The sequence below is a fragment of the Chaetodon auriga genome, chromosome 18 (assembly GCF_051107435.1).
Source record: "Chaetodon auriga isolate fChaAug3 chromosome 18, fChaAug3.hap1, whole genome shotgun sequence".
NCBI lineage: Eukaryota > Metazoa > Chordata > Actinopteri > Chaetodontiformes > Chaetodontidae > Chaetodon > Chaetodon auriga.
Genome location: NC_135091.1, coordinates 2,275,743 through 2,412,506, shown reverse-complemented (window position 1 = coordinate 2,412,506; position 136,764 = coordinate 2,275,743). Strand labels below are relative to the sequence as shown.

At 44.5% G+C, this 136,764-nt stretch overlaps 15 protein-coding genes, 1 long non-coding RNA gene and 1 other non-coding gene across 29 annotated transcripts in view; 7 read left to right on the top strand and 10 right to left on the bottom strand.

Moving 5' to 3' along the window:
- The first annotated feature begins 11,871 nt into the window (after positions 1-11,871).
- atf3 (activating transcription factor 3) lies at positions 11,872-16,355 on the top strand. The gene is made up of 4 exons (XM_076757107.1): positions 11,872-11,982; positions 13,255-13,525; positions 13,621-13,728; positions 13,923-16,355. The coding sequence occupies exons 2-4, from the start codon at positions 13,256-13,258 to the stop codon at positions 14,244-14,246; spliced, it is 702 nt and encodes a 233-aa protein (XP_076613222.1). The 5' UTR covers positions 11,872-11,982; position 13,255; the 3' UTR covers positions 14,247-16,355.
- Positions 16,356-25,550: 9,195 nt separating this feature from the next.
- batf3 (basic leucine zipper transcription factor, ATF-like 3) lies at positions 25,551-27,009 on the bottom strand. The gene is made up of 4 exons (XM_076756899.1): positions 26,935-27,009; positions 26,096-26,200; positions 25,829-25,873; positions 25,551-25,673 (listed from the first exon to the last, which is right to left on the bottom strand). Exons 1-4 carry the CDS (start codon positions 27,007-27,009, stop codon positions 25,551-25,553), a joined length of 348 nt encoding a protein of 115 aa, XP_076613014.1.
- Positions 26,690-32,218, bottom strand: nsl1 (NSL1 component of MIS12 kinetochore complex). Its single transcript, XM_076756536.1, has 6 exons — positions 32,012-32,218; positions 31,434-31,506; positions 31,170-31,297; positions 30,758-30,812; positions 28,374-28,441; positions 26,690-28,288 (listed from the first exon to the last, which is right to left on the bottom strand). Exons 1-6 carry the CDS (start codon positions 32,198-32,200, stop codon positions 28,040-28,042), a joined length of 762 nt encoding a protein of 253 aa, XP_076612651.1. The 5' UTR covers positions 32,201-32,218; the 3' UTR covers positions 26,690-28,039.
- Positions 32,219-32,294: 76 nt separating this feature from the next.
- Positions 32,295-37,647, top strand: tatdn3 (TatD DNase domain containing 3). The gene is made up of 10 exons (XM_076755945.1): positions 32,295-32,474; positions 32,747-32,779; positions 33,065-33,138; positions 33,467-33,551; positions 34,770-34,832; positions 35,868-35,977; positions 36,294-36,349; positions 36,434-36,546; positions 36,948-37,028; positions 37,136-37,647. Exons 1-10 carry the CDS (start codon positions 32,418-32,420, stop codon positions 37,268-37,270), a joined length of 807 nt encoding a protein of 268 aa, XP_076612060.1. The 5' UTR covers positions 32,295-32,417; the 3' UTR covers positions 37,271-37,647.
- spata45 (spermatogenesis associated 45) lies at positions 37,452-40,057 on the bottom strand. 2 transcript variants are annotated; one of them, XM_076755947.1, is made up of 3 exons: positions 39,958-40,057; positions 38,490-38,819; positions 37,588-37,727 (listed from the first exon to the last, which is right to left on the bottom strand). In XM_076755947.1, the coding sequence occupies exons 2-3, from the start codon at positions 38,734-38,736 to the stop codon at positions 37,708-37,710; spliced, it is 267 nt and encodes an 88-aa protein (XP_076612062.1). In that variant the 5' UTR covers positions 38,737-38,819; positions 39,958-40,057; the 3' UTR covers positions 37,588-37,707. The 2 variants fall into 2 exon arrangements, with proteins under 2 accessions (XP_076612061.1, XP_076612062.1); XM_076755946.1 differs by lacking the exon at positions 39,958-40,057 and having other exon boundaries at positions 37,452-37,727; positions 38,490-38,931.
- Positions 40,058-40,212: 155 nt separating this feature from the next.
- On the top strand, positions 40,213-50,865 carry flvcr1 (FLVCR choline and heme transporter 1). The gene is made up of 10 exons (XM_076755944.1): positions 40,213-41,232; positions 41,903-42,047; positions 42,380-42,520; positions 43,596-43,663; positions 44,936-45,039; positions 45,725-45,835; positions 46,705-46,810; positions 46,975-47,086; positions 47,197-47,264; positions 48,246-50,865. The coding sequence occupies exons 1-10, from the start codon at positions 40,528-40,530 to the stop codon at positions 48,342-48,344; spliced, it is 1,659 nt and encodes a 552-aa protein (XP_076612059.1). The 5' UTR covers positions 40,213-40,527; the 3' UTR covers positions 48,345-50,865.
- Positions 50,866-58,384: 7,519 nt separating this feature from the next.
- On the top strand, positions 58,385-64,390 carry LOC143336633 (uncharacterized). Its single transcript, XM_076756898.1, has 7 exons — positions 58,385-58,508; positions 59,300-59,617; positions 60,015-60,350; positions 60,696-60,803; positions 61,205-61,239; positions 62,030-62,122; positions 62,608-64,390. The coding sequence occupies exons 1-7, from the start codon at positions 58,385-58,387 to the stop codon at positions 62,698-62,700; spliced, it is 1,107 nt and encodes a 368-aa protein (XP_076613013.1). The 3' UTR covers positions 62,701-64,390.
- An 880-nt stretch (positions 64,391-65,270) lies between these two features.
- Positions 65,271-69,865, bottom strand: LOC143336188 (cytochrome P450 2K1-like). The gene is made up of 9 exons (XM_076756156.1): positions 69,659-69,865; positions 69,386-69,548; positions 69,050-69,199; positions 68,807-68,967; positions 67,601-67,780; positions 67,298-67,439; positions 66,912-67,096; positions 65,542-65,683; positions 65,271-65,458 (listed from the first exon to the last, which is right to left on the bottom strand). Exons 1-9 carry the CDS (start codon positions 69,863-69,865, stop codon positions 65,271-65,273), a joined length of 1,518 nt encoding a protein of 505 aa, XP_076612271.1.
- Positions 69,866-71,700: 1,835 nt separating this feature from the next.
- On the bottom strand, positions 71,701-81,511 carry LOC143336187 (cytochrome P450 2K1-like). The gene is made up of 9 exons (XM_076756155.1): positions 81,293-81,511; positions 81,020-81,182; positions 75,086-75,235; positions 74,843-75,003; positions 73,725-73,904; positions 73,263-73,404; positions 72,531-72,715; positions 72,126-72,267; positions 71,701-72,042 (listed from the first exon to the last, which is right to left on the bottom strand). Exons 1-9 carry the CDS (start codon positions 81,497-81,499, stop codon positions 71,855-71,857), a joined length of 1,518 nt encoding a protein of 505 aa, XP_076612270.1. The 5' UTR covers positions 81,500-81,511; the 3' UTR covers positions 71,701-71,854.
- A 3,709-nt stretch (positions 81,512-85,220) lies between these two features.
- On the bottom strand, positions 85,221-89,733 carry LOC143336185 (cytochrome P450 2K1-like). Its single transcript, XM_076756153.1, has 9 exons — positions 88,747-89,733; positions 88,431-88,593; positions 88,203-88,352; positions 87,960-88,120; positions 87,614-87,793; positions 87,121-87,262; positions 86,338-86,522; positions 85,883-86,024; positions 85,221-85,802 (listed from the first exon to the last, which is right to left on the bottom strand). Exons 1-9 carry the CDS (start codon positions 88,951-88,953, stop codon positions 85,612-85,614), a joined length of 1,521 nt encoding a protein of 506 aa, XP_076612268.1. The 5' UTR covers positions 88,954-89,733; the 3' UTR covers positions 85,221-85,611.
- Positions 89,734-89,818: 85 nt separating this feature from the next.
- Positions 89,819-93,641, bottom strand: LOC143336186 (cytochrome P450 2K1-like). Its single transcript, XM_076756154.1, has 9 exons — positions 92,973-93,641; positions 92,725-92,887; positions 92,478-92,627; positions 92,224-92,384; positions 91,893-92,072; positions 91,477-91,615; positions 91,200-91,384; positions 90,424-90,565; positions 89,819-90,343 (listed from the first exon to the last, which is right to left on the bottom strand). The coding sequence occupies exons 1-9, from the start codon at positions 93,177-93,179 to the stop codon at positions 90,153-90,155; spliced, it is 1,518 nt and encodes a 505-aa protein (XP_076612269.1). The 5' UTR covers positions 93,180-93,641; the 3' UTR covers positions 89,819-90,152.
- Positions 93,642-93,919: 278 nt separating this feature from the next.
- On the top strand, positions 93,920-100,841 carry LOC143336191 (uncharacterized). Its single transcript, XM_076756160.1, has 9 exons — positions 93,920-93,968; positions 96,999-97,322; positions 97,442-97,702; positions 97,854-97,967; positions 98,148-98,234; positions 98,323-98,351; positions 98,755-98,811; positions 99,127-99,195; positions 99,293-100,841. The coding sequence occupies exons 1-9, from the start codon at positions 93,956-93,958 to the stop codon at positions 99,395-99,397; spliced, it is 1,059 nt and encodes a 352-aa protein (XP_076612275.1). The 5' UTR covers positions 93,920-93,955; the 3' UTR covers positions 99,398-100,841.
- LOC143336189 (uncharacterized) lies at positions 100,554-104,834 on the top strand. Of its 4 annotated transcripts, none has more exons than XM_076756158.1 (10): positions 100,554-100,640; positions 100,771-100,911; positions 102,128-102,451; positions 102,552-102,821; positions 102,955-102,996; positions 103,099-103,185; positions 103,278-103,303; positions 103,763-103,822; positions 104,423-104,485; positions 104,651-104,834. In XM_076756158.1, exons 1-10 carry the CDS (start codon positions 100,616-100,618, stop codon positions 104,753-104,755), a joined length of 1,143 nt encoding a protein of 380 aa, XP_076612273.1. In that variant the 5' UTR covers positions 100,554-100,615; the 3' UTR covers positions 104,756-104,834. The 4 variants fall into 4 exon arrangements, 3 of the variants coding, with proteins under 3 accessions (XP_076612273.1, XP_076612272.1, XP_076612274.1); XM_076756157.1 differs by having other exon boundaries at positions 100,771-100,923; XR_013078508.1 differs by lacking the exon at positions 103,278-103,303 and having other exon boundaries at positions 100,771-100,923; positions 104,651-104,685.
- Positions 104,835-105,703: 869 nt separating this feature from the next.
- On the top strand, positions 105,704-125,773 carry vash2 (vasohibin 2). 2 transcript variants are annotated; one of them, XM_076756120.1, is made up of 9 exons: positions 105,704-106,388; positions 107,093-107,538; positions 113,611-113,699; positions 113,838-113,894; positions 114,095-114,169; positions 117,508-117,745; positions 117,829-117,972; positions 122,137-122,255; positions 125,637-125,773. In XM_076756120.1, exons 2-9 carry the CDS (start codon positions 107,218-107,220, stop codon positions 125,704-125,706), a joined length of 1,113 nt encoding a protein of 370 aa, XP_076612235.1. In that variant the 5' UTR covers positions 105,704-106,388; positions 107,093-107,217; the 3' UTR covers positions 125,707-125,773. The 2 variants fall into 2 exon arrangements, with proteins under 2 accessions (XP_076612235.1, XP_076612236.1); XM_076756121.1 differs by having other exon boundaries at positions 105,704-106,485.
- Positions 115,324-115,396, bottom strand: trnat-ugu (transfer RNA threonine (anticodon UGU)). The gene has a single exon. It is a non-coding gene; the product is annotated as a tRNA-Thr (tRNA).
- LOC143336168 (uncharacterized) lies at positions 125,701-132,396 on the bottom strand. 3 transcript variants are annotated; one of them, XR_013078505.1, is made up of 4 exons: positions 132,223-132,396; positions 131,250-131,839; positions 129,690-129,799; positions 125,701-125,844 (listed from the first exon to the last, which is right to left on the bottom strand). It is a non-coding gene; the product is annotated as an uncharacterized LOC143336168 (long non-coding RNA). The 3 variants fall into 3 exon arrangements; XR_013078506.1 differs by having other exon boundaries at positions 132,267-132,396; XR_013078507.1 differs by lacking the exon at positions 132,223-132,396 and adding an exon at positions 132,025-132,109.
- Positions 132,397-133,102: 706 nt separating this feature from the next.
- Positions 133,103-136,764, bottom strand: part of angel2 (angel homolog 2 (Drosophila)) — a 6,713-nt gene continuing 3,051 nt past the window's right edge. For 2 of the 6 annotated variants that reach the window (XM_076756130.1, XM_076756128.1), the window contains exons 3-9: positions 136,619-136,764; positions 136,234-136,303; positions 135,571-136,001; positions 135,276-135,411; positions 135,008-135,071; positions 134,757-134,887; positions 133,103-134,423 (exon numbers count right to left, since the gene is read on the bottom strand). The exon at positions 136,619-136,764 is cut by the window's right edge and continues 72 nt beyond it. In XM_076756130.1, coding sequence (XP_076612245.1) covers positions 134,260-134,423; positions 134,757-134,887; positions 135,008-135,071; positions 135,276-135,411; positions 135,571-136,001; positions 136,234-136,303; positions 136,619-136,764 — 1,142 coding nt within the window. In that variant the 3' untranslated portion in view covers positions 133,103-134,259. Of the gene's footprint in view, positions 134,424-134,756; positions 135,072-135,275; positions 135,412-135,570; positions 136,002-136,233; positions 136,304-136,618 lie in introns of all 6 variants that reach the window. The other 4 variants (XM_076756127.1, XM_076756125.1, XM_076756129.1 and 1 more) reach the window with 3 other exon arrangements.

Below are 136,764 nucleotides of genomic sequence, written 5' to 3'. Positions count from 1 at the left end.
TGGTGGTTTTGAGTCTCATTGTGGTGGTTTTGAGTCTCTTTGTGGTCATTATGTGTCTCTTTGTGGTCGTTTTGAGTGTGTGTTGAGTGATGATATTATAGAAAGACTGCAGAACATTCTGTATGGTGTTACGGTGGAAGGTAGGCAGTAAGCTCCACCCCTTCAATGAGGTGCACCTATTGATGGCACCTGCACTCATTAGCACAGCTGGAACTAATCAGCCGGCTGCTCTATAAGAGGAGGCCTGTGGCTCTGCTTTAGTTGGCTGGGTGACACCGGAGGGTTAACGCCTTCAGTTGGCTCTCCTGGGTTTGTGTGTGTCGTTGTGAATGAGTGTGTGAATGTTCTCAAACTGTAGTTTTCTTTCTTTTCCAGAACTTCACTCCCTCCTTTTCAGTGACTCCCAGTTTTTTGTTGTCGGGCTCATTTCGTTCGTTCTTCTATCATTTTGATAGAATTAGTGGATAAGTTATTCCCCATCACCTTTTAGACCCCAAGGGACCCATTTTGTGTTGAGTGCAGTTTGTTTTTGTTAGTTTCCCGACCAACGGCCGCCATTAAGTTTTGTTTTGAGGGGAAACGTAACAATATGAAGATTATGAGAAGAACTGTAATGATGCACAGCAGAGGGATGACAAACCTATGATAAGACTCCACAGTGTGTGTCCCATGACCTCTGATCACTTCCATCTCACAGTCACACCAACGATAGTCAACTCTGCCACACACACAGACACACACACACACACACACACACACACACACAGCTGATCTATGACTGCAGAGCTGAATTTAACTCGAATGAGGAACAGCGAAGGAAGGGGGAAAGAGGTGGATGGAGTGAGTGGAAAGAGGGGAAAGACTGGAGGTCTCGTGAGGACGGATGAGGTCACGGAGGGACGAGGTGATGGACGGGTTGAGCTGGAATGAATTGAGGAATGTAGGAAAGCAATTTCATGAGGTGAACAGATTAATGAGGAAGACATCTCAAAGAAAACAACACCACCTGAAAACCATCACCTGTAACTAAGTGGTGACTTTTCTGCTGCGTGTGCGTCTCCTGCATGATGTCGTCATTCTTCCTCAGAAAACAGGTTAGCGTCAGAGTCACTGTGTCAGCTGGCTTTGAACCAGCTCAGGTGCTTTACAGCACACGGACCCGTTTGGGCAGCGAACTGGTGCACGGCCAAAGACACTGAACACATTGTTTACTGTCCTCTGTGACCTCCAGCTCACATTATTTGGCACAATGTGGTTCTTTTATAAACAATCACAGTCTGAACCTGTTTACAGTCCACATCTATCGCACCATCACACCTAGGCAGCCGCAACCACACACTGTTTTAGGTTCAGGAGCAGGATAATCGACTTTAACATGAAAAGCTTATCTTTACTCTTTTTTCCAGGCAGCTGGTGTTTATTTACTGCATAAAAAAAAAAGCAAGCCCAGAGGCGGCAGATATTGTTTTTCAAGAAGGAGAAACAAATAAATGCAACATAAAGATCAAACACATGCTGTAAGCAGAGAACTGGAAGATTCATGTCATACAAGAGTCCAGGAGCCCTGAACCAGAAAAAACACATTTACAGAGAACTGCTAAACGACTGCAAAAGGATGCACAACAACCACAACGAGAAGCAAAACAACCGGAGAGAGACAGAAAGTGACCACAAAGAGACTCAGAACGACCACAAAGAGACTCAGAACGACCACAAAGAGACACAAAACGACCACAAAGAGACTCAAAACGACCACAAAGAGACTCAAAACGACCACAAAGAGACACAAAACGACCACAAAGAGAAGCAAAATGACCACAAAGAGACACAAAACGACCACAAAGAGACTCAAAACGACCACAAAGAGACTCAAAACGACCACAAAGAGACACAAAACAACCACAAAGAGACTCAAAACGACCACAAAGAGACACAAAACAACCACAAAGAGAAGCAAAATGACCACAAAGAGACACAAAACAACCACAAAGAGACTCAAAACGACCACAAAGAGACACAAAACAACCACAAAGAGACTCAAAACGACCACAAAGAGACATGTTCTTTCTGTCTGGGGGTCTTTCTCTCTGTAGGCTGGCTGGGAGACGTTTTTGTCTCTGTCCATTGTTTCATAATCTGTCCATGTCTGTGGAGAATCTGGAGTTTGGAGAAACAGCAGCTATTTATTGATATTAGTTCATATTAAAATATTTAAGTTGTTCATTTTGCTTTCATTTGTTACAGATAAAAAAAACAATATAACTGTTAATAAAGTCTCATCATATCTTCACTAATTCTACAAACCTTCTTTAAAACTGTCCCAATTCAAAAGTTTCTCCCCTGCAAGAGTCAAACAGAGAAGACAGTCAAGCATCTGTGTGTTGACTCAAACCGAACGTTTCCACATCAAAGCTGTGAATTACACAAAAAGCCTTTATATTCAGTCAGAAACAAGTCCTCAAACTGATCCAGGTCAGAGTTCAGAGTCCTGCTTCTCGTATGTCACACAGCGTCACGTGAAGCTGCTGACTTCGTTAACTCACAACCTTCAGCCTGTCGTAAACACTGAATCATCACTCTGTATTCAACATTAAACCACTTAAATTATGATGAATCACAATCACAACTATCTAGTTTCACATCGATCTCTGTCTCTGCTCTCAGTGTCACTGATGTGGAGCCGTTACAAAGTCCCTGAAACCTGAGGTAAGAAACACGTTTGTGCTCTTTAACGCAGCCTGATCAGAATTACTCTTCAAGGAAACTTGAAGGACGTTTAAAGGGACTAAACTGTGAATTTATGTTCAGAACAAAGTGAAAGTAAAAGTCAAGCAACTGAAAGAAAAGAGGTGCAAGTAGTAGAAGTACAAGTTACTGTGTTTGAACTGAAAAGCTACGAATAAACAGCACAGCGTTACGTACATGTGATTGTGTTTGTACAAACAGGGATCACAGTTATTATTATACAAAATCATCCACAAACCAAATGAAGTGAAAGTTGGAAAATAGAAAGTCGATGAGTGACCAGGGTTTAAAACTCCATGATGACAGTAACAGATGAGAATAAGACAGTAAGAGAGGAAGAAACGAAAACAATGAGGCTGGAAAAACAACCAAAAACAGGCCGAAGCCTTTAAAATGTGTTTTGGTAAAACAGCGTCACGAAGGTTTCAGCCAAGTTCATTTCACAAGAAAGACTTTCAATTTCACAAGCAGGAGACACGCTTGAAGTGCTTCAGAGATCTCTAATCTCACGAGAACTGGACCTCCACCTGCAGAGGCGAGATCACGTGACGCCCTCGAAGGCTCCGAGCACGTGGTGAGTATTTTAATCAGAAAAGAGATTTAATTTAGAATTATATAAAACATGAATTCAACTAAATCGAATCTAATTAAACGCTGTAGATGATTAATTCAGCTGTAAGTATTAATTTAAAAAATAAAAATAATAGAAAGTGCTCTCGCTTGCTGTACTTTACCATTGAATGTTATATTTTCTGAGCTTCCAGGATTCTGTAGTTTACATTTCCTTTGACTGCAGTGTTTCATGTTCAGATCAAATTAACCTTTTTCTCCGATAAAACGATTTATTCTAGAACACACTGTTTCCTCACTGAGCCTCGAATCTCCGTCGTTTTATGTGAAGGTTTCTTCTAATTAAGGCACGAACATAAAGATTTTCAGTTCAATGTATTTCCTTGAAACGTGTTTCAGGGTTCCGGTCGGTCGGCAGCTCGTCTTGCAGATCCGTTTCAGCAGGGATTTACTGGAATGCGACGAATCACTCAGAACGAAAGTACAAATGATCCCTGCCGGCTGCCGTAACCTTTAAACCCCTTTTACCACATTAACATGAACAGTAAGACCTGCATCATCCGTCCATCGGTCCGCCCTGATTCACCGTCCGCCCGCTTCTCATCAGTGGCGTGATGCACGCGGGAGGGGAGGAGGAGGAGGACGAGAGGAGGAGAGGAGGAGAGGAGAGGAGAGGAGGAGAGGAGGGGGATTTCCCGGATACCCCGTGAAGAAGAAGAAGAAGAAAAGGAGGCGAGGAGGAGGAGGAGGAAGAGCTTCCCGGAAAGGATGACGCAACCTGAACCAGCACGGAATGAAGAAGGAGGAAACGAGGAGGAGGAGGAGGAGGAGGACAATAAAAACAAACATATAATCCTAAAATTAAAATTACAAGAAAAGAAAGGTGGTGTAAAATAATGATTCTCCTTCAGATTATAAATTATAATAAACCCAAATGACTAATATTTAGGACTTTATTATTCACAGTCGCGGTACAAGTACTCAATGTCTAATCACTCAATCACTATGAAAATAAATATTATATTAAGCTAGATAATAATAAGAAAAACACGTTTTATTTAATATTAATTTCAATTTATTAATTCCATATTTTTAATTTTATGTTCTATTTAATTAATTTATGAAACAATGAATTAATTGTATCATTTTTGGACATTTTGCAGCAGAATTGTATCGAATAAATAAACAAACACAAGCTGCTCTCCTCCTCCTCCTCCTCCTCCTCCTCCTCCTCCTCATCTTTTATTCTCAGCAGGAGCGGATTACGTCACCCTCTTTCTTTCCGGGAAATAATGCCTCTCATCCTCTCAGTGGCTTTACCGGGCAAACAGCAGGGAAGCGGGAAAAGACGCCAGGAGGATGGGAAGCCTCCTCCTCCTCCTCCTCCTCCTCCTCCTCCTCTTCACCACTTCACCATAAGCGCTTTTATTTCATTATCAGAACATTTCAAGGTCTCGTTTGGAAGTTCAGGAAAAGGAAGGGCCACTTTTCTCCGACAATAATAGAACAACAAATCCTTTGTTGTTAATCTGTAAATCTGGAGAGTGCAAACGCTTACATTACAAAACCTCTCCGGGTTTAAGCTCCTCCTGTTTCAAACATATTGAAGTACATCCAAACCTTCGCCTCTTGTATTTGTGCTCCTGAAGCGTGCAGGTGATGGCCATGACACCAGGACACAAAGTCCAGTGTGAACAAATTTGACATTGTTTTTGTTTTTCTTGCGTAAACATCCTAAAATTCATTCAAAAGCGGTTTTGATAGTAAAATGTGAATATTTATTCAGGGAGTTCCTGCAAACTGTAAGCTGTTTTCGCCGAGGTCACTGCTTTTTAAACAGAGAGCATGTCAAAGTACTTTATTGTCACCTCTAATAACACGTAGACCTCAAAACAAAACCAACAAAAACACTGAACACTGGGACAAAGTCCACTGGAGTCAGATCCTCACAGTCTTAGCTGTGTTAAATTAACTGGACTCTCATTAATCCACAGCGTTGCTCCGCTGAGTCGTTTAACTGCTCTTTGTTAACTGAAGGTGGACAAACACTTTAGAAGAAATGGCCGAAGGTGATTGGTCCCTGTGAAATGTCACCGGTGACCCAACGTTCATGGCTTCTTTCTGCTTTCACTTTCCCTTCGACTCAGAGTGGATTCTCAGTATGCGAAACTCGCTGGCATCCTCATTCTGTCCTCTCATAGTGAAACTTACAGCTCCTCCGTCACGTCTGCAGCCCGGAGCTCAGAGGCCAAACACGCTCTGCAGGCCAGGAAGCGAAGCGAAAGCTGCCAGCCGGTGAAAGTGAGAGTGTGCCGGCTATTTGACGTGAAATCCTGCATGTGCTGCCTGTGGCCGCCTCCGCTCTCCCACTCAATGGAATGTTTTTATGTGAGACTAAGGTTCACGAAGCCATATAACATGATTTACAGTCACGAAGGAAACACGACTTGAAAAGGTCAAAGAACGAGCGAGGGAACAGCAGCACACCAAACACACCAAACACACACTGAACACACACCAAACACACCGAACACACACCGAACACACACCGAACACACACTGAACACACACCGAACACACACTGAACACACACCGAACACACACCAAACACACCGAACACACACCGAACACACACCGAACACAGACCAAACACACACTGAACACACACTGAACACACACCAAACACACCGAACACACACTGAACACACACCGAACACACACCAAACACACTGAACACACACTGAACACACACCGAACACACACCGAACACACACTGAACACACACCGAACACAGACCAAACACACACCACACACACTGAACACACACTGAACACACACCGAACACACACCGAACACACACTGAACACACACCGAACACACACTGAACACACACACTGAACACACACCGAACACACACCGAACACACACTGAACACACACCGAACACAGACCAAACACACACCACACACACTGAACACACACTGAACACACACCGAACACACACCGAACACACACTGAACACACACCGAACACAGACCAAACACACACTGAACACACACCGAACACACACCGAACACACACCGAACACACACTGAACACAGACCAAACACACACTGAACACACACCGAACACACACCGAACACACACCGAACACTCACTGAACACACACTGAACACACACTGAACACACACTGAACACACACCGAACACACACTGAACACACACCGAACACACACTGACACAACCTGATCAATTCATTCTGAAATTTAGGCAACCAAGGTTTGACGTAACTCCTGAAAAAACATGTCTTCAACCATCAAAACCTCTCTTACATAATCTACAACCAGTTTTACATCCTCATCTACGCCTGCTTCTGACATTCAGGCAAACTCCACTTAGATTTCCGCTTCCTCTGGCTAAACGACATTCACAACGTCTCTGACTACATTACATGACAAATGAAAAGGACCATCTGGTTTTTTTCTGTTTTAAAGTTTGGCACACACACACAGGAGTCTGGTGGGTGTGACGTGGGTGTGGACGGAGCTCGGCATGAAACCCTTCAAGTGTAAAAATAGAGAATGTGATATTCAGCCGGCGGGTTCTGATCATATGGTATTAATAGTCAGCACGGTCAGCAGTGACTTCATGTCGCAGCATCAATCTGGATTACCACACTGACCTCTTAAACTTTTCAACACCCGTCTGCCTACTGAGACTGTGCGTGTGCGTGTGTGTGTGTGTGTGTGTGTGTGTGTGTGTGTGTGTGTGTGCGTGCTGTTCAACCTACAGTATTTTCTTGACCGTCTGGCTCTAAAAATAAAAATACAACCACGCACAAACGTGTCAGCTCTAATTAAGACGCAGCTCCACACAAACGTCACCTTCTAAAAGGTGCATCAGAGCTGGAATGTGATGGTGGTCATCACAGGTAGACATCACCTGAGGAGATGCCCACACCTGTGTTTACAGCAGTGGCATTTTTGGACCGCCTGGAGCTGTCCTGTTCAGTTAAACTTGATTTGGTGAAGTTGCAGAGTCCAGAATAGAAGAAGCAGCCACATGAACCCTCATTTTATCTGTTCGAGCCTCTTGGAACAGTCCGAAAAAGGAATCTAAAGAGATAAATCTGGTGTTCCTGGCAGGCTATTGTAAACTCCACGATAAACAGCTCCTAACTGCATCTGTTCTTCGTTTATTTTTAGTCTTATTCTCATATCGATATGCTTTTACACTGTTTTATCTGTTGCTGTTTTTCATTGTTTTGTCTCTAACATGTTGTGCCAAGAGAGGTTTCCAGCCGAGCGCTGGAAGGCCGCCTCTATGCTTCCTCAGATCTGTTCACTGGACGGCCGGATAGCTTCAGACTGCGATTGGTCAGCTGTGCAGAGGCGAGAAAGGAGCCACAGGTTTGAAGGCTATGACGTTTAAATGAGATTGCGTCTGTCGCCTCTCCGTGACGAGTGGAAATTAATAACCTTGGACACCGACGTTGACTGATTGACAGTGTTGTGCAAGCTCACGCTTCACAGGAGCTCAAAAGTTCAAAGTTCAGCTCACGCAGATTAAAATGAACTAATTCATGTTCAGGTTGCTACTTTGAATTTTTAACAAAGTTCACAGACCCAAAAAATTAACAATCATTTCTTCTGTTTCTTTATGAAGAGCTGCAAAGGCTGCAGATCTCCAGCAGCGTAGTCGAGTACAATCTGTGCAAATTCAAATTCAAGGTACTTTACTTTACTTTATACTTTCTACTGCACCACATCTCAGAGGGAAATGTTGTACTTTTTACTCCACTACATTTGCCTGACAGCTTTAGTTGCTTTTCAGATTACAGGTTTTCAAACCCTTTCTGTCCAGTGAAAACCACGTATCTCCAGCTTCCTTTATGGCTTGAGAAAATAATAATAAACTCTTTAAAAAGCCTCTTGGATGAGCTGGAAAATGTCACAAAGCTGAAAACAAACTGTCTGAGCTCATCAAACCTGCTAGAGATACGTGGTTCTTCAAGGACGGTGATGCTCATTATTATTATTATTATTATTATTATTATTATTATTATTATTATCAGATTGAGGATTTCAGCATTTCCCCACATGAGTTTTTGGAAATCCGAATTTGTCACCAGGCGATTGATGTCAACCACAAACAGTATCGCTGTAAATCTGTCTGCACATTGTTCCCCATCTTCGTCCGACAGTCTCTGCTGACACTTACTCTAAAAAGCACTGACACAGCACGGTTATACTATATTACAAAACGTTCGACAAGCCACACACGTCTGACAGCGCCGGTCACCGCAGTGTGTTTTCACATGACTCAAAACCAAAAGAAACCGGATCTAAAATGTGACCCAGTTCTCTGAACTCTGACACATTGTATAAGTGACATATGTAGTGAACGCAGTTTGCAAAGTGACTCAGTATTTGTGGAAAGCTCTGCAGGAACTGAAAGCTATACGTGTATTTTAATACATGTTAAATACCAACTGCTTTAAATGAGGCTCAGACACACGAAACCTGCAAAAACTACATTTACGGCGTCTAGTTTTAATGTTTGCACACATTAAATTTCCAAACGTCAAGTGTCAAGCTTGAATTATAAACCGTAGTCAAACACTCCGTGTGAGGTTTCGTGTGCTGATTTCAGGCGTTTCGTGTTTGTGGAGCTCGGCCTACGCCCTCTCTGTCCCAGATCGCCTCTTATCTCTGAACCCAGACCTTTGACCTCAGGATCAGCAGCAGGTGAACTTGGGTGTTTTCAAAGGCTTCCACTGTGCGACGTGCTGTAACTCTCAGCTGGGAAACACCGTTTGGTCGATCATTAATTGTTTTGTGGCTTTACTGCAGGCTGGTATGCACCGTGACAGCCCAGTTATACGACCAGCACATACACAGAATGTAAAGGCTTTCCTGAAGGGAAACTCAGCACTGAGCTGTTTTCAGCACCCTGTCAAGGCTTCCCTGGAAACAATGCATGAGCCAGCGTGAATGAAAACACACACGCTTGTCACACACTGACCGAAGTCATATTTCCTGTTGTACAATTCATTTCAGGTGAAGTCATAAGCAGTCCGACATACAGCGTTGATTAGCCAAGTTTGATATTTCACTGTGATGTTTCTAAACTCATTGAGCAACCGTTTGTTCTAAGAAAGACGGGAATTAGTGAAAGTGAAAGCGAAAAGTTTTGGTCGTGGTAAGAAGAAACTAGAAGTTTCTAGATTGCGACATTCAGAGGCTTTGAGCTGGAAATGACAGGAAACGAGTGACGAGGAAGGAAAAGAAAGAAAGAAGAGAAGGCAGAAGAGGAAAGAGCTCTGTCTGAAATGAATACAGCCAGAGGGTTTACTACGAGTTCATGGCAGGTTTGCTGTATTTGTACTGCTGAGTATGTAGATAAACTGGTAAACTACTACTACTCAAAGTCTTTAAAATATCATTATACTGATTATACTTCTAAAATGACTGCTGGCAAAGCAGCACCTGCAAGAAGAACTACTGGTAAATGTCACTACTAACAAAACTACTGCTAACACTTGTATAACTGCAGTAACATTAGTACTGAAAAATACCAGTGTGTGTGTGTGTGTGTGTGTGTGTGTGTGTGTGTGTGTGTGTGTGTGTGTGTGTGTGTGTGAGAACTGGGCGGTTCCTCCTCAATCATGGCTCACCTACACCTGAACCTGGTGCCAATCAGCCACGACAGCTGCAGCCAATCCACCAATCAGCAGCCACAGGATAAAATCCGGGTTCTGGTCACCTGTCAGACTGTCGTACCCTCCAGCCTGATGACACGTCTCGGTCTCTCAGCTCTCATGGCGTTTTGTTCTTTGCTCTAGTTTTTCCTTGCCAGCCCAGCTCCAGTCCACCACCTGAAATCCTGCTGAGTCACCTCACCTGCCTGCCCGCTCCTACCTGGATCTGCACTGATCGTCTCCCAGCGATCGATCAATCTATCTGTCTGTGGCAATAAGTCCTTTTATTACTCAGACCGTCTCAATCTGTGTCCTGCATTTGGAGTCGTCAGCCCCCCCACAAAAACAATAAGCTGATACTACCTCATTAGAAGAAGCACTACTGCCACTTACTGCAGTAAACATAGTACTATAAGTACTTGTACAGCTGCTACAACCACCTTTTCTAGCAAAAATTATAACAATCCTGTATTTTCAGGTAGAAAACTTCCCTGTGCGCCTGTAAAGAAATCCCCGTCTGTCTCAGCAGGTGAACAAACAAGATCAACCGATTAAGACCAATTAAGACACAGAGGAGTCGTGGATCGCAGTGAAGCCGCTTCAGCGCTGTGAAACTGTCCAGTCACTTTAGGAAAGTAAATTTTCTTTACCTGCCAATCAGCTGATCCTCCCTCTTCATCTCAGCTTCACCAACAAATCATAAATCAAGATAAAATGTGTGGCTATAGAGTCAAAATCAGCACATTATCAGGTAGAAAAGCAGCACATGACAGTTCATCCATCCGTCTGTCTGACTGTCTAACCTCACAGTTTTATACCCGGCTGATGAGATGTAACCACGGAATAAATAACCGTGTGTCATTCAGCCTGAACGGCGTTATTCACTCGTTAGTGCGGAATGCCTGGAATGGAAATCCATGTCAGTGTCAAAGCAGAGAGAGGGAGGAAGGAAAGACTGGAGAAAGGAGAGAAGAGATGGACTGAAAGGAAGGAAACAATGAGAAAGGGAGGAGGAGAGAAGAATGGGACAATGGGGAAGAGGAGAAAAGGAAAGAAGACAGAGGAGACAGAAGAGGGGGCGATAGGAAGGAAAAGAGAAAGTGACATGATGGTGGGATGGAAAGAAGGGTGGAAAACAAGGGAAGGGGAAAAGGCAGTGATTGAGGAGGAGGAAAAGAGGAGGGATGGGGAGACAAGAAAAAAGAAAGGAGACAGAGGGAGAAAAGGAAGAAGGACAGATGGAAAGGACGGAAAATTAAAGAACAGGACAGAAAAGTAGTAAGAGGGAAAGAGAGAAAAAAGTGGGGGAGAAAAAGGGGAGGGAAGGAAAAGAAAGAAGGAAAAAGGAGGGTGAAGTGGATCGAAGATGGATGGGGATGGAAGAGAGTGGGAAGAAGAGGAAAAAGAGGAGATAAAAAAGAAGAAAATAACAAGGGGGATAGAAAAAAGAGGGACATGGGGAGATGGAGAGAGGGAGAGAAATAAGATGAGAAAAAAGGGGCAAAATAATGATGGAGGGATCAAAATGGGGCTGAAAAGGAAGAGGAGGAAAAGAGAGTTGAAAAAGTGAGGAAGAGGAAAACTCTGGGAGTAGATGGAGGAAGGAGGGGGAAAGAAGAGGAGAGGAGGGGAGGAGGGGGGAAGCCTGTCCTGTTAAGGCAGAGCAGCTCGGGGTTGCTCGATTGCATCATCGCAGGATAAGCCTTCTATAAATAGGATGACGTCACCCCCCGGCTCTTCCTCCACCCTCACCTCCTCCCTCTCTAGTAACATTCCTGGTTGCGTCACTACGCCACGCCTCCGCCAAGTCGGTATAAAAGCGGGTGATGCAACGCAGCGGCCACAAGAGCAACTTTACGCACCAGCGTGAGGAGAAGCGAAAGAGGAGCGAAGCGGCTGAGCTTTCAGAGGAGGGTTTAGTGTTCTCCGCGTCCACTTCATCCGATCCGGCCACTCACAGCTTTAACAGGTAGGTCGGACTTCTGTTTCCGGGCATTGGGGTTTGTTCAGGCGGCGTTGTGGTTTGTGTTGTCCCGGTTAGTTCAGCGGAGGAGCGCCGGCGCTCCTCTGCGCTCCTCCGCGCTCCGCTGTCCCGGGACACTTTCCTGAAACTTCACAAGTTGCTTCTATCCGTGAATGAAAACAGCAAAGAAAATGCGAATAAAAGGGAGAAAATGGCTCAAATGAGTGAAATAAAGCTGTTTTTTGACACTTTAACTCACTAATTGCTAATCTGATGGCAGCAGATGTGTTCGGCTCACTTTCTGTTTTGCGCTTTCATAACTCATTTACTAAAAAATAGAAACTTGCAAGTTCCAATTAAGGATTTTCTCAATATATAGGTTTAATCACTTCATTTTGCTGTTTTGTTTTGTTTGTTTTTATTTTTATTTTTTTAATCTTTGGAGGTAATAAAGATTTGTAGGTTTGTCTGAATGCTGGAAAAAAGCCGAAAAACATCTGAGTGACACTTTGGAAATGAAATGATTAAGAAATGAAAAGAAATCACTGGAAATCAGTTTACAAAATCAAAATAATAACTGTATCATAAGAAATATAACTGTAGGCAGAAGAAACGTCACAGAGCATTTTTCTGATTGTGTGTCACTTGTGTAACTTTACGTGCGCGCGGTGAATGATCGTGTTTGTTTTGGTCTCGCAGAGATGATCCAAACATCTTACCGAGCTGTCACTCATATGAGTCACTCCTCTGTTTACATAACAAACATCCACACCTGTCCTAATTCTCTCGGACTGCCCAGGTTCAGGTGGTTTGGCACTGAAGCGTGTTTGTCTTTATCCCTCTGCTTCCTCGCGGTGCCACAGAAAACCTGCAATCATTTCAACACAAAACTCATCCTACAACTTTTGTACTTTACACTGAAGTTGTTGTGCAACGTTTGAGTTCTGTGTCATTATTACAAAGCAAAAAAAAGCTGAAACTAGTTTCTCCACAGTCTCTTAAATTACTCTTGTAGTGACCTTAAAGCGCCTTAAGGTATTTGATTTAATCTCCTATAATATTATTATAATTACTTTTTATGGGTTTATGCTGCTTAATATTGCGATTAACTGACTGTTTAAATCATTTGTGTTGCAATAATATGTATTTGTATAACATCCTTGTAAGCTGAATTATTTGTAGCTGCACCTTTTTAAATGTCTCCTCTGAGCAAACTGACCCTCCCACAGACCTCAGTGACTTTGGCTGACATGCTAATAATCAGTGGACTGTTTGCAGAATGATGCTGCAGCACTCGGGTCCCTCGCTGGCCGACATCAGCTGCTCCGCCCTGGTGCCCTGCCTCTCCCCGCCGGGCACGCTCACCCTGGACGACTTCACCAACTTCACACCCATCGTGAAAGAGGAGCTGCGGCTGGCCATCCAGACCAAGCGGCTGTCCAACGGGCTCAGCGCCGACATCAGCGCAGACATCAGCTCCGACGGCGCCAGCTCCACCTCGGACCGAGCCTCAGAGCACCTCGCCGGTGGGTCCGGAGGCAAGAGAGAGGTGAGGAAGAGGGAAACCGCAGCCTGTATTCTCTGACTCTGACTGAAGTTTTAGGGATGAAGAACTGATGGTTTCTGTTTCTCTCTGGTTTTCAGGTGACTCCTCAGGAGCATGACAGGAGGAAGAGGAGGAGGGAGAGGAACAAAATCGCTGCTGCCAAGTGCCGCAACAAGAAGAAGGAGAAGACAGAGTCTCTGCAGAAGGTAGTTTTAAACCTCTGTCAGTTTTTCTTTGAGTTCATTTTCACCTCCCAAAAATAAATTACAGGAAGTAAAGCTGCAGATGAAGCTTAGCTGCTCCTGCTCAGAGAAGCTTCTGTATTTTCTGTATTTTTCAGTTTGATTTTTGATGATAGAACAGCATTAACTCTTGACCTCTCCCTCTCCGTCCTCTGCAGGAGTCAGAGAAACTGGAGACCGTCAACGCCGACCTGAAGGCTCAGATCGAGGAGCTGAAGCAGCAGAAGCAGCAGCTGGTCTACATGCTCAACCTGCACCGGCCCACCTGCATCGTCCGAGCCCAGAACGGCCAAACGCCCGAGGACGAGAGGAACCTCTTCATCCAGCACATCAAGGAGAGCACCTTACAACTCCACAACCTCACCTCCTCCACCACCTCCACCTCCTCCTCCTCCTCCTTGTCCACATCCATCTCCACAGTAGCACCTCTAGACGCAGGATTTCTGACCCTCGACCACATTCAGCATCCCAGTCACCTATGAGCGACCAGGTGTTCTGGCCACTTCTCTAAGACTTGCAATGCTTCCGCCTGCTGCCATCGATGTAGCGCAGAGTGTTCGAGAGGCGGGTGGAGCCGCTCCATAGACTAACGACCTGAGAATGACAGTGACGTATAACAAACACCACCTCGGTGTCACTCACAAAGCTGCTAGAGAGAGAAAGAGTGACCTCAGCACCTCCGGCTCCCTGAAACTGTCGCTGCTGATTGGACAGGAAGTGACGCGTCATGGACATCACCTTGACAAGCTTTTTTTTTTTTAACATTAAAAACAGTCATAGCCAAGGACAGATGCCAAAGCACTAAAAGATAAAACAGAAACATCAATTGTTTTTTTTTAATTTACTGGTATTTTGAATAGATGAGAGTCTGATTTAGTGTCTGGTTTTTGTACCAAAGCGCAGTTTCAAGGTGATCAAGGCACATAATTTAAGTGTTCACTGACAGTGAACGTAGACGCAGATTGACCGTGTGAGTGTGTACAGGAGTCTGAGTGTTTGAGCTGCAAGTCACTGACTTTAAAAAAAGATGTTGTTGTTTGTGCTTAGTGTATGAAACATGCTATATTTATTAAGTAACTACTGTATGACGTGTCATTGCCGTATCGACCCTGTTTGCTTGTCATTTATCCAACGTGAACGACTAAATTTGCTGCTACTACTAACCACTCAGGACCTACGTTAGCTTTATTAGTCAATTTCATGTTTTTTTTTATCGCCCCATTTTAAGAGCTGATCTCTGTAAAAGTGTGAGAACACGCCAGGTTGTTTGCTATCAGTCAGGGTAGCAGTAGCAGTCACAAAAGGGAAATTTGAAATTCACTGGCAAGCAAAAAAAAAGAAGAAAAAAAAAAGAAGAATACTGTATATAATTTCACAAATCCACTTTATTTATCACTGCGTTCCCTCTTAAACAGAACTAGTGTTGCTTTTTACATCTTCTGTGACGATGAAGCTTCACATGTACGAGTGTTATTTTTCAGACGTGTTGTTTTCTACCTAAGATCTTGTATATTGTATTGACTGTGCATTCACTCTGTGCTACTGTACGTAAACACCGGATGCCTCCTTTGGTCTCGACAGAGCAAAAACAGAAAAGATTGTTATTTTTTAAAATGTATTTTATTAATAACAGTTGGTTTGGGCGTTGTGTTCACTAGATATCATTAGCTAGGTATCAGAAGTGTTGCATCAGCTTTCGGCTGGTCCTTTAACACGCCTGACTCTGAAGTGATGGAAGATGATGCAATATTATACTGTGTGTTATGAACTTTATTGGTGTCCAGGCTTCAAGTCACTGCTAAATATTTGTCCCTCCTTCCACTCCCATTTCCCCTCTGTGGCCTGTTTGCTGTAGGATGAAATCAACCCCCGAGAGAAATGTGACTTATTGCGCAAACAGAAACTGAGAAAAGAATTGAGAAACGTTTTTCTTGACAAAGACTGATCATAGAATCAATCCATGATCAGTCTTTGTCCACCAATAGCCATCCCTCTGTGAGCAAGCACTGAAATTCACCCCGAAGCTAACAGAAGGTAAACTCTGGTTATCAGGATTTGAGTTAACGCTGAGCATCATGTTAGCGTCATCTTTCCATTTTAGTGTCTAAGGTTAAAGGCTCGTCGCTGTTTGGGAACCAGTTCATCACAGAAAAGTAAGGATTTATGTTTGAACAGCACATTTTGAGTCACAGTGAGGACTGAAGTTTTATGTTTGCATGGTAGAAATTTCAGAGGAAAAGCTTTATATTGTTCATCGTAACGTGGAAGCAGAAACTTTGAGAGTCACACGGTTAAAGGGACGCAGGCGTCTGTGTGTTCATAGTGTGTCTGTTGTTTTTGGTGGGTGAAGTTGTTCATTGTCCTCTTACTAGATAGCGAACAGGCACTCTGTTCGATGTGTATGTATTCTACTGTGCCTACGTCTTCTGGAGGCTGTTTTCTTTCTGTAGCTGCTCACCTGTTGGAGCATCATAGCCTAAGTGGATGAACTGTAGGCTGTCAGGTACAACTGCACTGCTAATGCCAACGTGTACTTCCATCTTTGTGATCTGTCGACTTTTGTTTTTGATACTTTGTTAATTAAAAATATGTATTGCAAAAGATACTTCTGGTGTTGGAAATCATCTTATAACACTTGTAACACATTGAATAATCTTAATGTGAGACTTCAGGGTTTCTGCAAAGAGATCCTAACATAATAGGAAAAAATGTGATGACAGTGGCGCCGTGACGGTCTGAGCAGAAATACGAGCACATGCTTTGACTTTTAATGTTTGGACACGACAAATTTATTGCTCATTAATGCTGAATTGAAGTTTAACTTATTTTCATAGAAACAAACACTGAGCTCATACAGTAGGTACACTTGTACTTTCTAATCCAATCCAACACACTGAACCTGATCTTTGGGATTAATAAAGTTCACACATATTCGTCATCTGAAAATATTTTTATTCTATAACAACATAAGTTTGGTGTTGAGATAACAGGCATAAATAATTTATTAGCACCCTCAGCAGCTGTTGGCTTCTGTTTTACTTAAAGAAAATACACAACATTTTCACTCAGTTACATCAGCAACAACCCTGCTGCCTCTTATTAGAAGAAAAAAGGAACGTAAATAAACATGTATGAAGATTTATGAGGAAAACTCTGTTTCCTCTGAATGCACTGCATTTTAATTAGAAAAGGCATACATTCCCGATAAACTCATGGAGGCGGCTGTCAGAGGAAGTACATTTTTAATTCGGTGAGTCCTCCCTTCGGGCAATTCTTGCTTTTTCACACATAGAGAGCTTCAGAACATAAACATGAGTTCACCCACAAACTTCCTACATGTGAGCTCAGAGCAGCTGTGTTTGTGCTGAAGAGAGAGAGACAAGACTGGACATGTCAGCCGTTCAGAGGCAGAGAGGTGTCCTGCCCCAGCGCAGCAGGCTCGGCCTAATGTCTGTTATCTGTGAAGATGAGCTGTGAAGTCCTGTGCATTAGAGAGTCGTGTCAGGTGACAGCATGTGAAATCAGACGCACCGGCAGGCCTTTGAAATCGGTCGGTGAGTGGCTCTTTGAGGGCTCCGCACCCAAAAACGGTGAAAACTTGGCGACATTCATAAATCTGCTGGCAATTAAAAATGGCTGCAAATCTGATAACGTCTGAGCGAATTCCCTGGTCGTCTCACTTGGATTGTTCACCTGTTAAATCTCGAGCAGGCGGTCACTGCACGTCCATGTTTACCATTCACTGGAATCAGCCACTGCACAGCGTGAAAAGTCTTTGAAGCGGTTTTGCCACTGCTTGAAAATTGCTGCTATTTAAATACGTGAAACTAAGATAGAAAAATGTGTCACTTCCTGAATGGTGACTGAAACCCAACTGGATGACAAAAAACTGCAAATTTGAACTGAAAAAAGTTGCAGAAGTCACACTGGATGCGAGATGGGTGTGGGCCACCCTGCTAGCACAACGCACAACCTTTAACAACAGACTTCTCTCTGATTGGCAGCTAATTACCTGCCGACATAACCAGCGAATTGGCCCGCAGCACTGAGCCCCACCCTCCTGCTTCACCATCGAGACACATTAAACAAACACTGGGTATAACGTGATCCAGGTTTGCCGGTTTCTGCTGGAACGCTGACATCTGGCGGGTTGACCCCACCCATCTGGTACCCTAACGTTTCAAAGACTGAAAGGCATCGCGACTGTTACAGATAGTGTGTGTACTGATGTTGTGTAACCGCTGCCACGAATTTCTATGGTAATTCTGGCAGATCTGCTGCTGGGTTTGGTAAGATACCCGACCCCGCAGAGCACGTCACGTTATGTTCTCCATCTTCTGAAGTAACTTTGGTTGAAATCTCATACCGGTTAGTTAAAACGTAGATAAAAGAACAGGAAAGCTTGAATGACTAAGAGCAGATTTCATAAGACTGCGCTCGGGGTAAGATTGCACATGAACCAGGCTGCTCAGCGCTGTGAGAAAGGAGGCCGTACTCTGCTTGTTCGAGGGAGGTGTTTCAACCTGCTGCAGCATTGTTTGATACACAGCTGGTATGTTAATTACAACTTCTACCATATCCAGGAACCACATCGCTCCTCTGCTCTGGTGTCTTCTTCTACCGGCTCTGCCCTCAACAGCGTTGGCTTCATACGGGTGACATCTGTAGCAGGGCTGTCGTATTACATTAGATTATATTCATTTAAACATGGTTGTGGTTTTGGCTTAATGCAACCACAAAGAAAACACTTAAGGTTTTATCAAGAAGGGCCAGATGGGTCATACTGTTTAATTCACCTGATGAATACAGTCAAAGCTCTCCAAATCAGGGGGATGTCGAGCCAAAGGAGAAGAAATCATATTGTCAGGCCTACTGTTTGTTATGGCATCACTTTTTTTACCTTTTCACGGGGAATATTTTCACTTATCAAAGCAGAATAACAGGAAAAAATGAAGTAAAACATTAACAAGAGAACAAGTGTAACCGATAACATTAGTGAAAGCACGAGTAGACTTAATGATAAGTCACGTTCAACAAGCAGCATTGATAATAAAAACATAATGTTCTGTTCTACTTCGTGCCTCATTAAGCAGCGTGTTAGTGGGCCGGCATGCACAACACCTGGACTTTGGGAACAGTGCAGCGAAATGGAACGCAAACATCGGTGTTTTCTTCCATTACGATATCTTTATTGTTATTACTTGCATCTGTGTTTAACAAGTGAAAACGTCTCATTGAGAGGACGTGTCCTAAAACACAGAGGGATGTACTTTTCCTTCCGTGTAGTAGCTTTTATTCTGTTGCAAAGGGATGATTCAAATTGGCTCAGCTCACTTTTCTCTGCACCATAAAAGGAGAGTATGAAAAAGTAGATATATTTCATGTGGTTATGGCATGTTTTCAGAGGTGAGCCAAGGTTCAGCTGTCTCCTCTGCAGACTTTAATTAAATGGGAATGCAGGGAGCAGAAGCAGTGGTGGCAGGAACAGGACCCGACATGAAGGTGTTTGTAGCGTAAACGAGACCTGCTTTTTGTTTTTTGATTAGAAGAGTCTGCCGAAACACCGCTCACTCTGCCTTCTTCTGCTGTCGCGTATCAGCAATGAAGTTTTTCATCATTGCGTTACTTCACCGTCTGAAAAGCAGGCTGCACCAAACTCACAACCTCTGTAATATCGCACTGATCTGTGTTATCGTTTGTCTAATTTGCCACCTTTTTTTACTGTTGCTTTGCTTTAATAAATGTCACATGTATATGGTAATGTAGTTGTCCAGTTCATTCTTAAAAATAGAACTGTATTCTACTTTTTTCAAATGACCTGATCTCATTTCATCCGTTGCAACAGTCCATTATGAAGCTATATGACTTTAAGAACACCGTGTCTCTCCTCGCTGAGTACCGTTGGTTCCCGCTTGAAGCAGAAGCAGAAACAGGAAGTTGAAGTTTCTACACACCGCGCGCCTCCCTGAAAGCGGGGCACAGCACACATTATCCTCCGGTCAGCTCGGGGTCGTAAGTGAGGTCATTGTGAGTTGAGCTGCTCTCTGATCAGCCTTCATTCCAGGAAGTGATCACAGATTCTGCCACTAAGTCTGACACACCAGGAGGTTTCTAGATCATTTAGTCTTTGCTTCACCGTCTGTGGAGTGAAAACTGAGATCTTGGAGCATTGTGACCTGTAGTCCAGACCAACGGCTGTCTGTCCCACATTGGATATTGGTCAATATGGGGCTAAAGTACACACACACACACACACACACACACACACACACAGAGGGGAGGAGGGTGAAAAGGAAAGGGAAGATGCTTTGTCATTCTCTCGATTTAGGGAGAAACTGATGCAACTCAGTCACAAGCAGGCGCAAGGTGACTGATGCAACGGCTGTGTCATCATGTTTGAACAGTAACATCCTGCTCAAGTCAAAGGTCACAGCTAAACACACAAGCACAGAGATTTGGAAATGTGTCCAGTTCATCAGCCGGGCGCCTAATCGACAGGTAAAGAAAGGTCATTATATGCACGGCGATACGGCACAAAAGAGCTGCTTGATCACTTACAGACATATTAACAGAGGACTTATTAACTTATGAACTCCGGAGCCACGAGCATCCTGAGCACGATGTACATGTGTATTTTATTCAGCTATCCAGACCAAAACCTTCCTTTCAGGCAACAAAGTCACAGAGAAACACTGGGAGGAGAGAAACATGAGAAGGAAGGAAGAAGTATTTAATCAAGCAAACACTTGGCCAAAAGATAAGTGAGAGCCTGGGACGAAACAGGGACAACGAAAAAGGTCAAAGACGTAAACCTCTTCTGTGTCAACAGTTCATTTTAGCACTTTGTTCATCAGACAGTAAAGAGGGAAAAAAAACTATAAAAATCTTCAATTCTCACAGTTCGACAGAAAAGTTCAGCTGTATTTGTATTTCTGAGCACTTTGGACTCACATGTTTACCAGGATTTCTGACTGACCAAAAAATGCACCAGTCCCCATCCACAGTATGACGCAACATTGCAGGTCTTGTATTGCAGCTTCACTCCAGAAGCCTGTCTCCAGCAAAGCTCTGGTAGACCTTTATTGTGAAGGAACAACAGGAAATACAGCCTAAGGATGATGATTGGCGATCTGCCCAGTGAGAGTAGGACCTTAATTTGAATCAAGTGTCTGATAAGTGTGTTTGGAAGCACGCTGTTCTCGTTGTTTGTAGGCTACTTCTGGAGGTTCCTTCTGGGGTCTTAAAGAAGGAAGAAGTTGTGTGTTACATCTGTATGATGCCACTATTTAACTCCCAGTATTTAACTCTGCAAAGCCCTGAAACCTGCTGACAATTAAAACAATATTTCTGGACTTGACAAATGACTGAAAGACTGAAGAATCAAGTTTCAATATACAGCAGACGCTTTGAGATGAAGGGAACAGACGGACTGTGGCGTGTTTCGACAGCGAGGGGACGGAGTCGAAGACAGAGGGACATTTCTAATAAAAGTGTGGGCCAACCGCACCAATGACCTTTTAGAGGAACTCAGCTGTATGTCCACATATGTGTTCAGGCCGGAGGGAAGTAATAAGCTTGAATAAGCTGCTTAAAGAGGAAGAAAAGTAGATCAAAACCGGAGGGGGAAACGCGGCTTCCAAGGTTCTGGATTTCTCAATTTTTATGTGAAATGAGTCAAAAATGTTCAGGGAAGCTTTGGTAATGTTTGTTGGTAATAATGGAATTTATGACATGAATGAATTTAGGTCAGAAAACGTGTGAGTTTACTCCTCCTCAGCGCAGTTACACTCATTCATTCATCAAGAAGGCGTGACAGGTTGGAAACAGCATGTGTTGAATCACATTAAGCTGGTTTCATGAGAGTGTGCAGATGATTAGAGGGTAATATTACCAGAGGCATAACAAACCATACTGAACAGCACTGCTCTTTACATCCTCATTAACACTGCAGTCACCTCCCCGAGTGTCACCTTGACTGCAAAGTTAGAGGCTCTCAAGGAAGGTATTCCTCCATCAACCAGGGATGGGGATCACCGCATCCCCCTGCGCCGACCTGCACGCCCTCTCCTCATGTGTACAGACTGACACGTCGAGCTTTGCCCAGACATGAGTTTGTGTGGCTCTCTGACAGAATCTGCAGCGAACATACCGGAGAGGAGGAAAAGCCGAGCGTGACGGGTTCTCTCATGAAACTTTGACTGTGCTGGTTCCCTGCGCTGTGAACGAGCTCCTGTGTGCGGTGCCGTCGGTGCAGCCGCAGACTGTGATGTTTGCAGGGCAGGCCAGCGTCACTTCGTCTCACAGGCTACAGTAACCAGATCATAATCCCACACTGGCTTCCCACCGGTGAACACTGTCACGTGCTCGTTTGTTTGTCTGATTCTTTGAGCAAATTTTCGAATGCTCAAATCCATCAAAGGAGCAATGAAGATATCGACTTTCTTGGCGACATTTCGCATCAACTAACTGCAGATTTGACTTTTAGTCGTACGTGGAGATACTCTCTGGGATCTGGTCATGGTACGACCATGGTATCATTTTGTGAGAGGTGCATCTGTGACAGCATCACGAAGCCTTCTACGCCTCAAAGACACTCACAAAGCCAAAACCTGAGCTCCCAATGTCAAACTCTTAATAAGTCCAGTCATGAAATGCTTTGGCACGGCCGTGTTTTCCTCTTCCTGGGAAATTACACAAGAATTCACTCCACAATTCAGAAGAATTGTTTGTGTGTGCATGAAGGGTGGGAGGTGTGCAGATGCTGGTGTGTTATCTGTTCATTGATTCAACAGCGAATCCTCCAACACGTCGCACACACCACTGGAACAGCTTGTAATGCATCATCGTTTGTGCATAAGTCATCCTTGGAATTACATTTCTCACATTATTTCTAGCCCCATGACACTTGAATTCCAGTTCTACAAAGAATCCAAGACACTGTCCTTCATTTTGCTCTCCGTGATGAAAGGTGCCGTAAGGCGACTGCTGGCCTCAGTATTTCCAAATCTTGACCCCGTTCTCGCCTCCTGAAGCAGCGTGTCCACGGCACAGAGAAGTCTGAACGCAGCCCAGAATTATCTGGTTTGACTTGTGGCTGCTGATGTCATGTCCTGTCCTCACTGCATGAGGTTTTGATGTCATGCTTTAATTTCCTACATGAGAAATTACCAAGAACTGAATCAGGATTTCATCGGAAGTCTGTGGATGGGTGTGTGTGGGCTGCAGGTGTGTATTCATGAGTATTTGTGTGTTTCTGAACATGTGCACGTGTCTGCGGTGGGTGTTGCTTCCTGGCCCTGAGCAATAATTTCAGATTTTTATTGTCCTTTTTTTCATATTTGTATTTAAGCCTGTGCAGCTCTTTGGTCAAGTGTGGGTGTTTTGAATGTGCTATCTGAATGAAATAAGCAAACAAGTCATGACATGCAGCTGAAAATGCTTCGTCCAGGACGATGAGGTGCATGTTTTGTGAAGCAGCTTGAATCTGGCTCCTTCCTGGTTACTAAGACACTTTTCTTTTTGTATGACAGACATGTTTTATCTTTAAATTCAGCAGTTTATTCTGCTGTGACAGGTGATGCTTTCTGCTTCAGCCTGCAGCAGTCAGTTGATTTTATTAGTGTGATATATACAACATGGCCAAAAGTATTTGGACAGCTGAACATATCACCCATTTGTGATCTCATTATAAAAACCTGCTGATCTTTGAAAAGCCAAGAAGGTCGAACAACACTGATGTTCAAAGGTGTTTCCAGAATTCTCAAATCCTCTTTCGGTCATCTGGATGAAGAAATATTCCTTCAGCTGCACAAATAAATTAATAACATTTTTAACCATTTCCCAAATTGAGACTCTATTTCCAAATCGGGAATGACGTATTTTCTTGCATGTTTGGTACAACAATTAACAAATATAAAGGCTTTATTACACGATAAAATAAAAGAGCCTGGCTGCAGGGGTCATCATTCGGGGTCTAGCGCTGATGTTGGGTGACCAGCTCACTGCACAAACACTGAGCTGCTGTGTGTCAGGGTTGTTTTCCTCCTCATGCATCATCTCCAACAGCCGTTACTTAGTATTATTTTTCAATAATTGCTCTAATTTTTCATGATCTATTTGTAGTTGCAAAGAGCTTCCAGCCAGCCGCCTGCTGTCTCCATCCAAACACCAGCCGTTCAGTCTGCACTGCAGCACTGAAAACAGCGCTCTTCCAAGCATCCAAGCTTCCAAGAATTCATAAAAAGGCTTTGGGAGAATAATGAACCGTCCAGTTTCCCAGAAGTCTGCAGCAGAGAAACACTTCGGTTCGCCACAGTTGGTCTGCGTCAGCATCCTGCTCGTCAACATTAACTTTTCATTCACCTCAGCGTGGAAGAGGAAGGAGAAATGAAAAAGAAACCTCGAGCAGAGCAGATTAAGTGTGATGTGATGGTGGTTAAATCAGGGAACTGTTACTTTCAGCGAGCGTCCTCCAGCGTAACCAAACCGCAGGTTCCTGCTCGGATGCAGGTGAGACAGAGTTTAATGATCCACGCTGACATGTCAAATGACCTCAAAGCTTCAGTAACATCAGGTCATATCCAGGAAGACGTTTGCTTGTGACATGATCAGAGATGTTGCTGAACAGGTCCAGAATCACAGGAAACTCATGACACACTTGAGGGTTTTTGCAGGTTTCATGCATCAGTGGCCACAGTGCCGACCTCAGGACCTCAGCTGCGTTTCAGCTGAAACGTCTTGTGGCGTTTGCACTCGTCTGTCACTGAAAAATACTCACTTCAAGCATCAAAGGAATCAAAATGGATGTGCTCACTTCTCAAACATGTTCAGAACAAACTGCAAGATCCTGTTGATCACATCAGCCCTCACATTCCTCATCTCCTCGCCCTGTGCTCCACCTCTCCACCACTCCGATCCTCTAATCTCGGCCTTTCATCCATCCCCCGCTCCAACTGCGCAACAAAAGGCTGTTTGAGCCCCAACCGTCTGGAACCATCTTCCCCATCCATCAGATCTGCTCAATCTTTGTCAAGCGGCCTCTAAAAACACATTTTCATCGGAAGCCTTTTCATAGATCTCCACTTTGGCCTTTGTGTTGTTTGTGTCTCATTGTGCTGTGTTTTATATTGTATTTTTACTTTATTTGTTCATGAATTTGTGTGTGTGAAGCTTTTGTAACTGTATTTTAAAAATTGCTACATAAATAAAGTTTTAGTTACTTACATACTAATGTTTGTTTGTAAATATCTCAAAGCAAACAAGTGCATAATTAAAGATACTAAAAATCAGCACGAGGTGATTGAACGATTGTTTTATTTTAATTGGGTTTGGTTGAACACACTGAAAGAGTTTGCTGCTCAGATTAAAACGTCACACAGATTATATGACTTTCTTTAGATCTTTTGGAAATACTGCATGCATTTAGTCCTTTGTTACAGCTGTGACTTGAGTCAAAGTCAAGAACTTATAGCAGAGAAAAACTTTAAATTAATGGATTAATGGAAGGATTAATTCCACAAAGAAAGAATTACAGAACGGAAGAGGAGCTGAAACATCTGTATATTAAATCTATTTACATGTATTTACATTATGGACATCAGCTGCAGTACAAAGGCTTTAACCAGCAGAGGGCGCTCTGCACTTTCATTAGAAGTGATGCCACCAGAGTTCAGCAGCCTGTTGAATCACCACTTCATCTGTGATCACGGTCAACACCGCCCCCCCAGCGGTTACCTGGTGCAGCACAGCTGGACTGGACGCTGCGGTCAGAAACATGGCTTCCTGCCTCAGACTGAGCGGGCTGCTCTGCTGTCAGGCTGCAGAGTGGAGCAGAGCATGATGGGACAGCAGGGCTCATGGGCCCTGAGAGCCTCCGTCAGCTGGCGCTGCTCCTCAGACAGAGAGTCCACCTGAAGACAGACCAACAAGCAGAGGTTTACTCTGTGATTCCTGTGTGTATTTCATGTGGTTTTAAACGCTTCTGTGTCATGAGAAATAAAGGTTTGTTGTGTATTTTTACTACACAATAAACACTAGTGCAGTATTAATACTAATAATACTGTACCTCTCTTTTCAGCTTCCTGTTCCTCTGCTCCAACAGCTCACAGGTCTGGAGGCGAGGAGAGGAAGAACGAGGGAAAGGATGGAGGAGGAAGAGGAGAGCAGGAAGAGGCAGAACTGATGAATGAATGAGGGTGTACGGGGACATTTCCCAGCATCTGGTACTAACCTTAACGAGGAACGCCTGAACTTAGAGTAAACAGATTTAAGTCTCCACCACATGAGTCATACATGGACGCGAGGACACACACACACACACGCACACACACACCTCATGCAGAAGGTCAGCTCTCTGTGTTTGTCTCTTTCGGCTCTTCTGGGCTGCAACTCTGTTCTTCTCTCTCCTCATCAGGCTCCTGCCTCCATCACCTGAACCCTGAGACACACAGACAGACAGGCAGGCAGACAGACAGACAGACAGACAGACAGGCAGGCAGGCAGACAGGCAGGCAGGCAGACAGACAGACAGGCAGACAGACAGACAGACAGGCAGACAGACAGGCAGACAGACAGGCAGACAGACAGACAGACAGGCAGACAGACAGACAGACAGGCAGACAGACAGGCGGACAGACAGACAGACAGGCAGGCAGGCAGACAGACAGACAGACAGACAGACAGATGCACACACATAAAAAAAAACAAAACAAAACATTTTTTTCTACTTTTAATGAGCGCCACCAGACACATCAGCAGAGCCTGTCGAGCTCATTTTGTGGGGACGTCATCTTTGACAACAGGGACCTGCACCCTGGTCCCGGTGGCTGGGACCCCACAAATAGAAATAATAGAAAAAAACAGCGTGCGCACACACACGCACACACCGTGTAGTGTAAAATTAAATTCTCTTCTTCATTCATTCAATCGGAGCGCCACATTTTCGTTTGACTTTATTTATATTTTGAAGCTCCATCAAACAGATTTCCAGCTCACAACAGAAAATCGCAGGTCAGACAATAATGTGTCAGCACCGTCCTCCCTCAAACCCTCATCTTTCGCTGGTCTGCCCTTGACCTTTGACCTCCCCTTGGGATGGGGGGCAGGATGCAGCAGCCAACAGTTCCGTCATGATGATAAAGACATAAAAGCAGCGGCTTCGAGTGATCTTACCTCACTTCCTTCGCTGCGGTGCTTATTCAGACTCTTCTTCTGATCAGACTGGAAGGAAAAGTCACAGTCTGACATCACCGATTCTTTAAAGGGCTGAATTAAAGAGAAAAACAGGAGAATACCCGGCACACTGGCTGTCAGGGAATAAAAAGTGTCGTTGGTGGACTGGGCATCGGGTCCAGTGACGTTTAGCCGAGGCAGAAAACTGGCTCAGTTTCACTTCAGCTTTCTTTTCATTTTTCAATTTCACTGCCGTTTTAGAAGAAGCAGCGAGGGCAGTTCAAGTAAGTCATGAGTCAGAGGCCACAGCTGAACAATCACTTAAAGGCTGACACCTTCAGCAGCATCAATGGACTCTGACCTGAGAGCTGCAGACAGACAGACGGACTGAAACATCGCTGCTTCTGAGGATTTTACAGAATCTGTTGGTGATGAGGAAAACATACAACGGCAACCTTGTCCTTTAAAAGAGGAGAGGACAGACAGAACGGATGTCTTTAACAAATAAAAACAGAAAAACTGTAAAATTACCAGTAAATAAAGTCATAAACGTTACAGGTTTGTAAAAGTGATGATGGAATGATAAACATGAAGAAACAGCTTTTATTAAAACGTTTAAAATTGATCATTTCAAGCTGAGTGAAAGCACAAACAAACTCTCTGGAAAAGTCTTTTTAGAAAATATGAAAAGGTTTTTTTCGTGAATGCAGGCGATGGCTTGAGACAAAACTAAGACGGTTTGTGGATGTTAATATGTTAACGACTGTGTGTGCCTCGTCAGTTTCAGGTGAAACACCTTTTCTTTCTGTCCCACACGTCACGGAAACGTCTGTCTGGCTTCACTGGAAACCATCAACATATCTGAGTGAGTCTGAGTGAATAATCCAGTTTCTGGAGCAGCAGAAGGGAACAACAGTTCTCTCTGTTAATGGGACTGTATGAATGTCTCAACGTTAATCTGATTGGTCATTTTTGTGAGATGTCTGTGTGACATCATTTTAAGTACTGCTTTCTATTCTTTCAAAGAGCTGACAAGCGAAACTGTGCAGAAATAAAAGAACGTGTTGGTCCGTGTCATCACACCATTTCGATGTGGCAGGAAGTGTCACTCCGGCTCGCCGTCTCCCACGGGTTTCTTTCTGAGAGGCACGTAGCCGTCTCTGGCTGCCGCCTCCTCTGCGGCTCTCTTGATTGGCTGCCTGTTCGTCGGCGCTCCGCTCCCTGGAGGCAGGGGAGCGTCTGATTGGCCGTGAGAACCGAACACTTCTCTGTGGATCTCCAGGGTGGTGCGGCTTGCTTTCATGTTGAGGATCTCACAGAGGCCTTCCGCCTGTTTCTGCAGAGTGTTGATCGACTGCACACAAAAAGCAGCCACATATTTATCTATGAAGTGGAACCTGACGTAGGTGGGTGTGTTCAAGTGTGTGTGTGTGTGTTACCTTTATGACCTGGATGGCCTGTTTCACCATCCCAGGAGCTGCTGCTGACAGATCAGTCATGATGCTCTCTGGTGAAACACACACACACAAAAGCAGCATCGTCACATCGGCTAAAATCTGGATACGTTAAGAAATGTAACAGTAGCAAATTTAGATGATGATACTTTCAACATTGTTTTTACTACCTGAATATGGGAAATGTCACAGAATTACAGAACAAAAATAAACTAATATTCAATCAAACTGTGTATGAGACCAAACTCCATTAAGAAAGTGCAGATTTTTGGGGGTGTTGAAGGAATAACGTTATCGCTGCTGCTGCTGCTGCTTCGACGGTCACAGTCTGCTGAAACGCAGAAGGTGAACAAAAAGCGTGGGAGGCATTTAAGGGGTTTCAGTCGAGGGGGGGGTAAAACTTTCAAATGTCCATCCTAAAGGGAAGTAGTTCTTCCTGGGCGTCATAAAGAAGGAAATGTCCAGTGTAAACCAGCTGGACAGTTATTTCAATTACAATTTGGGCTTCCAACGATTCTGAAAACAAATAATCCAGAGAAAAGATTATCGTTGTGCATCGTGACGATGCTCTCCTTTTGTCTTGTGTTATAAATCAAGCGCACCCCTTTCTTTCGCAGAGGTGTGCTTTCACCAACACAAAGCCACTCTCAGGTGAGCTGTGGCACGTTTAGTTCAGCTCAGTGTGGTCAGGTGAGCCTCCAGCTGCTGATTTTGAGGATGTATCAGTCCTGTTATTTGAGTTTTTGGAGCGGCAACAAGAGCGAAGGAGTCGCGTTTCAGCAATCCTTCCTCGCATTTTACACACCAAGTAAAAATAAGATTAGAATACAGTGTTTCCCACCAATTAAGGAGACTGTGGCGGCCCTCCACAGTCTCGTTTGGGCCCTCCACAGTCTCGTCTCGTCCCCCCCCCGCTTTCCACCCTCCTCCCCACCTAAAAAATAATAATAATAACCAGATCCGTCAGTCAGCCGATTACACAGCTGTAGCCTACTCTGCTCTGTAGCCCGCGAGCGAGACCAACAGGTCGCGTTCATAGACGGTCCTACTGTCTGCTGCATTTGGCGCGATCCGCATCCATACAGTCTATGATCCATACATGACAGCAGGCCGGGACGGCATTTCAAGATTGTGTGAGGTAAGTGTAACTTCTCTTTTGGGCAGGTATCAAGTTCGATAACGGAGCAGTGTCGGCCATGTTGCTGATCTCATTGCACCAGTCAACTTCTAACATACCAAACAGAGTCTAACTTTCCGCTATCCCTCGTGCTGATTTCCCAGTAGCTAGCTACTTGTCCGCTATTTCTCCCTCTCCCGCTCGCGCTATTTCTCTCTCTCATCCCTCTGTCGTTTGTGCTCTCTCTCTACCCGTTTATAAAAATTAACATGAAATTAATTATTTAATATCTCTCGTCGGCGAGAAAGAAAAAGAAAAGAAAAAGAAAAGAGGGATCCGACAGCACTGAGTCAGTGACTCTGCCACAGCCTTATCGGTGAAGAGGGGTGAGGTTATGGCTTGAAAGCTGTAGCGGAGCCGGCGGGGGGGCAGAGGGTGCGGCTGCCCCGGGCCCACAGTTATGAGGGGGCCCATCGCAAGGCTGATGCCGAAAAAACAAAAAGGGAAAGTCGGTCTCTTACTGCTGTATTTGTAAAGATAGAAGTGTAAAAAAAAAAAAAAAACGGGGAGAAAACAGTCTGAAGCCCTGAAGAGTTCAACTTTGGAAGAGCTCTGGAACTGTTTTTCACAAAGCCAAGAAAAATTAAGTGTTCAATGGCAGGGTGCAGAGTGTGTCAGTAGTGTCACAATAGTGTGACACTCAGTGTCAAGCTGCCTGAGTCTTAGCTGACTATTGGTGCAGCATACATGTGCCAAGGTTATGGACAGCAAGTGTTCTTTGTTCATCGTTTTGTTTGACAGTGAAGATTGTTCACATGATTGATGTTAAGTTTTGTATGCTCTAAATGAATGAACGAGTGAGTGAATGAACAAATGAACAATTGATTGAATGAGCGAGTGAATGAATTAATGACTTTGTGTCATGGTTTTTTTTCAAGATTAAATTTGAAATATTCCTGATATGCCTTTGTATGTTCTTAAGGATGATACCAACCTGTTATGTTCATATACAGCAATTTATATTACATTCAGTGGTCTCAAAATGCCCTAAAGAGATACATCAGGCTTGAAAACGTACACACACACCCAACCCCGAGGGTCAGAGACCCTCCCACCACAGTCTCCTAAAATCCTGTGGGAAACACTGGAATACGCATCATATATGTCCTCCAGCGTCTCTTCAGAACACCAGCAAACACTAAAAACACTCAAATGAAAAATGTGTGTGTGGGAGTGATTAGAGGCGACAAACCTTGATCGGGGTCTTTGACCACCTCTTGAGATTTGACCGCGTGCTCAAACAGGCCCTGAAAAACAAACAGCAGGTGTCAGAAAAACGGACTCGGGTCACATCAGCTCTGCTCGCTGCCTGTTTCAATTCCTGTTTTCTCTTTGTGCATTTTTCACCTTTGACCAAACAGATTCCCTCTCATGGACAATTAAGATAAACCTTGATTAATCAAACACATTTAAAGGTTTGTATGTATCTGTGAGGTCGATCTCAACATACTGAATATAAATCTGTGAAGTTACTGTCTGTAAAGTGCTGCTCTCCTCCCCCTCAGCTGTGTTCATGCTCTGAAACTGAGCTGTCGGTGTGTCTCCACACACTTCGCTGCACCTTTATCGGGCCTAAATAAAGACAAAGCTACTGTGACACCCACCATGAGCTTCCGCTCAGCTTTGAGGGAGTGGACCACATGGGGCAGGATCTTTCGTGGGTAGGCACGGCGCCTCCTGGTGGTCTCAACGATGGTGTCATCCAGCAGGCTGTCCAGATCAACATCCTCTGCTGAGAGTGACGTGGAGGAGAAACAGAAGCTGCAGTTTATTAAATAGATAATATTTTTTTACTGATTAAGAATCTAATGTACCCCTCAAGCTGTTAATGCACATTTTACAGAGATTGAAGTGGCATCATGAGTCACCTTCCACATCAGGTGCCTCCCCCCAGGCCTGTCCGTTCACCAGGACGTTGTCCTGAACAGCTGCTTCAAAGTTCTGCAGAGACAAAATACTTTTCAGTGCTGAACAGTTTCAATGAGGCAGTTCACAGCAACGTGTTCACAATACAGCTGCAAAACATTAACCACGGTACTGTCATGATCAGACCACCGCAGGACCTCTAAACATGAGCTGTACTGACTTTAAGTCCTTTTATTTGAAACGATGAGTTGAATGAATGCACAGAAATTCACCATCAAACAGGAAAGGATAACGTTTTAACGCTTATTAGAGATGCTGTGTGTTAACGAGCTGAACAGCAAACTGAGGTTTTATTTACACAAAGCGCTGCCTTTAGCCGTGTTTCTGCTGGTGCTGTTCAAAACTAACAGCGTTAAATATGCGACTTTTTGAATGGGATTTGGTGGAGAATTCTCAAAGCCTTCGTGTAACAAGTCTTAACAACCATCAGCCGTCTGTAGATACTAGACAGGAACAGTTAACTGATTATTTATGAATGAATTATCTAAATTTACAGTTAGCAACCATCAGTCCGACCCACCGCCAGCAGCTCCTGCAGTAAAACCTGCTTCGTCTCGTCGGCAACGTCCGACTGTCCGTCGAGAGCCGTCTTCAGGATTTCTTTGTATTTATTTATCTGCTCGATAACTTGTTTCTTCGATGTTATTTGTACTCTGTATTCCTGATTTGTCTCATCCTTCGGTGAGGATTCACTCTCTACGGACTCCATTTTTACCGCCAACTCTGTTTATATTTTTTTTTACACAGCCCGGAAGTTAATCTGCAACTTCCTGGTCCGACTCGCATGAGTTCCCCCCGGAACAACACTTCTCGCATCGCAGCAGTGTTCCGCCCAGCTGTCTGCTATGTTTCGAAAGACAATATTAGCAAATATCGTAGTTTTTCATCGCTGTCGACGCTCTTAGCTCTGATTAATTTGATTTTCGATGGAGCATGGCTTCGTTGACTGTCACTGTCATATATCAGCCCGCGAGTTCGAAGAGGTAGGAGGCTTAACTGAAGAGCCACAAAACGTAGTGTTACATTTAAAAGTACTCGGCCTTCATGGCTTTAAGCGTTTTTGAACTACTTTAAAGTAAATATACTGTGTATTAATATCACAAATAGCACTATGTACTATAAGACCCGTATGTACAACACAGCATTTTAAATTACACTTCCTGTTATCATTTACAGTCTCATTTCAGCTGTTATCTGCAGTTTTCAGGAGATTTCAGATGATTCTTGTTGACTTCACCTCTGTGTCTTAACACAGGATCTGGAGGATGTGATCCAGAGGACCACAGAGGTCAGTTATTAGTTCATCTGTCCAAGACATTAAGACAATGGTCACTAAGTTTGTCACAGCAGTCTGAAATGGACAGACACTGTTACAGGGAACTGAGCTGCTGCTGCTGCTGTCTGTCTGTCTAAATCTTATATTATTCATTTACACAGACTGTAGACTTTGTTGTGGGACTGAGCAGTGTGTGTGTGTGTGTGTGTGTGTGTGTGTGTGTGTGTGTGTGTGTGTGTGTGTGTGTGTGTGTGTGCGTGCGTGCGTGCGTGCGTGCGTGCGTGCGTGCGTGCGCAGGCTGGGGTAAAGACTCTGGTTGCAGTTACAGAAGAAGTCAGAGAGTTTGCCAGAGTTCTGCAGCTGCAGGAGCGGTCTGTATGTCTTCAGTGTTACGCAATCAGAAATCATTTTCCGCTTTAGGAGCCTGTCTTGGACATTAATTGCAGGGTAACTGCACCTGTCAGATCCACGTAGTTAAAGCTGTTTAGTCTCACTAAAATAAAATACTGAAGTGAAATGCCACAGCCTCCAAACTGCACCGACAGTGAGTGCGGAGCTTGTGTAAATGTTCTTTCTCACTGAAGTCCCACGTGTATAAAGTAAAGAAGAAGAAGGTTTACATTGTCCCGTACAGCTGCTCTCAGCTGGCCAGCGCTGTGTTTATTATTCACAGTGTTATGTTAAATTCTTTTCCCACAGATATCCAGATCTGGTGGCTCCATGTTTCGGCATCCACCCGCTGCAGGGTGTCGGGGGCCCCGAGCAGCGCAGCGTGAAGCCTCAGGTAGACAAACAGGCTGCACCTCCTCCATCCTTTGATTATTTGACTTTAATGAGTCTGAGAAAATGAGGAGAGAAACTTAATCCGGTCTGCTCCGTGGAGTCCCAGGTGAGGATAACAGGAAGTGAGGAGTCAGAGTGTGACACAGAGGGAGGGAGGGTGAGGCCTCTGGAGGAGATGAAGGTCTATTTATTTTTTCCATTGAGATCTTATTCAAACTACAAAAACATACACTTTTCTTAAACACCACCTTAAGTATTACAACAGGGACCCTGAGGTTCAGTGTTGTGGAGATAAGGAGAAGAAATTAGTTCAACTTTACTGCTGTCATAGTAATACTCAGGTAGGCAGTTCAATGTAAAGCCTGTAGGCTGTTCTCTCAGGTGTGCTACAACATAAATAAAACACAATACATGCAGTAATCACTGTAGGACTGAGTATTGTACAGTGAGGTAGAGTTGAGCTGAGGTCAGCAGTTTGACAGCTCTGGGATAGAAGACGAGTGTGTCTATAGTCTGGAACTAACGGACGGGGACTCACAGATCAGGTGGTGGCTCAGGTGTGTGTGGGCTCGCTGATGATGCCGTGGCCTAAAGTGAGAATCCTGGAGTGCAGGCTGAGCTCATCCTCCGCAGAGTTTCAACTCTCATCTTGTCTGCTGATTAATCCCGTGGGCCAGAATGTGGAGGCAGACTCTAATTTAATCATTTCCAATTGCTCGATAGCTTATTGAAGCGGGTCAGCTGACCTGGATTAGCTTGAGCTACCAGCAGAGTGCTGTGACACAGGCCTCTCGCCGTCCTTGAAAACCCTTAAAAGTTTGGACGTAAGAAGAAAAAGGAGAAAAAAAAAAACAGAGTGGATGGCCGTCGTTCATGCTTTTTATCAATTTTTCATCAAAAATGCTTGTTTTTTTAGAAGGAAAGCTGATTTTCACTGATCTTTCTGCCTTTATGTGTCTGAAAGTTTCTGTGTTTCCTGCTGCTTCTTCAAACAAAGTCCTCTTATGATCCAAAAGATCCAAACAAGCTGCTGATTATTCAATGGAAGTAACTAAAACTAAATGAAGCAGTAGAGCTTTAAAATGGAGCTCAGAGTTTTCAAAGAAGTTTAAACACTCAAACTTTTGCCCGTCTAAAATCTCCGCTGAAGGAAAACTTGAACAGCGTTTGAGTCAAAGTGAATCTGTCTCAGCTCTGAATAAAGAGATGTTTTCCACAGGACCTGGATGCCGCCCTGCCGCAGTTCTACCAACACAGAGAACGGCTCGTCGCTGTTGGAGAGGTAGACTCTTCACACACACACACACACACACACATAAACACAAGTTTCCTTCTACCTATTTTTACTTTCACAACAGGATTAAGGCGACACACTCGACGTGAAACGTCCTCAGCCCCCGACTGTCACCCTCACTTTAACCGTCTTCTTATCTTAACCATGACGCCATGAGGACAGGACAAAGTGTTCTCGCTCTCAAGGCGTAAAACTCCAATGGTCCTCACAAAGATAGAAGGCTGTGTGCACACACATATAATAGCACACCGCCTCTTTCCACACACACACACACACACACACGCCCCTTTGTGTTGTCTCGCCGTTCATACAGAATATTAATTACACATGCATCATGTGGCTTAAGGATGTTTGCAGATTTAATAAAACATCACACACACACACACACACACACACACACACACACACACACACACACACACACACACACACACGTCGCTGCCCCCCTCAGGTAACAAATCCTAACTTTAGTGTGACTTCTGGTAAAGTAAAGCAGATTAAACCAGTTAAAACTCCCAACTGGCCTCCTAATCTGCCCGGGCCGGAAAAATTAATGAACGCAGTCAGTCACACTCTCTCCCACACAGACACACACACACACACACACACACACACACACGCACACGCACACACACGCACGCACACACACACACACACGCACACGCACACACCCTTCATTCTGTGGTTGTCTGTAATGCTGCAGAGGCTGTTGAGGAATGTGTGTGTTTGTCAGAGCAGATTTCAGGCGTCACAGGACTGAGTCAACAGTCTCACACACTGTGTCCCCCACTGTTGACTTTATGTATCAGGCTTATTAACTGTGCAAAGTAAGAGATTAACAGGAAATCATGTGAAATGCCAACAGGCAAGACACAAAAAGGATGTAATGGCCCAGTGGACGCGGTCTCAGCTTTGTAAAAACACACATTTGAAAGGATTCGCAGCTTGTGTCATGTTAACACTGAGCATTAAGAGGCCTTTGATGAACATTTAATGAAACTTTAATGAAACTTTTGTCTCCAGATCGGTTTGGACTTCACGCCGTGGTTTGCTCCCACTGCGCAGGACAGAGACGACCAGATGAACGTCTTCGTTAAACAGCTCAACGTGGCCAAAGAGCTGGATCTGCCCGTGTGAGCACAGCAGAGGGGAACATTTAGCACATAGAGGTTCACTTTAGTTAGTTTAGTGTGTCCATGTGAATGTTACACCCATGAAAGTCCCTCTGAACAGCCCCAGTCGTCAGTTGCATGTTTTATCTCATTGAGAGTTGGTTTGACTGCGTTTGAATCTGCTTTGCATCGAAGCTCGTGAGCAGAAAATGTGCTGCGACACTCAGCAAGCTTCCTTTCATGGTGGGAAGAGATGATTTATTGTCCACAGAAATCCCAAATGACATGTGAAAATCCACCCACCGATGACTCCTCTTACTTCCTGTTTGCCGCACAGAAACGTCCACTCACGATCAGCTGCTCAGATCACCATTGCGACCATGAGAGAACAAGGTGGGCGCCGCGTTCCATTCTGTCGCGTCCGTTTGTTTATCTGTCTGCACACGTTTGGACACAGACTCTGTGGCTCTCCGTCAGGTATCAGCCGAGCTCTGCTCCATAACTTTGCCGGGAAGCCGTCGGCGGCTCTGGAAGGCGTGAAGGCTGGTTACCTGTTCTCCTTTCCACCTGCTGTCTGCAGGAACCAACAGGTAGGAGTGAATTCAGCCTTTTTATGAGATAATTTACCATTTTTAAAAGGAAACGTGGACAGATAACATATTTTACGAGGCATAAAGTCGGCATTTTGAGCCTCGTGGTCCGTCGATAAGCACAGCACTTTGATGTACATTGTACCATTTATGGTTATACAGGTAGGATGTGCTCAGATAAAAACGGTCCCATTTGGACGATCAACTGTTGCATTTGTCTACATTCTCGCTAAATCCATGAAACTTTGGCCCAGCCTTTGACACGTGCTGCACTATGGGTAAAAAAAACACCCAACTCATAGAATACACAGTGTTTAGTAGCAGTAGTGTCGAAGCAGCATGCAGTGGGAGATGCAGAGTGTACCTGCCGTCCTCACTTGGTTGGTTTTATCACCACACAGAGAGACAGGCTGATCCAGCAGATCCCACTGGAACACATCTGTCTTGAAACCGACTCTCCTGCACTTGGACTCGACCGGCAGGTAAGTTTCAGATGATCAGAATTCATCATGTTCAGACACTCTTGACTCAGCTGCGTCTCCCCTTCAGATGTTTTTTTAATCACCTCCTGCCTCCTTCTGTCCCCCAGGTGAGGAACGAGCCAGGTAACATCGTTCTGTCCTGCCGGCACATCGCTAACGTCAAAGGTCTGTCGCCACACACCGTTCAGCTCGTCGCTGCACAAAATGCTTACAGACTTTTCCCCAAAGCTAACAGGCGCTAACGCTCAGTGCAGCACAGGTGTCTGAAGTGTGAGGTCTGGCCTGAGGGGGGCGCCACAGGAACCAATCCTGCTTTATAGCTTTGTCAGCCTCAGCTGTGTTCTGGGCTTAATACCAACTTTAGCATGAACACAGTGTTGCTAATGATAGCGTGTTAGCATGCTATGATAGCATCAGTGACAGGAATGAGGTCTTCGGGTTTTGAGGTATTTTAATGAAATGTGTTGCACAGATGAACACAAGCAAACAAAACTCCTGCGTGATGAGCAGTGGATGATCGAGTGAGTGTAAGCTCTCAGATGAATGAGTGATGGGATCAGTTGTATGATGATGAATTCTGTTCTCTGTTCATGGAAATAAAATCCTGACAGCGGAGGTGCGTTCAGGTCCCGTGTGTATTTATTGGATTGGCTTGTGAGGTCCCATCAGCCACAGGCGTCTACACCAGGTGTGATTTATCTGGAAGAGAAGAGAAACCAATTAGAAAATCTCATGTGAGATTTGGAGACTGTGAAGATGTTAGTTTTGTTATTTCCTGTTTTATGTTGAAAGTTTTCCTCATGCGTCTTCTTTTGCTTGACTTCCTGTGTTTCCCTGCCTGTGTAACTGTTGATTTGTCTCACCTGTCCCTCGTTAGTCCTCCCTCCTCAGGGTATTTAAGCCACTGTTCCCAGTGTTGTGTGCTCTCGTTTTCGATTTGTTTGCACTCATTTCTTTGGATTTGCCTGCCTCACCATCCCAGGGGCCCTTTGTTTATCACCCTTTCGTCAATAAGTCTTTTGAACTGCACCAGCTCCGACTCAGCAGTCTACATTTGGGTCCAATCTCTTGCTTCCTTGTTTCCCCATTTGCACAAGTCTCTGCGTGCAAGAAAAGGCTAAATTCTCAATGTCTTTTCAAGATGCTTCAGGGTGCCACGTGTGCTGTGGGTGAGGATTCAATCTGTGTACACTCCACCTTCAAACATCTCTATCTCATGCCTTAATTAAAATAAACAGTCTTATCTCTTCTATGAAAGCACCAAACAAGTATTACATCCTGACTATGAGTTCTGTCACTAACAAAGCATGAAATAATGAGACTGTATGAATTATAAACTTTTATCATGTCTTGATATGACAGTCCCTGTGGGATCGTTGCAGAGGTTTTAATTTACGGAAATATTGACAATCACACACTTTCCCTCCCATTGGAGACATTAAGCCAGACAAGCCTTCTTACAGCTCTCCTTGAAGTGCCTTCTCTCCGGAAGCCTTGCGGGGGGCGGCGGCGGCCGCTCGCTGCAGGCTGCCCGGGGCTGCGGCCCGGCGGTCAGAGCGGTGAGGAGGGCCGGGCTGGCCCGCAGGTGACTCGGGTAATGCCTCCTCTCGGTCCTCTCCCAGGCCTGCCGGGGGCTCCCCTCCACCCGACACCACGTCTCCCTCCGCAGGTTCAGCTCCAGCAGAGCTCGCTCCTCACATCCGGACATTGTGGCTTTATCTTTATACGCTGCAGTTTTCCGACAATAAATTATCCAGTTTGTGATGCTGGTGTTTCCATGGCTACGGAAACCTGAAGAAGAGCGCCAAAGATCTTTTATGTTTGAAAGACGAGTCACTCTAATGTAAATTTAAAAAGCTGCTGGAGCTTCTGTGTTTCCCAAAGTCCTTTAAACTTTAATTTCCCCCCTTTTTTTTAGCTTTGTCAGTTGATCTTTTGGCTCCATTTGCACTTCTTAAAAATAAACTACAAACCTTATGACTCAAAAAAGTTCTGACCTTACCATTTAAAATAATCCTACAGATTTTAGGCCAGATTAAAAACAGACTGTATTATTTCATAGTATGCATGAGATAATGTGTGCTTTAATGGTGTGTGTGTGTGTGTGTGTGTGTGTGTGTGTGTGTGTGTGTGTGCGCCAAAATGTCAGGATTCGTCACACCATCCAGTTTTTTCCTCTTGGTGCCTGAAAACAGAGACAGAGTGAGACCTCCCCTCAGCTCTCAGAGAAAGGCTGAAGTCAAAGGTTATTTGATCTTCCTGACACAGACCTGCACACGTCTGAGGGATGTCACGTGCATTTGGTGGAAAAATCTTTAACTGAAGCTCGAGAGCTGATAAATCCTGAAGTTACTCTTTCGGGTTAGTTTAGTCTGCCAGCACCTTGTTTAAGTCCACAGGGTCTACATACATTTCAGGGGTTTTGCACACATATCAGTGAAATGAAATTTGTGTATAACGTGTGGATCACCTGTGGGATCAGACTTCTACCTGCTGCAGTCCCACTGGGTCAAAGGGTGATTAGGATTAGAGCAGATAACAGCCTGAGCATATGGACGGGCTGCTTACAGGGACAAAGCAGCAGCATTACAGGCCTGAAACTGACCTGATAGGAAACGCATGGGTTTTTATCTATATTCAATAATTTTTATTGATTTTTTTCATTGTTTATTTGATTTGTTTGCATTTAGCTCACCATGTCGTCAAGTATTATGAGCTTAAACTGAGATGAAACCTGTGTGCTTGGACATTTATGGAGGCCTAAAATAGACAAAAATCCTTTAGTAAACGGACATTTCAACAATAGCTTAACATGTTGCTAATTAAGATTTAATAATAAAAATACAAATAATTTAGAAGTGAGAGATAGAAGGTCTATTCTAACATTAACTAAACAGAAGGAAGTTTAGTAATTAAGATGAATCATTACTGATTATTACCTCTTATAACATGTGATGGTTATAACGATGCTGGGAATCCACCAAAGCTCATATTTCACTTTACGAGCTGTTGCATCAAGCTTCCACATGGTCACCGATTACGTTCACATTAACAGCCAGGCAGGAGGACAAGATACTACGAGCTGGAGCTGCTCTTCTATTGGCTCCTCAGCATCGGAAGGCCTCGTGTCAGCGTCGACCGAACAAAAGATAGAGGGACCCAGAGAGGCAACGACAGAGAGAGAGAGAGAGAGAGAGAGACGCACCAGGCTGACGGACGAGCGGCACGCTGCTGGAGAGAAGCCGGAAAGGAGGCGGAGGATAGAAGATACCGGGTTTAAGATGAGCAGGGCGCGTTAAAGTAGATTACTTTAATATTTTGTGTCTTATTCTGGTTCACACCGCAGTCATTCATGTTCTCTGAAGAATCGGAGCGGCATCCACAAGTAACCGAATGAGGAAACCGCTTTGTTGTGCGTTTCCTCGCTTCCTGCCTCGCCCCTAGCTGTCATCGCTCGACTCCGCGGCGGGGAAAAAAGAAGAACTGTCAAACAAGCATCATGGTCGCTGGCGAGCTCGTGCAGGAGCATCTGCGCGCGGATACTGGCGCACCTGACGACATCACGGTGGACAGGAAGACCCTCGAGCTGAAGGGAGCCGCCGAGCGATGCGCGAGTGCGACGTACGGAACGGCGCCGACGCGCGGGGCTGCGGAGACCGACACCGACCGGGCGCTGGAGCAGGAGAAGGAGGTGCCGGCGGATGAAAGAGAGGCGATGCTGCCCAACGGAGGAGGAGGAGGACAAGCGGAGGAGAAGAAGCTGGAGACGAGGCTGTACTGGCGCCGGTTCGCCGTGCTGACCGTGTTCAGCCTGTACTCTTTGGTGAACGCCTTCCAGTGGATCCAGTACAGCATCATCACCAACGTGTTCACCCAGTACTACGGGGTGAGCAACGAGGAGGTGAACTGGCTCTCCATCGTCTACATGCTCGCCTACGTGCCGCTCATCTTCCCCGCCACCTGGCTGCTGGACCGGAAGGGTCTGCGGCTCACGGCCCTGCTGGGCGCCGGCCTCAACTGCGCCGGCGCCTGGCTCAAGTGCACCAGCGTGAGCCCCGAGCTGTTCGGGGTCACCCTCACCGCGCAGGTCGTCTGCTCCGTGGCGCAGGTGTTCATCCTCGGCCTGCCGTCCCGCATAGCCTCGGTGTGGTTCGGACCGCGCGAGGTTTCAACCGCGTGCGCCACGGCCGTGCTCGGGAACCAGGTCAGTGTGCGCGTGCCACAGATTATTGAAAGGCTGTAGTTGACAGCGTGTTTTTGGGTTAGAGACTGTGTGATAGTGAAGAGAACAGAGGAGAATGGAGGAGACACGGGGGAGAGATGGAGTATAAAAGGATTTATACATGAAATTAACAATAAATGAGGATAAATGATGACAGAACAGACTGCAGGACAGTCACTGACTCCAAAGAGGCACAACAGACCTGCAGCAAACAAGGACGTTATCACCAACACTGTCTCAGTGTTCAGTGTCATCAAATATATTTAACAACAACAGTAGAGTTAGTTAACCAGATTTCTCTCTGTGTGTCTTTGTGTGTCTCTGTGTGTCTCTGTGTCTCTGTGTGTCTCTATGTCTCTGTGTGTCTCTGTGTGTCTGTGTGTCTTTATGTGTCTCTGTGTGTCTCTCTGTCTCTGTGTGTCTCTGTGTGTCTCTGTGTGTCTTTATGTGTCTCTGTGTCTCTTTGTGTCTCTATGTCTCTGTGTGTCTCTGTGTCTCTTTGTGTCTCTATGTCTCTGTGTGTCTGTGTGTCTCTGTGTGTCTGTGTGTCTCTGTGTGTCTCTATGTCTCTGTGTGTCTCTGTGTCTCTTTGTGTCTCTATGTCTCTGTGTGTCTGTGTGTCTCTGCGTGTCTCTGCGTCCCTCGTCCTCAGTTGGGAACAGCCATCGGCTTCCTGTTGCCTCCAGTTTTGGTTCCCAACACGCCCGACAACCCTGAACTGACGGGTCACAACATCAGCATCATGTTCTACGGCACGGCCGCCGTCTCCACGGGCCTCTTCATCCTCACTGTTATAGGTACACACACACGCACACACACACACACGTGCACACACACACACTGCCTATGTGCCGCTCGCCATCTGTTCCAGTTCCAGATTCTCGGGTCTCCTGAAAGTTGTGTGGGGTGTCCACAGGCACAGATCTGATTCGATGTAGGCCCCTTCCTCTGAGGACCACTTGTCCTCATGAGGGTGAAATTTCCCAGAAACCTTCCACAGCGGGGACATTGATTGGTTGTTTTATGTTGTGATATTTGCAGTTTTTATTACACGAGGGAACATCATCATGTATTTATCTCTCATTCTGACAAACAGAGAGCTAACACATGCTTGGCTTGTCCCCGACAGTCATAAAGGACCGCCCCCCCCTCCCTCCCAGTCAAGCCCAGGCCGTCCTGCCAGACTCCCCTCCTGAAGATTACTCCTACAAACAGTCCATCATCAACCTGCTAAAGAATAAGGCCTTCGTCCTGCTGCTCATCAGCTACGGTAAGTTAGAAACCATGAAGTCAAACACGCTCAGATCTGCAGTGACGGTCAGTGAGTGGAGGTCAAGGGTCAGCAGCCAATGAGCTCAGGTCAGTCTTCATCTTTACGACAACAGAAATCTGATGTCAGAGATCCTGTACAGCACGTGTGCGTGGACACAGCGAAGGACACAGTCTGTCTCCTGCATCCAGACACGTCAAGCACGATTACAAGTACATTTACCACAAATACTACTATCACTACTGCTGCTGCTACTACTACCTCTACTACAGAATTAATACTACTGCTTCTACTTTCACCACTTACTAGTCCTACTGTCACTCCTACCATTATCAAAATGATCAAAACTAATACTTTTATTATTGCAACTACTGATACTAAGATTATTATCATCACACAATTACGACTACTATTAAGCCCATTACTGCTCCTACTACTACCACTAATACTACTGCATCTGCTGCCACCACTACAACAAATATTACCTCAACTGTACCACAAATCTTTTAGTATTTGTAGTGTTTCCATTAGTACAACTACTGCTATGTTAATTCATACTGCAGCTGCCACTGTTCACACATTGGCACTGATATACCTTTAAGTATATTGAAGTCGACTTGATTTTCACTGGTGTGAAAGCATAATTCAAGCCCTCACACAGTCCAGACGCTGAGACATCACGAAGGCCACGTTGAGGCTGCAGGTGCTCGTCTGCACTCTCATGTTTCCAGCGTGACCATCTCATGACACACGTCGTTTCCACATGACTCCTGCGTGTGTGTGACGCCACAACACGCACACACCTCACAGCTCACCTCGTGTAAATGATCCACCGCACCGTCACACCGCCTCTCCTCTTCCTCAGCCCGACACCTTTGTTTTCTTCTGGATCAGAGTGCACACAAATGCACTGTGTTTGTGACTGAAAACAACGTCCTTTAGAAACAGCATTTCTGTCTCATCGGATTCGTCGTGGACAAAGTGAACTCTAAGCTGAGTGGATTCACTTTGTACACTGGGCGGCTGAACGTGAAACTAAGCGCGGCCTCCGCTGCCTCTTTGTTTGTGTCTGCAGGTATAATGACGGGCTCCTTCTACTCTGTCTCCACACTGCTCAACCAGATGATCATGGACTGCTACGAGGTAAAAAAAAAAAACTCAAACAAGCTGCTGAAGCTCGTCTTTCTGGCCCTCACTTCTGTCTGTTTCAGCTGGGATTCAAGGGAGGACACACTTTAAAAATGAAACTTGCTCCAGATATTCATGGTCTGCAGAGGGTGAATCCCAAAACCTCTGGCGGTCGTCTGACTCGCCCTCTAGCGCCTCATTTTTCCACTTGTACGTCAAGTTAACGACAGGACGCTTTATAGGCTAATATTAGCATGCTAACATGCTAAACGTTATGCTAAATGTACACTAGCATGTTAGGCTGCTTACTGTTCATGTTAACATGTTAGCATGCACGCTACAAGCTAAATGTTATCATGTAGCATGCTAACTGCACATGTCGATTTAGCTTTTTTCCTTTAGTTTTTTTGTCTTGTTCACACAAATCAGAACATGAACAATATGTTTCCTAATGGCTGTTCTGTTCTGTTTGAATGTGCTGGTTGCCTTTTGCCGCCGAACCTTAGCTGTGTTGTTTCCTGTCTCGCTTTCCCTTCACTGCTGTGACACAGAGCAGGTCTAACAACGTCATCGTGGAACAGTCTGTGAGACTGCAGATCATGATCAGCACGTCCACCGCAGACACGCTTAAAGCTTTAGTGCACCGTGTATCTCGTGGTTAAAATGCCCGTAAAAAGAGGTGGAGGGAAACTGGATGGAGAGGAAGGAGGAGAGGAAGGAGGAGAGGAAGAGGAGCGGAGAGAGAAAAGAACAAAGAAACGTCTGATGGCTTTGATGAGACATGAGCTTATTGTCTGAGTTCATTAGCTGTTTTCACGCATGCCTGCTGCCCACCATAACACTGTCAGTGCGCGCGCACACACAGACACACACACACACACACACACACAGACACACACACACAGAACAATGATGGAGAGAAAGACTGATTTGTTCACTCTAAAGCACTTCATTCTTATTCTCTCTCTCTCTCACACACACACACACACACACACAGACAGTTTAGTCTCAGCCTTACACACTAACCCTGTCACACACGGAGATGTTCACCCTCGCTTGAACTTATAAACCCCCCCCCCCCAGCTGAACTGTCAGATGACTTAACAGCTCTGTCCCACTGCTGCAAATCCCCCCAGCTAACACCCCTCCCTCATATACGGGACATGTGACTGGCCTAAAGACCACCTGTGAGTTGATGAGTGTAAAGGAGCGTAAAAGCTTTTTCAGTCAGCTGTTTGTTTCCACTGAGAGCACGTCGACATCCACGACCTCCTCTGCTCCCCTCAGAACCAGGAGCTGAACGCTGGGAGGATTGGTTTGACTCTGGTTGTTGCTGGGATGGTCGGCTCCATCCTCTGCGGCCTGTGGCTGGACCACACAAAGACATACAAGTAGGCCGCATACACACACACACACACACACACACACACACACACACACGCTTTTCCCACCTGTAAATTACAAATGATCAGGTTATTAAAGGATGATGGTGCAGTAATACAACATTACAGTATGCAGTATTAAGATTATACATTCGTCTATTAACAGTCATCGAAAAGATCCTAAAAATCAGGCTCAGTTATGACATGGCCAAAAGTATGTGGACAGGTAAAGGCTGCATTCCTGGCTGGAGGCTGCTGATGCTGGACGATAAAGGTCAGGCTCAGTCCGTGTTTGTGTCCGACGGAGTTCATGTCAGGAGACTGAAAACTGTTCCTTCACAAACCTCGAAAAGCAGAGCACGGCAGGTGTGTCCACATACTTCTGGAACGTTGTATTATGTTGTCATATAATGTCAGAGCTGTATCAAGTGGCGCATAACAAAACAAACGCTCCAGCCGGGAGGGATGCAGTGAAATGAAACCTGAGACAATCAAGTTGGAAGGGGTTGAGAGAGCACGAATCCTGACCCCACCCAAACCGGTCAGGCTGGGCCAGATCAGATTGTAGCCCTGCGAGCGGTGCTGTGGTTCAATGTGCCTCCATACAGTAGTTTCACATGAGGGAGTCACATGACGTGCAGGCAGCGATCACATCAGTGACTGGAACAGCCAATCATCTGTGCCCGTTTCACAGGATGACGACGCTCATCGTGTACATCCTGTCCTTTCTGGGCATGCTGGTCTTCACCTTCACTCTGGACCTCGACAACATCTACCTGGTCTTCTTCACCGCTGGAGTTCTGGGGTACGACGCGCCTGATTCACTAAATTAAGCACAGAATCACATTTACATTGTGTCTGCTACAGATACGTCTGATATATGTCCTATTATCTATATTTGAATCTATGTGAAAGTGTGAACTGATGTTCCAAACGCAGGTCTGTATTCGTCAGAGTAAATACAGGGCTCCTTGCCAAGCTCACACACTGCCATATCTGACAGAATCAAATGTAACGCAGGCCTGAGGCAGCTCTGTGAAACAGGATCTAACACATGTCGCTGCAGCGGGTTCATGTGTGCACGTTAAACACTGAGCTGGTGGGTGCAGGGTGGAGGAGGGGCGTCTGCAGAGGGCTCGTAGAGACCGACGGCTGCTCAGTCCACACTGCTCCCTCCTTCCATTCACAGCACTGACCTTCACAGTCTCAGTTCAAAGAGCGATCATATGTAAAATTGAAAGCGAATGATTGATGAACTTTGGTGAAATATTCCTTTGAGCCTTGCCGAGCTCTCAGACGAGTCATCGCCGCCTACGTCTCCTAAAATCTGTATTTTCTTTTTGTGTTAAAAGTTAAAAAACATGCAAATCTAAATGTAAAAGAGAAGCAAAAGAGTGAAGTTGAGTTCAGTCAAAGATCTGAATTTGTCATTAGTGATCGCAGAGCTGCTAAAACACGCTGAACACAGATGCTGGGATTCAAACCAGCAACTGTTTGTTAAACCGTTTAAATGCTGCTGTCAAAGCAGGTCGTCCAGACAGGGCGTGAGCTCGGCCTCTCTCTGTCGTAGGTTTAAACACACCTGCTGCAGACGTGAAGCAGGCGGTGTGTCGATGTTTACATCTGAAGACAAATTCACGTTTCCAAAATGACTCCAGTGTGTCCGTGTCCCAGGTTCTTCATGACGGGTTACCTTCCTCTGGGCTTCGAGTTCGGAGTGGAGATCACCTACCCGGAGTCTGAGGGGACCTCGTCGGGGCTCCTCAATGCTTTTGCACAGGTATCACAGCGTTCCACTGAAGTGTCCTGAAGGAGCTGCGTTCACATTCAGTGACAGATATTAGGATAGCTTTTGTTGTTTAAGTGCTGATTTGTAACTGTAGTGTGTGTGTGTGTGTGTGTGTGTGTGTGTGTGTGTGTGTGTGTGTGTGTGTGTGTGTGTAGATATTTGGGATTATTTTCACTCTGATTCAGGGCAAACTGACCACAGACTACAATCCACTGATTGGAAATGTCTTCCTCTGCGCCTGGATCTTCCTGGGAATACTGCTCACTGGTAGGCTGTGTGTGTGTGTGTGTTTGTTTGTTTGTTTGTTTGTTTGTTTGTTTGTGCATGTAAATATTAGATAATATTAGAAATGTAACTTTTCCCTGTTTGTGTTTCAGCCTTAATTAAGTCAGAACTGAAAAGACACAACATCAACATGAGAGCAGACACCAACCACCTGCAAGCAGTGAGTGCACGAAGACACACACACACACACACACACACACACGCGCACACACACACACACACACACACACACACACACACACACAGGTTTACAGTCGATCTGTGGGTGATTTGTATAACTATAACCACAGATGAGTCAGTGTTTTTGTAGTATCTTTGTGTGTTTCTCACTCTTTCATGAAGATGTCTGCCATGGCTGTGGAGAGCCCTTCAGAGAGGACGGCATTCGGTCTGAGCGTCTCTTTGTGCAGTATTTGTCCTCAAACTGGCGTCCCACGGTGTGACATTATGAGGAGACAGATTCTTGAACCTGTCTCTGCGCTGCCTGAACAGAGGCCTTGTCACTTTGGACATTAAGCGTCCTCTGTGCCTCTGCTCTGGAACACAAACTGCCCTGTGAACAGACAAAGCTATAAAGTCGTTTCTCTTCTTGAACGTAACCTCGCCACCGGCTGATTATCCCAAATGATTTCTGAAGGCGCCCAGCAAATCAGCCCTCAGACAAGCCAGGCCATTAAATCTGCTTGTGTGGACACTTAAGTCTTTTTTCCATGTTCCCACCGTCCCGCTGAGTCAGTGCTGAAGTGCCCTTCAGAGAAGGTAAATCATCCAGCCCTTCCTCTCCTTCCTCCTCATCCTCAGCCCAGAGTTTTCCAGTTTAAGCTTTGGCCTCTGTAACCTCCTCAGTTCATCTTCTCACAGCTTCACTGTCTTCAGCGTGACGCCATCTGGTGGTGATATAAAGAAAGACACACGGATGAATGGACTCATGAGGCTGCAGCACCTGTCAACAGAATTGATTCATTTGTCTTAATAATGATTTAAAATCCACTATAATCATATGAAGTAACTTTCAACTGGCAATAGATTATGTTTGGCTGCTTTGGTGCAGTGGAAATCATCTGAACGCTGAATTATGATCAGTCATATTCACTCATGAGGACTTGTTTTGCTGATCGCCATCTGAATTTCTTCCTCCTAGCTTCCTGCTGACTGTCCCGGGGACTTTCCTGCAGAAAAGAGAGCCAATGGCGGCAAGCTGGAGCCCTCGATCAGCTTCTCCCGTGAAACCTCACTGTGAGCCCCTGAAGTCGCTGGATGGAAGGACAGATAAGGCGTCCCTGCTGCCCTGGGATACACGGTGGCACCGCCGTCTACGTGAAGTAGCTAAAGGTGCACTTGATTTTCATTGGCAAGCATAATCTCCTTGATAATTGGAAAACTGGAGGTTCTGGACGTGAGCCAAGTCTAATGAAGCACAGCCACAATCTACAGTGGATTCAAGCTGGGCGGGCGGCCAAAAAGGAGAGGAGCAGCTCCTTCAAAGCTGTGTGACTCCTTCACAGCTCCTCCAGGTCCCTCATGCTCCCAAACACTTGCACAGATGAAGCTTTACCTCCAACTGACAGAACTTTGGGTTTTATCCTTGAATGATTAAAAAAAATGCAACCAGCGACAGCAGAAGAAGCTCGGCTGCACTTTATTCGCACTGCAGGTGAAGCACGGCGCTCCTGCTTTGGTTCCTGCGTGAAAAACAAGCTTCCAGTTCTTAGATCAGCGTCACAAGGTTCATTGTCGTTGAAACACAGTACTGATGTGACAGATCACAGCAGCAGGTGAAGCTTTCAGAGGCTTCAGGTGTTTGGGAGGTGGAACTTCAGAGCCGTTCTGTTTGCTTGCTGCGGCTGCGCACGGCCAGCGTTTCCTGAGTTTACTTGAATTATACTTTCACGCTCCAGACCGGCGCTGCCACGGTGAAGGAGTTTTGTTGGTTTGGCATGACTCAGCAGCGCGGTATGCGGTACTTTTGTTTGTTTTTGCTGATTATTTTGCCCGGGGTACAGCAGGATCATGTTCAATCTTAGTACAATATTTCATCTTAGTGCCTGCTCATACTGCTCACCCGCCTCCTCCTGCCTCCTGACTGTGCTGCAGCTGAGCTGAGTTGGGATAATTAGCAGGGCAGCCTGTGGTTTCTGCTGATTTCTGCTGATTTCTGCTGCCGCTGCTTCCAGAAGGAGTGAGCCTGAGGCTTTGTGACTTTCTCCTGTGCAGCACTGATCCGATCGTAGGACACCGATGTGTTTGAGATCCTGTGATTTGGGGGTTTTGAGTCGCAGAGAGAGAAAGCGTTTTAGACAGCACTTCTGCTGAATCTCCTCAGCCGAGCCGCTCTTCTCCTTTTATTTGCGTGCACTCTACAGCTGAGCAATTAGTTGAAATATCTTTGAATATCCACACGGCAGGAGCTTAAACGTGTCATGACGTAGCATTATAAATGAAGAGATGCCCCGGCCCACAAATCACATTCTCCAGACGGAGAGAAACATGCATGTTTGATCCTCTTCCCACTGAAAGCGTCACTCATCACAATCCTGATATCTGCCAAACAATCTCTGTGATTTTTGTTCACATCGTTCAGCTCTGCCGCATGCGTGTTAACATGTGGCATCACGTGTTTGTGGTGGTCGACTTGTCATCATGACAGCCCTGCTTGTGTGTGCGTTAATGTTGCTTCATTTGATTCCTTCTTTCCAAATGAAACTGGTCATGCCAGTTTTCAAAGAGGATTCATGTTTTTTTAATTAAAATAACTGTGCACGCTTTGTTTTAGTCTGCATAATAACAGCAGATGCTGTCACTAATGATATGACTGTACTGTAAGTCCGAGGAGGTCTAGACAATTACAAAAGTCCATAAACTGACACTGTAAGATCCTCACAGGTTCTTATCTGCAGCTTCTTTCCTCGACCGATGTTTACATGTGAATGTGCTTTTTATTTCCTGATGTCTGTAAAGTTAAACTGTGACTGAGCTGGTAAAGTCACTCACTCCATTCATGACAAATGATCAAGGCACAAGAGCAAAGACTTGTATTTAGGTTCCAGACGTGCATCCCTGAGCTTTTTCCATCTTCTGCTTCCCTGAAGTCTCCACCACAAAGAGACGAAGGGAGCGGAGGCGAAGGGTTCAAGAAGATGAGACAGCTGACATACAGAATATGTGCTGGATTCACCACCAGGCTGGCTTGTACAGCAGAACTGTGCTGCAGCGTTTTCCTCCACAAACCACTGCGGACCAAACAGAATGTGAACATGTTCTGAGTTCAGTGCACAAAAGCAAACTCACGCACAAGTTTTCTACTCCAGTGCATGACTGCACGCGTCTTTGACGTTCACTCCTGTCTGTCACGAGGCAGAATCTGCCTGTGGGCCAGCTCGAGCGGCTGTTTGTCAGAGGCACAGCGCCATCTTTCTGCAGCAGCGCAGAGCAACAAGGCGAGCAGAGGGGAGAAGCACAAACGTGTTTAATTCTTTCTGGGACAGAAAAAGATGGAGGTTTATCTTCAGATCCATTTGTTCATTTCCTGTTAAAATTTGACTTTCTTGTAGCTTTCGCTGTAACTCAAAGTACTTTTTTTTACTTAAGTGTGAATGAATGTCGCCAACTTTTCCTGTTTCAGAAAAGATGCTAAAGTGTGTTTAGCTCTTTAGCTTTAGCTTCCTCTTTTGTGTGAAGTCTGTCTGCTCTGGATGGTTTTCAGAACAGCAGTTTTTTTTTTTTGTTTTAAGGGAAATGTCTCTAAAAGATAAACCCTGTAATGATTTTCTGTGGTAAAAATATATTTAAGGCTGTTTTGGCTTTTTTTCACCAAGCGTCTGAGATGACTCCAACAGGCTTTTCAGCTATTGAGATTTTATTTTTGTTAATATACCTCGACCCCGTGTTTCCACAAACCACTGTTAAATCTTCTGTTTCACTTCTCTTTGGTTGAAAATATTTATTCGGTTCTATTTTTTTTAATGTTTCTGTCTAATTAACAGGAACTTTTGTAGAGCACTAAAATCTTGTCATTTGGTCATAATTTATTTGTCTTGTCAGTTAGGCTATTTATTAATCACTGTGAGTAGATGCTTAGAAAACAGCAGAGTGAAACTATGAAAGGATTAAAACCGTGTTCTCTGGACTGACAGTTTTTTAAATTTGCATTTATAAAAATTTCTCTTCCATCTCATGTTTGTTGAGCCATATTTTTCTTTGTCTCCATCCTGTTTTCACCTTTTCTCTCTGTGACCAAAGTAGATTTTACGTGTGAAATCAGGAAGTGACATTATGTTCTTGGTACTCTGACTGATGCTGAGATAACAGATGTATTAAATCATCTCTGCTGTTGCCATATATGTCAAGAACAGCCTTTAGTTCACAGTGTAACTGTTTTCTGACTTTTTTCCGCCATCATGTTTTGTGTAAGAACATGATGGCGGAGGTCAAACTGACATCGACAACACCAGACAGCTGCCACTGTGGCGTCTCTCTGAACACTTCCTGACTTACCTTCCCTGTTTGTGGCGCTCAGCCAGTTGTTTAGGTTGTGCAGTCACGGCACCTTCACCTTCTCGAGCAGTTCTCAGCTTTATTTCTTTTATCTACGCTCAGTGTGGCACACATTGTTCTGTTCAAACTGGCTGAATGAGTGATTATTAGATTGCAGGCACCTGTAACTCGTCACAGGTGAGTTTGTGGTGAATCGTTTGCCTGAAATCCAATTATCTCTTGCAACTTCCAGAAAGGTGCCAATAATACTGTCCAGCCCACTGTTGAATGAATAAGTTACGATCCAGTATTTTCACAGATTTATGCTTTGTTTCATTTTTTTCTCCATAGCAAATGAAAGAAATACGTATGTTGATACCATGTGATTCATAGTCTGTGTGTTATTAGAAAAAAAATGGAAGGTTGCTCATGTTTTCACCCATGACTGTAAGCCAAAAAGTCAAAAAACAGGTCACAGATGTGTATGTGGGATTGTCTTTTCATGGGACTGACAGAATAGAAGAAAAACATAAAATAACATCTTTAATCCTGGATGTATACTGAGTCAAACCCGCAGTGGAGGTACGTGTATTTGTCTACAAATGGATCTCACTATTTAAATATGTAAATGTTTTGTTGCATTTATCTGTGAAGCTGCTGTTGGATTATAAGTCAATAAGTCAAACAATTCTCATGTTGAAGAACGTTTTCTGCTGAATGCTGGAAACATGATGACATGACTCCAAAACCAAGATGCTGAGAAAATTCACAACAATTAAAGCATTTTACTCTAATCTCTCCAGCACACTGCTGTTGTCTCCCCACACAATGCAAACATGACTTTATAAAAATGTTAAGAGAAATCCTTTTACCTCCAGTTACAGAGTTTCAGTGGCAGTCGAAGGATTACATCCTCCTCCGTGAGGAGAGACACATTTTTAACCACTTAATAAAAACAGGAAAGCATCTTTAAATCTTTTGGAAATTGCCACAAAATTCACAGTTTTGACAAACCGAAGCAACAATATTCTTATATTCTTATAACAATATTCAACAATATTTTCAACTACATGAAATGCGCTTATTCCTTTTCTTCCAGAGTGAGATGAGATATAAGACCACACAGCAGCCTAAATATGAAGCTACAGCCAACAGCCAGTTGGTTAGCTTAGTGTAAAAACTCAAAACAGACGGAAACATCTAATTTGGCTCCGTAACAAAGTCCAGCTACTCGCTAATTACAAAAACTAACGTATAAAATCATCAATTTACCATTTAATGGGAGGCAGTGTGCCACGTTTTTCTGGGAACTTTAGTGATAGGTGGAATTTCGCAGGATTTAGCCACGCTAGCTGGTTTGCGCCTGTTTCCACTCTTTGTGCCAAGCTAAGCTAACTGTACCCTACATGTCAGTTGGGATCAATCTTCTCAACAGATCCTCTGCCAGAAATAAACGTCTTTCCCAAATGTATAAGAGAAACAAGAACGCACTGATGTTAGCAAGGATAGCAAGAGTCCAGTTATCGAGATTTTAGAGATACCCCAAAAAAACACGTATATCATGGAGAGTTGTCGTCTTCCAACGCTGTGCAGAGTATGAACAAACGGCAGGTGCGGAAATGATCTCCCCACCATTTTCTCTATGTCTGACACATGCTGCCTGCTGTTTTATAAATAGTTTTACTCAGAAACTCAGCCACGTAACGGAAGTTTTATCATCACCTCTGGTTGCGTACGAGAGATAAAAAGCCGAAAGCTTCAGTGTTTCCACGGAGCGGACAATGGTTTTACTGGAATTCATCAGCATTTTTGTGCTTCAGATTGGAGGTAACGTTCAGATTTTCTTTTGTTTTCTTGTATTCTAACTTTATCATAGTTTTTACAAAATCTAAACTTTCATTGTTCAAAAGGATTATGAATTTATTTATTTATTCTGAATATTAAACTGGTGAATCCTGTCAATAACATAACTATAGCAGTCACCCATTCTCATTCCTAGCGACTCACTCATGAACTCTTTTTTGTGACCCCCTGGCATCACGTGTTAAGGCACCGGGTGCCTCTTTAGCATCATTTTTCATTATGAAGGGTCGTCCACAGGACTAGTCTATAGACAGGCGATCTCACTCCCAACGCCTCGAATGACATAGCATCGAGAGCGAGAAGGAAGGTGGAGGAAGGTGGGCGCTTGGTTCAAACACACACAGGTTCTTCACCCCAAGGATTGAGATTCGTGTCCCACATGAAACTAAAAATAAAGGTTAAATTCTTTTGCAATGTACATGTACGTAACTTAATATACATAACTAATGTACGCGAGTAATGTAGTTATTTTAAGCTAAACCATGATCTCTTCCTGAACCTAACTGTTTCTCAAGGTTAACCACACGATTATTATTGTTCTCAGGACACTTTATTTTGAAAGTGTAACTGTGCATTGCTTCATAGAAGGCCGAGAGTGACCGTGCACTGAACAGTCTTTCTGTTTCTCAGCCAAGAATAAAATAAAAAATCCTCATCTTAATATTTAGAGCCCTTGCAGATCATTTTCTATTGAACGTGTCATTTCTTTTCTTTACAGTAGGCTTCAGTAGAAGATCTTTCGTTATCAACAGCAGATCTGGACATGACGCGACTCTGACCTGTGGCAATGCATCATCATCTGACACAACGTGCTCCACCATTATATGGCTTTACAACAGACAGCCAGCTCCAACTTTCACTGAGTTTCAACAGGGAAATATTAAGAATGAGTCAGGCCGAGCTGCCAGGCTGAGTCTGGACGCATCCTGCTCTTTGGTCATTAACAGCATCACTGCTGAGGATGTTGGTTTCTACACCTGTCGGCAGGGGAGTTACACTGATCTGGATGTATCTACATATCTAAATGTTCTGACAAGTGAGTCTCATTTCCATTAAACTCAGGAGGGAATTATACTTTTGGCACATGTTTTCTCAACCTCATTCCTGTTGAACATCTTCCTTCTGTCCACTGTCCATCTGATTTAGTCCACCTTCATATTTGAACTCAGTCCTTCAATGAGGACAGAGGTGAACAGGAACTTGTCAGGACCTCGTAGTAAAGCCGCTGACTCTCTGACAGATGTCAAACATTTTTTAAACTGAGTTAACAGTTATCACTTGTTGTCTCTCAGTCTCTCAGGATCCAGCAGACGCTGATCCAAAGGGGGACGGTGAAGTCACATTACAGTGCTCTCTGTTGAGATACACTGAGCTTGGTCCCTGTAAACCGAACAGCATCCGCTGGATGGATGAGACAGGAGCTGTGCTGCGTGGTGATGGTGTCGGGCACAAGTCACACACACAGATGAACTGTGCCTCTTTTCTCACTGTGAGGCATCAGAGTGGCCACAACAGGAGATACACCTGCCAGGTGGTTGATCAGGAGAACAACGTGGAGGTACAGGCGGAGTACACACCTGTCTTCACAGGTGTCAGTGGAGATGTTGGGCCAGAAAAACCTAATTCAGGTGAGATAATACGCAGAACACCAGATACAAAGCTTTTATCAGTTGGTTCCTCAAAGGTTGACATGTTTAAGAAGTTTTAGTATTTTCACAACAGCCATTCCTGATGTGATGTTCTTCACTGATAAACTACAGAACTAAATATTGTACCTATTTACAAACTGACATGTTTTTTTTTTTTAAATCATGTTCTACAGATTGGTTTCTGAGCCACACCATGTTGGTTCTGCAAATTGCCGGACTGATCCCAATGATTGCAATCACTGTTTTTGTCATAAGAAACAGAGGTGAGAAGACATAATTTGATAGAAATCGTTAATAAAATAAATAATAATAATACTTAAAATGTTTGTTTGTTTTTTTTTCAGGGAGCATAAAACCACTTGATAATGACAAACACGTGAGTAAAACCTTTTCCTTTGACTCTGTTCATCAGTCTCAGTTTGGGAACACTTTGATCCTTTGAAACAGTTTTTCAGGATCTCATTTGTTGTGTCTCACAGGTGCATAACGACGACGACAAGGTCCACTATGAAAACATAGAAGCATGTCCTTCGACCAGCAGATCAACAACATGCTACGGAAACTCATCACAAAGTCAAAGGTCATTGCAGTCTCGAGTGATCGAAGCTTCGAGTTGAAACGATCGTTTCATGTTCAGGATACATTGCTTCTCTTTTTACACCTTGAATGATCCAAAGAATTGAACACGTAGACGTTGTGCAGACGTTCCCGCTCTCCTCATAGTCTTTACGAACACAGGAACAAATGACAGCTTGTGATGTATAAAAGCTGCAGCTGCACAGAGAAATATAACAAACTCTTTTTTATTTTATGGCAGTTAGCGCTCGTTCAGCTTGGCGGAGACCAACACAGAGCTAAAAGAAGCACGAATGTTGGGTTTACATTCATCAGGTGGACGAAGGCACAGCTCAGATGGTGTGTTGGTCTGTGGAAATACGATCAGCACCTATTTGCTCTGCTGCATAAGCTGTTGATATGTCAGAGGCATTTTTCAGCTTTCTGGAAGGTTTTTCTGTCCCAACAAAGGAAAATAAATTCATTAATTGAGCTTCAAATGATTCTGAATGATTGTACAGCTGCCATTCTCCATTTTATCTCATTTCAACTTAACGTTTTCTTTTATTATTAGTTACTGTTCATTTTGTCTGTCAAAGATCTCTTCACTGCACCTCACAGAAAGGATAATTACAGCATCCAGAAAAGTCATTAATGCACCTTTGTATATGTGACCATTGATTTCAGACAGAAACTATCCTGTAACACTGAGAATAAACGTAATTCTAAGGATGAAAACCAGGTTTGTTGCTGTGCGCTGCATTGTACGTATGTCAACAGCTCACTCAAAAACCATGCAATTGACTACTTCAGGATGTCATTTCTTTCCATGTGAGTGCTCTGCAAACCCAGAATATGACTAAATACAGTATAAGACAAAAAAGGTCACTTTCTGTCTGACTGACACTGAGTCAGTATGACGTCAGCAGTCACCAAAATTAACACAACAACCTCCAACTGTAGGCTACAAGAAAAACACAACACCCCAGAGACAGAAGGAAAGACAAACAATGGACATCTGCCATCAAATGCCAAGAACTCAAAGGTAGACCTGATGCTGACGATTACATCTGAAGGGAAAAGACATAAAACAAGAGAAAAAAACTGACATGTTTGACTTTTACTGAAATATCTCAACAACTATTCAATGGATCATCATGACATTTGGTCCAGATATTCATGGTGCCCAGAGGATGAACCCCTGTGACTTTGGTGATCGCCTCACTTTTCCTCTGGCGCCACCATGAGGTCGACATTCGTGGTTTTTAGCGACATTCTACACCTACTGAAAAGATTGCAATGAAATGTGTTACATGCATTCACGTTCCTCGTCGGATGAATTATATTAACTTCGGTGTCTCTTAACTTTTCATATCGACATCATCAGGCCAAGATTTTGTCCAGCATTATGGTTCATGACTAAATACATTCCCACCATCCTCAGCTGTAGTTTGTAATGCTAATACGTAAACGATAGCATGCTAATGAGTTTAAAATCGCTGTTAAAACACAAACTTAGGATGTATACGTATTCAGTCTCAGTACAGAGTCACGGCGCTGCTAGCATGGGTGGAGATTCTTGGTCTTGTTCTGTGTTTGGTTTCTCACCAAATGGCACTTCCTCTTTGATTACAACTCTGAAATGACAGAATGGAGCTTTCAACATTTCCATTACTTTGTACTGTGAGCAGCAAAGATCACATTACATTCAACCCCGATTCCAGAAAAGTCGGGACTCTGTGAAATGAAAACAGAACCAGTCATTTCCAATCAAACTGTGTTCACTGACAGCAGTTTCCTGAAGTGTCTCTGAGTTCATGTGTTCATCTCCTTCATCCGATCATGTGTTCACAAAGTGGTGAACCTCGCTCCATCCTCCCTCGTGAATGACTGAGCCTTTCCAGGATGCCCCTTTCATACCCAGTCATGACCCTCTCACCTGTGACCAATGAGCCTGTTTACCTGTGGAATGTTCCAAACAGGTGTTTTTGGAGCGTTCCACATCTTTCTCAGTCTTATTGTTTTTGTGCTGTCTTCAGTTGAGTTTATGTCGTAAAGGATTATCAAGTGATCTCATTCTGTTTTATTTATGTTTTACACAGCGTCCCAAGTGTTTTGGAGTCAGGGTTGCATGTGTTCGGTATTATTTTAACATCAAGAGAAATCAGCTAAAGAATGCCTACTGAATCATAAAAAGACGTGACACTATTTCAAACTTTATGTATGTCGTTGTATAACAGTCTAATAACATCTCCGTCTGGACTTCTGTCTGAGGCTAAATGGATGATCCCGAAACGCAGCGTTATCCAGCTAATAAAAAGATTACCTTTTGAGATTCCAGCATCTCGACATGTGGAGATACAAGGTTTTCACCTGATAGTATGTGCATGGTATACTATAAGTACATTTTGAGGAAGTCTATTCTCTTCCTGGAGCATCCGTTGGTTCAGTCAAGTCACTTTAAATCTGCATCTTCGGTCATTTAAAACATCTTATTAGTTATAGTTGAGTCAATTTGTTCAAGACGTACATCAAAGACGGAGGTCACGAGGTTCTTAAAATAGAATTTCCACATAATCTATGAACAGAAACTGCAGTTTGTGAAACACAAGTTTCTTGTGGCCGTCCTGTCCAGCCTGCTCAGAGGGAACATGGAGGTGATGTAAGCCTAACTCTGCTGCTATGACAGGCTCTTTCTAAAGTTATCTTTACTCAGTAAATGAGCCACAAAGAGGAAGTGATGCCATCATCTACAGATCTTGAGACGAGAAGGAAAGTCTCACACAACATCCGCCTGCTGACAGAGAATGGACACAAAATGTCTCTGCTGGAGTTAATCCTTATGTTCATGCTTCAGTTTGGAGGTAAAGCTGTTTTCTTCTTCAAATGTTTTACAGATTTTACAGAAATTGAAAGTTTCATTACTGTGAGATTGAGGGATAAAATAATGAGGAACAAGTCAATATTTCCCTGATTTAGATACCAATGATAAGATAAGACAAATTATCTGGTCTGTAAATGAGCAGCCGTGTGGGTTAGGGTTAGGTTTAGGTAAAAGCGCAGTGCCCCTGGGGGGAGCACTGCGAAGGGCACGGGCTCTCGAGGGTTAGGGTTAGGGTTAGATAGATTCTTAAATGGCAATAGAATCTGTGTGAAGGACAGAACAGTCAGGGTCAAATTGTTTGCTTGCTCTGTATGTTCTCTTTGGTTTCCTTTAAGTTTAGATCAGTGTTTGATTTATAGTAGTATATATAGTGAGCAGGATGATAAAAGTGAACAACCAAAGACAATAACATCAGATCTGCACTCTTTATTTCATCTGAGTCCACCTTCCTTTACTCCGATTGGCTGTGTGGTGCTTTCTTTGTTGTTGTTGTTTGTTGTTCTTTGTTTCTTTCAACATTGAAGGTAACCTGTAGCCCAAAGTTTCATTCGCTGAGGCGTCAGTGAAAATGACTCTTTCATAAACACAACCACCAGATAGACGAGGGAGGCATACTCCCTCCCTGTGGCTGCAAATGTAAAAACCCTATTCAGAACTGGACAATGATCACGTTTCTTTTTTGAGAATAAATTGAATTAAAATCTGCGTGTTAAATATTTAGAGCCCTTGCAGATCATTTTCTATTGAACGTGTCATTTCTTTTCTTTACAGTAGGCCTCAGTAGAAGATCTTTCGTTATCAACAGCAGACCCGGACGTGACGCGACTCTGACCTGTGGCGATGCATCACCATCTGACACAACGTGCTCCACCATTTTATGGCTTTACAACAGACAGACAGCTCCAACTTTCACTGAGTTTCAACAGGGAAATATTAAGAATGAGTCAGGCCGAGCTGCCAGGCTGAGTCTGGACGCATCCTGCTCTTTGGTCATTAACAGCATCACTGCTGAGGATGTTGGTTTCTACACCTGTCGGCAGGGGAGTTACAGTGATCTGGATGTATCTACATATCTAAATGTTCTGACAAGTGAGTCTCATTTCCATTAAACTCAGGAGGGAACTGGGATGTCTCTCTAACCCAACCAGTGAGCCAGCAAGGTGTCTGATCTGTCAGTGTCCTGATTAAGGTGGACTGATGAGTTTAAGGGAGGTCACACTGAGACTCTTCCAGCCAGTTTGCAGTGACTGACATGCTGACATTATTCTTCACAGGTTTCCTTTTTTCATTGTTTGCCTTGTTGAAGCCTCACTGAAACATCTTGATTCCATTTGATTTAGTCCACCTTCATATTTGAACTCAGTCCTTCAATGAGGACAGAGGTGAACAGGAACTTGTCAGGACCTCGTAGTAAAGCCGCTGACTCTCTGACAGATGTCAAACATTTTTTAAACTGAGTTAACAGTTATCACTTGTTGTCTCTCAGTCTCTCAGGATCCAGCAGATGCTGATCCAAAGGGGGACGGTGAAGTCACATTACAGTGCTCTCTGTTGAGATACACTGAGCTTGGTCCCTGTAAACCGAACAGCATCCGCTGGATGGATGAGACAGGAGCTGTGCTGCGTGGTGATGGTGTCGGGCACAAGTCACACACACAGATGAACTGTGCCTCTTTTCTCACTGTGAGGCATCAGAGTGGCCACAACAGGAGATACACCTGCCAGGTGGTTGATCAGGAGAACAACGTGGAGGTACAGGCGGAGTACACACCTGTCTTCACAGGTGTCAGTGGAGATGTTGGGCCAGAAAAACCTAATTCAGGTGAGATAATACGCAGAACACAGTTTATCAGTTGGTTCCTCAAAGCTTGACATGTTTAAGAGGTTTAAGTATTTTATCAACATTTCAAACATGAGAGAATAATGTAGAGATAAGGGGTGACTGCACACCTTTTTCACAGGTGGGATAAGACAAGAAGAGCCAGAAAAGTAACATTAGGATGAGATGAAAATCACAATATGACCAAAACTGTATCTGGTCACTCACATGTAAATCCTGTAAAGATCATTAAATGCATTTAAAGAAGAGAGATCAAACCGCTTCCATAAAGTGCATCACATATCTTATTATGAATTACTCTCTCTCTTTGGTGTCCTCTGACGACAGATTCCTCTCTTGAGATCATCATCGGTGCAGCGGTCACGATGGTGGTCGTGCTGGTTGTCATCACTGCTGTTCTCATCAGATACAGGAAGAGAGCCCAAGTGACAGAGGGTCAGTACTGGGATGCACAAGAGCTATGCTATGCTATGCTATGCTATGCTATGCTATGCTATGCTATGTAAAATGAGCAACATCTGAGCCCAGTTACTATAAGCTAATGTATTTAGTGGAACTAAATATGTGAATAGTCCATATTGTCCATTACTTTCTACATCAGGACACCTCAGGCTACGTTATGGACATTATCACCGGAAATACAATTGTTATATTAATACCCAATTAATAATTTTGAGAGAATTAACTTTGCATGAAATACACTGTAAGCGCTGTTGCTATAGCAAACTAGAGGCAGAATTCAGTTTCAAAGGGCCTCCGCCAGCCAATCAACAACAAGTGTATTATTCCATGGGCGCAGTTTAAAACATAACGTGTGTATAAATTTTACCTTCCAGATGTTCCAGATGTTCAGAAACCAACCAAACATGCTGTAAGTAAAATGTGTTGTGACACAACAAGAGAAATATCAGCTGAGATACTTCCCCAAAACTATTCATATGCTGGACTCAGTGTGTCCTTTTCCCACTGACGGCAAACTGACAGTAAATGATGGGGTGCGTTTCCCCTTTCTCATTTTTAGATGTGGTTAATTAAGTTATTAGATGATGGCTCAAGGCAGCAAATCTTCATCAGTGGTTGGCTGGCTTTTGGCCTGTCTCATGATGCAGGAATACTAACTTATCTGGTTTATCAGTAAACCTGATCTATCTAGAAAAATCCTGCTTTCATTCTTCTGAGGGAAATCTTTACAATCAGTGTATTTGCTCCATTTTTGTAATGTAAATCTGCTTTTTTGGAGTTTGGTTTCCAGTTATCTTAGCCCTGATGCTGGACTGCCATATTAAGTATCATGACCTTGGACGGCCACAGGAGTGAAGCTCCTTTTACAGAATTTAGTTCATTCATCTCACTCGTTATATTCCTCAGCAGATGAATGCCAAGATAGAAAAGGTGAACTTCAGGATTTCACATTAATGTTTGTGCATGTGGAGTAACAGAAAACCTGACTTTCACTGAGAAGTTCAGGTGAATTCTATTCAACTCAACTAAGTTTACATAAAAGCCAAAATTACAGTGATGTGTACCTGTGCTCGGTGCTCTATCTGTCTCTAGTCTATTTGTGTACACTGTAAAAGCAAAGTTAAGTTAAGGGGCTGAGAAACACCACACATGGTAAATACAGGCAAATAATGTGCATTTTCTGTTTGTACTTCATAAAGGACAGTGTTGTCTGCACTCAGGATGATCCTGAAAACAGTCTGACCTATGCCACTGTAAACCATGCTCATCAGCCAGCCTGTCCACAGAAAAAGGTGAGTGCCACAGAAATGTATTCTGGTTTCTACTTAAATAATGGCTTAACCTTAAATTTGTTTTGGAGTGCAACCAAGGACCATAACTTATTATTAACCTACTGATGTTTACTTACATCACGACACACGTCACAGATCTTAAGGTAATCAATCTAACAGTCCCCCGGTGCACAGCCAGCTCAATAAAGAAATTATTAACCCAGTGTTTGTTGTGCAAGAGTTTGACTGGCCTGCACAAACCCATCCAGCCCCAAGAGGAGGAACTGGACAGCGTATTAGTGCCCATGGTTTTGTGATGAGACAAACATAAAGTGTGGGTGTATAATTTGGGTTTCCATTTACTTTTGGCAGTGGAGGGTATCTTTCCATTTCCACATTCCTGAAAAACAAATGACTTACCAGACAGCAGACAGCAAACCACAAGGTCACTGTAAATAACAAGTTTGTATGTGAATCATGTGAAACCTCCAGTTTGTGTCATACAGGTCAAAGAGGAGGAGGTCACGTATTCTACAGTCAAGACAGCAGTGACGACAGCAGACAATGATCCCAGCAGCCTCTACAGCTACTTCCCATAATGTCCTGTTCAGAAAACCAGTATGTTTGGATGGTTGGATCTGTGTTCTAATGTGACACAAGTTGTTCTTTCCGGTTGAGTTGCTTTGCTGAGTATGAAGGCGGCGGTTCTATGAACCTCGTGCTGATGGTTGAAGGACTTTATAGTCTCTTGTCCTGCGAGTTTCTGATTGAAAAAAAAAGCACTTGGAATCGCAAGCATGATTGTGTCTTATCGCAATGGATTTGCATCTGTGTAAGTCAGCAAACGTAAAGATAAATGACATCTGGTGACAAGAAAAAGCTGCAGAGCGTTTCAGCATCACGATGTGACTCTAATGAAAAGTAAAGGGGAGTAAATGTTGAGCGTGATAGACCACCTATCCGAGGAAATCTGAAGAATGGGACATGAAGTGTTTTTAAAGATGTTTTGTGTGCTGTGTCAGGACGACCAGTGGTTACAGCTGATGATTCAGCTGTGGGCAATTGGTCGTCTGGTGATGTCACTGCGGCGTGTCTGTGTGTCCGAGTCTGCTGTTTTAGAGAGAAGGTGGCAAAAACTGTCCATGTTCAAAGTTCCCTCCAAACGTACCTGAAAAATGTTGAGTTCAAGTGAAACTTATCAAAATCACCCAAAATCATTACTTAGCCTGATAGAGCTTTGCAGTCTGCTCAGCATAAGGTTGCCCCCTGACCCTAAACATGACATTTGGATATATGTCACAATCCATTTTGCCCCAGTAAAACAACATGAAGGTGATTCTCACAGTGTCAAATTTCACCACTCTATCACACTGTGTTCAGCTGAGCATCAGGAGACCAACGCAAAAAGTCACTGCAGGATGTAAATAATAATCATGTAGAACCTGCTAGAATTTACCACAGCTATTTACACTTTGCCAGCCATTGGTTGTAAAAACCTGGAACTTTCTTGACAGTTTAAGGATGAGCAAATGCAGCATTTACTGTCAATGTTGTTATCTACTGTGTAATTAGTTAGGGCTGTGACTGCTTGTACTTCTTGTGCTTCTTTTGTAAGAATATCCTGTTACTGCACGACATGAGAAATACACATGCCAATCATTGCATGCCAACAGCGATCATGTGTCCTGTGCTGTGGTTTTGAAAAATGAAGGAAGTGACAGTTTCATGTTCCCCCCTGCTGTGTCACAGCTCTTACATTGTATTTCCTGTGGCTCTCATCAGATATGTTTCTATACCTCTTCCTCATCGTACAACACTAAAAGAAAATGCCTCAAGTGCTGCACATTTACGTGTAAAGTAATATTTGACAGCAATATCAGAGCATGCAAATGATTCTTGGTCTGTACCTGATCATCTTTCTGGGTACACTCTGGGTGCCTGTGTTCTAACTCAGGGTCACTCCAGTATTATTTTGAGTGGTTCTGCAAGCACTCATTTGTGAAAATTTCTTTAAAATTCAACTCCAGAAACGCACCCGCTGACACTGGACCATTGCTCCGTGGCTGCATTTCCTGCTTGGCAGTTGTGTGTTTTGGCTTGCTGCTTGTGTAGATGTAAAGAAATGAAATAAGAAAAAAAGAAAAGAAAACATCACAATGGCAGAATAGACAGAGATGCATAAACAATATGAATTCATGAATGTAAAATTATGGTATTATGATTATGTAAGAAATAAATGTGCACTCATACCAATCATAGAAAAAGAAATTTGACTGCTACATGAAGGGCAGTTTGGGAGCTGAAAGAGTCAGCTCTTATTTGCGAGCTGAGCCAAATGATCTGACTTAGTGAAAAGAGGAAGAATTCCCATCACCGCATTCAAAAGGTTGGAATGAACAATCATGGCTGAGCGGTAGAAGTAAGGTGAGTGTTCTTGGTAATTTGATATTTACGCAACCAGTTTGCATCACATGGAATACAAGCCCTCAACAGGGAGACGGTACTGCAGCTCTGGAGCCTTTCCTGCACTGCTGCGTTAAGTTTTAGCTTCCAGAGGGGTAAAGGCACAGGTGAAGGTGGCAGGACAGATGTGTCAGATGTTTTGTGTGCTGTGTCTGGACGACCAGTCCAGAGCATCAACCACTGGTATCACATGAAGGAGACATCATGTTGAACCGTCACAAAATCACAGGTAAAGGTGGCAGGAGTGTTCACTGTGTAAACGATTACCCTCTAAAACTCGTAAATCATCATGTGATGAAGTAAACTGTCATAAAATCAGTCTCAATCATTGTCTGTGTGTGTAAGATGACACGGGAACATGTTGGAACTGTCAAATAAGACACACTGACCAAACAGCAGAGGAAACTGCACAGTTCCACCTGGACAGGTTCACTGTGACCAGTTACTTGGACTCATTGGTTCAACATGCTTACACATCCACATTGTGTCTTTGTATCCAGTTTTTATTGTGATTTGAATATTTACTATTCATACACTGAACAACTGACTAAACTGCTACTGCTTGAACTTCTGATTGTAATACTATGATCTCACAGGAGGCTGATTTTAAATGGACACAAGATCAACACTGCAGAGACTGAAATATCATGACTAGTCTATTAATCAATCAATCAATCTATAATAATGGACCAAGCCCTCGTCCTCCTCACTTACGAGAAACAGCACACAGTTTATGATCTGAAGGGTTGGTGGTGTAGCCCACACGGGGAGTCAAATCAAGTTCATCTTCTGAAACTCCAGGTGGAGGAGTGAAGCGAAAGTGCTGCAGGAGGCTGGTGAAGAAGATGAAGAGCTCCATCCTGGCCAGACTCTCTCCAAGACAAACCCTGCGTCCTGTGAGAGGGAATGAAGACAGACGTAAGGCCAACTGCTAGTAGACTGAACATTGACAAAAAGTGACGGCAAAGTTCACCAACCTGCAGAAAAAGGCATGAAGGCATCTCGCTTGACAAACTTTCCATCTTTGTCCAGGAAGTGGGCAGGATAAAAGCTGTGTGGCTTCTCCCACTCATCCTCATCATACAGGACGGATGTCAAGAGAGGAAACACTGTGGTCCCCTGTGGAAAAAAACACATATTGAACTTTTAAGGATATAGAAATAGGACAAAAGAAAAGAAAGAGAAAATGGCCATGGGTGCGCTAAAATATTAAAAGCTAATGCAGGAGGCGGTGTAAACTTCGGCCCATTCAGCCATTATTTATACATCTACTGGGTAGCATCCAGATAACACAACAGTTACAACAAGTTTCACAGTTACTAATTCAGGGTGTCACCAGGTCTGCTTAAAGGAAGCCAGCCCCCGCCGGAAGCCCCGGACTTCTCCAATGTCTCAGCTGATTATTGCGACTTTTGGAAAGTGTTCATATGACTGGCTTACTCCCAGGCACAGCCCCGCCCAAGGGTCGGCTGTACTTCCTGTCCAGCCCTGAGAGGGAGCCTACGGAGGTTGAGCTCCCGGCAGACCAGGTGGGCTATTTTCTTCAACAGATTGTTCTGTTTTATCGTCCTGGCTCACGTAACAGCAAACCAGGTGCTCTCTCATGACAGTTTCAGGAGGAACAGAGGGTTCCCCAGGAGCCCATCCTGATCCTGCCTGCACCCTGTCTCCAGTTCTCTGGGGAATAGAAGAGAGAGTCTGGGCCACCAGTAAAGACCAGCCAGGCCCTTGCACTTGCCCTCTGGAGCTACGGTTTGTTCCCTCGCTCTGCAGCCGGAGGTCCACTGGGGCCATGCCTCGAATCTTTCCTGTCATCCGGGAGCTCACAGGATGTGTGAGGTGGTCAGAGGTTTTGGTGGCCTCTGCTGGAGGAGGACAATTGTCAGTCCGTGACGCATGCGACGTGTGCAACCAAAGCAAACCCTCGCATCAGGCACCTGTTGGCCACCTGTTCCCCATCGACCCTGGTCCCACATCACTGGACTTTGTCAAAGGACTGCCCCCTCCAATGGCAACATGGATCTCTGCTCAGCACAGCGCTTTGCTACCCCAGTTGTCCGTTTCCTCTTATTCCCCATAAATCGGATGGCACTGCAATTAGGTCCTCCACAAATCCCTTACAAGGAACATGTTGTGGAAGATGTCATAGCAGGCATGTCAAGACAAAAAATTATGACATGCTAGACTTTTTATCAGGCTGTTCCAGACACCCCATGACAGGTCGTTTAGCATGTCACACTACAGAGGTATAGACGCCCAACTGTCAATCACGATCAGCCATGACGCTGGTAATTCATTGCCCATCACAAAATTGTCTCAAAGTCAAGCTAGATTCATGTAGTCTGACCTTCTTAATGAAGTAACCCTGGAAGGTGACGTCTTGGCTTGTTTTGTGAGGAAGTGCTGCAGGGATGATGTCGGCCATCCTCTGTGTCTCGTGGATGACAGCGTCAGTAAAGGGCAGGTACTTCCTGTCCTCCACCTGCACCTGACGACTTCCTATCACCCTGCTCAGCTCCTCCTGGACCTGGTCTGGGTCATGAAAGGGGACAGATGACAAAAGTGAAGGGACTCATAGTTTGTGTCATCATTATTGAATCACTGTCGGTGAAGAAAATACAACTAAGTGCCAGCAACTCTAATTTTGGGGTTTTTTCTTTTTATGACGAGGATTTTGTTCTGCTTGAAAAGTATGTTTCCAAATGAAAGCTATACACATTTGCAGCTCCTTACCCTGTATTTTTGGATATTTCGCCATGAGCAGAATGGCCCATCTGAGTGTCGCTGCGGTTGTATCAGTGCCAGCAGCAAACAGCTGAACAACTGTCATCAAAAGGTTTTCATTGTGGAAGTGACTGTTGGTCGTCCCGGATTTCTGTACATAAGAAGTTGTGCAGGTCTGCAATGATGTGGCTCATCTCAAACAAGCCTTATTACAAGCACCACCATCAAGGTATAACATGTACACAAGTACACATTGATCCCCTCACTGTCTAATCTATTGTATCAGTTTTGATAAACTCTAAATTTACCAACCTCCAGTTTTTGCTGCTGGACCAGAAATGCGTCCACAAGGCCTCTGCACTTCTCTGGATTGAGGGTCTCTTTCAAATGACTAAACAGCTTTAGGTTCTGCTTCCTGTTGGCAGCAAACAATCTGTGGACTTCCTCCTTCTTAGAAATCCATTTCAAGTACCGCGGGAACAGGTTGTACATCTGTCAAAAAGATATACTTATTAATATTTAAAACAACCTGAACAAATAAGGTTACGGAGGAGACGCTCTGTGGATCCTGGATATGATAAACCACTGGGACTGAGGGATACCACCATATTTCTTATCACTTTTAGTGTGAGCCCCAAACTCCAGTTTCAATCAATAGGCCTCAGCCACTGCTAGGGCCAGAAGAAACACTGGCAACCCCACACCTGATAAACCTGACACCATTCTGATTGGTGACACTATGTCATAGTTTTGGGGTCTAGTGTAGTTCTAACCTTTTTAATGTTGAAAGGTGCCTTTGTCTTGTTCCCACCTTTGTCATTGCAGATAAGTTTCACCTCTACCTTATTACTCTTCCCTCTCTTGTGTATTTACTCAGTGCTTTCTGTCTCTCAGTGGTCAAGTTGTCTGTGTTTGTTCCCTTGTCCTGCATTTGTTTCCTGCCTGTAATAATGTATATTTTCTTTGTTCAATGATTTTGATCCCCTGTCTGCTGCTACAATTTTTGCCTTCCTGTTTTGTTTTATCTGGATTCAGCTCTGGTGATTAAAGACTTTTTCCGTGGTGTCCCAATGCTCTGGAGCACACTATCTACAGATATCAGGGAAGCAGCTCGCTGAACATTTTTAAAAGAGAGTTAGAAAATGATCTCTTCACATTAGACTTTTACTAGCTATGACTTCCTGATACAGGCTTGAAACTTACATGTGCTTATGGACTGCTGCACTTTCAAAATGTGTTTTCATTCTATCTCTATTTTTATTTTATTATTCAGTCAGTTTTAATTCCGTCTTTTGCGTTCTCTTTATTCTTTAGTCTCAATTCCTTATTTTGGCTTTTACTATTATGGGGTTATTATTATCTGGTTTTATTTTCGTTGTCTATCCCCATTTTTATGTTCATTCTGTCTTTTTTATGTTTTTAGCATTATTATTCACAACAATACGCATCATAATAACATCTCTGTCGTATTTACATATCAATGGTGACAGTATAAACTTCAGAAACATGAAATGATACCTGTATTGACGGGGTCCCAAAAAGTTCCATGTTTCTGTATGTTCGATCTACCAGGGATGTGAACTCTGGGTCGTCATATTCAAATCTGCTGCCATAAGTGATGGAGCAGATAATATTAGACACTGCATAGCTTATTGGTTGGGTTGTATCAGCAGGTTCTCCTGCAACAAGGGAAACAGAAAAAAGTGAAATCATTTTGTATGCAACGTTTATCAATATAGTTAATTAAAATATGCAACTTACCGTTTAAATTCTTAAACACTTCAATGAGGTGGTGACATTCCTCAATGATTTTGTCCTCACAAAGCCTCTTGCCCATCCCAAACTCTCTCAGGTTAGCCAGAGCAAAGCGCCTCATCTCTTTCCATGTATCTCCATTGGACCATACAAGACCTACGATGGATAACATAAGATAAGGTAAGATAAAACTTTATTTATCTCATTCCAGGCAAATTGAGTTGTTTTTTACGGAGAGCAATAACAGCTTAAACAAAAAGGAGACATGAAGTTGTAAAGCTGAAGTAGTTCAACAAACCTTAAAAAAGGCCCAACATCTACTACTGTGTTTTATTTCCTCACCATGTCCTTGAGTAAAATCATCCAGAATTTGCAATTGATCTCTCTCTCCAAACTCATCAGCGTAGTTGATGAGTGCCTCCTTCACCGTCTTGTATCCTGCCAGGACCACCACTTTCTTGGGTCCAAAATACACAGTGAACACTGATCCATATTTCTTGTAAAGCTAACAAAAGGAGGAGAAAACAGACAAGGTGACAGAACTGATGACAGTGCATCTGCCGAGAGAGCAAACCAAAGAAGCTAAATACCAGCCTACTCCAGCCACTTCCTCACCTCCATTAATGTGTTATTTCTTCCCAAGAGGTTCAGCTGCAGCAGGTTACCAAGCAAGGGAAGTGGTCTGGGTCCTGGTGGTTCCTTTTGTTTTGCCTCAGAGCTGCTGCTGGAGGAGGACATGAAGTAGAGGAGCAGGAGCAGCACCAGAGTCCCCAACAGGGAGACAGAGCTGAAGGACTGGAGGAAAACATTTAATATCTCCATTGGAAACAATCTGTGTCCTTATGCTGCCACTTCACTGCACAATATAAGTTCCCTGACCTCCTGCTGTTGGTGCTGTGGCTCTTTCAGGACTGCAAACTGAGAATAAGCACGGCCCCAAAACTGAAATGACAGAGTTGGCTCTGAGAGCCAGCCCCCTTTTTTTGTTTAGGTCAATTTCTTCACAGAAATGAATGAAATGATGAGACATGGATCCACTGTATACATATTTTTAAAGTTTTAAAATCAAGAAGAAGCTTTAGCACCCCCTGAGAAGCGATTCAAGATTTTTATACCAGACATAGTGTGAAATTATGGTCTTATGGATATAATAAGATATAGTATAAGTACACTAAATATTGTAAGTGATAGATGTGCACACAAAGCAATCATAGATCATAAAACTCCGACATTTTGCTGATTTTTGAAAGCCATAAGTGATGCTACATTAAGGGCCATTTGGGAGCTGAAAGAGTCAGCTCTTATTTGTGAGCTGTGACTTAGTGAAAAGAGCCAGAATTCCCATCACCACATTCCAAAGGTTGGAATAAACAACCATGGCGGAGCGGCAGAAGTAAGTCATTACTCTTGGTTCATTTCAGGTGAGTGTTCTTTGTAATGTAATGTTTATGCAACCAGTTTGCATCACATGGAATACAAGCCCTCAACAGGGAGACGGTACTGCAGCTCTGGAGCCTTTCCTGCACTGCTGCATTAAGTTTTAGCTTCCAGAGGGGTAAAGGCACAGGTGAAGGTGGCAGGACAGATGTGTCAGATGTTTTGTGTGCTGTGTCTGGACGACCAGTCCAGAGCATCAACCACTGGTATCACATAAAGGAGACATCATGACATCATTTAAAATATAATTTAAAAAAAAATTTGCTGTGGTTTAGAGGAGAAAATTTGGACTTAAGCTCATGACTGTTCTAAAGATTTGTTTTCTGTATGATTTCAACATTTCTATGGTCAAAATCGCTAAATTTACACGTTTCCTGTTCAAATATGTGGGAGAAGGTTGAGGTTGTGCCTCACGTCCGATGGCGCTGTGCAACACACACTGACTGACGCAGGAAGTTGGCGCATGCCCATTGCTGTCTCTCTGTATTTTGGCCATGAATGTGCAGTGAAAATGCTCCAGGTGAGGCAGAAAGTACTGTGTCGCACTGATAGGTGGCAGTGCTGAGCTCCATCGGCGCAATGCACGTCAAGGGCGATAGTGAGTGTTCAATTTTAATTTAAAAAAAATCAGCCAAAAAAAAAACTTTTTTTTAAACATTTTTAAAACTCGAATTTGACCTTATATTAAATATTCTTTTGTTTTTCTTGCTATTGTATTGTTGAACAGTGTGGAATTGATCAAAGCATAATTAAAAGCTTTTAAAACAACTACATTTTTCAATTAAGGTCAAAACTGAACTAAAAGCTTCTATTTTGGGTTCATATATTTTTACATCTGACTTGAGGAGTCAGTGCCTCACCAGTCATGAGCCTCACTGCATGTCACTGATGTAGAACCATCACATAATCACAGTGTTCACTGTGTAAACGATTACCCTCTAAAACTCGTAAATCATCGTTTGACAAAGTAAACTGTCATAAAATCAGTCTCAATCATTGTCTGTGTGTGTAAGATGACACGGGAACATGTTGGAACTGTCAAATAAGACACACTGACCAAACAGTAGAGGAAACTGCACAGTTCCACCTGGACAGGTTCACTCTGACCAGTTACTTGGACTCATTGGTTCAACATGCTTACACATCCACATTGTGTCTTTGTATCCAGTTTTTATTGTGATTTGAATATTTACTATTCATACACTGAACAACTGACTAAACTGCTACTGCTTGAACTTCTGATTGTAATACTATGATCTCACAGGAGGCTGATTTTAAATGGACACAAGATCAACACTGCAGAGGCTGAAATATCATGACTAGTCTATTAATCAATCAATCAATCTATAATAATGGACCAAGCCCTCGTCCTCCTCACTTACGAGAAACAGCACACAGTTTATGATCTGAAGGGTTGGTGGTGTAGCCCACACGGGGAGTCAAATCAAGTTCATCTTCTGAAACTCCAGGTGGAGGAGTGAAGCGAAAGTGCTGCAGGAGGCTGGTGAAGAAGATGAAGAGCTCCATCCTGGCCAGACTCTCTCCGAGACAAACCCTGCGTCCTGTGAGAGGGAATGAAGACAGACGTAAGGTCAACTGCTAGTAGACTGAACATTGACAAAAAGTGACGGCAAAGTTCACCAACCTGCAGAAAAAGGCATGAAGGCATCTCGCTTGACAAACTTTCCATCTTTGTCCAGGAAGTGGGCAGGATAAAAGCTGTGTGGCTTCTCCCACTCATCCTCATCATACAGGACGGATGTCAAGAGAGGAAACACTGTGGTCCCCTGCGGAAAAAAACACATATTGAACTTTTAAGGATATAGAAATAAAATCAAGTCAGATCACACTTCAAAAAGTGAAACCTCATAAGACAAATAAATTATCAGATAGAAATTAAGTTAAATTAGTAACGCGTCATATTTACTTGTTGCAGTCACACTACAGGGGTATAGACACCCAACTGTCAATCACGATCAGCCATGATGCTGGTAATTCATTGCCCATCACAAAATTGTCTCAAAGTCAAGCTAGATTCATGTAGTCTGACCTTCTTAATGAAGTAACCCTGGAAGGTGACGTCTTGGCTCGTTCTGTGAGGAAGTGCCACAGGGCCAATGTTGGCCATCCTCTGTGATTCATGGATGACAGCGTCAGTAAAGGGCAGGTACTTCCTGTCCTCCACCTGCACCTGACGACTTCCTATCACCCTGCTCAGCTCCTCCTGGACCTGGTCTGGGTCATGAAAGGGGACAGATGACAAAAGTGAAGGGACTCATAGTTTGTGTCATCATTATTGAATCACTGTAGGTGAAGAAAAAACAACTAAGTATATAGTGCCAGCAACTCTAATTTGTGGGGTTTTTCTTTTTATATTGAGGATTTTGTTCTGCTTGAAAAGTATGTTTCCAAGTGAAAGCTGTACCAGTGGCGATTGTAGGGGCGGGGCCACAGGGGCATTGGCCCCATCTGAAATCTAACTGGCCCCCTGAAGTGCCCCTGTCCTGTCATTCATCTGTCGTGTTGCTAGACAATGACAATCAGATTATAGGTGAATGCAATTCCATGACCAACCGTTGGTGGCAGTAGTGTGCCAAATAGGGAGGTCCACCGTCAATAAAGCTGACAGCAGACGACTATCATTTGAATGAACACAACAACGATCATCCATGGCAACGATACCACAGGCTGGAGACGACACGGAGAACCGGTCGATGGCAGCCAACGTTTTGTAGAGATTGTTGGTAAGTCACAAATCCTTTGCACATTTGCAGCTCCTTACCCTGTATTTTTGGATATTTCGCCATGAACAGAATGGCCCATCTGAGTGTCGCTGCGGTTGTATCAGTGCCAGCAGCAAACAGCTGAACAACTGTCATCAAAAGGTTTTCATTGTGGAAGTGACTGTTGGTCGTCCCGGATTTCTGTACATGAAGGTCAGCAGTTGGAGGCATGGAGTTAATGAATTACAAAGAATCAGTGAGATTGTTTTATTTAGTTTGGAGTGTGCTGCAGTTCATGTAGAGAGAAACTGTGCAGTTATGATGAAACATGATAACAGAAGTGTTGTCATTTAACTGTAAGTCACGGCGTGAAACTGATGCACAGCCAATTGAAGAGTTGTGTCACTAACACAACGTAAAACCTCCCAGTGAGCGCTCAGCTCGATCCATTGGCAAGTCGTTTCCCATCAAGCATTGTCTAATCTATCATATTAATTTTGATAAACTCTAAATTTACCAACCTCCAGTTTTTGCTGCTGGACCAGAAATGCGTCCACAAGGCCTCTGTACTTCTCTGGATTGAGGGTCTCTTTCAAATGACTAAACAGCTTTAGGTTCTGCTTCCTGTTGGCAGCAAACAATCTGTGGACTTCCTTCTTCTCAGAAATCCATTTCAAGTACCGCGGGAACAGGTTGTACATCTGTCAAAAAGATATACTTATTAATATTTAAAACAACCTGAACAAATAAGGTTACGGAGGAGACGCTCTGTGGATCCTGGATATGATAAACCACTGGGACTGAGGGATACCACCATATTTCTTATCACTTTTAGTGTGAGCCCCAAACTCCAGTTTCGATTAATAGGCCTCAGCCACTGCTAGGGCCAGAAGAAACACTGGTAACCCCACACCTGATAAACCTGACACCATTCTGATTGGTGACACTATGTCAGGTTTTTGGGGTCTAGTTTAGATATAAAATTTTTAATGTTGAAAGGTGCCTTTGTCTTGTTCCCACCTTTGTGATTGCAGATGAGTTTCACCTCTACCTTATTACTCTCCCCTCTCTTGTGTATTTAGTCAGTGCTTTCCGTCTCTCAGTGGTCAAGTTGTCTGTGTTTAGCTAGACTCTTTTCTTCTGTGGTTCCCCAGTGGTGGAACGAGTTACCAAACACCATTCAACCTGTAAAGTCCCCTCTCCTCTCTTAAAAAGAACAAACAAACTCTCAGTTCACTCGAAGCATTACCTCGTAGCACTGCCTCGTAGCACCTATGTCCAGTTGGACCAGAAATTTGCGTTCGGGCTCTTACTCTTGTTGTTCTCTCCTGTCCAGAACTTTGCTTGTGACGTATGAAAATCTCATATGTACCTCACTTTGGATAAAAGCGTCTGCCAAATGACAAATTGTAATTGTAATTGTAAATCCCTTGTTCACTTTTTGCCATCGAGAAAACTGCGATAATCTGCTGCTGGTTTATTGGAGGTTTCCAGGAACAGCCGAAAGAAAATCGGAGATGCAGACTTTGTCCGTGGTGTCCCAACGCTCTGGAGCACACTATCTACAGATATCAGGGAAGCAGCTCGCTGAACATTTTTAAAATGTGACAGTATAAACTTCAGAAACATGAAATGATACCTGTATTGACGGGGTCCCAAAAAGTTCCATGTTTCTGTATGTTCGATCTACCAGGGATGTGAACTCTGGGTCGTCATATTCAAATCTGCTGCCATAAGTGATGGAGCAGATAATATTAGACACTGCATAGCTTAATGGTTGGGTTGTATCAGCAGGTTCTCCTGCAACAAGGGAAACAGAAAAAAGTGAAATCATTTTGTATGCACGTGTTATCAATATAGTTAATTAAAATAAGTAATTTACCTTTGAAATTCTTGAACACTCCAATGAGGTGGTGACATTCCTCAATGATTTTGTCCTCACAAAGCCTCTTGCCCATCCCAAACTCTCTCAGGTTAGCCAGAGCAAAGCGCCTCATCTCTTTCCATGTATCTCCATTGCACCACATAACACCTCAGATGGATAAGATTAAGATAAGATAAGATAAGATAAGATAAGACAAGATGAACTTTATTTATCTAATTCCACATGTGGGAGCTTTTTTTTGTTAATCTTTTGTTTTTGTTTGCTAAATCTAAAGAATATTTTTGTTTGATTATTTCAGAGGTTTGTTTCATTTAGATTAGAGTTCTTTAGTATTTTCTTTAGTTGTTTGTTTAGTTTAATTATTTCCCAGTTTAGTGTTTAGTTTGTCTAGTTATTATTTTGTTCATTTGTTTTCTTTCAGAATTTGGTTATGGGCACCAGAGGGCATATAGGTAGAAGGGTAGGTGTAGGACCAGAATGCACCTGGGTGGGCCTATGGTTTTTTGTTGTTGTTGTTGTTGTTGTTTTACCAGAGCAGGGGAGGCAGGATCCCTTTGTTCTTTGTTTGCTTGCTTCTGGAAAAATAAATCATGAAAACCCATAAACTTTGGAATGGACATTGAATTTCTTCTGCCTGCCTAAGTTACAACCCCATATGGTGCAAAGTGGCTCTTTGATTTACATTTTTGAAGTTTAGTTAACGGTTCTAGCCAATATTTTGACAAATTGCCACTACATAAAGTAAAAAACGCAGCCCTTGGATCTATGAAGGATTACTCAACATTGTCGGATCCTCTTGGGTATTGAACGGATAACCGGGACGGACTATTACATTCATCACTCTTTGTTCTCAGCGTCCGCGGGAAACTGCTGCTCGCCCGGATCGACAAAATGCTCAGGCTTCTCATCAGAAACTGGTATGTGATATAACTGCAAAAGCTGTATTTGAAGACTGCAAAACGAGTCGAGTTTGAACGCCAGTGTGTCACAATATAAGTTTAATGAAGTTGGAGTCGGACAATGAATGAGCTGTTGTGCGCAATCATTGCGCAATAGTTTACCTTTACGCACAACTGCCTGGTCGGTTTTCACTCATAAAAAAGGACTTGAGGGTGTGTTTGTTTGCAGGTGAAGTGGATCGATGCGTGCACTAATCACACTGGATGCCATTGCTACCTTTACTCTGCATTATCATCTGCAGCAATGTCTGTTACTGCGGCAGAGGATGTTGAAGTGCCGCCAGAGAGAAGCAATAAATTAACTTCTAAAGGATTGTTCTTCTATGTGTAAAAGTGCCGGGAAACAAGAAGTGCAAAGTTCAAGCAAGCAAAAAATATCCGTGAGTTAATGACATCAAAGGAAAACGTCGATACAGTGACTTCTGAGCTTACTAAGTTTATTATCTTTTACCACATGATGAACTGACAAGACGAAGTAAATACTTTGAAGAAAAGAGGACAATGTACTGTGGCTTCATTAAAAGGGTAAAGGCTGGCTGGCTGGCTGAAATGGATCATCCCTATGTGCCACTAAATAAAGATTTGCCCGACCAAAATGTCGCAGATGAAATAAATCCCAAGGACAGTGCCTCTAATGTGTTGAGTGTAAAAGCTAACTGTGTACAGTCACACTCCCAGCTATCACGGATATCTTCAACATCGTCCGCACGCATTAAAGCTCAAGCCGACACGCTCTAATGGAGCGTGTTGCTGCCTTAAAAAGGAAACGTCTCATTGAAGCCCAAGAGGAAAAGCTGCGGAAAGAAAAATAACAACTAAAGTTCGAAACGGAGTTGGCTGTAACAAATGCAAAGCTTCAGATCTTGGAACTCAATTCATCACAGTGTGGCTCTAAACTCTCAGATGGCATGAACTCTTATTTTGAGAGAAACAAAGGAATGAGTAAATTAAATCCCAATGCCAACAGTTTTGTTTCAGAGTAAGTGGATGAAGAGGATAATGTTCATGGTGCGCCTGCTCCTGTACTGCAGCCACCAGTTGTTCAGCCCAAACAAAGACCAAAGACACAAATGAGTGAGATGCTATTAATGGCTGATGCTCCAGTTCAAGTGACAATGGCTTCAAGTGACAACGAACAGGACATGTGCATCCTCAAACTCAAGCTCTGACCGGTAATTATTCAAGTGACATTGTAAATATAATGCAAAGACAAAGTGATATCATTGCCCTCCTGGTTCAGCAGAATCTGTGCTCTGTCCATCCTTCAAGAAACATCCCTGTGTTTGATGATGACCGTCTTCAGTACAAGTCTTTCATCAGAGCTTTTGAAAATGGAGGACAAGACAACTAATTTGAGTGACTGTTTGCATTTTCTGGAACAGTACACTAGGGGGCAGCCAAGAGACTTAGTGCACAGTTGTCAACACTTACCTGCAGAGCAGGGTTACCACAGAGCCAGGAGCCTTTTAGCAGAGCATTTTGGAAATGAACATAAAATTGCATCTGCCTATATGGAAAAAATACTCAACTGGATGCCTGTTAAAAGTGAGGATATTGAAGAACTACAAGCTTTCTCCCTCTTTCTTCGAGGATGCTTGAATTTAACAGAGCAGATGATGCAAATGAAGGAACTTGACTTACCATCAAACGTGAGGAACATCATCATGAAACTTCCTTACAAATTGAGGGAAAAATGGAGAGCCTTTGCTTGTGATCTACAAGAGTGGCGTGGTCACTGAGCACTGTTTAAAGATCGTTTCCTTCATTGAAAAGCAGGTTAAAATTGCCTCAGATCGACTTTTTGGCAACATTCAGTACTTTCACCTTACCATCCCCAAGACTTCCAGAGCTAGTCACTTAGAGCAAAGGAAACAGGGAAGCAGCTTTGCCACCAATGTCACTGCAGTGAAGGAAGGAGTTACAGCCCAATATTCAGGCAATAAGACCAAGTCCTCCTCTTCTCATAACTGTCTGTGTTGTTTACAAAGTAGTCACTCAATGGATCAGTGCTCACAGTTGGGATAAGATCAGTTTCATTCAGGATAAAGGAATTTGTTTTGGTTGCCTGAAAGTCGGCCACACAAGCAAAGACTGCAGGAGTCGATTGGATTGCAACGTGTGTCACCAAAAGCACCTGGGAGTCCTTCATATTGAGCAGCAGGATAAAGGCACATCTTCAGAACAAGCTTAACAGTCTGTGAGTCCACCAAGTGTATTACCTACAATGTCTCAGACCTGTGGCCATATTGGGGCCGGTTGTAAAGATGATTCCATCTTTTCTATTGTTGCAGTAGAAGTCAAAGGTCAGAGGAGCAACAAAACTGTGGAGACCTACGCGTTTTTGGATCCAGGGAGCTCAGGCACATTCTGTACAGAGAACAAGTATTCTGCTAAGAACCATGAGCCAAAAGAAGATTGTAAATGCTCATATTGTTACTGGTCTCGAAGTGTCTGGTATGGATGAGAATGATTTCATTGATCTGCCTGATGTTTTAACTCAAAAGCTCAATATTCCCTGACAAGAGGATGTTAATCAGTGGTCTTATCTAAGGGATGTTAAGCTCCATGACATTAATGCAGATGTTGATTTGCTCTTTGGAACCGATGCCCAAAAAGTGCTTGAGCCTTGGGAGCTGATAAATAGCCAAGGACCCAATGTGGTCAGAACCAGGGTCGGGTGGGTCATCAATGGTCCACTTTGTGGCAGAGATAGTAGGATTAAAGGTGACTACTCTGCTGTAACAGCCAATCGTATCTCTGTTGAACACCTCCAAGAACTGTTGGTTAAACAGTATGACCATGACTTCAATAAAAGATCATCAGAGGAGAAAACAGAAATGTCCAGAGAAGATGCCAAGTTCATGGATGTGATAAACAGTACGACAGAATTAATTGGAAGCCATTACTCTATTGACTTGCCTTTCAGAGAGGAAAATTCTGTCTTGCCAGACAATCGCTGTGTTGCAGAACAGCGCCTCCAGAGCCTGAAAAGAAAATTTCTGAAAAATCATCCATTTAAGAAGAATACACAGCATTTCTAGACAACATGATAACCAAAGGATATGCTGAAATGGTGCCTCCTGATCAACTAAAACAGAGTGACAGAAAGTTGTGGTATATTCCACATCACAGGGTTCGCCATCCTAGAAAAGGCAACCTGAGAGTTGTTTTTGACTGTGGAGCAACATACAAAGGAACATCACTTAACTGTCAGCTCTTGCAAGGCCCTGATCTCACCAACTCTCTCATTGGAGTCATTGTTCAATTTAGGCAAGAGCCTGTTGCAATAATGGCTGACAGTCAAGTCATGTTTCATCAAGTCCATGTCTCTGATAAACACATCAAATTCCTCCGCTTCCTCTGGTGGCCTGATGGTGACACAGCACAGTCTCCACTGGAATATCGCATGAAAGTACATTTGTTTGGAGGTGTATCATCACCAAGCTGTGTAAATTATGCTTTGAGAACAACTGCTGATGATAATGCCCAACATTTCCCACAAGAAGTGGTCAGTATGATCAAACATGGATGGATGTCACATTAAGCTATACATGTTGTTAATTACTAGTGAGGCATAACGGTAAAAGACAACTTTTATGTGGATGATTGTCTGAAATCCATGGCTTCAGAGGAGGAAGCAGTGCAAATGATGAAATTTCTGACTGCTCTCTGTCAAAAAGGAGGATTCAATCTCTCTAAGTGGATTAGCAACAGCCGTAAAGTGCTGCTAACAGTTGCTGAAGACAGCAGAGCAAAGGAAGTGATGGAACTGGATTTGGATACGGACCAGCTTCCAGTTGAACGAGCACTACGACTACAGTGGTGCATTGAGACTGACCAAGAACATGAAGTGGCAAAAAAAATTCAGAGCTTTAAAGCTACACTCAAAGGACAAAGCCGAACTCCTGAAGGTCTTGCTGAGGCAGAACAGTCAATCATTCAGTATGTGCAGAGAGACAAGTTTAAAGACGAAATTGCCTCACTAAAGAGTCAGGTCTGATAATGGCACAAATTTTGTTGGAGCCAGCAGAGAGCTGAAAGAAAGTCTGGTCATTTTGAATCATTGCGAAATTCAAAGGGCTTTTCTCCAGGACGGCATACAGTGGAACTTTAACACACCAGCAGCTTCACATCGAGGTGGAATCTGGGAGCACCTGATTCGCTCAGTGAAAAGTGTTCTCCCCTCAGTTGTCAAACAGCAAATTCTGGATGATGAAGGGCTCCAAACCATCTTCTGCGAGGTTGAGGCAACATTAAATGACAGACCAATCACAAGAGTCTCAGACTACCCGGATGACCTAGAAGCCCTCACTCCAAATCACATCCTGAAGTGAAGAGCAAGTCAATCATGCCACCGGGACTGTTTGACAAAAATGACCTCCACATCAGGAAAAGGTGGAAGCAAGTACAATATATGGCTGAACTCTTTTGGAAAAGGTGGATTTCTGAGTACCTACCTATGATGCAGGACAGACAAAAGTGGACACGGCCAAGAAGAAATCTCGTTCTTGGAGATATTGTGCTTGCTGCTGATGCCACGACTCCAAGAGGATGTTGGATGATTGGAAAGGTTTTGGATGTCAGAGCAGACGCAAAAGGCCTGGTGCGTTCTGTGCGCCTTCAAACAAGAACCAACATCCTGGAGAGGCCTGTGGCTAAGCTCTGCCTGCTGCTGGAAGCAGCAGTGTAGCATTATGGACTGACTTTCTCTCTCTCTATCTTGCTCTACCTCTTATTTTTCATAAGTTACAAGCCCATGGTGCAAAGTAGCTCTTTGATTTACATTTTTGAAGTTTAGTTAACGGTTCTAGCCTATATTTTGACAAATGGCCACTATACCACGGAAAATGTTTTGTTTTATGGACAGCAATAACAGTTGTAAAGTTGAAGTAGTTCAAAAAACTTTAAAAAATGCCTAATCTACTACAACAGGGAAATTGTTTGACAAAAGATCTGTGTTTTATTTCCTCACCATGTCCTTGAGTAAAATCATCCAGAATTTGCAATTGATCTCTCTCTCCAAACTCATCAGCGTAGTTGATGAGTGCCTCCTTCACCGTCTTGTATCCTGCCAGGACCACCACTTTCTTGGGTCCAAAATACACAGTGAACACTGATCCATATTTCTTGTAAAACTAACAAAAGGAGGAGAAAACAGACAAGGTGACAGAACTGATGAAAGTGCATCTGCAGAGAGAGCAAACCAAAGTAGCTAAATACCAGCCTACTCCAGTCACTTCCTCACCCCCAGTAATGTGTTGTAGGGTCTCTTGAGATCAAGCTGCAGCAGGTTGCCAAGCACGGGAAGTGGTCTGGGTCCCGGCGGCTCCTTCCCGTCTGCCTTGGAGCTGAAGATGGAGGAAGAGGCGAGGTAGACGAGCAGCAGGACAACCAGAGCCCCCAGCAGGGAGGCAGGCGTGCAGGAATGGAGGAAAAGATCTACGATCCCCATGATTTAAAATAAATTGTTTTTCAATGACCAATGCACACACTCAACAGACTCAACTGACCGATAACAGACAAAATACAACTGTAGATTTGTGGCTGCAAGCTCAAATGTGGAAATGGTCACTGATGTAATGTCAGTAAATATACTGTCAGGTCACCGTGTCCTTTGTGGTGTAAAAGTTAAGATCAGTTAGCATTGAACAATAATCACCACGCTTATGCAATCATGTTTGTGCCTGAACTTTTAAAGGCACAGAGACCATTTTACGAGCCATTGTTTCATTTCGCCTTCATCACTGCAGCAGCCTTTTTCTCGTCTGAACCAAAAGTCTGGACAGAGCTCAGCTGTCAGGCTTTTAACTTGAACCAAGAGATGAGTTCATATAACTTCTGTTTTAAGATTTTTACGCCAGCTTCCAGTGTGTTTTAGGATGGAATTTAAGATGTTAATGATTAATTTGAAGACTCTTCGTGGCCTTTCTCTCGGCACGTACCATCAGCTCCTCTGGCATCTTTTGTCGGTTCCACAGGCCTGGCTGAAAACTAAAAGCGTCTGATCATTTGCAGTCAGGACCCTGAGGCTCACCAACGATCTGCCAAATCAGGTCGGCCGAGTCAGCGATCTCCTTCAAGGCTCTTCTCAAAACATCCAAACCGAGAGGATTTCCTGATTTTACCTGAGTTTAAATGTTCTCTTTTAAAAGCTGATGAGTGATGATGTGTTTTATTTTGCTGCCTTTGAGAAGCACTTTGGAACTTGGATTTTGAAGAGTGCTGTAAATAAAGATGATTATTATCAGTTTGTACCTGTGTTATCTAAAATATCTTCTGTCTGGATCACTTATACATGTTTTTACACTGTTGCTTGTTTGAATAGCCTCCAGTTTATTCTGGGCTTCCTTGAACAACAGGTGATCACTGTCTTTGACAGGAAAGGTCTATTTTCTGACAGCAGCGATGCTGAGGAGAGTCATCCTCTCCCTTTAAAAAAAACAAGCATAACACTGATTGGTTCACCAGAGGAGACAAAAGGTCAGGTCATCATGACAGTTACAGAGCTGGAGGGTGGGTGAGGACTTCCTCTGGGTGGACAACAGCCAAGTCAATGAAACTGTCACTTGAACAGGACAGCTTGTAGAACATAGAGTGAGACTGGCATTTTATACATTTCATGACAGTAACAGACAAGTGAAGGAACTCAGAGTGTGTGTCATCATGATTGAATCGCTGAAGGGCCATTTGGGAGCTGAAAGAGTCGGCTCTCATTGTGAGCTGAGCCAAAAGATCTGACTTGAGCTGAGCCATTCTACAATATCAACGGTCATGGTTCATTTCAAGTGAGTGATCTTTGTAATCTGATATTTATGCAACCAGTTTGCATCACATGGAATACAAGCCCTCAACGGGAACACGGTACTGCAGCTCTGGAGCGTTTTTCCTGCACTGCATTAAGTTTGAGTGGAGAGAGATTCACCTGTGGCTGCCAGAGGGGTAAAGGCAGGTAAAGGTGGCAGGAGTGTTCACTGTGCGCCTTGTTTGATAGTTCCTACGTGTTCTTGTGTCATCTTATTCTCACAGAGAACCTGGCATTGCACTTCCATAACCTGACGGGAGACTGATTCTAGCAAGAATGGGGTTGAAATCAACGCTGCACAGGCTGAAGTATCTTGACTTTTGGTCACATTTGAGGTGACTGGGCAGGGAGTTCCACAGACGTGGTGCAGCAGCGCAGAAGGCCCGATCTCCCATGGTCCAGAGCTTGGTTCTGGGAGTGTGGGGGAGGTCTTGATGTGCAGAGCATGTATTCCGGGTTGGGGTTTGCTGGGTGAGGAGTTCTTTAAGGTATGGTGGGGCATTTCCATAAATGCACTGATGGGTGATGAGAGCGATTTTGTAATTTTTCTGGCAGTGATGGGAAGCCAGTAAAGTGTGCGGAGTACTCGGGTGATGTGTTCGTGTTTCCTGACTCTGAGTAGGATCCTGGCTGCAGTATTCTGAATTATTTGTAGCTTGTAGAGACTTTTGTTGGGGGTCCCAATGAGGAGGGCATTGCAGTAGTCCTGCCTGGAGGAGATGAAGTTACGACTCATCCATGCTTTTATCTCCTCCAGGCAGATAGTGAGTGTTGAGAGTGGTATTGATGTTGATGGTGACAAACCAGTTGAATCAGTCCTGAGGTACAATTGGGTGTCATCGGCATAGCAGTGGAATGACATTCCATACTAGCTGATGACATGACCAAGGGGGAGCATATATATAATGAAAAGTAATGGACCACGTACAGACCCTTGAGGGACACCACAGGTGAGAGGAAGGGTTGTAGATTTTGCAGAGCCCATGCTCACAAAGTAGGACCTCTCAGAGAGGTAGGATGTAAACCAGTCCAGGGCAAAGTTTGAGAGTCCAATATTTTCACGGAGGAAACCTGATTGGAATTTTTCGTACAGGCTAGGAAAATGCAGATGGTCTTGGAGCTGAGCTGCTACAACCTTTTCCAGCACCTTTGAAATAAACGGGAGGTTGGAGATGGGCCTGCAGTTGGCTAGGACTTCTGGATCAAAGGAGGGTTTTTTCAGGAGTGGTTTGATGACAGCTGCTTTGAATGCAGATGGAACATGGCCAGATTTTAAGGAGAGGTTTATGAAGGTGATTTGCTTCATGGCACCATCACTAGGCTGGAGGCTGGTTGTGGTTCTTGCAGCCAGTAAATTATATGTTTTTTATTTATTATTATTATTTTTTATTTTATTTTATTTTATTTATATTGTTTCCTGTGGCAGAGAGGGTGCAAGGCTGTGACACATCTTAATGCAGATTCGACTTAATTTCCCCGGTGTGTGGTCAATGAAGTCTTATCTTATCTTGTTCCAGGTCCTGATTGGCTCTTTTGGATTGTCCATTAGTCTGAGGCTGAGAGCTGGAGGAAAGACTGACTGAGGCCCCCAGTGCTCGACAGAACTCCTTCCAGACCTGATGAACTGTGAGCCTGTCAGAGACGATGTCAGCGGGGAAGCCATGTAGACAGAAGACATGACGGACTAATTCATCTGTTGTCTCTCTGCACAACAACACATCTCAGACAAGGTGGGACAGGAGCAACAAAAGACTGGGCTTCTGGGCTAAATGGCTCATGCACAGTCCAATACTGCTAAAGTTAGGAGCTAATAATTGTTCTAGAATTTCCCAAATGAAAGCGACTTCTTCATCATCCATCTAAGACTGTGTTTACGTGATGTAGCTGATTTACACGTAACACTCAACACTGCTGCTACTTTTGCAACGGACTTGTATCAGAACCACAACCTGAGAAGCTCCCTCACAGTGCAATACTTATTATTATTTTTTTAATTTCTTTTTAATTTATTTCTTTTTTTTCTTTTTTCTTTTTTTTATTTATTTGTCCTGTTGTCTTGTTATCCTGTCGTGCTTTTGCACTTACTGTTGTCTTGTTTATGCCGGGACAGTGCGAAACGCAATTTCAATTCCTTTGTATGTTAAGTACATGTGAAGAAATTGACAAATAAAAGTGACTTTGACTTTGACTTACTCCAGGATGGGGAACAAGGTTTTAATGAAATGTTCATGGATTTGTAGCGCCATGGATGGCTGCCTCTGTGTGTTGGTGCACAGTTTGTTGTCTTGTTTATCAATTCAGTTCTCTGCTGTGATACCTGCAGCTCCTTCATCATGAACATCAGGGGCAATGAGACACGGCTCACTGGCATATGTAGACAGATGACTTTATTTTAGTGGTCATGTTGATCTCCACATTACTCCATTTATTTACTACATTTATTTACTACATTTCTAATGCACAATATTCAGAGACGACAGTGGATGTAGAAAATAGCATGTAATTGGTTGTATCTGCATTTACAACAAGACTATGATCAAGAAGAGAAGACTGGAAAGTGAAAATTTAGTATATTGCATCATTGATATTGAACATTTTCAGTGCTGTTTTAATATCTGGAATGTGACACTGTAGAAGTTAGAATCTACTCTCTTGATTGTAACTGAGCTGAAGTCATGAATCTGGAATTTCCCCTTGCGGGACAAATAAAGGAATATTGAATTGAATTGAATTGAAAGTGGGCTGGGGAGCATTTTCAAGGCCTACTGCTCACAGGGAATAGCACACAGTTTATGAGCTGAAGGGTTGAGTGTGAAGCCCACACGTGGAACCAATTCAAGTTCATCTTCTGAAACTCCAGGTGGAGCAGTGAAGCGAAAGCGTTGCAGGAGGCTGGTGAAGAAGATGAAGAGCTCCATCCTGGCCAGACTCTCTCCGAGACAAACCCTGCGTCCTGTGAGAGGAAACGAAGGAAACTGTTCACGTCATCTGCAAGTAAGAGAACTTCAAGAAGTGACAGCAAAATTCACCAACCTGCAGAAAAAGGCATGAAGGCATCTCGCTTGACAAACTTTCCATCTTTGTCCAGGAAGTGAGCAGGATAAAAGCTGTGTGGCTTCTCCCACTCCTCTTCATCATACAGGACAGATGTCAAGAGAGGATACACTGTGGTCCCCTGCGGAAAATACAGAAATCAAAAGACTTTTCGATGTGTGAAGCCCAGACATGAACTGCTACATTCTGTTTAAATAGCCACATTTTATTGTTGAACATGAAGATTGGCAAGAGAGACCTCTAAATGATGCCACAAATGTGCAAACAATGCACCTTTGTCTGAGTCCAACAACATATTTCAAATAAGAAGATTGCACTTCTTTATTCTTGACTTTTACTTCAATGTAAACTTAACTTGAAACATTTTAAATGTATTTTTTTATAAATGTTTCTTGGGTTTGATCCTCCAGTTTAGTTGTTTTCTTGAGTCTGACCTTCTCAATGAAGTGACCCTGAAAGGTGACGTCTTGGCTCGTTCTGTGAGGAACTCCCAAGGGGACGATGTTGGCCATCCTCTGCGTCTCGTGGATGACAGCGTCAGTAAAAGGCAGGTTCCTCCTGTCCTCCACCTGCACCTGACGGCTTCCTATCACCCTGCTCAGCTCCTCCTGGACCTGGTCTGGAATATGAAAGGTTAATAAGTACAAATTTACAGCCTAAACTTTAATCAATTCCTTATTAGCCAAATTCAGTTCATCTCTCTTTTGTCTTTGACATTATAATATATTTATACATTTTTTGGCGACATTCCTAGCATAGTACCCAGGCATTAAAGCCTAATAACTATGGTGACAGCCCATAGCAAAAACATTTTCGAATGTGGTATTTCCAAATGTGCATAAAAACACCTCCATGGAAAAACAGCTGTAACACCACTTTGCAGTGAATGTTTGTGGTTTTGAGTAAAATACCTCAGCAGCGGATGAATTGTACGTCCCCCTCGAGATTAATGGTAACAGCCTTGGTGAACTCTTTAAGCCATTATCAGATCAAAACAACTGATGGCATTCCCAGCAGCCTCAGCTGTCCTTTGTGTTTAGTGCTAATTAGCAAATGTTAGCATGCGAACTTGCTAAACTAACATGGCCAACATCAACATCAGTGTGATGCTGCTGGTCTGGTTGTAGACTCTTAATCTTGTTTATTTGATTTTTTTAATGAATATGAATTTTGTGTCAGCAGTGTGTTTTAGTATGTGAACATTTGCAGCTCCGTACCCTGAATTTTTGGATACTTGGCCATAAGCAGAAGCGCCCATCTGAGTGTAGTGGCTGTCGTGTCAGTGCCAGCAGCAAAGAGTTGCAGGACTGTCATCATGAGGTTTTCATCGTGGAAGTGACTGTTAGTCACCCCAGACTCCTGAAGGCATCAGTGCAGAGAAATATATCGGATCCAAAACATTGACAAATCCCATTACTCACATTTATGGTGGTAACATTTGCTGTCTTTGTGCCAAATATGTTGCAGGGGTCACGGTCAAGTACGTGGCTGCACACAAACTATTCACCATGTCCGGCTGAACACTAGACCGTGAGCCCTGTGAGGTATTTGGCACAAATACTCCAAATGTTATAGCCAAATCTGTTCCAGAAGGAACTGTGCTGTATCTCAAACATCAACAAGTCAAATCAGATTTACTGTTTTTACATCCTCATTAGAACTAATACAGACAATGACATCAGTTTAATAATAGATGAAAAGTTTCCAAACCTCCAGTTGTTGCTTTTTGACCAGAAAGGCGTCCACAAAGCCTCTGCACATCTGTGGATTCAGGGTCTCTTTCAAATGGCTGAACAGCTCTAAGTTCTGTTTGATAGTGTAGTCAAACATCTTGTGAATTTCTCTTCTGCCAGGAAACCATTTGCAGATCGACGGGAACAGGTTGTATAGCTAGATATACACAGTGGGTATATATAAATATAACAAACACCATGTTCAAAAAGAAATCAAATGAGATGAGACACATGAAACTACTTCTTAGATACAATTACTACAGTTAATATACAGCATCATGTATTTAATTTTAGGAAGCGGACGCAGGCGTAATGAGTGATACCTGCATTGAAGGAGAGCCCACAAGCTGAATTCTTTTGTTTGCTTGATCCACCATTGTTGTGAACTTTGGGTCATTGTATTCAAATCTGCTGCCATACACAATGGAGCAGATGATATTAGAGACCGCATAGTTCATCGATCGGGTCGTATCAAAGGCTTCTCCTTTAACAACAAGAACAAATCAATGCACCAGCAGATTCTTTTTTTTTTATCAGAAGGTCACACGTTTGATAAAAACACTTACCTTTGAACTTCTTAAACACTCCAATGAGGTAATCACATTCCTCAATGATTTTGTCCTCACACGCCTTCTTGCCCATCCCAAAATCTCTCAGGTTCGTCAAGGCAAAGCGTCTCATCTCTTTCCATGAATCTCCGTTGGACCATACAACCCCTGAGATTCATGGCAGTTTTAAATGAACAGACTCAGTAAGAACATTTGAATGTGACCTGCTGGTTTTTCTTTCCTTACCGTGGCCTTGACTAACTTCAGACGCTATCAGCAGTGGATCTCTCTCTCCAAACTCATCAGCGTAGTTGATGAGTGCCTCCTTCACCGTCTTGTATCCTGCCAGGACCACCACTTTCTTTGGTCCCAAATATATAGTGAACACTGATCCATATTTCTTGTAAAGCTAAAAAGAGTAATATATCTTCATTTTTTGTTTAATGAAACAAACATGTGAAGACAGAAAATGTGATAGAAGTATTATTGTAACACTGAGCTGCCTGGAGAGCACACAAACATAAAACAAAAGCACTAATACGTATTCCAGTCACTTCCTCACCCCCAGTAATGTGTTGTAGGGTCTCTTGAGGTCAAGCTGCAGCAGGTTGCCAAGCAGGGGAAGTGGTCTGGGTCCCGGCGGCTCCTTCCTGTCTGCCTTGGAGCTGAAGATGGAGGAAGAGGCGAGGTAGACGAGCAGCAGGACAACCAGAGCCCCCAGCAGGGAGGCAGGTGTGCAGGAATGGAGGAAAAGATCTACGATCCCCATGACTTAAAATAAATAGTTCTTCAATGACCAATGCACACACTCAACAGACTCAACTGACCGATAACAGACAAATACAACTGTAGATTTGTGGCTACAAGCTCAAATGTGGAAACTGTCTGATGTAATGTCAGTAAACATACTGTCTGCTCCTTTCAGGTCAATGTTCTTTGTGGTGTAAAAGTTAAGATCAGTTAGCATTGAACAATAATCACCACGCTTATGCAATCATGTTTGTGCCTGAACTTTTAAAGGCACAGAGACCATTTTACGAGCCATGGTTTCATTTCGCCTTCATCACTGCAGCAGCCTTTTTCTCGTCTGAACCAAAAGTCTGGACAGAGCTCAGCTGTCAGGCTTTTAACTTGAACCAAGAGATGAGTTCATATCACTTCTGTTTTAGCATTTTTACACCAGCTTCCAGTGTGTTTTCGGATGGAGTTTAAGATGTTAATGATTAATTTGAAGGCTCTTCGTGGCCTTTCTCCCAGTGCGTATCATCAGCTCCTCTGGCATCTTTTGTCGGTTCCACAGGCCTGGCTGAAAACTAAAGCGTCTGATCATTTGCAGTCAGGACCCTGAGGCTCACCAACGATCTGCCAAATCAGATCGGCCGAGTCAGCGATCTCCTTCAAGGCTCTTCTTAAAACATCCAAACCGAGAGGATTTCCTGATTTTACCTGAGTTTAAATGTTCTCTTTTAAAAGCTGATGAGTGATGATGTGTTTTATTTTGCTGCCTTTGAGAAGCACTTTGGAACTTGGATTTTGAACAGTGCTGTAAATAAAGATGATTATTAACAGTTTGTACCTGTGTTATCTAAAATATCTTCTGTCTTGATCACTTGTACATGTTTTTACACTGTTGCTTGTTTGAATAGCCTCCAGTTTATTGATCCATAAACTGCATTTCTGTACATTTTTAAGTGCTGATCTCAAGTTTTATGGGTTAAATAGCTTTGATACTCAGCCCAGATAACTGCCAGTCTACCCAGGTGAGAAAAAATTAAACTTAAATTATACTTTATCACCAATGTGCTGGAAATATACTTAAATATACTTAAAATGAAGTGACTTTAATTAAGCATGCTAATCGTGTATTACAAAGGGCTTGAAAATATGTATACTTTTCATAAGCACATTTTATTACTCTTGAAGTATTTGTAACTGCTGTTAAAGTGGGCTGAGGAGCACTTTCAAGGCCTACTGCTCACAGGGAATAGCACACAGTTTATGAGCTGAAGGGCAGAGTGTGAGGCCCACACGCGGAGCCAAATCCAGTTCATCCTCTGAAACTCCGGGAGCAGGACGGAAACGAAAGCGTTGCAGGAGGCTGGTGAAGAAGATGAAGAGCTCCATCCTGGCCAGACTCTCTCCGACACAAACCCTGCGTCCTGTGAGAGGAAACGAAGGAAACTGTTCACGTCATCTGCAAGTAAGAGAACTTCAAGAAGTGACGGCAAAATTCACCAACCTGCAGAAAAAGGCATGAAGGCATCTCGCTTGACAAACTTTCCATCTTTGTCCAGGAAGTGAGCAGGATAAAAGCTGTGTGGCTTCTCCCACTCCTCTTCATCATACAGGACAGATGTCAAGAGAGGATACACTGTGGTCCCCTGCAGACAACACAGACCATGGAAAGTTTTTTATTTCAATCTACAGCTGAGGCTTTGAGGTCCATACTCTGCAGCTGGATACTGGGCTTCCTCACAAACAGACCCCAGGCAGTTCTGATTGGTGGTCACACTTCCTCCACTCTAATGCTGAACACTGGAGCCCCCACGGCTGTGTGCTCAGCCCCTGTTCATGCTGCGCACCCATGACTGAAACCTGGAGAGAACCTGCTGCTCAGTGTCAACAAAACCAAGCAGCTGATTGTTGATTTTAGGAAAAAAAAAAAAAAAAAAGGCAAAGACACAGCCCTGTGTACAGCAGTGGAGCTGAGGTTCCTGGGAGTCAGCATCACATATCTCCACCCTGGTAAGGAAGCAACTGTATTTCTTTAGGAAACTTATGGGGTTAAAATTACTGTGCCAAGTTCTTGTTAACTTTTACATTGGAGCAACAGAAAGCATCCTGACAAATTACAAACTGGCATGAGATCTGCCGACCCAGGACAGGAGGGCTCCGCAGCAGGTTATTAAAGCCTCCTGGAACATCACTGATCCATCAGTGATATCAGTGAGGTGAGGTGTCGGCACAGACCTCAAAAGAAACTACTGATCAGCTTCTTGAATCTTGAATTCTGACCTTCTTAATAAAGTAACCCTGGAAGGTGATGTCTTGGCTCGTTTTGTGAGGAAGTGACATGGGAACGATGTTGGCCAGTCTCTGTGTCTCATGGATGACAGCGTCGGTGAAGGGCAGGCTCTTTCTGTCCTCGAGACGAGCCTGACGACTTCCTATCACCCTGCTCAGCTCCTCCTGGACCTGGTCTGGGAGGTGGAAAGTTTTTTCGTTTCACGACGATTTTTGTGTAGGTCAAGCACATATTGTTGGACTTTTGGTGGGGTTTTAAGCACCGTACCTTGTATTTTTGGATACTTGGCCATTAGCAGAAGCGCCCATCTCAGTGTAGTTGATGTTGTATCAGTGCCGGCAGCAAAGAGATGAAAAACTGTCATCATAAGGTTTTCACTGTGGAAGTGACTGTTGATCCCAGATTTCTGCAGGTGAAGATTAATCAATGCAGTTATTCAAATAATCTGATCCAGAACTTTTATATGTTACATCAATCTGAATCTCACTAAGGGATTTTCAGGTAGTAGTGGTGAAGATGGAGTGGGCTGCACTTCATTACTTGTCATTGATAACTATACTGTGGGCCCGGGAAGGGTAGACAGGACAGCTTCTTCAACTAGTGGGCGTCAGTGGTTGAAGGAATGAGAGGATCTACCTACTTCCATAGCAGCAGGTTTGACAGGTGATGATACGCTTACAAACCTCCAGATCTTGCATCCGGACCAGAAAGGCATCCACAAAGCCCCTGCACATCTGTGGATTGAGGGTCTCCTTCAAACGGCTGAACAGTCGTGAGTTCTGTTGCCTGTTGGCAGAAGCTAACTGCATGATTTCCTTCTTGGTATTATTCAATGCACCGATCCACGGGAACAGGTTATATATCTGTTTAAAAAAAAGAGACTCTACAGTGTATAAATATGTTTTAAGTGAAAAATGAAATAATTTCTTCTATTCAGTTTCCACAGTTTTCGCAGTCTGTTTATTAACAACACAATGCTGAAAATGTAAGCTTAACGAGCTTATGAAATGATACCTGTATTGACGGGGTGCCCGCTAATTGAATATTTCTGTTGGTTCGATAGACTAAGGACGTAAACTCTGGGTCGTCATATTCAAATCTGCTCCCGTATACAATGGAGCAGATTATATTGGAGACTGCACAGTTCATTGGTTGAGTCGTATCAAAAGCTTCTCCTGCAACAGGGAAAGCATGAAGAAAAGTCACGTGGATTTTCAATCCTTTTCAAACCCTGCTTCTCATGGGATCGGTTATCATGAAACACTTACCTTTAAATGCCTTAAACACTTCAACCAGGTAATCACATTCCTCAATGATTTTGTCCTCACACACCTTCTTGCCCATCCCAAAATCTCTCAGGTTCGTCAAGGCAAAGCGTCTCATCTCTTTCCATGAATCTCCATTGGACCATAAAAGCCCTGAGATTAAGCATTTCCACAAAATACGTTAATAAGATGATTATGAGCAAAGGTCGTTAACGACTTGGGAAAAGCTCAGTTTTTTGTTTTTCATTACCGTGGCCTTGGCTGTGGTCATTCATTATTTGCATTGAATCTCTGTCTCCAAACTCTTCGGCATGATTGACAAGTGCCTCCTTCACTGTCTTGTATCCTGCCAGGACCACCACTTTTTTGGGTCCAAAATAGACGGTGAACACTGATCCATATTTCTTGGAGAGCTATGAACAGAGGCATAATGACTTTTACTTATATTAGACACACACACATAAACAGAAACAACAAACTACAGGAAAACAACCTCACCTCCAGTAACGTCTTGTAGGTTCTACTGAGGTCAAGCTGCAGCAGGTTCCCAAGGAGAGGAAGTGGTTTTGGCCCCGGAGGATCCTTCTTGTCCTCCTGGGAGCTGAAGCTCAGTGAGGAGACAAGGTAGATGAGCAGGAGGACCACAAGAGTCCCCAGCAAGGAGATGGAAATGGACGACTGGAGAAAAAGATCTAATATCGCCATGATTTGAAAAGAAAGTGTGTCCTGTGTCCTGTCCTGCTGCCTTTGGCTCTGTGACTGGTGAAATAAGAGAAGATGCCTTTTATACTTGCTGGCAAATGAGGGAAAAGTTCACCAAAGAAAGTTGCAAATGACTTTTGGCACTCCACTTCTGTTAACTTAAATGCTCTTCATGTTGGTGTGTGATCTGAAAGGGAGAGTAAATAAAGTCTGCTTGTGGAGTGACATGGTCTCTGTTTATGTAATCCTTCCAGAACTGTGTTGAGAAAGGTAGGTTTCTTATTTACTTCAGTCTGCTCATTACAAGCTGCTGCAGTGCAGGACAAACATGTCCGCTAGGGTCAAATTTCCACATGTTTCAATCTCTGGGATGTACCTGTGGCTTGTGTATTCATGGTGACGCTGTATTTGAGCGAGACGTATAGAAAAGAAAAGCGCTCCTATGTTAGCAAGGTGGTTCGGGCCAGAAGGTTCCACTACAGGGAGATGAACGGGGTGGCAGATATGGGGTGTTGATCAATTATTCATTTTTGCTTCAACATTTAAAGGTTACAACACAACAGGCTTTTGTTGCGCTTTGCTGAAAAGAGATTAACGTAGTAAATGTAAGTTATGCTGTTTTAAATCGAATTTGTGAAACATCTTTAATAGAGTTCACCTGTTGCATGTTGGTATGCGCTAGAGGGTGACATCGGGTCATGAGATTCCCACGCGATTTCACTATTCATCCCGTGACCGGAACCGGAAGACAATCAACGGCAGGAGGCGGGAACGAAATTATGCTAATAAGAGGTAAAAGCGAACAAACAAACAAATAAACAAACAGAAAACGGGAACAGGGTGGGATGAAAGATTAGATTAGAGATTAGATTATTCGATTTTAGAGAGACAACAGGTGAAAACCGTATTGAACAGTATTTCCACACAATGTGACTGGAGAGATTTAAATATGTTGGACTGTATTTACCCAGTAAAGCGTAATGGAAACTCTGGCTGTGCCTACATTTAAGCATCAAGCTGGCACATTGCGTTGAAGAGCTAAACCAATGTCGGAAAATATCTGTGAATAACTGGTGATTATGAGAAATCATTTACAAGCCAAAAGCTGCCAAAGTTCCCCCAACCCAGTCCAACTGTCCGCCTTATGTCTCCCATGACGGAGACAGATTTGTAACTCATTAAACTACATTCAAGGACATTTTCAGCCGTTGTAGCTCAAAATTCAGAATTGTGAAATATGACTGTAAACTAGTTCATTTTGTTCTGTTCCTGTGAAGCAGAAACCTGCGCAGCTCAGTATAAAAGATCAAGTTGTTTTGGCACCTGGGCTCACTTGTTGTGAATTTGCAGATAATGAAACGACTCTGAATCTGACACTGATGTAATCTAACAGACGAAAGCAGGTCAGAGCATCCTGCAAACATGTGGAGCAAAGGTTAAACCTGAGTGACTCAAGCTGCGCTGATAAGAAAACAGTGGCACGATTTATTGGTCGGTCTTCTCAGATGTCACAGATGTTCACAGATGTTTGCACGCGCTGCCCTTAAAAGGATGTGATGTCCTGCACAATAACGCCTTTCACATTAGTGCACCTCATTGATATCAATAACACAAAACAATTCAACAGCTCTGCAACTCAAGCCTTCAAAATGCTGAAGCAGCAGCTCCAACAGAAACTAGCATTGAAATCTTATTGAGGATGTGATGCAGAACTGTTGTGTTAGTTTCAGCTAGATGTGCTAAATAAATTGGCAGCTAACAAACAATCCCAGGTGTCTCCCTTACCTTCATACTTAAAACCCTGGTAAATAATTATCTCATTTGGCTTTACACAGAAAAACTCAAATGTCATTACATCAGCCAAGTTGTTTATTTGAGGGCAAAGATGGTCGTAGTAGCATTTGTATATCAAACATCGTTGACCTTCATCCTCGTCACCTTTCACCCAGTGCTTTATGTTTATATATATTTGATGCTCCTTTCTTTATAAAATCACGTACTTCATCGTCATCGTCATGATTCTGATGAACAGTCTGATCCGTCTTTACCTGGTGAGGATTCACAAGAGCACACGAGATCAGGCTGCGCGAGGCTTGCCTGCCCAATCAAAACGTAGAATACTTCAGTGTATTAGAGAAATAATTGTAGAAGTGTAGAAAAGTCAGTACAAGTACACTTTTATTTTTTGTGCTTAGATTAAAGTATGCCCTTTTAAAAAGTGTACTAAATTACAAATACTTTGTAGTTTATATTGTACTAATACTTGTACAGTTGATGTGCCTCGGGTGAAGCGTATGAAGTCGTTTAGCTCATCATAGAGACCGACTGTGGTCAAAAGTTTGTCTCTGCGAGCTGGTCTGAGATCAGTGGCTCATGTCCTTGAAGCGCTCAACCTCAGCTTCCTCCTCTGCTTGTATTTTTATATAATCTCACTAACACTTGTATGAGTCTTATAACTTCCTAAAAAAAAATCTGATAGCTGAAACAGATAAAACTTTCAGTTTGTTCCAGTCAGTCTGTTGCTTTGCCTTTTAAAGTTACTGCATTCACTTTGTCTTCGGTAAAAACATACAGGCAGTAATTCAAAACATACGGAGAAATATAAAAAAGTTTTATTACCCAATTTCATTTCCAAACAAAGACGTTATTTAGACTTTACAGGACCAATTAAATAAAGTATCACTGAACGCCATCTGCTTTTCTCCTCAGATTTACAGGCCGCTGTGCGTCTGATCGCTGACCTCTTTACTCCTCAGATGGATTAACAAACATAGTGATCTAATGTTGATCTGGTGTGAGTCCATGTAGATGACAGTGTTACCTAAGTGACTGAAATGTGAATGTTAAAGTCTTCTGCTTTACAAATATAGATTTATCAGACTCAGCATCCACCAGCGTAGATTAGATTAGATTAGATTAGATTAGATTAGCCTTTATTGTCTCCCTTGTCAGACATTTACAACCCTGAATTAATCAGTGCTGGGACTTGCTGATCCTTTTTGACATAAACTGACCTGAAAACAGCACAACGTCAATATATTTAATGTTCCTCCTCATCAGCTTCATTGATTTCTGTAAATATCTCTTATTATGAATCTGATGCAGCAACACGTTTCACAGACTGAAAGATGTGGAACGCTCCAAAAACACCTGTTTGGATCATTCCACAGGTAAACAGGCTGATTGGTCACAGGTGAGAGGATCATGTTTGGGTATGAAAGGGGCATCCTGGGAAGGCTCAGTCGTTCATAGAGGATGGAGCGAGTTCATCACTTTGTGAACACATGACTGGCTTCAGCTGCTGTCAGTAAACAGCTTGTTTACTGTTTTTTTTTTTATGTTTTACACGCTGACTAACTTTGTCGGAATCAGGGATGCCACATGCAGTATGACACCCACCATGAATATTGCACAGTGCCAAACATGATGTTGCACAGATGCTCTTTAGAAATTCTAAACTTCCAAAATAGAGGAAAAAAAAGTCACAATGAGGAAGTGACACGTCACTTCTCACAGGAAGTCAGCTCTTCACTCGTCTTTCACCCATTCAGAGACAGTTAATCAGTGAGAAGAGACAGAAGCACGATGATTGAATTCAGATGGACTAAAATGTCTTTATTTCTGATACTGATGCTTCACTTTACAGGTAAAGATGAATATAACATATACAAAAATACCAGTGTATTAGTATTAGTATTACTAACGCTACATTAGTACATGCAGTGATTTTTGTTTAGCTAAGACAGCCAAGTTTGTTTTTAACATGGCGAGTTTTATGAAATTTAGAGATGAGACAAACTCAAAAGCCTGTTTTCTTTTCAGCGGCAGCGACAGGACAAGGTGTCCCACGCTTTATTGTCAGAGACGGAGATGAAGTCACTCTGCCTTGTGGACATACGATAGGTGATCAGAGCAGATGTGGCCGTATTGACTGGATTTTCAGTATTCCAGGAAGTGCAGCAACAGTACGACTGCTTGAAAAGGGGCAGATTGGTGGAAATGCCGCCGTTAACAGGTTGGGTGTGACGGAGGAGTGTTCTCTGGTCATAAAGAAGGTCACAGACAAGGATGCTGGTTTTTACACCTGCAGACAGTTTGGATCACGATCGTATCAAGATGCTAATGTTTATCTGTTTGTTATTACCAGTGAGTATTTACATCAAAATGTTTGTCTTAATACGATATACAGAAACATTATGATTTAATTATGATCACAGTCATGAACTTAGTTTTACTCTTTGTCTCTCTCACGACATCTCCACCAGTGACTGAGCATAGAGACGCTGAGGAGGTGGAGCTGTCCTTCGCTTTGTTGACTCACAGAGCTTGTGAATACAGACTGAGGTGGCTGTATGTGGAGAAAGGTGAAGACATGGAGACGTCACGTCCCAGGTGCTCAGTTACTGTGACGTTTCCTGCGACTTATCTTAAGCAGGAGTCAAAGTATGGCAATCTGTTCAGGTGTGAAGTGACTGATCATTACAGTGGGGAGAAGAAACAGTTTGACTTCAGTCCTCAGTCCTCAGGTGAGATTATGAAGAGCTGTTTATAACCTCCTGAAACTAAAGTGCATAATCACACAGGACATTTGTGTATTTGACATATTTACTGCAGATGTAAAGCATGCAGAATGCTCTCACCATACGCTTTTATGGTTTCCTTATTTAATTTGTGCAGGAGAGGATGCAACAACAGCAGCAGCAGCATTAACGATGGGAACAACTGTGAACCGCAACAAAACAAGGACGGACTCATCAGGACCTGCAGTCTCTGATACTCCAACACCAGGAAGTAGGAACTCATAATCCTGTAAACGTTTTATCTTTCAGTCTTTCTCTCAGCTTTTGAAGCCATAAGTATGAACGTCAGGCCATCGCTCGGCTGTGGGGGAGATGCTTTCTTTGTGTTTCATTTTGAAGTGAGCAGAAAGCTGCAGCTCAAATGTTTTTAATGCTTTCGTCTGTGTTCCAGGCTGGTGGTTGTACATCGTCGTGGCTGCAGGTTTAGCTGCACTCCTGATAGTCATTGTGACTGTCGTCATTTGGAAGAGAACAAAACGTGAGAACGTTCACAGATGAAACTTTGATCAAGAAGAAGACGTTTTGAAAAAGCTGGATTTTCACTGTGGACTCTTTTGTCTTTTCAGGAAAGAAAACACAGATGGATGAAAACACAGTGAGTGTGAACTGAATACTCAGATGTTGGTACAGTTTTGACTCCGCAGAGCGAAGGAGGAAGTTGTTCATAACAGCGTAGTTTGGGGCTGGGCCAGGCGGTGATTAGCTTAGCTTAGCATAAAGACTGGAAGCAGGGGGAAACAGCTAGCTCAGCTCTGTCCACAGTTCAAAAATACACCTTTCAGCACCTCTAAAGCTTACTTACTCACATGTGACACCCGTTTTTTTTAATCAATGCTGAAATATTTCTTGATGAACAACACTGTGCCTAATATGTAAACCTGCTGCTCTGATGACCAGACTCCAGGAAGTTGACCAAGAAATAGTTACAGCATATATTTCCTTCAGTAGAAGCACAAGTTGTGGTTTTATTTATGGGAATGTGTCCTGTGTTTGTCCAGGGACAGAGCTTAAACGCTGCGGGGACTGAGCCTGGTCCAGAAACCGGTCCGGACGGGGTGAGACCACACACTACTCCCAGCACAGCTGCACTCGCTGTTATGTGTGTTTCTCTCAAAAATATAACTGTATGAGACGCCTGCGTTTAATCGTTTTCTGCGTGAGAGAAGAAAGAAGAAGGAAGTTCATGCAGCTGAATTGTGACAAAATAGAAAAACTTGAGGCAAGAAGTCCTGCGTGTGATGTGGGAGTGATGGCAGAGATAAAATCACCGGCGACTTCAAAAAAAAAAAAAAAAAAAAAAAGTCATTCTGCATGAGTCAGTATCCTGTAAGTCCCCGTCACTGAGCAGCCATGTTGTCTTCTCTGTGCAGGCTGATCCTGAGGACGGTGTTTCCTACGCCTCCGTCACCTACATCAAGAGGACCAACAGCAAAGCTCAGGTACGCTGTGCTGAAGCCGCATCAGAGTGTCCTCATCACGTTTTTATTTATGTCTGATGTTGTGTATGTAATCCATCACGTGTGTGGTGCCCCTCAGGTACAGGTCAAAAATGATGATGATGATGATGATGATGATGATGATGAAGGTGATATGGTGACCTACAGCGCTGTGAAAACTTCCTCACGTTGTGCAAGAGACTGATGATCCCAGCAGCCTCTACGACAACACCTCTACGTATCAGAGCTGTAGCTGAGGCGTCGGCAGCAGCGTCAGCTCCACAGGGGGCCACCAGGGGGCGGCCTTCGTGTCTCTCTGTGGGCGGGTGGAAACATTCACCAGTTACAATAAACAGCAAAGCTGTGAAGACATTGACAGGTTGGACCGTCCTGGATCAACAGCTCATTGTTAAAGAGCCTCTTTTGAATCTGAAGCCTCGGCTGAGTTCGATGGTCTTCGCTGGTCTGTGTGCAGCTGGCCGTGCTGGCAGAGTCTTTAAAAACCAGGCGCTTTCATAGAACTTTCAGCGCTCTCGTGAATTTGGTGCTGCTACAGTTGATCTTAAAGAACCAGAGCAAACCAAGTGTGAGTTTGGCGACACTACACTGTGAAGTGTGAAGCATTGAATATCTCTCCTCAGTGTTGCACTCTGTAGACGGTCCCTGCACAGCTGTCTCACATCTGGCTGCACAGAGACTCGTTTGTTTGCTCAGAGGAGGCTCGTTTACGTTAAGATGAAGTCAAGTGACTGAAAATGGATTCATGAAGCGTATCTGTTCACTTTAGCCTCGGACTAACTGGAACTCTGTTTATGCTTTGACTCACTCACACACGGCTGCACGTTGTTTAAGATGTTGTGCATCATGCTCTCTGTGTACTTCTGTCTGTATTATTATAAAGTTGGTTTATTCTCCATCGTATTTAGAATTTTTCTGTCCCTGTTTTATGTTCAGCTGAAGTCTTTTTCCGTGAAGCACTCGATGCATGTTTTTTCTTTGTTGTAAAGCACTGAGCTGCATTTCTGGTATGAAATGTGCCTACATACATATATTTTTATAAAACCTGGTACAGAGCACATTTTATTTCACTGTATTTTGTTTTTGTCACTTGTGAGACTCAGAACAGGAAACATGCGTTTGATTTAGAAAAGACTGAGTCGTGTTTGGGTGGATGGGATGAAGCACAGGAGGAGAGAGCTGGACTGCAGTGACTGAAGCTCTGAGAGGGTGAATACGTCGAGTTCATTTCCTCCACAGCATCAACAGGTCAGTGTTCCCTCATCGCAGTCAGAGATGGGCTCTTTGCTACAGGATCAGGATCAGCAGCTGCTTGAACTCGGGCCGATGGTGGAAAAAGCCAAAGCTGACTCAGACTGAGTGTTACAGAGAAGTTCTCTGGTTACAGAGACGGTCACAGTCGAGGATGTTGGTCGTTACATCTGTCAGAGGTACAAATCAGGAGAAAACGAGCTCAAGGTGCTTCAGTTCGTCTCCCTCTTCTTAACAGAGGATGTAAGTCATAAAATAGTCTGGTTAAACAGAATGAATATGAAGTTCATTTGACTCTGTCTGTCACAGAATCTCCAGCTTCACCAGTGACTGAGCACGCAGACGTTAAGGTGGTGTCACACTGCCCAGTCGAGAGGCTGGACGGGGTTCATACATGTGATGTTTACAGTGGAAAAGTTCAGCTGTTTACCTTCAGCCCTCAGTGTCCAGGTGAGAGGCCAGGTGAATAAAAAGAGCTGTTTGAAACAAGAGCATGGTTTTAATCAATCGCCGCCATTTAGTTAGTACAGGTTGTAAATGTCTCATCTTACTGTGTGTGTGTGTGGGGGGGGGGGGGGGGGGGGGGGGGGTTTACTGTGCACAGGAAGTGAGAAAACCCTGGGATCCCATTTCATAAGCTTTATATGAAACGTGCCGTGATTGTCGACAGGAAGCGCTCTGTGAGACCGCCGCAGACAGGAAGTGTGTTGTGGTTTTTGACAACAACAACGTGCCATTCATTCAATTCAATCGTAAATTTCAATTCCTCATAAATCCTTGAGTTTACTTTTCCAAACATGAAACCAGAGTGAGATCTTAGTGTTAGCAGCAGGCTAACACGACTAACAGTGTTATACGTTTTGTATACTTGCACACTTTACATTTCCGAGGAAAAAACTGCAAATTTTATCACAATTTCAGGAAAGTATTTGTATTACTGGGCACTACATAACTAAACACACAGTACAGCTGAGGTTGATGGTCATGGCATTAGTTTTATTTATCAACGTGTTTGTGGAAGTTTACATTTTGACCAGAAGGTGGCGCTAAATGAAGAGTTATAAATCCTGAGGGTGACACACACATCTGTACCAAACGTGTGTGTGTGTATTTGTTCTGCTGTAAGGTTAAAGTCACCTGCAGCAGGTCTGAGGCACTGACCTGTTCATGCAGCACCAAAGGAAAAGAATAATTAAAAATTAATGTTTTGGTCAAAAAACAAACAAACATACAAACAAACAAAAAAAAACCCAAAACAGTAAAAACAGCAGCTGACTTCAGAGGGCGAAAGGACATCACTATGAGGAAGTGACACCTGACTAATCACAGGAAGTGGAGTTTTCGTACACCAGTTTTTTTCTGAAAGAAGAATCCGGACAGTTGAGAAAGTCAGTCAGAGACAGAAGCACGATGGCTGAATTTGGAGGGAATGAAATGTCTTTTTTATTGATGGTGCTGCAGGTCACAGGTATGACTACATATAATACAAATATAAGAAGCAGAAATATTCCAGATTTTATTTGAGTGATGCGGCTCGTTGAAGTGTTTTAACGGTGATTTCAGCAGACTTCTGTGCGTCACCTGAACTCATCCTCACACTAACAACGGACAAACTGCCTTTTTCTCCCTTCAGCTCATGTTTCATGTCTGCCTCTCGTCCTCTCAGCAGCTGTAACGGCACAGCGTAACCTCTTCCTCACGGTCAGAGGTGGAGATGGCGTCACTTTGCCTTGTGAAAGTGTGATAAATGATCAGCGTGAGTGTAACAGCACGACCTGGCTGCTCAGCGGTTCGACCGTGGTGCCGCTGTTCGAGCACGGGCAGATTCACAGCGAAGCCGCCGCTGAAGCTCACAGACTGAGCCTGGCAGCAGACTGCTCTCTGGTCATAAAGACGGTCTCAGCTGAGGACGCTGGTTCCTACACATGCAGACAGTTCAGATCAGGACAACAAGGTCCAGGTTCCCAGGTGCATCTGTCCGTTACTACCTGTGAGTATTCACATCAGCATGATTTCAGCTTGTTAGAATCCTTACAGTAATTATGATTAACATGAATTTTACTCCTGTTGTTTGAAAATATCTTCTCCAGTGACTGAACATGAGGGCACAGATGAGGTGACGTTCAGCTGCTCTGTGCGGCCGTTTGGAGAGTGTCGACACACAGTGAGGTGGCTGATAGTGAACGAAGGCGTGAAGAAAGGCGCGAAGGCGTCGTGGTCGACCTGCTCGGCCTACGTGACCTTTGAGGCTTCTCTTTTTAGGAACATTAAGGATTTCCTGAAGTGTAACGTGACAGATGGTTACAGTGGAAAAGTGCATGTGTTTGCCTTCCAGCCTCAGTCCTCAGGGCAGGACGCAGGTGAGAGCACGGTGAGCTGCTTCAACCCAAACAGCAGGTTCACTCAACACGTCCGATGACTCGTTCTTTGTAGCGACTGCAGATGGACGACGAGCTGTTTTATACCTGAGCACGTTCTTGTTTTTTTGTCCAGGTGAGGACACAATAGTCCCATCGCTGATACCAGCAGGAAGAAGTGAGTGCTGCATTTGAGTCACACTTTGTTTAATGAGAAAAAGAGCAAATGGATGTTTCTTAACTGCTGCAGCTGACGTTTGTGTCTCCACTTTGGCTCCAGGCTGGTGGTGGTTCGTCCTTGTGGCTTTGGGTGTTGCGGCGCTCTTGATAACTGCTGTTGTGGTCGTGAGATGGAGGAGAAAAAAAGGTGAGAAAACACAGATTTTATCCACTTTTTGAAAATTAACTCTCCTTTTTCAGCGTGGAAGCTAAAGTCGAGCCTCTTTCTTCTCTTTTCAGCAAGCAGAGCACAGGATGACAACGTTGTGAGTTTAAAAACAATCAGAGCTTCATGATGTATTTATACACTCAGACAAAACCTGTGTGCTTGTTTTTTTCACTATGGCTGCAACTGTGGTTCCACACAGCTGGTGATATAATACTAATAATAATGACTGTGATGTGCTGAAACTAAGCAAAAGTCAAACACATGATGTTTAGTCTGATACAACATCGAGCCTCTTCCTCCGTCAACTTAAACTTCAGCCTCCAAATGACTCCTGAACATGAAGCTTCACAGCAAGAGGATTCAGTGTCGTATCTGTCTGCATGTCGTTAACACACAGACTCAGAGACACTTCAGGAAACTGCTGTCAGTGAACTCACTTTGACCGTTGATTGATTCTGGTGCATGTGTCCTGTTATGCTGTACAGATGTCGCTTGTTCTGTTCTCTGAACTATAAGATGCCTTTTGACCAAATGTGACCAGCCTGTGTTTGTCCAGGGGCTGACCTCAAACCCTGCAGTGACTCAGTCTCCTCCTCCAGAGAGCAGTCAGCGCCCGGTGAGATCACACGCTGCAGAAAGTCGAGTTACACTCACTGGAATCTGTGTTCAACGTACAACTGCATGACACACTCTCACACTCCTGCAGGAGAGAATAAAGGGGAAGGAAATGGTGCAACTGGACTCCTCCAGAATAGAAAAGAGTGATGCTCGGTCCACTCTGAGCGCTGTTTACACGCAAGGCGCTCTGGTTTCCTGTCATGACAAGCTTCACTAGATTTTTAGATTAGATTAGATTCAGCTCATTGTCATCGTCAGAGTGCAGCACAGAGACGACGAAATGCAGTTTAGCATCTAACCAGAAGTGCAAATAGTTACAAAAGTAGAAATGCATACAGGTAGTGCAGGTAATTTCTATGAAACTATAAAACGTGCAACAGGTAGAAAGTGGCAGTGCAGTGAGTAAACACCACATCCTGAATAAGATCAAACCAGCAGACGGCTCAGAACCAGGACACCAAAACGCATTTTAAACAGCCAAACGGACAGAAGATTCGTAACATGACCTCCTGGCGAGGGTGGAAGAAGTTCAAACAGACGATGATAGGAGTGAGTGAGTCACATGTTCCTGATCAGCCATGTCGTCTTCTCTGTGTAGGCTGACCCTGAAGCTGATGTGTCCTACGCCTCCATCAGCCACGCCAAGACGAGCAGCAGTGAGGTAAGCTGTCTGTCATAACACTGCTGGTGTGAATGTACAACAAATGTCAGTCAGAATCTCGGTTTTAGCCTTAAATCCTGAATAATCTTTGTTTAAGGACTGCGCTGGTCTCTTTTAAATGCTGCTTTGTGTTTTATTGCCGTTTGTGATGTTGTGTTTGTGCAGATTCGGGGCCGTGATGAAGCTGTGACCTACAGCACCGTGAAAGCTCCCTCCTCTTCTGCTGGAGCCTCGGCTGATCCCAGCAACCTCTATGCCACCATCAGCTAACCAAAACCTTACCCTGTACAGCTGAATTTAACATCATTACATTTATCATATTTTACTTTTATAGTTTGTTAATTAAAGCTTTCTGGAGCTACAAAAAAAAAAACAGTTTTTATTGACAAGAATTCATTGATTTCTCTTCGGTTTGGTAATGTGATGAATCTTGTTAAGAAATTGTCAATACAATCCAAATCTTGGACAGTATTTTATATTTAATCCTCGTTCTCTAACTCACTGATATTTTTTAACATTATAATGTTGCAGTTTTAACATAGTGTTCACCTTTCCTTCTACTGTTGCTGTAAGTACGCTGCTCGTCCACTAGGGGGAGATGTGAGTTCAGTTACTACCACAGTGTAGAAGTAATGGCCAAACACTCACCTGGCTGATTGTCTTAGAAACATGATATAAGTTACTAAATGAACTTTCAGCTCGGCACATTATTGTGCTGTGACGTCTGGGTGGTGGTTCAACGTTCGAGAGTGATTTTATTTCTAACTTTTTAAAAGCATGTTTCACCTGTAGTTGCGTTATATGTGATGAAATGATGATTATTATGCAGTCTTCATGATTTACATCCACGTTAGGATTTTTTCTTAAAGCTGATATTCTGTCTTTATTTTGAGGTTTGTGGACAGACCTCTGATGGGATGATATTTGTTATTTCTGCTCTGCTCGGTGAATTTGCAGTCCAACCTTCTTAAACACCTCAAAATGCACAAAATGGGCAAAATCAACAGTTGCAACAAGAGGCAGAAAATCCAATTTGTTGCAGATATATCACTTGTTGACGCCTTCGTCTATCAAACCGCACCAATCAGAAAGGATCACCAGTTCCATATATGGTAGCGCGTACTCTCCAGCCCGCCCCTCTTTGTTGGCTCGACCAATGAGAGGCCGCGGATGGTTGGTGGCTGCCGGCGATACGTGCAACGGAGAGATGCAGGAGAACAGTCGGGAGCTCGTAGGACCGTTTTATCCGTGATGATTCCATCATGTGAAGGGCAGAAGACGCGCTCTCTGTCAGCATGAAGGCGGATTTCTTTGGTCGATAGCTGATACCGAGGCGCCGCGCGGGCTGCTGACCGGGAGGAATGCGCAGAGGTGGTCGTTTTCCCGGACTGGGGTGGTGGGAGGCGACGGCCCCTGCAGTGTTGTGAGACCCAGAGAGAGGACTGGTGTCAGCTAGCTAGCAAAACAGAAGGACTTCCGGATGATATTTTCAAAATAAGAAAAGCTCCGTCGAGAAGACGTCTGGTGTGGTGGAAGTTTCCGATATACTAGTGTTACTGACACATGTAAAGCCTTTCCAGACGAAGAAGTGGTGGTGTATGAGTGTGCTGCAACGATTCGCAGTGCTTACTATTTATAAACGCGAGATCGGTAAACGCACCGCTTTTACTTCAGTGGAAACTTCCAGCCCAGCGGTTGTTAGTTTCTGCTAGCTTGACACGTACTAGAAGGGGTGAAGTTACAAAGCCTTGAACCAAAACAAGACTTCACAGCCTGGGGTGGACAACGACGCCTTGGTATGAATGGGACCTACCTCCTCTCGCCGTGTGTTTGTCCACTCAAAGGCCGTTTAAAGCGCAGGATCTGCCGTCTGTCTGAAGCCGGAGCCCCGGTGGAAAACACGGTACAGTTGGATTAATAACGGTTGAGATATTTCAGCGGATTCACTCCAGCGAAAATCCCCTGATGTCCTTCTGAAGTTCTGCTCGTGGTACTCAGTTGTGAGTTTTGAAGCTCTTTCAGAGTTACGGCTTTAATTGTGTACGTGCTGCTCGTATCGTCCCATTTTCACAGAAACAGCCTGTCTGTCACACTGATTGATGAAAGCCTCTTTGTGCTCTTCGTCATTTTATCGCCTTTGCTGCTCGAGGCTCCTCCAGTATTGATTAAGATTGAGTATTGATCATGTAGAACAGGATTTTGCCTGTCACGGGCTGATCTGTGGGTCGTGTTAGAGCTCTGGTTTCTGTTCACAGTTGTCAGATTTTGCAGTCATATTCATGTTTTTTTAACATATGTTGTGTTATTGCATGGTGGACTGCTGCTCAGTGCTCCTGAAGGGATTTGTTGTCATGTTGTCAAGGCTTCAAACACCGTCGATCCTCCTCTAAAACAGCAAAGGTTCAGATCCTTTTCAGGTGGACCCACCTGGCGGACAGCGCTTCATTAAACACTACTTTACCTTTGTGGAAAAATGTTTTAAAACTGAGCTTTTCTGTGCAGAATCGCTGTAGATCCGTTTAGAAAAGGATGCATTTGAACTCATCGCAGGTCTGCCTCGAGGAAGCCAGGTGTGATCTGAGAAGGTTTGCTTTTATTCCCTGCCAGGTTTGCCCCAGAAGATCAACATGTACTGTCCAACGCTGACAAACAAGGAGAAGCTCTTGTAGCCGGAGGAGGATTTCCTGCCCTGACTTCTCCTCCTCCTCCTCCTCCCGGCCCTCCTGGGATCCATGACGGGACCCAACTCCCCGAGCCGGACCGGCACCTCCCCGGCCAAGCTGAGCAGGCACGGCCGGTCCAAGAGCACCAGCTCCCACTGCCTCCTCCGCTGCAGCACCCAGGAGGAGTCCTCCGCCTCCCCCCCTAACAACAGCTCCAGGTCGCCCGTGGAGGAAGAGGAGAAGGATGGAGGGGTTCTGTTCTACGTGAACAGGACCGGTTTTCCCATCGAGAGCGTCACCTGGGAGAGGATGTGGTCCCATGTGGCCGCCGTGCATCCTGAAGGCCAGGAGATGGTGGACAGGATACGAAACGCCGCGTACCTTCCAAAGGTAAGCCGGCTGTGATTGGCTCAAGGTGCTACGAAGGTGGCCGGGTTGGGTCTTTGACGTCTGTCTGTGTTTAGCACCTGTTGTCTTCATGTCCAAACTAAAGTGTCCTGAAGTGTGTCGCAGTGTTTTTGACCAGTGCATCTGCAGTTTGGACGTCTGTTCATTGACTTACTGTTTGTCAAACTGTGGCTCGGGAGGTAGAGCGGTCGTCCACCGAACAGGAGGTCGGTGGTTCGATCCCTGGTCTCCGTAGTCCACATGCCAGAGTATCCTTTGGCAAGATACTGAACCCCGATGCTGTGCCATCGGTGTGTGAACTATGAGGCAGGATTTTATTGCCCTTTTTAGTTATTAAATTTCATTTTATGAGCTCATAATCATTTGGGTGAAGTTAAGACATGAGAAATCGACACAGGTGGACGTGAGAGATGGTCACATGACAGCAGCAGCAGAGGTCCATGGAACTGCCTTCAGAGTAAAGGGACTCTGTCTCTGAGCCTCCCTGTGGCTGCTGCCCTGTCATGTGACTGCAGCGCGCTCCAGCTAACAAACTGCATCTCGCTGCTACCTGAAGGGTGTCTCTGCTACCTGGACGTGTGTCCCTGTGAGGACGTCATGGTCGTGATGGTTGGACGTGTCTGTGGTGACGGGTGTGTTTTCATGGCTCGGGAGGCGAGTGGGTGTTAATGTCATCCTGTTTTCACACTGTTTCACCAATGCACTCGCTCTGGGGCCAGCACACACACACACACACACACACACACACACACACACACACACACACACACACACGAGCACATGCATCACATTACCATGACAATGCTTAACTGGGGCGCCATACCTGTCAACTGATGTTAATTCTGCTTTTTTTGGATTTGTCACAGTGTGTGTGACTCACTGTGACTCCTGGCTCACACACACACCAAACACACACGTTGGTGCCATCAGTGCTTGGCTGTATGTTCGACTGTGTGTGTGTGTGTGTGTGTGTGTGTGTGTTTCCTGAAGAGCTGAAACAACACTTACAGTATAAGCTAACTGTACGACTCCCCGCGCTGCCGAGTGAGACGTTAAAGCCCACGCTCCTCCGGGGAGGTGCTGCTGCTCAGCTGATCTGCACCTCCGGCTGCTCTGTCAGCGCCACAAAGAGCCATCTGTATAGAATTTACAGTAACGTCAGTTTTACACCACACAAATGAAAGCACTTCGACAGACGCGAGCTGGAGTCAGAGGAGGCTCAGTCTTCATGTGAGCTGACTGATCGGTTAACAGCCGTGATTGATGTGACTCGATGTGCTTCATATCTCTGGAAATGGATTATTTTCAGATGTTAAACTGTTGAAGGGACCAAACGTAAAGATGTCGCCTGTGGCTCAGAGAAACCACAATTTCACTTATTTCTGATACTTTACAGCCTAAGCTGTGAGTGGAAGACGTCTTTGACAGAAGAAGTAAGTTGCCTCCCGTTCAGACTTCACCGTAAATGTGCGACTGGTCCTTCGGGGTGATGGACGCATCGTCCCCGCTCGCTCGGCGCACGCCTTTGTCTGCTGCCGCCGAGGCCCCTCAGCCCAGATTTCTCTCATAGTTTTCCCATCAGTGACTTGGATGAAAGCTCGTCGGGTTGCGGCCTGTGGAGGGAATCTGCTGCTTGTTTGGCTCTGCTAATTGGCCATGTGGTCATTAGTGACCTGGTTGGCTGACGGTGCCAGAATCCCAAACCGCTGTGGTGGACGGGAGGACGAGGGGAGGACAGGAGGACAAACACAGACAGAGTCTGCACACAGAAGTCTGTCAGCTGTTTGTTTTTGCTTTAGATTCGAACAGTTTGAGAAAGTTAAACAAACTGAAGCTGCAGAGCTTCATGGACGACCGTCTGTCAGTGTGGGAGTGTGAGATGAGCGTCAGCCATGTTAATCAACTACAACCTCCACTTCGGAAGAAAGCCAACCACCGCGAATGTTTTCAGAAAACGGGCTTTTTATTACTATTTGATGACTTGTTGATGTAAATGTCAAACTGCTGCTGGCTCCATGTTTAAGTTAAAACCACTGGTTAATCAACCTTCATCGGGTTTATTTTCCAGTTTGTCTCCTGTTCAGTGGACAGAACGAAGAGACTCATTAAATTACACTCGACCGTCATACGTGCAAAAAAAAGCTTGTCCGTTGGTTTATGCTGCCGTGTTGTTGGTATGTTGATATGCAACCTGACTCTGGAGTGTGTGTGTGTGTGTGTGTGTGTGTGTGTGTGTGTGTGTGTGTGTGTGTGTGTGTGTGTGTGTGTGAAAGCAGGTGGTTACCACAGATACAGTCGCTGATACACTGACCCAGAAGAGGAATAACTTTGTTTTTCAGACAAAGAGCTTGAAAATGTCCAGATAACTTAGAAACAAGCTGCTGTGTAACATTTCACAATAAGACAGATGAGTCCAGAGGTGAGGAGGACTCACAGGTGGCTCCGGTGGCTCCTCCAGGTGGGCTGGACACAGTGCAGGTCTGTGTTATTGTTGCTGATCAGAGTCCACGCTGCCAGTCTCTGTGCCCTCATTAACAGAATTGAAGTCTTGGCACAGGGAACAAATCCCTCTGATACGATCTGGGTAGTGGATAATCTCTGGATACCAACTGGACTACCTACAGAACGAAACGGGCTAGAACTCGTCTGAGCGAAGGTCTCTGTCAAAGCTAAACTAGAAAAACTGAAATAAAACGTCGTGGCGTGCTGCAGGTTAGCTGGATGGACGGAAACAGGACTAAAGCTAACTGCAGTACATGCTGTCGCCAAAGAAGTAGGACTTCCCTCTCCATAATCCATTGTTCTGGAGGGAAATATTTGCGTCCGTGCTGTGACAAGAGGATTTTATTTTGGGTGGCATTAACAGATTACATTGAAAGTAGACTTTTTTTTTAGCATTTGCAAGAGTAAAAGCAGCTCGAGGACGTACAGTAACACAACAATTAAGCTTCTGTCTGCAAAGCTTGTGTCGCTCTGTCCAATCAGGACACAGATGGCTTGTTTTGGCCTGGACGTGGACGTGCATGGACCCCTGCCAGCGTGGATTAGTTCAGACAGATGTGCTCCGAGGCGAAGAATTACAGACGACAGCAGTAATCTTCCTCAAGGTGTTCTTCACCGCGAGGAGCGTAGTACTGCAGTACAGGCCACAGCTACTGCAGTACTGCTGTCAGCGCTGAGGGAGCGGCAGTCCTCCTCAGGAAGAGGCTGTCATCACTTTTTATACCAGCACATGAAAAGGATGAGCGTAAGAAAGGGGGAGTCTCAGGTCCACACTCTGCTTAATCATGTCTTTCTCAGCTGTCTCTGCTTCCACACACACACACACACACACACACACACACACACACACACACACACTCTTGATGGTGTGAAATACGATCCGCCTCTCGACATCTTGCTCCCTTGTTCTGTCCGTTTTTAAAAGCTCGGAGAAGACGAAGGCGCTGCCGTGTGTCCTCGTGTTCCAGTCTCACACCTGGAGCTTCGACACCATGATGGAAAATATCTGCCCCGCAGTCAAAACACTCACATTAATGTTAAATAACCTTTTATGTGACTTGAAGCCGCTCGCAGATATTTAAGAAGTGACCTTTAACCTGCAGCACGAGCAACTTTGAACGTTCTCTTCCTGCTTTTAGTTAAACTGGACATGGAGTTGAATCCGCCTGTTTTCCTTATGTCCTCCTTCAGCCTCCTGCTGGTTTTGTCGGCTTTTTGTTTCTCCTCCGCCCCCCCCCCCCCCGCCCCCCGCCCCCCCGCCCCCCCATTTCCTTCCAGTGCACAATTCAAAAACTGGGAAGGTCATGAGTCTTTCTCTCTCTTTATCTTTTTGCCTCTGTCTCTGGTTACAGTCCCTCTTTTTGTCTCTGATGCTGGGTGGGTCAGGTTCCCCGCCTGCCTCCGGGCTCTGGAGTGGGGGGCCGGTGGGAGCAGGAGGCTGGGGAAAGGATGGAGGACTGGAAAGACATAAGAGAAGATGGAGAAGGAAGGAGAGACAGAGAGCGAGAGGCAGAAAACAAAAGGGCTGATTTGAGATAACTGTGGAGGGGAAGGAGAAGGATAGGAGGAGGTAACAGAGGAGGAGCCAGGGAGGAAACAGGAAGGGAGATAGAGGCAGACCAGTCTGGGAGGAGTCACTCCCCGCTCTTTGTTTACAGGAGGTGTGATTGCTGATGTGCAGATAACCTCGTTCACATGTTGGTTCAGGCTGCGTTCACCTGTTTGACTCCTCATAACTCCTCTGTAACCAATGTCACGGCCCGAAATGTACAGGCAACACCAGATTTCACGAGTCAAAGTGCTGATGTTCCCCCGGAGCCGCTCTCAACCCCTCCCGGGTCAGTTTGTAGTGAGGCGTTTGGCACGCTGTGGTTCTTTTTAACGGTGCTCTGGTTAAGCTGCAAATACTTAGCAAAATGAATCACGACTGAGTCAGCATGCCCAACGGTCAGTGCCTTGCTCAAGGACACGCCGAACGGTCAGATGACTGAATCTGTAGCTTTGCATTTAAAATTGAGCCTTTTTCTATGGAAGTTCTGCACAGGATGTGATGGCGGCCGCAGAAAGATGGCGGCTCTGGCTGACATGAAGAGAGGAGATGATGATGAGGGATCAGCAGTCATCTCACTCCCTGACCCAACAGAAAGCAGCTTTAGAGAGTGTGTGTGTGTGTGTGTGTGTGTGTGTGTGTGTGTGTGTGTGTGTGTGTGTGTGTGTGTGTCAGCTGATGCTGTATTCCGCCTTAGTGAGGATTTCACTAAATGGGAGATTATGTGCCAGTAAAACCTGCTATTTACTGGTCTTTGCTGGCTGGCAGACTGGTTCATGGACTGAACGGCTGCAGACGAGAGCGACCAGTTGACTGACTGACTGACTGACTGTTTGACTGACTGACTGACTGACTGACTGACTGACTGACTGGTCGGTCTGCTGTTTGCGTTGAATGAGTGCTTGTGTGGCTAAACAATGGCTGACTGCCGGTGAAGTCCAGTAATACACAGCGTGTGTGTGTCTGCTCTCTTGAATGTTTTAAGTGATTAAATGTGTCTTCTCTCTCTGGATGTGTGTCAAGATGTGTGCCACCATTTCTGAATGTTTCTTTGAATCAGCACGTCTCTGCAGATCACGTTTCGTGCAGAGATTTAGCAGAAGTGCTGGTTTCGTGTGTCAGAGCTCGCCCTCCTTTTCACCCTGCCATCGTTTTCATGCTGTAAATAAACAGCGCCGCTAAAGCCCACAGGAAATGATAGGTCTGCCACAGTTCAGCCTTCCTGCACACACACACACACACTCTGTGTGTCACAGGAAGTGCTGGTTTGTGTTTCGGTCTGACTCACTCTGCTGGTGCGGTCGTGTCCTCTTCATGAAGCCACATCTGTGCCCTCTGCTTCCTCTCTGAAACGTTCTTGTTGAGGTGAAACGGCGGCCTGTTTCGTCTTCATCACACACCTCTTAGCTCACAGCGTCTGTCGGCCTCAGCGGTCTGAGACAGAGACTGTCCTCTGTTACGTGTCAGTCACGTCTTTGTCATATTGTTCCTGTGGCTTTCTGCTGTCAGATCATGGTACAGATTAAGACATGAGGTTTGTACTGCGGACGCCGCCGCCGCAGCTTTGATGCTAACAGTAGAAGTTACTGTGTTATTGTCTTGTTTTCTAAATGTTCCTCAGAGGCTTTTGAATGCTGACAGAAAAAAACTTGCATGGCCTCCAAACGTTGAGGTTCAAAGACACATTGACTTTGTAAACTGGTCTGAACGTCGGCCCGATCGCTGAGGGCTGAGCTTCAAACAAGGTTTCTGCTCAGAGAGCAAGACTGAGGCTTTCAGATGGCAGCTGTTGGACATCAGACACTAAGAAAACACTGACACAACGACTTCTGACTGTCCGTCCTGGTTAAATATGGTCACATGACTGCGTCCGTCTGTTGCAGCAGTGGTGGAAGATCAGTGAGCGTCGTGATGGCGGCAGGTGGTTTTTGGCGCTCTGCGTGTTACCTCACATCCATTTGTTTGAAATAAAGTGTACAAACCTGTCCGTCTCTGTCCTTCAGCACGCCGTCCCCTCCGTCCCGACCTTCAAACCGTCCATGTCCGTCCCAGACTGGCTGGTGGCCATCCAGAACTACATGAAGGCTCTGCAGTATCCTTTAAGAGAACCACAGCACACAGGTGAAGCCAGGTGAAGTCTCGTTCGTGTCTCATCACATGTGACGTTTGGACGGACTCTAAGCTGTGGAGACGTCCACTCCTGCCGTGTTGTCCCTAACGTGTCCCTCAGATACAACCACACAGGGACCCAGTTCTTTGAAATCAAGAAGAGCCGTCCCCTCTGCGGGTAAGTGGGCTTCAGTATTTACATCTCTCTCCTCTTCCTCTCCTCTTCCTCCTCTCGCCGTTCTCCCGCCTCTCCTCCCTCCTGCTCTTCTCCTTTGCTCTCTTCCTCCTTCCTCTCCTCTTCCTCCTCTGCCCTGCCTCCCGCTCTTAATCCTCTTTGTCCCTCTTCTTCGTCTCCTCCTCGTCTTCCTCTTCCTCTAGGTTAATGGAGACCGCGAGAGAGATGATCAGGGAGTCTCTGCCAATCAAATGTCTTGAAGCCGTCATCTTGGGAATGTATCCTTTCCTGCACATGCTCACACACACACACACGCATGCACACGCACACACACACACTCACACACACACACACACTCACACACACACACACACACACACACTGGGTAGAAGGTTATTTTGTTGTCTGTGGGTGAAATCAATGAGACATGTTGCTCTAATGTGGCGCCCCCCCACCCCCACCCCCCGCCACTCTTCTCTGCTCTTACTGAACTGTGTTGCCTGGCAACAAGCCGTCTTCAAAGTTTAACCCCCCACCGCACACACGCACACACACACACAAGCTTAGCATCATCTTGCAGAGCTTCGCTGTTAAAGCAGCAGTTTCATTTCCAGGAAACCTGCAGTTTCAGAGCTCGTTCTGCTGAGCTTTAACATGAGAAGCTGCACCATTCAACCAATCAGCGCTTGCTTTGGTCGTCACGTCTCGAGCCTCTGTGGACAAGCGTCTTGAAGAGAGACCCTCGACGTTCTCAGAGCTCTGTGGTTTGTGGGTGTGTGGATGCAAACGTGTGAACTGCAGATGTGATAACAAACAGACGTGCTGAGGCCGCGGCTGTGAATCTGTCCAATCATAACGTGATAAACCAGTTAGCAGGTGATCAAACGTAGGACGGGTCTTCATGGCAGGTGGATTTTTACTATTATTATATTTATTTACTATTATTTGCAAAATTACAGCTTAGTTTGAAGAAAACACTCTCACATTGGCTCAGACCAAATGCTTCTCTGATGATCTCTGACGTCAGAGGGTGAGATCTGTCGTTCATCATCGACACGTTGAAGTTTCCGTACAGTCGTCCACCCTGCGGGATGGAAAGCGTCCACACGTGAGGGTCTTCTCTGCGTTTCTCTGAGCCGACCGTCCGGTCTCATGTGCTGGTTTCACGGCGGCTTTTCTCCAGCTGACAGTGATGTTAACCCAGACTGGCTTTAGCCTGCAGATGAAAGGGGGAGAGAAAGAGAGAAAGTGGCAAGAGCTCAACAGATGAATAAAACGAGGGCGAAGGGAAGACGAGCCAATCAGTGTGGGCGATTTCCCGCTGCTTCGTGCCCTTTAAACAACCTCACGCTGTCGCACATCAGCCAGGGAAGGTGTGTGTTTGCACAGCGTCACCTTTCGGTCCCGAGGTCGCCCACACGGAAAAGGAATCAGGCCCCAGCGAGAATTGAACTCGCGACCCCTGGTTTACAAGACCAGTGCTCTAACCACTGAGCTATGAGGCCTCACCTGTGGGTGGAGGTGGATGAGTAACCTTTCTACGCTGATGGCAGAGGAGGACACGCCCTGTTTGTTTACCAGCCATTGTTAGGATAATGAAAACCGACCTAACCAGGTCGCCCTGTTGGTGCTCAGTGTCCGCTGCTGCGCTGCATGTGGACGCCTCTGCTGTTTGCTGGGAGCCAGTGGACGTCCGGATGCATCTGATGCTGACATCTAAACAGTCTGTTATGTCTGTGAGCAGATGAACGGATGAACAGCAGCTGGTGGCAGCTGTCTGTCCTCCGCTGTCGCCTCCTTCCCTCTGAGCAGGGATCTGAGTCCTCTCCAGGACATTCAGGCGTCATCTTGGGTCACTCCTGCTCTGTGTGTGTGTGTGTGTGTGTGTGTGTGTGTGTGTGTGTGTGTGTGTGTGACTTTGTGTCTCGTTGCATTAACCATCACCGGCTGCTGTTTTGCAGAATCAGAGTACAAAGCAGCCTCAAACCGAATCGTCATCAGAGGACGGACGTCTTTCTAAAGTTCAGAGTAAAGTCATGAGCCTTCAAACGTAGGACAGGATGTGTGACCCACAGGAAGCGTTACAGTGTTAGTGAGGTCATATCTAATACTGGGCCAGCCTCATTCCAGTTCACCACGAAGGTGCTGGACCGGGTTGAGGTCACAGGTCATTCGTGAGCCAGGCTTTGTGCAGGAGGAAGATTATTTAGTATCTGTAGTCTGAACTGTCATCGTGCTCTGCAGCGCTCAGATCTGCCTCGTCTGGATCTTAGAGGCCGAGCAGAAGCCGTGACCACATGCTTAGACTTCAGCGTGTGTGCGTTTGCTTTTCCTGACGATGAGGAAATCACGTGACTCTGCAGAGAGACGCTGTGCTTAAAGAGGATTTCATGCCTTTTGCTGTGTTATCTTGAATCTCACTGCTTTGAAATTTAGCACAGAGGTGAAGGTAGAGAGAAACTCCAGGATGATGTGGGGGGGGGGGGGGGGGCGTCTGTTACCTCGGCCTCTCCGAAATTCAGCTGTGAAATATTGTGTTTGAAGGTTTTCAGGCAGTGTGTGTAAGACAGACACAGTGTAGTGTTAATAAGTCACTGCACTCAGATCATGACGGAGTGAAACGGCTCATTAAGTGAAGGCAGAAACACCACGAAGCAGTAAAAAAACTGCACGTGTGTATTCGCAGTACTATTTGTGTATTGGCTGTAATGCAGGTGATGATTCATATCTGTGTGTACTCCAAGTATTTACTCTGGACTTAGCTGTCGAGACAACACACACAGTTAATGGCTCAGTGGGAAGAGATGTGTGTGTTGCTGAGCGAGACTGAGGCCACACACACACACACACACACACACACACACACACACGCACAGACAGTCAAGTTGATCATATTTGTGTGTATGATCAGTGTGTAGTTGTGTTTATGTCTAATGGAAACACAGCAGCATCCAGGATGCTGAGGTGATGGGCAGCCTCTTTGGCCAATCACAAGCCTCCGTGGACAGAGCAGCAGATGGTGGGCTACTGGCCGACAAAGATGCTGTCCAGATCTGTGTGTGTGTGTGTGTGTGTGTGTGTGTGTGTGTGTGTGTGTGTGAGCAGTGACAGCTGACTGAATGTAGGCCGCGTTCGGCTTTCATTTGGATTCATTGGAAGTTTCTGAAGTTTCCATCTTGTGGACCAGTTTTTGTGAAATGAGCACAAACTGAAGTCACAGAAAATGTTTCTCAGAAGGATTATTTGTTTGTGTCAGTATCAAAGTGTTTCCATCTGACAAAAAGCCTCATTTCCTCTCTGAACACAGATTTTACACCTTGAATGTTAAGAATTGTTTGAGATTTTTGGAAGAAATCCAAAATCGTTCTGTTTGAAATGCACAGCTGGTTTGGAAACATTGGCTCAGCAGAGAGCCGTCGGGGGTCGGAGTCAATGTTCTGCTCATGTCTCCTTTGTTTTTCTTGTTCAATAAGAGAGAAACACGACAGCGAATCAGATTCAGTCAGACGGGACGCACAGACACAGTCTTAAAAGAAGAAATATGTAAAATACACCATTTCTGACGGCGCCAAGAACAACCGTGCAGATCTCTCCTTAATGCCGGCGTGTTGACCAGCTACCTGACCAACGGGCTGACGTCTCTCGAGCGCTTCCCCATCAGCTTTAAGACCCAGTTTTCGGGCCACTGCTTCCACCATGTCGTGCTGGGCGTCTACTGCAACGGCCGCTACGGATCCCTGGGCATGAGCCGCCGCCAGGACCTGATGGACAAACCGCTGACCCACCGCACGCTGGGAGAACTGGTGGCCGAGTTCGAGAGCTCCTACAAGAGATACCAGCACACTCTGAAGAAGGTAAGAGGAGGAACAGCGAGGAGCTGGAAAGTATGAGCAGAAGGAGAAGGGATGTGTTTGACTCAGTCGTCTGTTTCTCTCAGGTGAAGATCGGCCTGTACGTGCCTCACGACCCCCACATCTTCCAGCCAATCGAGTGGAAGCATTTGGTGCTGAATGCCGCCCGGCTGGGAGCTCAGGAGATGAGGAAGGAGCTGGAGAAACACGGCCGGGACATGAGGATGAAGGTACAGACTGTCCTCACACGCTGACACACGTTTCCACACAGAGAACACCTACTGATCACCACGAGGTCAGGTTTTTAAGAGGAGATATGAACGTACCAGGAGCAGAAACCAGTACACAGAAACATGGTAAACTCCTGTGATCTGCACAGCTGCAGAGCGGTTTGGGGAGTTTTCCAGTGTGCAGCCTGAAGCACGAGCAGAAAACAGGCAGATTGAGGCCACAGGCAGCAGAAAAGAGCCTGCACTCAAACCACAGCGCGGTGAGAGCGCAGCGTTTGGGTCGGGCGGACCAGCATCCAGCAGGGAGGCAGAAGTAAAACAGTTGTTAGCGGTGCCGCTGATGGAGCGTTCGTCTGCCAGATCCACTCCAAACAAGTCAGTTCAGAGCCAAAAAACAAAGAACCAAATGTCTCCGCAGACCAGAACCAGGAGCCAAACACGACCTTTTAAAAAATCTGGTGAAACATCAGCGTGAATAAAAAGTTTCTTCTGTTTTCTTTTGACTGGAAACAAGAGAATCAAGGGAAACACTTTGAGTGTATTTTCCATGAAGCCGGAGCTGGAGGTGCTTTCCTCTGGGCTGAGCGTGGAGCACAAAGTGTCAGGAATGATTCAGGGCATGATGGGAAGGAAGGAATGTGTGTGTGTGTGTGTGTGTGTGTGTGTGTGTGTGATAGATACAGTATATGGACTGCACTGCAGATATGTAGGTCAGCGAGTTTGCAGCTGTCACACACTCACATGAAAACAGACACACACACGCAGACTCTGGTCAGCTGTGCGGTGGTTTGTGTATAATCTCAGCAGAGAATGTTTATTACAGGCTTCAGCGTGTGTGTGTGTGTGTGTGTGTGTAAGGACCCAGGGAGTTTGTTTTGTTTGCTCCTCTCATTTTAGGCTTGAGTTTAATGTTAGGCTGGTGTGTGTGTCTGTGAGCGTACGACAGCAGGTCCTCACAAGTGTAGACTGACGATGAAGAAGTCACACAAACACATGACTGCATCGACGACAACACGAACAACTTCACAATTACAACACTTAAACCTGAAAAGACTGTAGGTCATGTGAGCTAGGACACACACACACACACACACACACACACACATGGCTGTCAGAACCACATGACGAATGGGAGCAGCTGTGGAATATGAGCCACTTCCTGGCTTTTGCTTTTTCCGTGAAAACTCGCCATCCGTGTTCATCCTGGAGTCTTCTTCTCCCACCGAGTTCTTAATGATAGCTTCAGATTGCTGTTTAATGCACGCACGCACACACGCACGCACACACACACACACACACACACACACACACACGAAAAGCCTCATGTGTAGCTTTAAATTGTATTTTCTGCAGGATTCGTGTGTGTCAGCAGCTTGTTCATGTTGAGGGAGATTAAAAAAGAATAAAACATCTCACACACACACACACACACACACACACACACACACACACACACACACACACACAGTCAGGTTGTGTTTGTGGGCTCCCGCTCATCACGCCTCCTGCCCTGCAGCTGAGAAGCAGCAGCGCTTGTTGGCGTCGTGTTAGCATCGTTTCTGTACGTTGAGACGCTTGAAGGAGCTCGGCGGCTCGTCGTGAGGGTGCAGGTAGAAAAGCAGCACGTGACCCTCGTTTACACGTGAAGTTTGAGGAGTTTGGTCTGTTTACGGACGACAGCACTGACTCTAAAACCAACACTGCGTCGACACTGCCAAGAACTGTGATCAGCGTTTTATCACAAATTGACATTTTGTAGATATGACGAATTGATTCATGTGAAAAATAATGAAATTCTGAATCATCAGCGAGCAGAAAAAGATGAAAACAAGCCGACAGATTGACGGCGTCATTGAATGCAGCACTGGCTGATGGTCTCTGACGTGTTGCCTTAAAGTCACTGTTAGCTCTGGTTTGGTCTCGGCTCCTGAGGTGATACCACACCTGGTTTTTTTTGTTAAATTTTTTTTTTTACTTTTTTTTGCTTGAAATGATGTTAATGAGAGCTGATTAATGAGGCTGAGCCATGCAAACCAAAAAATAAAAAATAAAAAAAAAACACCCCCCCCAAAAAAACGACAGTGGTTAGTATGGCATTTTTACTCATTTTGACAAAAATTTAAAAAAGTGATTAAAACATGTTAAAGTGTAAAAGATCATAATCTGAAGTGGTGTCGACGGTTGTTTGTGTGTTTTTTCTTCATTAGATCTTTTTTTTTTTTTCTTTATTGACAGAGATGAACGGGGGTCAGAGGGTTACATGAACTCACAGAGTGCAGGAGAGGAAAACAAAGCATACCATATATTTCTGGTCGGCCAACACAAAATCATTTCAAAAACATGGAAACATGGCTAAAAATAATATTAAATTAATTATGTAAACATAACATAAATTTGTGTTCAGTGGAGGAAGTTAGTTTATCACAAAATGTCATGTAAGACTCAGATAAGCCATCAGCTCCAGGAGATTTATTTACGTTGCTGAACGGCCGATCTGACTTCTTCTAAGGTGACTTGCTTGTCACAAAGGTCCTTTGGTCCAAACTAACAGATTTTAACTGAGAGAGATTTGGCTGCATTTTCATCATGTTGTGATTCATATGGGTTCCAATGAAACGTTGAACAGTGTTGGATACCTTTTGTGGATCATCTGACAGCTCCGTCTAAACTCAGTCTTTGGATGCAGTTCGCTCTGCTGCGTGACTTTTCCAGCCTGAAGAAATCTGCTGTGTTTTGCTCGCCTTCGTCCAGCCGTTGCTCCCTGGATCTCACATCACCTCCTGCTTTAACTCTGTATGTTTCATCCAGTTTGAGCTGCTGCTCAGTTACTTCTTGTTTGTCATCTTCTGTTAGATCTTCAGGCGTACACTCAGTAAGAGCGGCAGTTTTGGAAATTACTTTTGTTTCTTCCTCTTTTCTTAGTTTGCCAGAGAGGATCCATACTGTCTTAGGTATTTGCTTAAAGTCACTGTCAGCTCTGGTTTGGTCTCGGCTCCTGAGGTGATACCACACCTGTTTTTTTTTGTTTTGTTTTTTTTTTAACTTTTTTTGCTGGAAATGATGTTAATGAGAGCTGATTGATGAGGCTGAGCCATGCAAACCCCCAAAAAAAAATAAAAAAAAAACACCCAAAAAAAAAAAAGCGACAGTGGTTAGTATGGCATTTTTACTCATTTTGACAAAAATTTAAAAAAGTGATTAAAACATGTTAAAGCGTAAAAGATCATAATCTGAAGTGGTATCGACGGTTGTTTGTGTGTTTTTTCTTCGTTAGATCTTTTTTTTTTTTTTCTTTATTGATAATGAACGGGGGTCAGAGGGTTACATGAACTCACAGAGTGCAGGAGAGGAAAACAAAGCATACCATATATTTCTGGTTGGCCAACACAAAATCATTTCAAAAACATGGAAACATGGCTAAAAATAATATTAAATTAATTATGTAAACATAACATAAATTTGTGTTCAGTGGTATCAAACGCTTTGCAAAAGTCCAAAAATAAAATAAAGCTGTCATCAGGGCAGTATTCAGCATAATCAATAAGATCCAGAACAAGTCTGATGTTGTTAGATAGACGTCTGCCCTTCATGAATCCTGTGTGTGTTTCATCAGTCGTGTCATCCAGCACTGCTTTAAGTCTTTGGCAAAGATTCCAGCTCAGATTTTCTGATCATTACTGAGGAGACAGGTTGGTCTCCAGTTATCAGTGTGGAGCGAGTCCTCATGAGGTTTAGGGATAAGTGTTAAAAGCCCTTGATATGAGGTATGAGGAAGAGTCTGGTTATGGACGCTGTGGGTGATAGTCCATGGAGGAAGGAGGCAAGTTTATCACAAAATGTCATGTAAGACTCAGATGTCAAGCCGTCAGCTCCAGGTGATACCACACCTGGGTTTTTTTTTTGTTTTTTTTTTTACTTTTTTTTGCTTGAAATGATGTTAATGAGAGCTGATTAATGAGACTGAGTCATGCAAACCAAAAAAAAAAATTAAAAAAAACACCCCCCCCCCCCCCCCAAAAAAAAAAAAAAAAAACGACAGTGGTTAGTATGGCATTTTTACTCATTTTGACAAAAATTTAAAAAAGTGATTAAAACGTGTTAAAGTGTACAAGAGCATAATCTGAAGTGGTGTCGACGGTTGTTTGTGTGTTTTTTCTTCGTTAGATCCTGAAATCGTCCAGCGCCCAGTCGCCCATCAAGGAGCGGAGCCGGGGGAAGTCCTTATCGCCCCGCCGGAGACAGAGCAGCCCGCAGCAGCGCTTCGCTCAGCGCAGAGACAAATCGTGAGTGTGTCCTCCGCTCGCCTGCTTTCCTGCCTCAGCACAGGAAGCTCGTACCCGTCAGCCTGTGTGTGTTCCTTCCTTCACTTCACCCACTGCATGGCTGTGTGTGTGTGTGTGTGTGTGTGTGTGTGTGTGTGTGTGTGTGTGTGTGTGTGTGTGTGTGTGTGTGTGTGTGTGTGTGTGTGTCTTTGCTGCTGACAGCTCAGCGTTATCACCGGGCAGACGAGTGCTTGCTCTGTTCATCTGACACTTGGCGTTATCATCGTGGTGTGTGTGTGTGTGTGTGTGTGTGTGCGTGCGCACGTGTGTGTGCGTGCAGAACACTGAACCAAACTCCATAAAGAAATGAGGACATTTAACGCTGCCTTGCTCAGTGGCCACCGTGAACGTACTGAAGAACGTGACTGAAGGTCGTATTTAACCCACCACGAGCTCCTCTTTAATGTGCCGTTAGCGGTCGTGCTGCTCTGAAGGGTAACTGGAGTTTTTATAGATTCTTGGTGCGTGAAGCCTTCAGACACGCGTTACTCTGGAGTTCATGTGGCGACATTCCTGATCAAAGTGTCACAAACTGAACGTCCAATGGAAGTAATGGAATTTCTCTGGGAACGAGCCCATTGGACGAGAAAGTGTGTTAAAGCTGTTTGAGGGTTAGCAGCTCTTAAAAACAGCGTGACTCACCGCTCCACCTCATTGGCAGAGAAATTTGACACACGCACGCACATGCAGGATGCTGACTGTTTGTGTGTGCTGTCAGCTGTGTGGTGGGATGTAACACAATCTGACTTGGACAACAGCTGCAGCCGTACTGCAGAGTCACCACAAACACACACACACACACACACACACACACACAGAGCAGCAGAATCGGCGTGTTTCCGTCTGACGTGACCTTCCTCCTGAGAAGCTCTGATGGATCAACAGTCTGATTATTCAGACATGTGTGCGTTTAAAAGAAAAACAGGACGACAAACGGAGGCTTTTCCTTTAATTTAATCTCCAGAATCAGATCATCTGTCAGGTGATGCAGACGTGAACAAAGACAACAAATCATAAAACCTCAAAATGCAGTTCAGCTTTAAAAACATTAAACTAAATTAAAACAATTTTTCTTTTTTCACAAGTTAATATCTAAGAGTAAAAATGTAACACTAATTATTGCTATTTTTCATATTTCAGTTCTATCTTTTACTTGTTTCCTTCCTTTCTGATTCGAATAATCAAACTCGTGTTGTTTTTTAAGTCAGGTTTTGTTTTTCCCTCCTTCACATCTCTGGAAATGAACTTTCTTTGGACTGAAAATCATCGGCAGACTATTTGAGGTCTTTGTATTGTCAAATTTATAAGCAATACTAACATTCAGTGGCATGTTTTGGAAGGGAAAATTAGTTATCAGTCAAATTTAGTCGAGGACGTCTTGAACCTGCAGCTGACCATCACGCCCCCTAGTGCTGAGCCGTGGAAATGTCAAAAAAAAAAACAAAAGGAGACATGAGCGCGAAGCCTGCTGGTTGAAATCCTTTATTTTAACTTTCCATATTTTCTACTGAACACTGAGGAAACTTGAGAATCTATAAATGCTAACGCTAATAATGCTAATGAGTCTGAGGTATTTATATTATTCTCATCAAGCTTTAAACTGCAGATATGATGACTTAACCTGTAAACTACGACATGTTTATCTGCACATCCTGCTTTTGTTCTTGCATCAGTTTGTAAACATATAAAATGAAATCCAGACTGATGACCCGTCAAACTCCAGGTGAATTAAACAGGTGAGTTAAAGGCAGCTCAAACACAGATTTCTCACCTGGAGGGTAAACAGCAGCATCAACGTCTTTTTCCTTTTCCAGCCAAATGAGACGGAGACTGAAAAAGTTTCCCGATCAGCGTAAATGTGCTTCTTGTGCCTTCAGGGTTCAGTCATTCGTTGTTATTTTAATCTTCATAAAAGTTAATTGTCTCGTCGGCTCAGAGAAGCCGTTTAATCGATCGTCACATCGCCGCTTTAAACCGCTTCAAAGGCCATTACTGTTATCAACAGAGCACCGAGACGGAGAACAACATGTCGGCCCTTCAGACCGCCGACTCTGCAGAGACACTTTAATAACCTGCTGCTGGTTTAAACCGCTGAGTCACGTTTCAGCTCCGCCTCCTGCACGCCGACGAACACGACAGCAAACAAAAAGAGAAAACAAGCCGAGAAATGTTTCCGAAACGTCCTGCAAAGAGGTTTAATGAGCAGTTTAGAGAATGAAAGACAGGAGGAAACAAAGAGGAGCAGCCAAGAACAAGAACACTCAACCTTTACTTAAATCTGACAGGGTCGTTCATGGAAACAAAGAGTTCAATCAGGGGCATTCAAAGAGGTCATCAAGGTGTTACAGGTGTGAGCGACAACAACACAACAGAAGAAGAGAAAACTCAGTGCTCGAAAGACAAGAGAAATGTAGAGAGGGCAAGGAAACGAGAAGGAGGAGAGGAGGAGGAGGAGAGGAGAGGAGAGGAGGGGGAGGAACAAAAAGGCAGATTGTCTTGAACAAACAGCACTTCTTCTCCTCGATGTGTCAGAGGGCTTCAAAGTGTCGCGTTAAGCAGAAACCACTGAGGGACGGGATGAAGAACAGAGCGAGGGAGAGGAGGAGATGAAGAACAGAGCGAGGGAGAGGAGGAGATGAAGAACAGAGCGAGGGAGAGGAGGAGATGATGTGAGGAGAGAGGAAGAAAGAGCCCAGAGGATTAAATCTGATGACTTTCTCGACTCGTCTGCAGGAATCTGGAGGGAAGCGTTTGGTTTGTGTTCAGCTTCAGTTCATTTCTCAGACGAGAAGCTTTTTAAATCTAAAAACCTGACTTCAGTCTCGACCTTGAAACAAAAAAAAAAAAAAAAACATTTTGAAGGTTGAACTCCTCAGAGTTGTTGTTAAAAGGACTTGAAGCTCAGATCTCTTTCTTCTTCTCTCTTTCTGGGGCATTGCTTCTCTTCATGGCTTCACCTCCTCCGTCACCTCCTCCGTCACTGTTTCCATCCTTTAACCTGTTTCACATCAATAATCCTGTTTCTCTATGAAACTCTTTGTTTCTGGGTTCATGCTGAAACACAAAAAGTTTTTTTTGTTCTTTCTAGTGGAGCTGAAATGATAATCTGTTCTTCAAGTCGTTTTCGAAGCCAAAATGCCAAAAACTCTCAGATGTGAATATCTGCTGGTTCATCTTATATGACAGATCTTTGTTTTTTTAAAACATTTTCTGATAAAATTAGCATTTTAAATGTGCACAGTTGAGGTCTGGGCTAGTTTAGGAATAAGTATCTTCTTTTTGGACTGTTGTGAACAGACTGGTAGACTAACAGTGACTGTGTCCCTGCTGTCTGTCCGTCAGGCCGGCCTCGGTGGAGAGGAAACCTCCGGAGCTCAGCACTCTCAACGACGGCTACCAGATCCGCATCTGACCCCCTACCTCACCTCCCGAGCATCCCAGAGTCCGTCCGGCCTCCTCAGCCGCCCCGATCCAAACCTCCACCTGCCGCTGAGGAGAGGAGCCGCCGCCACCGCTGCCGCCGCCGCCGGATCTGATAGACGAGAGCTTTCTGAAACGATTCGGAGGAAAAAGACAGTGGTCACATTTCAGTCATGTAGCCGAAGCATCCACGCTCCGACGTCCATTCATTTCCAACATTTCAGGAAGCAGTTAAAGGCTGAGAGCGAGTATTTCTGTGACCACGCGTCTTAGAAAAGGGCTAAAACAGGAAGTGAAGGAGGCGAAAAGGTCGATATTTGTCAGGACAAACAGTGGAATGTTTGACTGGAGGAGGCGCAACAAAAAGATGTTAAACTGCTAAAAACAGATTGATTTGTTGGCGTCTTCAGAGAGCAGTGATCAGTTATCATGAAGCCACGTCTTAAACTCAGCGTCTCGTCTGTGAATTCAGGCGGTTTAACATCATTTGTCAGCATGTTTCCACACGGGGGCAGAGATCAGAGGTGCAGCTGCTGCTCAACGACTGCAGCACAAGAAAAAGGTCCCTGAAGGAAAGTTTTGGGTCCTCTGACTTTCCCAAAACCTTTTCCTGAACCGACAGCAGGTCAAACACGACGAGCGAGTCGACTTCCGTTCGCAGCGTCTGTTGATCAGAGCGGACGAGCACAGAATGAGGAGAGGACGCTCAATGGAGAGCAGAGAAATCAAAGACGACGAGTCGATAGGAGAGAAGGCGTGGAGAGAGGGGAGACGCCGCAGGAGATCAGAGAAGGATCATTAGAGCACTGCGGCAAACCTCCTGTCCTCCTCCTCCTCCTCCTCCTCCTCCTCCTCCTCCTCCTCCCCTGTTGACCCGTAACTGAAGACAGAACCGCAGCTCTGTTTCCATCCAAACTGTCGATTCGATGCTGAATATGAAGCCGAGAAGCTCGTCGACTGAACTATGAACTGAGTCCACCTCGTTATTTATTTCAGCTGATTTCTGTGTTATTTATTGCGTCAATGGAGGGAAACTTAGCTGCGGGTTAAACAGGTGGAGTAATCACACTGACCCGGTATTAAAGAGGACTCCATTAAAGGGACGAGAATGAGACAAATTCTTCTAATTTTTGCATTTTTTCTTGGGTCAGACTGGACACATTCGCCTCTTCAGGCCTCTAAAAGTCCTTCACATGAAACAAAACACAGAAGAACAGAATGTGGTTGATTGACACTGAACTCAAAACCTGCGATGACAAGCCACAAAGCGACGGCTTTTAGAGGCCTGAACAAGTGAAAGAATTAAGTTTTACAGAAGAAATAAAGCAAATATTAGAGAAACATTTTTCTCTGTCATCCCTTTAATCAACGTGTGGTCGCTCAGATTCTGGAAACTAATAATCTGAACAGTAAATGTATTAAAGAACAGTAAAGACTCATGAGACGATCAGCATCCATCACTGCAGTGTTTGACGAATGAGAACGTTAAACTTAAAACACCTCTGATCTCACAAAAGTACCTTAAAAAGTCAGTTCAATCACGAGTATCTCCAAAACAAGTCAGCAGAAGGCGAGTTGGGCGCGTGTCGACCAATCGGAGCTGCAGCCGAGCGTTCACGCTGCGAACAGCTGGCCGCCGCCGCCTCCACAGCTGGAGCTTAAAACGGTTCAGCTGGTCCCAGTTCAGCCGCAGTTTGTTCACTCAGACAAACGAGGAGTGAAGGCAGATGTTGTTGGCCGAGTGAACAAAAGCCTCATTTCAGACAGATTTCTGTGGCAGAGGGACGTGACGCCTGATCAGGGCCGCGGGGTCGGCGCCCTCCGGGGCTCAAAAACCCTTTTGTTCTAGAGGTTTCTCTGTTTTAATCTCCACGATGAATTGCCTTTTGGTTCAATGCCCTGAAAGCAGGAACGTGTTCTGCTTTGTGTCAAAGTGTTTGTGTCTTTCAGTCGCTCGTGTTTTCAGTTCTTTGCGGGAGAAAATTAAGAAACCACGAAGTTCTCGGAGCAGCTCGATGAATCGCGTCGCTCTGAAGCTTCGGTACCACGTGGCCTACGAGAGTCCGTTCAGTACTGTACGCACGCTTCACGCGAGCAGGCGCGACGTAGCACAAGGACGGTCCAGGAAATCCAGTCAGGCTTAGATTTGATTGGTTTTCGGGTTCTTCTGTTGAGGCCTTCGACGAATCACAGCTGAGAAGCTTGAACTCTCATCGCTCGAGTCCAGTTTGGCGTTCACAGAAACGATGGGAGAACATCACATATCAGAGGCGCAGGACTGAGACAGCTGAGCTCAGAGCAGACGCTGTCAGACACGAACGCCCACCGGCCTCCACGCTGACCCCTGACCAGCTCCACTCACAGAACCAGGGGTTACTCAAGGGCATCTCGAGGGAGTTTAAAAACAAAACACAATTTTCCCAAAATCAAGCACAAATATTGTCTTTGTTCAGTAAAGCTGCTGCAGGCAACTCGAGAGCTTTGGTGACCAAAAGTGCCGACAAGAGAGCAGCAAGTGTGAACCTCTGGAGCTCCGAACAAAAGACAGCTCGAATCAAACGCGGCTGGAAACAGAAGCTTCGAATCCTCAAAGACTGACTCAACACGTGGTTCAGCGTCGAGGATAAATGTGAACGAGAACCTGCTGCAGCTTTAACTTCATATCAACGGAGCAAAGATGATCTTGCGTATCTAAAATTTGGGGAAACTCTTGTTTTACTTGTGTTGTTTTGTCACATCAGGCGGATTTCAGGAGGATCGTGCCTGAATCTTGTCATTTGATTGTTTGGTGACTTTTCTTTGAATGTTTCTCGGTGTCTTCTGCAGAACGAGTGCGTTTTGCCGCCAGCTGAACTCCAGCGACACTTTGTCCGAGCGTCTTGTTCCTATGCACACGCCGCGTTTCAATCCCAGTCTTCCACGGTTCAAACGACGGAGGAGGAAGGTGTTTGCGGCTCGGTCTCCAGCTTTTCTTCTGTGCAGATCGAGCCTGATTCAAGGTGCTGAGAGACTGTTCGGCCAGCAGACGGAGATCCGACCACATCTCCGGCTCCGCCTGTTCAGAGCTGAGGTTCCCACAGGCTGGACGTCTGGTAGAAGAAGCACAACGCCGCTTTGCTTTTTGAGTGTTTTCTGTCAAACTGATGGTGGAACTGACGCAGTGAAGAAGTGACACATGTTGGAGTACTTTTTTCAGGAAAGACAACTTATTCTCTGACTGATGTTCTTGTATTTTTGGAGCTTCACAAACGGAGACTCAAGGACCTAAAGTTGATAAAACTACAGTTCTGGGATTTTACCCGACAACAGTGAGAAGCTACCTGACGGACTGAGGCGTCAAAGTCGAAAGTCCAACCTGAGCTGAATCTGTTTTTAACGTCCTTTGCAGCAGAGACTCCAGTGACGACAGTTTCTCTGACTGAATGTTTGGGTTTTCTGGGTTTGTGTTTGACTTCTGGAATCTGTTGCTTTGGTTTATTGATTGTACTCGATCGTCTTTGTGATGGCCTTTGATTTGTTTCCAAAGTGCTGACACCTCTTCTCTCTCACTGTACACCGTGCCGTTCTGAAATCAGCCGTTAAGACGACGACTTTGCTTTGGCCCATTTTATCGATCACGATCATTTTGTGCTGCCTGGTGTCCTTTAAACTCTTTCCACACTCGACCACCAAACGGGGTCTCTAATCATTTAAGTCCAAAAGTTGTACAATGATTATAATGAAATTCTAGTTTTTTGCTGGACAAAAAAAGAAAAGGTTTGTATTTGTGCGCTGCGGCTGCTGAACTGACAATTCAATCATTTTTTCCTCCTTAAAGCCAAATTCAGAGCAACATATCGGAGCAGCGTCTGCAGAGCTTCCAGTGCCTCCCAGAGCCGCTTTAACCCCACTATTTAAATATGACTTGGTGTCTTTGGTGAGTCGTTTGGAGGTGTCGCTCGTGTGCATTGTGCAAAAAAAAAAGGAAAGTTTTACCTGTCAAAGTCGTATTAACCAGTGAGGTCGAGCTCCTCATCACAGCAGCTCTTCCTGTTTCTCTTCCAACGTGTTCTGGAAAGATGTTCTGCTCTTCAACGTCCTCTGTGCTGCGAAGGACAAAGGGACAGTCAGCGTGGCACAAGACGAGCAAAAATTGGTGGTTTGTGTGTGTGTGTGTGTGAGAACGGGAATCGAACCCCAAACCACTGTAACAGTATCCAGCCAGCGTCTTAACCATCCAGCAGAGCTCACTGAGGGCTGACGGGTTTCATATGTGGAAACACTGCAGAGCCCTGAGGAGCTGACACACACACACACACACACACTCTCTCCAGGTTCCCTGCGTGCCGTGGTTTTGTATCCTGTGACGATGCATCGTGGAGATCATGTGACCCTCAGTCGTTCTTAGCGTCGGTGTAACTCTGCTGCTGTTTCAGCGTCGCGCTCTGGCAGCAGCTGTTTTTATCCACTGTAGCAGCATGTTGCTCTTTTAATAAACGATCTATGTTTGTAACTGTGTGCTGCTCTTACTTTGACGGGTCACGTATAAATACATCACGTGTATTTTGAAAGTACTCGTACTTCCATCTACGTTGACTGCAGCTACTTTGCAGGAAGTTTCTTTTGCAATATAATTTAATACATGTTAATCAGCCAGGACTGATATTATTGGCTGATTTTATATTAAATTATGGTATATTTGAGGTAATTTAGGTGTATAAAGTGTATTTCTACACTGTAAAATACTTAGTTCATAAATCTATAAACAAATTCAAAGGACACTTTTTAAAAAAGGTTTTGTGTCCATTTTAAACTAATGTTGGCTGATAATATCGTCAGACGTTTTAAAACTTATTGATATTTGATTGGTTATTGTACACGAAGCAGAGCTACAAATACCTGAGGCAGTAACAAAGTACTTTTACTGTTTAAAGTGCCTGTTAGTTTAATTTGCTGATATAAAAGGTTTGCATTCAGGATTTTTACATCGTGCTTGTGTTACTTTTATTCATCACAGTGTAATATCGATCAAATGTTACGTCATCAATCAAGGAAGTGTGCTGAAGGTAAAACAGGAAGTCAGCTGGAACGGGTCAGCAGCCAATCACTGAGGCCGTAATAATGAGCATCGTGAATGTGAAGAACGACGAAGAAGAGGAGGAGGAGGAGGAGGAGCACGAGGAAGCTGCACGAGATCCACTGTTTGAATTCCTCTTTAGATGACAGTGCTGCACACACACACACACACACACACACACACACACACACACACACACAGCCTGATAAAGTAATCTGCTTACGTTCCACTGCAGCTGGGAGTGTGTGTGTGTGTGTGTGTGTGTGTGTGTGTGTGAGTGAGGCACATGGAGGCAGCAGATTTATAGAAATAATCCTTCATTTCTCATTTATTCAGCAGCTTGGGGATTGGAAGGCTCACCTCGCTGTGTGTGTGTGTGTGTGTGTGAGTGTGTGTGTGTGTGTTTCTGCCAATCACTTATGATGCTGTAGGTTTGAGTGTGTGTGTGTGTGTGTGTGTGTGCGTGCGTGCATTCTCACCTCCCCCTCTGTGGTGATGATGGCCTCGTTGTCCACCTCACACTGAGCCTGAGAGCGAAAGACGCTGGAGTTTGACTCAGCTGACGATCCAAGAACAAAAGCTAAACACACACACACACACACACACACACACACACACACACACCTGTAACCACACCCACCAGTGATGTCACAGTGTGCTGAGTACACCTGTACATCACAAGCTGAGAAGTTAAAGCAAAAATCACAGACTGTAAAAAACAGTTTCCGTCTCTGTGACGTCACTCATCCGTTTTGGCTCCACCAAACCGGCCTGTCACACACACATCACAGTGACCCCACAACGACCTGTGCATCCTCGGTGACGGAGATCCTGAACCTCATGCTGAACCTGATCCTGATCCAATCCAAACACCCAGAGAAGCGCCTCCTCGCTCTTCCTCCTCACTCTTCCTCCTCACTCTTCATCCACGTGTTCCACCAGCCGTCGTTCTCCAAACGTTCAGCTCTTTGAACATCATTCATGGAGCTCACTGGTCCCCACAAAGCGCTCTGCTGCCATCTGGAGCTCACAGACGACACGACGAGGCCGCTTCCTCTGCAGACACACACTCTGCGGTAAAAGCACGCGAGGACACACACACACACACACACACACACACACACACACACAGCAGGAGGTGGACAAAATAATACGAACACCAGACAGCAGCACAAAAGCAAACGTCAGTTTGGAAAAGCTCAAAATGAAAAGGCGACTGCAGTCAGTGAAAGTACGGCCACACTCAGTACCAACCTTCATCTGCTGAGGAAGACTATGAGATGCGTTTAAAGGCACCATGAAAAGCCAGTAAGAGGACTTTGAGGGTCAAACTTCTGTGATTCTTCAGGCAGACGTTTGAAGAGAAATGTCAATTAGATGTCTGTCAGACAACATGAACGAGGGTCAGCGGCCATTTTTACTTTACTAATGACTCACAGACACCAAACTCACCGAGGATTCAGTTATTGATGATGTGCAAAACGATTACTAATCACCTTTCCCTCCATCAGTCTGGACTATTGTTTCCCTCTGTCGTCCGCTTCATTTTCAATGTTTATGAGTCTAAATTTTACAAACTGCAGGAAAATCTCACACTGACTTCCTAATTGGTGTTACGTCGAGCGAATGAGGATCACGGCAGCAAAGGTATTGAAATCCGCCCCAGAACAGACACGAGGGACTCAGGGGAGCCTGCTGAGATCCAGCAGAGCAGTGACGCACCGAATACCGAGAGGGCTGAGTCCTGCACGGTGTGTGTGACGGGAGGGGCGAGGTGAACGGTGCAGCCATCTGTCACACACACACACACACACACACACACACAGAGAGAGAGAGAGAGAGAGAGAGAGAGAGAGAGAGAGAGGGAGAGAGAGAGAGAGAGAGGGAGAGAGAGAGAGAGAGAGAGAGAGAGAGAGAGAGACTAAAGTGGCTTAAAACGTGGAACCTGTTTGACTGAGCTTTGAAAACGTCTCGTTAGGAAACAACAGAAAAAGCAGCCACTTCATTTACAGCTGAACACAAACACCAAAAAAAAAAAAAAAACATCTCTCTCATCAGACAGCAAACCGTCCACTCCCCGAGCAACAATGAAAGGCAGTAAAACAAGTTTCTCTGATGACAAACGAGCCAAATCCCATCATGTCCAAAGCAGCCAGTGACACACACTCTACAGCCGACACACACACACACACACACACACACACACACACACACACACACACACACACGCGCGCGGCGAAGAGCGCGCGACAAACAACGCAAACTCCTGGAAAATCAGCGTTTTCCTTCAAGCAGCACGTTATCAGATGACATAAACACTGATGACAACAAGTAAAAACACCAAATCCTTTATTTACAGTCAATATAAACGAACAGTCTCCGTCCAAAGTGTTAGAAAAATAGATCCAGTCCTTGTTCTCTGCTGATGATCAATACGTCTGAAACCGTAGCAAAACGTCCAGGAGGGCACGTGAAGACCGCGACTGACGGCAAACCGTCAAAATGAAACTTTTATTTTTACCATAAATAACGGAGGAGATTTCCCTTCATGTTTAACATCTTTACATTGACAGACTCAAACTGTTCCAGGAGAAATTTCACGACTTTTTCTTCAACTGTTATTTCATTTTATTCCTCGTCCAAAGCTTAAAAGAGAAAACAAACGTCATTCATGTTAAAATGTTTTGAACTCTGTTCCTCAGTGTACTGATGAGAATGATTGATTCAGGGTTTTTCTGCAGGTCCAAGCTAAAGGTCCGAACTGCTCAGAAACAGTAAAATCAGGCCTCGATCACCGACACAGTTATCAAGTACTCTTCCTCATCAGCAGCATTTTAACTCATAATGTTCATTCTTCAAACACAGATTTAAAATCTGTCACTTCATAGATTCACATCCTGAAACTAAACGGTTTCAGTCCAAGCGAACACTTCAGACTGTGAGTGACGGTGGAGAGGAACGACTGACGTTTGTACAGCTGAAGCTAAAGCTAGGCTAAGCTAAGCTAAGCTAGGCTAAAGCTAAGCTAAGCTAAGCTAAAGCTAACAAGCCTCAGTGCCTCCAGTGTTCAAACTCATCTGAGTGTCGTTTTGACAGCAGGAAGTCTGAATGTTTGACATCATCGTCCTGAAGATGATCCGAAAATTAGACACTCAGCCTGTCAAAACTATTAAAAAATGATTTAAAATTTTCAACAAAAGCTCAAACATCTGGACGTGCTGCATTCAAGTATTCATATTTTTAGTTTGTAAGTTGCTGACGTCACGTTGAGTTTTGATTAAGTGTTTTTAGGATTTTACAGAGTTTTTCAGTTGATCCAGTCTCTTCTTCTGACTTCAGTCTTTGTTCCAGGCAGCTCGTGTGTGCCGTCTGTAACCTGGCTTTGATCATTCAGCCTGTCTGATGGAGTTTAAACACTCCCGTCCTCCCTGAGCTCGCTGTCAGCAGCGGAGGCTGAGAGCTGCTCTGATTGGCTGTCCAACGACCGGGTCAGCGCCGGAAACGGAAGCGAGCGAGAAGAGGGAGGTGATCGGACGGGTGATACCGATTGGGCAGGCCTTTGACTTCCTCCAGCTCCGACTGGCCGACCAACGACAGCCTGCCCAGCAGATGGAGGCCCCGCCCACCAGGAAGTGAAGGAGGTGTGATGGAGTCTTTTAATGGGGGGGAGGGGAGGAGAGGGAAACGAGGGAGGAGAGGGAAGAAGACAGAGGGGAGGAAGGGAATGAAAAGAGGAAAAAAGAAACAAGCAGGTAAGAAGAAAGAAAGACAGAAGAATAAATCTGATAAAACCTGTTGAAAGACTGAACGTGTGTCAGCTTCTTCCTCCTGAGTTTCAGTCAAATATTTTTACTGTTTTAGTTCCGTTAAAGTGTTTAAACGGCTTTAATCACCAGTGAAATGAAAAGAAAAGGTTTGTGGAGGAAGGACAGTGTGGCGCGTGTGTGTGTGTGTGTGTGTGTGTGTGTGTGTGTGTGTGTCAGTACCTGGGGTGTACAGGATGTAATCCACAGTCATGGCTGTGCGGGAGTGACAGGTGGTGATCTCAGGTCTCCCGTCGGGCATCAGGCGGTGCTGATAGGACGACTGCAGCTTCAGGATGTGCTCGATCCTCGCTCTGACAACACACACACACACACACACACACACACACACGCACACGCACACGCTTGAGAATTCAACAACAGCTTCACAACTCTGAGAGGAATGAAGGAAGAGATGGAAAGAGAGATCGTACCTAAAAGCATCAACAGCTTTGGTGGAAAAATCCTCGACAGTCAGATCAGAGATCGCTCCTTCTACTGGGGGGGGGGGGGGTTATTATTACTATTATTATTATTATTATGTAAGAAAACTTTGTCAAATCAAATCTGGTGTTTAAGTTGCAAACAAACCGCAGACACTAAAACAAGTGAAACACGTGAATGTGAACTAAGCATGAACTGACTACTTTTAAAGGACTGAGTGTGAACAGGTTTTGGACTGAGGTCAGTCCAGCTCAGCACCTGTTGGGCTGCTGGGGGGGGACGCAGCGGCGGGTTTCTTCTTGTACTGACACCGATGGTCGATTCCCAAACTGTGAGACCAGATGGGAGACGTGAGGAGACGCTGGCCTCTGGGACTGGCCTCCTGCCCGGACACCTGCGAACACACATGAACATTCGCTGCTCCGCGTCAGTGCCTCACGGTCACAGCGAGGGCCGGGAAAACTGTCAGCCAATGGCAGCAGCCTCACGCCTGTCAGCTGACAAACAAACAACAGCGTTGAACTGTTTCAGCACGAACGCGTGCGACTCTCACCGTGCCGATCTGCAGCCCTCTGTAGTCCAGACAGCCGGTGGTCAGAAAGCTGTACAGCGGACTCCACGGCGTGGAGTTAAAATCCCCACACAGCACAACCGGATTGGTCGACCCGTCCGGGAGGCGGGACAGCCGGCTGATCTCGGCCAGTAGGATCGCCAGCTGTGCCAGCTTGATGTCGCCGCGGCGAGGGTTGTAGAGGAGGTGAGTGTTGGCCACACAGATGACGGTGGAGAGATCTGACTGGCCCACGGCGTCGTTGGGTCGCAGCAGCACAACCAATCCCACGTTGTCCCGGTCGAGGAGGGCGTCGCCAGGGCGGAAAAACTCAACGGGATTGGAGGAAAGGAGCGACAGGCGGGAGGATTTAAAGATGACAGCACAACCGTCTGGTTTGGTTCCTGTTCGCTTCTTGTACTCACAGTGGTAACCTAAAACACACACACACACACACACACACACACACACACACACACACACAGGACAGGAACATACGAATGAATAAAAAAAGGAGAAAACACACAAACACATGTATGAAGTTCATCATGTCACAATAAAAACACATTAACTGCAAAGCTTACAAACATGAAAACACACACATGCACACACACACACACACACACACACACACACACACACACACACACACACACAGAAACACACCTAGTTCCTGCAGTGCTGGTTTGATCTGGTTTTCATAGTGGTCCTGCTGGACTTCTTGCAGACACAGGATCTAGAAGGAGATTTTCCATCAGCTCTTCAGTCTCGATCATTAAAGATGGCCAAAAGTATGTGGACGCCCTGTTCACACATTTCCTGTTTCAACATGCACAAAGAAATGGTTTTTTCCCAGTTCGGTGTGGGAGAACTGGTCTGCACAGAGCCCACCCCTCACCTCTGGGATGAACTGATCCTGCATCCCAGAGAGCAGGTTTTTATTTTTTTAATTTAGAATGGAACAACAAGTGTCCACATACTTTTGACCATACACCGTCCATCATTTTGAATCATGTCTCCCACTGCCTGCTCTGGAGGTCGGTCCACTCACATCAGCGTTGTACTGCTGGATTTCAGCCAGCAGGTTGGGCAGCCGGTGTTCCCAGGGCAGGACGCCGGGGTCGCAGTGTCGGTACAGGTAGGCGTTGTCCTGCAGCAGCTCCTGAGACAGGATGTTGTAGGACATCACTGTGAAGT

Excerpts from the sequence above, each read along its gene's own strand:
- atf3 (XM_076757107.1), top strand. The coding sequence starts at position 13,256 with ATGATGCTGCAGCACTCGGGTCCCTCGCTGGCCGACATCAGCTGCTCC. Across the intron at positions 13,526-13,620 it reads GGTCCGGAGGCAAGAGAGAG|GTGACTCCTCAGGAGCATGA; the intron begins GTGAGGAAGAGG and ends TCTGGTTTTCAG. Across the intron at positions 13,729-13,922 it reads AGACAGAGTCTCTGCAGAAG|GAGTCAGAGAAACTGGAGAC; the intron begins GTAGTTTTAAAC and ends CGTCCTCTGCAG.
- batf3 (XM_076756899.1), bottom strand. The coding sequence starts at position 27,009 with ATGTCAGACTGTGACTTTTCCTTCCAGTCTGATCAGAAGAAGAGTCTG. Across the intron at positions 26,201-26,934 it reads ACCGCAGCGAAGGAAGTGAG|GGTTCAGGTGATGGAGGCAG; the intron begins GTAAGATCACTC and ends TGTGTGTCTCAG. Across the intron at positions 25,674-25,828 it reads ACAGGAAGCTGAAAAGAGAG|GTGGACTCTCTGTCTGAGGA; the intron begins GTACAGTATTAT and ends GTCTGTCTTCAG.
- nsl1 (XM_076756536.1), bottom strand. The coding sequence starts at position 32,200 with ATGGAGTCCGTAGAGAGTGAATCCTCACCGAAGGATGAGACAAATCAG. Across the intron at positions 31,507-32,011 it reads TACTGCAGGAGCTGCTGGCG|AACTTTGAAGCAGCTGTTCA; the intron begins GTGGGTCGGACT and ends TTGTCTCTGCAG. Across the intron at positions 28,442-30,757 it reads GGTCAAAGACCCCGATCAAG|AGAGCATCATGACTGATCTG; the intron begins GTTTGTCGCCTC and ends GTGTTTCACCAG.
- tatdn3 (XM_076755945.1), top strand. The coding sequence starts at position 32,418 with ATGGAGCATGGCTTCGTTGACTGTCACTGTCATATATCAGCCCGCGAG. Across the intron at positions 33,139-33,466 it reads GTTCTGCAGCTGCAGGAGCG|ATATCCAGATCTGGTGGCTC; the intron begins GTCTGTATGTCT and ends CTTTTCCCACAG. Across the intron at positions 37,029-37,135 it reads CACTTGGACTCGACCGGCAG|GTGAGGAACGAGCCAGGTAA; the intron begins GTAAGTTTCAGA and ends TCTGTCCCCCAG.
- spata45 (XM_076755947.1), bottom strand. The coding sequence starts at position 38,736 with ATGTCCGGATGTGAGGAGCGAGCTCTGCTGGAGCTGAACCTGCGGAGG. Across the intron at positions 37,728-38,489 it reads AAGGCACTTCAAGGAGAGCT|ATAAATCACACCTGGTGTAG; the intron begins GTAAGAAGGCTT and ends CTTCTCTTCCAG.
- flvcr1 (XM_076755944.1), top strand. The coding sequence starts at position 40,528 with ATGGTCGCTGGCGAGCTCGTGCAGGAGCATCTGCGCGCGGATACTGGC. Across the intron at positions 45,040-45,724 it reads GACCACACAAAGACATACAA|GATGACGACGCTCATCGTGT; the intron begins GTAGGCCGCATA and ends CCCGTTTCACAG. Across the intron at positions 46,811-46,974 it reads TCCTCAATGCTTTTGCACAG|ATATTTGGGATTATTTTCAC; the intron begins GTATCACAGCGT and ends GTGTGTGTGTAG.
- LOC143336633 (XM_076756898.1), top strand. The coding sequence starts at position 58,385 with ATGCCATCATCTACAGATCTTGAGACGAGAAGGAAAGTCTCACACAAC. Across the intron at positions 60,351-60,695 it reads GCCAGAAAAACCTAATTCAG|ATTCCTCTCTTGAGATCATC; the intron begins GTGAGATAATAC and ends CTCTGACGACAG. Across the intron at positions 60,804-61,204 it reads GAGAGCCCAAGTGACAGAGG|ATGTTCCAGATGTTCAGAAA; the intron begins GTCAGTACTGGG and ends TTTACCTTCCAG.
- LOC143336188 (XM_076756156.1), bottom strand. The coding sequence starts at position 69,865 with ATGGAGATATTAAATGTTTTCCTCCAGTCCTTCAGCTCTGTCTCCCTG. Across the intron at positions 67,440-67,600 it reads TCCAGCAGCAAAAACTGGAG|AAATCCGGGACGACCAACAG; the intron begins GTTGGTAAATTT and ends TCTTATGTACAG. Across the intron at positions 65,459-65,541 it reads CTTCATGCCTTTTTCTGCAG|GACGCAGGGTTTGTCTTGGA; the intron begins GTTGGTGAACTT and ends TCCCTCTCACAG.
- LOC143336187 (XM_076756155.1), bottom strand. The coding sequence starts at position 81,499 with ATGGGGATCGTAGATCTTTTCCTCCATTCCTGCACGCCTGCCTCCCTG. Across the intron at positions 81,183-81,292 it reads CCTACAACACATTACTGGGG|TTTTACAAGAAATATGGATC; the intron begins GTGAGGAAGTGA and ends TCCTTTTGTTAG. Across the intron at positions 75,236-81,019 it reads TGATTTTACTCAAGGACATG|GTGTTATGTGGTGCAATGGA; the intron begins GTGAGGAAATAA and ends TATCCATCTGAG.
- LOC143336185 (XM_076756153.1), bottom strand. The coding sequence starts at position 88,953 with ATGGGGATCGTAGATCTTTTCCTCCATTCCTGCACACCTGCCTCCCTG. Across the intron at positions 87,794-87,959 it reads TGGGCTCTCCTTCAATGCAG|CTATACAACCTGTTCCCGTC; the intron begins GTATCACTCATT and ends GTGTATATCTAG. Across the intron at positions 87,263-87,613 it reads TCAAAAAGCAACAACTGGAG|GAGTCTGGGGTGACTAACAG; the intron begins GTTTGGAAACTT and ends TGATGCCTTCAG.
- LOC143336186 (XM_076756154.1), bottom strand. The coding sequence starts at position 93,179 with ATGGCGATATTAGATCTTTTTCTCCAGTCGTCCATTTCCATCTCCTTG. Across the intron at positions 91,616-91,892 it reads TCCGGATGCAAGATCTGGAG|AAATCTGGGATCAACAGTCA; the intron begins GTTTGTAAGCGT and ends CTTCACCTGCAG. Across the intron at positions 90,566-91,199 it reads AGGGTTACTTTATTAAGAAG|GGGACCACAGTGTATCCTCT; the intron begins GTCAGAATTCAA and ends TGTTGTCTGCAG.
- LOC143336191 (XM_076756160.1), top strand. Across the intron at positions 98,352-98,754 it reads CACAGATGGATGAAAACACA|GGACAGAGCTTAAACGCTGC; the intron begins GTGAGTGTGAAC and ends GTGTTTGTCCAG. Across the intron at positions 98,812-99,126 it reads CAGAAACCGGTCCGGACGGG|GCTGATCCTGAGGACGGTGT; the intron begins GTGAGACCACAC and ends TTCTCTGTGCAG.
- LOC143336189 (XM_076756157.1), top strand. The coding sequence starts at position 100,616 with ATGTTGGTCGTTACATCTGTCAGAG. Across the intron at positions 100,924-102,127 it reads GTGTCCAGGTGAGAGGCCAG|CAGCTGTAACGGCACAGCGT; the intron begins GTGAATAAAAAG and ends TCGTCCTCTCAG. Across the intron at positions 102,997-103,098 it reads GCTGATACCAGCAGGAAGAA|GCTGGTGGTGGTTCGTCCTT; the intron begins GTGAGTGCTGCA and ends CTTTGGCTCCAG.
- vash2 (XM_076756120.1), top strand. The coding sequence starts at position 107,218 with ATGACGGGACCCAACTCCCCGAGCCGGACCGGCACCTCCCCGGCCAAG. Across the intron at positions 114,170-117,507 it reads GAAGCCGTCATCTTGGGAAT|CTACCTGACCAACGGGCTGA; the intron begins GTATCCTTTCCT and ends CGTGTTGACCAG. Across the intron at positions 117,973-122,136 it reads GCCGGGACATGAGGATGAAG|ATCCTGAAATCGTCCAGCGC; the intron begins GTACAGACTGTC and ends TTTCTTCGTTAG.